The sequence below is a fragment of the Pleuronectes platessa genome, chromosome 5 (genome assembly GCF_947347685.1).
Source record: "Pleuronectes platessa chromosome 5, fPlePla1.1, whole genome shotgun sequence".
NCBI lineage: Eukaryota > Metazoa > Chordata > Actinopteri > Pleuronectiformes > Pleuronectidae > Pleuronectes > Pleuronectes platessa.
Window position 1 is genome coordinate 23207405 of NC_070630.1, and position 144179 is coordinate 23351583.

At 43.3% G+C, this 144179-nt stretch overlaps 1 protein-coding gene across 1 annotated transcript; it reads left to right on the forward strand.

Moving 5' to 3' along the window:
* Positions 1–29670: 29670 nt before the first annotated feature.
* Positions 29671–83386, forward strand: epha4l (eph receptor A4, like). The gene is made up of 18 exons (XM_053423447.1): positions 29671–29969; positions 31469–31536; positions 33865–34528; positions 52236–52391; positions 58461–58796; positions 64840–64964; positions 65080–65239; positions 66596–66707; positions 69064–69122; positions 69620–69733; positions 70372–70557; positions 73951–74012; positions 74838–75047; positions 75175–75324; positions 75766–75962; positions 78063–78221; positions 78972–80183; positions 81858–83386. The coding sequence occupies exons 1-17, from the start codon at positions 29873–29875 to the stop codon at positions 79084–79086; spliced, it is 2970 nt and encodes a 989-aa protein (XP_053279422.1). The 5' UTR covers positions 29671–29872; the 3' UTR covers positions 79087–80183; positions 81858–83386.
* Positions 83387–144179: the final 60793 nt, after the last annotated feature.

Here is a 144179-nt window from a genome sequence, read left to right on the forward strand (position 1 = left end):
TGTGGTGAAAAGACATTTTATATGTCAGTTACGCTCACTGTTTTAATCATTGATTAGATAGGGAATTCACTGACCAATTCATATTTCCTGTCACGCGCTGTCAAAATATAGGGACAAAATATTGAGTTGACAATCTTCGGGGTTAAATGCTGTATATGAAACTCCCCATTTGCTTTGGCCTTTAGGTGGAAATAAATGGTGTGTGGCAACCACTACTTCAGACAGATTTAAGACAGGGAAATTACACAATCTTACAAACATTACGTATTCAATACCTAACAATACGTATTATATGCAGTTTAATACAAAAGATTATCTGAGTGTCACTTGCACTCTCCTGTTTTCCTCCACTTGTTATATGCTCAGTTGTTTCTGTGTGACTGCAGTGTGTGCTCACCTTGTTGCTTTACCCTCTCAAGCTGAGATAAAATAAAAGCACCATTTAGAAACTATTCTATCCTGCAAAATTATGATAAATTGCAGCTGCAGCCGTAGATTTGTTTAATGTCATGAATGAGGTTACTCAGCTACAAAACACACACCATTTTTCCTGCTGCCGGCAGAAAACTGACTTATTCATTGCGGTTTATGGTTCATTAATCTGATTTTATTTTCCTTGTGTGGGAGAGATGATAATTAATAGATGCATTTATGACTACACTCATGGAAGGTGGAAGGACGGTTTTATGATATTTCTCTGTATGTGCTCACCCTTGGGCTGCTGTGGAAGCTTTTCTATTATGTGAAGGCATTCAGTTCAGACTTGTGCCGTAAATAAACAGGTAACAAGGAAATAAAAGTTACAGCTTCATTGCTGTTAACAGAGTTTCACTATTTGGAAGTAGGACACTGTAAAATATCTGATAGATTCATAACTGTGACTGTTCTGTATTCATCAGCCAATAGTATGTACATATGTATGGGTGGACGTCTTGTAACCAGAAGGTTGAAGAACCCCAAATTTGAAGTGCTGCACATAGATGCACTGTATGAATGGGTGAAGTGACAGCGCTTTGGGTGGCCATCAAGACTAGAAAAGTTTATTTAGATATAGACTACCAATATACATTTACCATTAGTTTTAAATTGCAGTCAATTTTTGCCATATTCCATCTTCTGTGTTTTCCCTACTGAAGATCACTAATGTTTTGCAGTGTCTGCTTCCATAGATTTGTTTTGTTTAACAATGGATTAACAGAATGATGAAGAATTACACGTGAACATGCAACAGACTAATGTGGAAGAAATCAGTTGTTAAATATGAAAAGAGCCACTTTCCTGCCTGTTCTTTCTCTCTCTCTCTCTCTCTCTCTCTCTCTCTCTCTCTCTCTCTCTCTCTCTCTCTCTCTCTCTCTCACACATACACACACACCCTGGGTGACCCGAACATTTTGTCTTCATCCATTAGTAATTACAATCTGTTTCCTGAGTGTGTATCCAGAGGCTTGCTGAAAAAAAGGCTTTGGAGGAAATGATAATAAATAATAATCAGACTGAACCAATTAAGACTGATTACCCTCTGCGTGATGTTGGGTGCTACACACTGCTCGACACACACACACACACACACACACACACACACACACACACACACACACACACACAGACATGCTGCTTTTACAGGTCTGTGCCGATACGTGAATGTTTATGTACAGCCTCACTTGCTGCTGGGCTTCTTCCTAAATAAATTCCATGCTCAACTTCGTAATATTGCAGTAATTGGGAATCCCCAAACATTCGACTCCTCACAGGGGCTCAGTCTAATTTCAAGAGACCCGGCCCGTGCCTCTCAGGATGGCTCTAAGCCTCTATAAGCTTCAGTCTTAGCAGAGGACAAAAGCGATGTGGCTTGGGGCGGATTAGTAATATTGGTGGAGAGGGTCGACATCCTAAAAACGTGATTAAGTGTTTGGTAAGTGACTGAGGAGGACTCACGGGACTTAGAGTAACGCACTGAAGACGCCAGGTCCATTCTGATGCTAAATAAGGCTGGGAGAGGGAGCTCAGTGGGGGGAGCGGGGTGACAGTAGGGGAGGAAGACGCAGAAGACGTCAATAAGGAACGTTTGGCTTCTGACGAGGAAGATGCTGCCTCCTTTGTTCCTCTGATGTCCTGAGGGTGGACCATAAGGAGCTGGGATCGCACACACACGCCACACACACTTTCTCTGGTGTGTGAAATGAATACTATACATTATTGATCAGAAAAGGGAATGTTCTCTCTCAGACCAAAGCAACCCCTCATGTTGGCCCTAATGCATTTACACAGACTCTTTAATGTTATGAAAAAAAGAATCCCTCAACATATTAGTCGGACATGGAAAACTTTTTTCTTTATGCATAAAGACATACGCCACCGACCCACTCTGCCTTTATATACACAGTATATATTGTACACATTTTCCCAACAACATACAGGACTCATAGGTTACTGCTAGCACCTCTCTGTCCCTCTCCTCCCTCTGTCAGTGGGTTTTAAATGGCGTGTAATTGTCATCTGTCAGTTGCCTGTGGGCCCGTCCCCAACGGCTGGTTAGTGACTGACACCCACTGCCACTGTTCTAAGAAGTGCCATATGGCCACAGTTAACACCAACATATAGGACTGTAACGCAGCCTCATGGGAGGAGAGTGACAGGGCCTGTGGATACAGTGTGATGAGTGTGAAAGTGAGTGAGCGCGGACACACACTAACAGATTGTCTCTTAGTGACGTTTCTGTTTTCCGTGATTCAGGAAGTCCCTCTAAACCTTTGGAAATCAAAACGAAGGAACAACTGTTGTTTTTACAATCTGGGAATGTGGTTGATTGTAATAATGCTCTGATAATCAATTGTGTGATAGATAGAAAAAAAAGCGTTAATATTTTCTGGTATCAGTAAATAAAATAAAACCACCAAGGATCTCTTACTCCAACACGGGATTTGTCGGTCTATCTAAGAGAGCAGAGTGAAAACTCAATCATTAAAGTGAATGAAACATTTGCAAAAACACATACAAAGAGGGAAAAAAACATGCAACAGATTTCTTCACCAGAAGTGCATCAGGTTCAGGATGAATGAAGAGCTTGACATGATGCACCTGCCCATCAAACTGTGTGGACCCAACCAAGAAAGTGTCCATTTACATCAGACTATCCAAATAATCTGTTTGATACACCTGTTCTGTAATAGGTGATATAATACGAATATGTATTCAAGCAAAAAATATAACAAACTGCTTCTGTTTATTTTATTATCTATGTATATATGAACTGTGGTGATATACAGTATCTGTACATATACCAACCTCTGAATGCACAGAGGGGCTACTGCTGATATAATGAACATTAAATGTATTAAGTCGTTTTGTAGCTTTTGACAAATTGTAGCAACAACTCTTATATTAATTCTGAGACTTTAAGTCTAAAAATGACATAATGATATATAACACACCGTGAGCAATAGAGTGGTAAATTACAAAAGTGATGGCCGAGAAAAGATTGGTCTCCCCAGGAGGATGGGGATAATTGACCAGTTGCTCATTTACCTTCCATCCATCACACATTTTAAACCTGATGCTGTCGACAGTAAAATACAGATTCTTTACGTGATGAGGGGGATTTTCTTACAAACGTCATATTTGTCAGCTCTGAGCCATAGGTATTGTTCTGCAGGCTGCTATTACTCTTTCAACATTAAAACAAGCCCCTCGTGTCGGCCATTCCCCGCTCTACATTTTACAAGTGCTACTTCTGCCTTCACTGATCATGTGCTGGAAGTGTGTATGTATGTGTGAGAGTGCTCTGGCCTGAGTCATCTACCATTGGCTTAGTGTGATAAATATGACCTGTCTCTGCTACTCTGGGTTATGTGCCATTGAGGGATGGCGGCTGTGTTTTGTTACTGAGGAATGAGGCTGGAGAACAGGCTTAGTAAATGACTTTAACCCTGGGAGAGAGTTGGGTTATTATTAAAAGCGGCGCAACACCGATGCACTGCTGTCGGAGCTCTAACCTGAAACACCGACATGACAAGGACATGAGATGTTGCGCTACGGTTTTGACCTTGTGTCATTTCATAGGGACTGTGTGGTTGGCTGGTTTTCTCATTTTTTGTACCTTTTTAGATTTATGTACCGTGCATGTCCGTGAGTTTCGGGTCCACAACTGTGAGTGGAAGAAAACATGCTGACACACACACACACCCTTGGATACGTTCTCAGTGGCTGTTCTTCATTTTTAGTTCTTGGGTTCAATTTCACTCCTATCCTTGGCTCACAACCCATTGCAAATTGCTTTCATGTCGTATCAGCATTATATCTATCGGCCAAAGAGTAAACCATGCCGAAATAGTCCTACACCATCCCATCATGCACCTGGTTCATTTTGGAATGTTTGCAAAGGTCAGGAAAAGCTGGTAACTTCGGTCTGAGTTGAGGATGCAAAGTGGAAGCATTACCGGTTATACATATAAAAGTGAATACATATAAAATAATAATGTAAATATTGATACATGTTGATATTGCACATTGGAACACTCACGTTGTGTCCATACCAAATGTTATTGCCTGTATTTTATTTTTGTGAGCAATGTTAGCAAGTTAGCATTTGAATTAGCACCAGTGTTGGTGACTACAGCCTCCCAGTCATGGTGTGGTTGTAGCCTAATTTTCTTATTTCTGTCATTTCATTGTTAATCAAATCATTAATATTCTGGAGCACCATCCCTTTTGCGCGTGTAACCCACCTGTCTTCATTTCACACAAACCTCCATCATCGCAGCTGTCTTCCTCTTCCTCACGTTCCCGTCTCTCCGTCCCCCTTTCAAATCAGCGTGTCAGTCCATCACTTTCTAAATAGGCCGCGGCAGTGCGGCATTGTTGTTGATTTCATACATGTCATACGACACAATTACATTAATGGCTCCGTGAATGGATTTCACAGAAAGCCAGGGGGATTTGTTTGGGAGGCAGTTTAGAGACACAAAGAGGCTGTCATCTCTGTTGCATCAGCTCCAAGACTCTTATTAGCAGACAAGGAATTTGACAGTCCTGTTGCAAATGAAGAGATGATTACTTTAATAGACACAAGAGAGACTTGTTGAAGATTAGTTCATTTTATTTCTTTATTTATTTCCTTTATTCATTCTTTCTTCCTTTCTACAGCTGGAAAAATATGAAACGAAAAACACAGATTGGTGTTTTCTAATATAAAATGAAGGACATACATAATCTCTCTAAAAAACAAGGGCCTTATTTTCCCAAGGGGCTGTATGTGGGAATGCAAATGTCTGGGTCGTTTGCTCCGCACATTTTCTACAACTTTTTCCTGTCAGACCCGCCTGGTAAAGTGTCGGAGTGATCCCATGTGAGGATAGAGAAGGAAAATGTCCGTCCAATTTACAGCGGGCGAGACAGATTCAAAACTGAGTGGAAAAAAAACAAAAGAATACAAATATTTCAGGATGGGAAAAGAGGAGCCATACACGAATGAGCGATGTTGGTGTTGATGTGCTGCAAACAAAAGCATTGATTTCCACAGCAGAATCTTTATATCATGTCCTACCTCCTGCACGCTCTAGATGAGCTTAAATGTGAAGTTGCATGAAAAGAAATGATTTAAAAAAAGTAAAAGTACCTCAAATTCGTACTTAACCCTAGAACGTTGGAACGTTGAACGTCGGACGTTTTTCATTGTGTTGCTGCTGACTGTGTGGCGTGGGTCCTTGGGTAGCTTCGGTCTGCTCTGTGACGTCATAGAAGGTAGGGCAGTTTCCCTGTGTTCCCATCCCTGTTTTTTTTCAATAGGCACATGTTCGGGTCATTTTCACCCGTCTTTAGTGTTAAAAGGTAAAACAAATTTTCAATATGATATAAGTTGTATATTATGCAGGGAGACTGTGCCTTCACCGGACAAGACCCGGAACGGCTGGACCGAAGAACAAGTTCCCAACTCTTGGTATTTTTCTAAAAAGACCCCCTCATTTTTCACTAATTTTAGAGACTTTTTATAGGGTGATACCTTTTTTTCGTTTTATGAGATGTATCGGGGAAAATAAAAGGAGAGTACTTCAAATAGCCATGTGTTGTTGTGCATTAATATATTTTGACGAGAAGTATTTTTTATCGGGTTTATTATATCGGGTAAAATGTACCCGACGTTAGTGCTCTAGGGTTAAGTACCATTCAGCTATTGCACTGTTCTTACACAGAGCTAAATTGTGGTATTGGAAACAGAGTTTGTTTCATATAAAAATGATGTCCTGCTGTGATTGTTTTTACATAAACATAAATCTCTTTAAATGTCACATACATGCACTGTTAAGTCAGTGAGGAAAGTTTTTCTCTCACAGGAGGCTCAGAGGGAGCAGTGGCCCTAAACCAAGTCAAACAAATGTGCAGCAACAAACTATTAAATCGCATCTGCCAAAATCATCCATCAAGATTAATGAATGTGAATATCACAGAAATCGTGAGTGTCAGTAAACATACAGCCTGACTTGTTTCCTAAAAAATGACTTCAGCATTTACAGTATCACTGAGAGACTCGTAACCCTCGCAGCACTTGGATCAGGTCTACACAAGCTCACATCATGTTCTGGTGTCACGATGGACGAACTACATGCTGAGTTGTGTCAGAGATTAGTTTCATTTTCTCCTCTCTCTCCGCCTGGAGGCATCACCAAGGCTCAGTCTGCTGTACATGCACAGTCAACAGAAGTGATCGCTTTACATTTACACAACACGTTATCAGAGTCAGAGCAGCACTGGGTTCATGCAGCTAAAACCGGAGGCAAAGGCTCATTGTGCTGCCGCCTGGCCAGCGGCCACCGCAGCAGCAGCCTGCAGGTCAGGATGTTGCAACAGGGGGAGTCAGGATTGGTCCACCATGCCAACCCAAACTGAGTCACAGTGCTGCGGGGAGTTTCACAGTAGACTGTTAGTTTTTGTTGGATATTGTTGCTGACGCCAGTGCAGAGGAACTTCTGGTGTGAGCGACAGAGCAGGACTTGCAACTACACATTTTCAAAGATAAAGAAACAACCTCGGCCAACAGGAAGGGGGCAGCTGACTTATGTGACCTAAAGCCATCACTCATTCATTGACTATTTCCTTAATGATAAGCACTCAACAAAGTTATGAATCATTATACTAATGTGTCACCCCTGGTGTAATATTGAAAAGAGAGGGTGTAAGAGCCACATCTGAACTGCAACATGTACAATAGAAAACATGCGTTCTGATTTGTGTTGTTTATTAGTGAAAGACCTAGAGCGAGTAATGTTTATTTTCATTTTCAGAGAATCAGAGTAGGTACTGCAGGCAGTGGAACTTCTCTCTCAGTGCTCAAGTGGTCACTGAAGTGGTTATTTCATATTCAACCTGTGGAGACATCCACCTAATTAACAAGAACATTTTCCTTTCATGTCTCTAAGCCTGACGCTTTATATGAAACTTCTTTTCCTTGTTCGTTCTCCGTCTTCTTTTTCAGTCTGCACAGCAAAATCAAAGCTCTACTGTTATTTATAAACATAAGCTGCCAGCTCAAACACTGAATCATTAACATTCTGCCACTTGCTAAAATACCACCACATCACAAAGTAAGGCTGTATAAAACATATAAAAGGACAGTATTTTGGAGAGAAAATTTCAATAGAAAAAATGTGTTAAAGGAATATTTTCTCTTTCTTTAAAACAGCAAGATCTGACAATTGGGGACATTTCCATTGGTTTCTCAGGAAATGATCTTGATGTGGAAAAACAAGACATATTAATGGTGTTGAGATATATGAGTGTGGTGCAGACTACCAGACTGTTTCCTTTTTCCTTTTCTGCGATGTGACAGACGCGGAGAATTGTTTGGCCGAGGCGGAGGTATTTGCTCTACTGAGTGCCATCCTCTTCATAATTGCTTTCAAAGAAAGTCGTGAGGAAAAAAGAAACATCACTCTGACGAACGCACTCAAGAATGACCATCAGACTGGAAAACATGGCATTGAACTGTGGAAGATAAAGATGATATAGATACATGGGCGAGGAAGAATGATAGATTAAATCTGCTTTCAGTCTGAGTGTATCCTCGATGGAAGAAATGTCTGGTATACAGAGGGATAAAGTGTGTTAGTGTGTTTCTGTGTGTGTGTGTGTGTGTGTTCACGCGCTGTGATCTACTGGCCAAAGGTGGCTTTAAATTGAATGCTTGCCTCTTTGGTGACCCTACTCCCATCTGTCATGGTAGGTAAAGAGCCCTCTGACACCCGCTGACACTCCACCAGGACCCTGATCGCCCCAGTGTGCCAAGTTATGGGTGGGCTTCTGTGGATTGGGAGATCAAGGACACACACACACGCACACACAAGAAGATATCAACAAACACACTTCCTCCTCATTGTGGGGTCAGTCTTGGGTGTTAGGTGACTGACAGTTTGTTGTCACATTCATGACAACAGCGATGGGGTCTTCCACCACCTGGCTTAGATCAGCACCCTATGCCAGATGTATCGTCTCTGCAACACACACACTGCAGGTCTGACACGTCCAGAGAGAGAGTGTGCTACAGAGTGAGGGGTGGCAGTAGAGAGTTTGAGTACGGTGGCCAGAGAGTGATCTGAGGCGTGACAGGCATGATTGAATAAGTGAAGCATCTGTTCTCCTCCGCGGCCTCCTACAATAACAAAGCCTGATTTGAAAATCTGCTGCCTCAGGCCCTGTTTCATGCCTCATGTGCGGCTCAACGTGCTACAGCCATACACTGTGTTCATGTTTCCAATGCTCGGCTGAACTGTTCAACAGGTCAGTGATAAATGTAGGAAACTGGACTTTCTACATGGTCCTTTAGGAGCAAAAACCCAAATTACAGCTTCTCTCTTGGTTTATTTATGTAAAACATCCAACAGCCACATGTCAGAGTCTAAAAGAAATGCAAAACCCCCAAAAAGCATTCTCACATCAAGGGTCCATCTAGTGGATGTTCTGGAGCTTTCAGTCATCTCACATGATCAGCAACTAGAGTCTGCTCTGTTGTTATTAAGATATAGATGTTCAAATTTTTCCTATTCTTCTTTTTGATGTAATGCACAAAAAACTCCAGAACAGCATCTAAATGACCCTTAAGGTGAGTTTGCTTTGTAAACTACAATAACCCTTGGAAATGGAGACACTGTGGCATTCTCTTCAGATTAAATGAAAGCAATATGTTAATGGCTACATTTGATTGGAGCTGATGGGTGTAGATGTACTCATTTCTAAGCTTTATGTAATTCATTTTTCTCTTATTCCTTCTCTTAAACGGTAAATGGTCTTTTCATGTGTAAAGTAGTCTTTACAGTCACTGCGTGTGCAAGGACAAGACAAGATGACCTGTGGGGCCTGACAACTGTTTTTCTACTCAAAGAGTTGACAAGGCATGACCCAGTGTTAGATAATGTATGACTCAACTAAAGCCGTGTTAACACCTCTTACATTCACCCAGTTACACACACATTCATACAGTGCATCTATGTGCAGCAGATTGGGGTTCAGGACACTTCAGCCTGCCTGCAGAATGGTCAAAGCGCCGACCTTCTGGTTACAGGACGACCGCTCTAACCCCTGAGCCACAGCCCCCCCCCCCAACCCCCGGAAATATGGAAATGATTCACAAATCTGTGTGTGGGTATATTTGCTGTCTTTCAGTGTGTCTGCATATGTGTATTGACACCTGAATGTGAAAACCATCTTCAAATAATAGTCTCTCACCGGACAAACACATGAATCAACAGCAAGACAACAGGAAGTGCATCGGTGGTGAGAGGAAAAACGACAAATTCAGCAAACTGTGGGGTCATATTTTTACTGGAGCGCTAATGTAGTTTTTCAAAGTCCAGCACTTAAGCGGCTTCACTTCCCTGATATGCCTCTACTCATTCCAAAGTAAAGACAAATGGCAGTGATGTCATGCTGCTTAACATTTTCATAATGGAAACAGAAACACAAACGAACATTACCTCATGTCTAACAGCCACTTGGCCTCACATGATTTGAGATAAAAACTGAATTCATACTTAATTCTCCACAGAGAAGATAGTGTAATCTCGTGTATTTTCCTTCGAAAATTAATGAGCTATATATTATGTTTTCAAAGCAACTTTTCCAACACTTGAGATAAGATGAAACTTTAATGATCCCTCTGGGTAAACCGGCTCCACGCAGCAACAGAGGGAGGGTTATATTGTCCAACCAGAGGAGAACAAACACATGCTTCTATTGTTCATACACACTTTTGTCATGTGTAACACTCATTTAGTGAGATTCCAAACATAGTGTTAATACAGAAGTGCTGACTCTCTCTTTTGTTGCATCTTTTTGTGAGAGGATGGTACCAGACATCAACCGAGGCTCCATCAATACCTCGATTTTCATTTCCAAAAACAACATTTTCGAGTTTTAAACCAGGCCATTGTCGCAGATTGTTGAAAAAAAGCTTGTCCCCTATGCATGGATGAAACGCTTGTAAATGATTGTCCATGTTGCATTCTACACTGGTAACCGAGGCTATGTGACCTAAAAGACCCATCTGCAAGCTGTTCTCAGTCTCTATGTTGCTTCCAAACATCTGCATTTCTGCTCCTCTAGACCAAATCTCCGCCCCACAGGGCCAGTAGAGTATCCTAACTTCTGTGTTATAGCTGCTCTAATACTCCATAGTGGTGTAAAAAAATCTAAACAAATAAGAAGTGTCATTTTGTGGATGTAACACCAGAAATAGTCAAACATCAACTCGGTAGTAGGTGAACAACCCCCCCCCCCCCCCTAACCACCACCTCTGCTCCAACACCAGCTCCAATTCTCCGCTCATTATCAGGTCGTTATCAAGATCCTCAGGAGCTCCTGTTTGAACCCACCCCCGCCTCCAGCCCCCCTCCAATACACACTCTGACAGCAACTCTCCGTCTGACCAAGGATCAGCTCAGCTTTACTTTTACTTCTGTTTGTCTGTTTTACTTTTCGAAAAGTTGATCTTAAGCTCATTTTAATTTGACCACCCATTAGAAGACTAGATGAGACTGATCACAGACTTAAACACCAGGGTGCTTCACTCCATGCTATTTTCTGCTCTTTCATTCAAATCCAATACTTTCATTGTCTGTAGTCTTTTGTCATGCGCATGCAGCTTATAGAAGGCTATTTGAAACCCAATTATCCATAAACACATCAAAGAAACGTGCGTTCTTCTGGAAAAATCCCTCTGAGGAAATCTGGTTCCTCTTATCCCCTACCCTGATTACAGAAACTAAATCACTCATTTACATGATATTTAAGAAATCAGCTTAGTGCAGAGGCCGACTGTAGAACCGTAACTTAAGTGCCTGTAAACACAGTCAACGGTTAACAGACTGATATTTTAGTTTACCATTTGATTTAAGCATGCATGCTAACATGCAATAGGAATAACAAAGACATTTTTACTCAATTCATTCATGCTGGAAAATGTGAACATTTCATAACAATCTACCCAATTGATGTCCTACAAATGTCGACCTGATGCTGGCCCTAAAGAAAAGATCTGAATTGTCACTTTCGATACCATACCTCCATCCAACCTGAAGCTGCTTTCAGACATTCACCGAACTCAAAATAATCTCCTGAAATGATCTTGTAGGGCTGTGTGTCAGAACGCACATGTCCGAGTCAGTTGCTGTGAATATTCTCCGGAGTTTCTCCTGCCATCCCTCTGGTAAAACCTCTGGTGAATGTCTGAGTGAGTTTAAGTGACAATACAGCCGGACTATGTTCATAGAATTCACCGCGAGCAATCGAGCGCATTGAATTTCTATCGTTCTATATCTAACATCCGACAGACGCGTATCTCAGGATGGGAGAAGAGGAGCTATACACTTAGAAGACACAAACGGGGATGTCAACATTGAAAGAAAACAAGATTTAAGAGCTTTTGGTGATACAGGTCCACTTTGTCTTTGATGTAAACTGAACCATCCTCCATTCAGCCTCCTGTATCCTGAATGGAGAAAGTCCTATTTTGCAGACCTTCTCTGGAGTTCATATCTGATAATGGATTAAGTCATGTGCCAGTTATTTTAGATAATGATATATTACACAGAAGAAGAGCAATGAACAGTTGGTGTTGTGGAAATGCGAAAAATGTACAGTCATTCAGAATGATCAACCAAATTGCCAAACATGAACCCATGCTAGTCGTATGGCTAAAAAGTAAAAATTAATCTAGATTAAACTGACAAACTGACGTAATAATCAGGGGTTCCACATAGAGCTGCTCTCCGGTCAGTTTAATGGAGTGATTTCACTCAACTGTGAGAAGTGCAGTTGTTTGGCTCATTAGAGCCCATGTGTAGCTCAGGGTGACAATTTAGCAGATGACACTGTTTCTCTGGAGTGAAACGGTTTGTCAAAGAGAGTGAAAAGTAGCACGATGGACCAACAGGCTCGCTGCTGCCCACACACCACCACACAAACCGGCCGCACCGCCCTCGTTATCAGCAAATGAAGAGGGGATGGGAACAGGAGACGAGGGTGACAAAGCACTGAGGTCTTGTTGACAGGTAGTTGTCCAGTGGTCCAGACTCTTTCCGACAGGCCTGCCAGAGAAATCATGTTGACGTGTCTTGTTCTTTGAAGAGACAGCTGGGTTCCCGTGTGGTGGTCGCCGGTGTAGGAAGTAAATGAACGCCTCTTACAATGCCGCTGTTGTCTTACAGGAAGCTCTTGACATGTTGTGATTTATCACATTGTTTCTTTCGGACTGATTCAGCAATACTGGGCCCAGAGTGGGGGGAGATAACATGTCATGCAATTTCCAAATCGTCAAAAGTGGACAAAAGTGGAATGAATGTATAAGAAAACATAAACATATGGAGCTGAAACTCTGATCTCTGATGCAGGCTCCAAACATCTGCTGTGAAACTTATGCTGTAGTAATTCAAAACCAGCGAAGAGACTAATTTGATATTAGAATTAGCATATGTGCTAAAACCTCAGGTGCCTGTGTCTTAACATGCTTTTTAATTGGATCATTTCTTCAACCGGGTTGACACTTCCATGAAACATTGCTCCATCTTTTAGGTATTAATGCACCGCTGCACCTAATCTCACATTATTATAAACGGACTGACTCGCTCAGGCGCTATGTGTTTCTGCACAGAGCGACCTTGAGTGTACACTTGGTTGGTTTCCTCGTCGGCGATGAGGGTTCGAGGCGCTCTGTGGGCTGCAGCACTGAAACTCAATAGGGCCTCCATATTAGCGGGTACTGAGTGAAACAGTCAACAGCAGTGTTTCAGGGAAGCAGTGGAGCTTTAACACCTACTGTAACGCCCTGCCCTACTTCCTGCTCTGGATTACATCTAGGCTTACGGTATAGTAGGACACACACACACACACACACACACACACACACACACACACACACAGACCTAAATGCTGAGACTTTTCTTCATGTCGGCCTCTTTCCCTGTGTTTTTCACCTTTCCCACCCACTCACATTCATACTGGGGTTATTCAAACGTCAGCATTGCACCTACTGGTTCTCACATACGTGCGCACACACATGCAATGGCATCCAAACTATTTCCTAACCCATTTAACACGTTTTTAAGTGTCGTGTTAATGGACAAACAGCAAAACATCTCATCCATTAGTGATAGAGAATACACTTTTCAAAGCAGCTATGATAGGATTACACTCACTCACACACACACACACGTACCTTTTTGTTACATATTAGGGAAATGGTAATGGAAAGCCCCCTCCTGTGAGTGCTGGCCTCATTTCAGTAATTACTGTGTGGAGGTTGTAATGGAAGCCTCACCCCCTTGAGCAGTACAAAATGACAAGCATTCACACACACACACACACACACACACACACACACACACACACACACTCACAGACCTATGGACACACTCAATACACCTGTCAATACAGTCCACGTTCACATAAAAGAACAATCTACATTTTTATTGTTTATCCTCAATGTTGATAAGTTTCTTTCTCATAGTCGCTGTTGTCTGCCTCAGATACACACATACAGTAAATACCCTGCTACCAATTAAATCACATTAAATAAAAGGTCACATTCACCCATTTACACACATTATTACAGTGATTCTAAATATAGCACTTTTTTTACTTATACATCCCCTCCACATCGGGGACACTTGGACATGCAGAATGGAGGAGCAGGGGATTGAACGACGACCTTCCAATGAGTGCGCAGCACGGTTTAACTCCTGAGCCATAGTCGTGCCTCCATGATTTCATAGGACATTACATTCACTTACATTAAATTCATTTTCTGGGGACTTACCCTTGAACTAAACTAAACCTCACCCTAACCTTGAAATAAGATATTAATCTATGAATTAAGTAAGAATTTATGTTTAGGTGACTAGCTTTTTTATTTGACTGTGTAAACAGATTTGGGTCCCAGGAGTTATACTTGGAGCACTTGCACACACACACACACACACACACACACACACACACACACACACACACACACACACACACACACACACACACACACACCATCTGTCAAATGGCCAGTCCTATCTGTTATCAGCATGTCTTGGCCCGTCATACCTGCCTGTCATCTGCAGCCTGTGTCCCAGAATACTGGCAGATAAGCCTGAGTTGTGTGTGTGTGTGTGTTGTGTGTGTGTGTGTGTGTGTGTGTGTGTGTGTGTGTGTGTGTGTTTGTGTGTGTGTGTTTGTACGTGTGTATGCGTGTGTCAGGCATCAGGTTGGACATTTTGGATCTCGCACACATCCCCTTTTAAGGGGGCTCCCACAATCGCCTGGGTTAATCTCAGCCCCTGATTTGGCAGCCGGCCACTCAGTAGAGCACTGAGACAGTTTTTGAGAGGCTCTATGTCACGATCATATGTTGCTGTAAACACTGTTTCTCAGAGCAGGATGCAAACGTGACCACACACACACACACACACATATACATGTAAGAACAATGACACACTGTAGAAACAGTCGTAGCCGTGAGATAAGACGCTCACCATCACACAACATCAATTCAGTGGAGAACTGAGCATGAAATAAGACCTGACAGTTCACACAGCTACTTGTTACAGGGCAAGATGAAGACTCTGGAGTCAGTTTTAAACAAGCCGACAGTGTTTATTATTATGAGTCATACACATTACTGAGGTCAATGATATGATCCTGACCTAGTCCTTGGACCTGAAGGTGTTTTTTCCTGTGTCAGCATCTGAGGAACAGCTGAGATTCGGCAAATTACACACAAGTAAAGGATTTGTTTACATTCATTGAGTTGTTCTTTGATATTTGAACGTGGGATATTTGAGTGACCGTTGAGAAAGATGAGTGCAGATGTGGAAAGTGAGATTTGAGATGAGAAGGGAGGATGTCTCCAAACATGAGGGATTTCTGCTTCTTTTTCTGTGTTGGTGTCTCACTGGATCTGTGAATACATTTACATTACAGTTTTATCTCTCATGTTCATATCAGCCCACACTTAATCTTGCTCTTTCTTTGTAACTGTCGGCCCCATATCTCAAACGTCAATAACATTTGGAAAAAATTGGACGATAATTTACATCACTGAGAAACTCTGCTTGCCTCAAGTCTGAATGAGAAAGTGCCTGGCAGGGAAAGGGTCATGAACATTATCTCGACCTTTCTAATCTCAAGTCTGAAATGTGAAAGGATCCAGGAATCTCTGTAGGAATGTTTAGTGTCCTTGCTGCTGAGCTAGTCCCTACTCTAGTCTGAGTGGGGGGCTTGGGAACTCTTGGGTTGGAGTTTGAGATACTGAATGTTGCTGTTGGGTCAGTGATAATCCTTGTAGTAGCTTCAACTTGTGTAAAAACATTTATTTACTCAGAGAGCGCCCTTATTTTCTTCCATTCATCGGACTTACTCAACAATAAAAACTTGGAGTCAAAAAAGCACTTTCAGTTTTTAAATCCATCTTTGGTCTAATTAGGGGTAATTTCCTTCTTAGTTCAGGAACTGGGACAATTTGGTCAGAGTATCCATCTGCCACTGAGTGTGTGACATTATCTCCCAGTGTAAGATAATGGTAAATAAACAACCACCATCTACCATGACATGTTATGGCTGTTTTGTTTGTCTTCCTTACTGATTCACCTGTATAATGTATATTGCTGGCTGCTGTGGCTCAGGCAGTACAGTGGGTCGTCCACAATCCAGAAGATTCAATGACAGTTCCCCCATTTTGCATGCTGCAGTATCCTCGTCCAGATACTGAACCGCAAATTGTCCCAAATGTCTGTTCTGATAGTGTGACAGAGAAAGTGCTGCACATATGTGGTTACATGTGTATGAATGTGAATGTGTGAACTCTACTGTCAAGCATGGTGACTGTTAATAAAGACTAGAAAAGCTCTATACAAACACAGACCTTTTACCAGAAGGAAATCATTTCATTTTCAGTAGGTTTCATGTCGTATCAATGGGTAAATATCAGGTCTGTCCAAACCAAGCAAGGATAATTGTGTGTCTATAGACAAGCTGTAATGTGTACACGTGCGCGCACACACACACACACACACACACACACACACACACACACACACACACACACACACACACACACACACAGAGGAGGGGACTGAAGACACAGTGCTTGGAGGTGGGTGGCACTCCTCAGCGACTCAGTAATAAAAGTCGAGCGTGATTTGAAAAGGGCCTATTGTGGCTTCATTCTGTTTTTCCACGAGGGTAGCATTCCTTCCAAATTGGACAAAAGAATTTTAATGGGGCGGCTAATGGACTGTGATTAGATAGGAGGAGAGGGAGAGAAAGAGAGAGAGTGAGGAATAGATAGGCCTTGTTGGGAGTGGGCAAGATGGGGGTCTAAGAGTTGCGTTGTGGGGGGGTAGTTTCATCCATGCAGAGAGAGGGGGCGATGGGCCAGGAGATTACTCCATTTACCTGCAACCTTTGAGGGGGAACTGGAGAGGAGGACAGGAGGGTTTATTGCGTAGGTCAGGTTGCAAGGGGGGACACAGGGGACTCCTCTCCAAAGGTATATCTGAACCTATGGTGGAGGGGTAGAGAGAAGCCCACCTGCTTTTAGCTGTAAGTGGATTCAGTGTGGTTGAAGTGGCTTAATGCAGGGCTTACTCACTGCAGGACTGTGCACTGGGCTTTCTACTTTAAAAATAGGACTGGGCCAACATCCCCCTCTTTTAGAATAGAGTGTAGATTTTGGAATGGTGCTATGTGATGTTACTGAAGTGTTGTGAAAATGTTGCTACATCCATCTGTTATTGTGTTGGTATGTCATCTTAGACGTGCACTGTATAGTGCAGGTTTGTTCTTTATGTTGTGTAGAATTTGCAACATTTTGCAACAGTGTCAAATGTTGAATGAACTTTCAACTATTTATATTGATATTGCCTCTTTTGTGAAGGAGGAAATGGCTTTTATTTTTTCTCTCAAATTGTAGTACTTCATTCTCACCATTTACTTTGACATTTACTAACACCTTACATCTTGAAATTAATGTGAAACAATTTTCAGTGGAAAACTGAGAACATCAAATGTCAACTCTATGTAGAACTAAAGGAACTATTTAAAACCATTGCAAAAGTGTGTTATGGTCCCTCAGCGATATCAGCAGTCAAATGATTTGTAAATGCAGTGCACAGTGACTGGTCACATGAGAAAGGTTGTGGGGTCAGGGCGGAGATGTGTCTTTATCATCCACCCGTCTGAGCTGAGACAAACAGGAGCCGGTCAATGATTGTCCGACTACTGTTGACTTTTTATCCACTGAACAAAAGTGTGGAGGGTGCCCGAGCTCAGATTACATTGTGATCATGATACTTCGTTATTGTGCCATTTTATTTGGTCAAAGTCAGAAATGCATTACTTTTTTTTTTACTTATTTTGTATAATTTTTTATGACAGCGATAGTTATTTTGAGGTTCTATTTTTAATTTTATCCAAAAATATACTGATATGATCATCTAGGTCCCTACAAGTGTTATCATGCTCTCACTGTAATTAGCTTTGCACGCCGCATTAAGTTGTTTGTGTACTTTTCTTCCTCAGGTTCAACCTCTCAGGCTCCAGAGAGACACTGATTGGCGGAGGTTATATCAGGTTGCAGCCCTGAGGAGAATACCTGCAAGAGGTGAAACATTGGACAGCAGACATAGAAGACAGACAGAAGCTAATATATCATTGATATCATTCTAAATCGGGTCTCTATTAAAAGTACAGTATGTAACTTGGGCTACAAGGGACAATAAGAAAATACCTAGTTTGTTGACGTAGTGAAGCAGGTCAGATAAAAATCTATTTGATGCGACTGAGGCAATAATCGGTTCACGGATGAGCTAATGTATTACAGCTTTATTCACGCTACGCAACAAACAGCAATGAATTATCGTGATCCATTATGAGTGACTAATATAAACCGTGGAGGGGGAAAACAACCAACTAGCTAAATGGTAAACAGTAAGACGTAATTAAAATGCGACCAAAATGAAACGTCCTGTTACCTTAAATGAAATTGTGGATAATGTAAGCACACAAGTCAATGCAATATAAAACAGAGGTTGTGTTGTTTGAGAAATTTGAATAAAGAATTGTCACATAATATATCTTTAACAGTGCAACAATAATGCCTTTACTTACTTTTGCAATTGCTTATACTTTGGAAAGCCTTATAAGCCCTATAATATGATAGGACATGTAAAAAAAAACTGCATATAGTCTATTTGCATTTTTTTATAGAAACTCTTTGACTGGGATGAAACCAGCCCCCATACAGACTCTGTTCACACAGTATGATCATTTTACCTGATTAAAACATTGTAAGTTTGTCAGTGTGTGGGTGGGAAACTTTTTCAAATAGTGGAGATCATCTGGAAATAAAACCTTTATCTACAAACCTTCTCTTTAATTCTCAAAGCCAATCCTACCTGGTATAGTGAGGAGCACCTCTTCAGAATGAATTCTTTTCTTTCAATAACAAAAACCCATTTCTATTCCAAATGTGTGGATCTCTCCTCTATGATCTCCATCATCACGTCGCGTCTGTCTCTCTTCCTCCCACTAGACTAAAATCTCCTCTGTATTCACACTGCACAAGCAAACCCATATACACACACTCTACTCTTACCTGCATCCCTATGCAGATAAACCACAGACACACGCTCGAAACACACACCTACATACATACTGCCATTCTTTTCCAAATTGGATAGAGACACTGCTATGGGATATTTACATAAGTAATAACAGGCAGCTGCTCCGAGGCCCAGCAGCTCCTATCTCCCAGCACAGGATGGGTAATTGCTATTTTGGCACTGAGGTGCTACCTGTGTGTGTGTGTGTGTTTGACTATGTGTACGTGCGCTAGGATGGAGGATCTGAACAAGAGTCCGACAAAGAGTGTTTATTTGCGATTGGTAAGTGCATGTGTGTGAGTGTACATGTTTGGATCCTGACAGAATAAATGTCTTCTTCCTCCTCTCCTCTCTTTATTTGCAGCACATGTCTCAGTGGCTGTTTATGTTCTTTTGGGTCCAGTGGGAGACAGCCGGCTGCGTCTGTAGCTCACAGCTCCTCAGCTTGGTATTTGGTGTTGGGCTGGCGTTGTTTGTTATCAGCACATATTCTCCCACTGTGCAAGTGTGTGGTTGTGTGTTTTAGATAGTTGGTGTGAGTGTATTTTGCCGCCTCCCAATCTGTGTGTGGTTGTTTGTGTGTGTGTGTGTGTGTGTGTGTCTGTCTGTAGTTATGAGAGAAAAATTTGGTTCAATCATCTAGGAACAAATTCAAATGGCTGGCTAAATTAAGTTTAAGTTTAGATTTGGGTTAGCCATTACGTTGGGATGGTTAAGGTTAGGGTAAGGGACTAGGGAGTGTATAATGCCGATGAGTGTCCTTTCAACTCTCTCTCTCTCTCTCTCTCGTTGCTTTCTCCTGTCGAGAGAGAGAGAGAGAGAGAGAGAGAGAGAGAGAGAGAGTTTGACTATGCTTATATGAAGCAAATATGTGGGCAGCTGTCAGTTGTTCTGGACGACTATCTGTGAATATGTTGATTTTAAATGACTTTGCATGTATTCCTGACTGCAGACTGTGTGTGTGTGCTGCATGTTTATTCTCTTACCCAGCGTCATTGTGACCATATATATGAACACAATGTGAGGTTAAGACTCGAGTCATGGGCTGGCGGGAAAAACGAAAAGCCATGTTAATGCAGCTAATGAAAGTTCTCCACGTGAATGGCAAGTCAAACTGTGTGTTGCGTGAATGCTCGTGTGTGCTTACATGTCTGTAATCATCAGCTCGACATCTCGACAGCTCTCTCCTCCTCCGTGCGACTCAATAATCCTTGTTGCTGTCACCGTGAAGCAGCGGGACGCCATAGCAACCAGTCCAGGTGATTACCATGCCCGGCCCAGCCTCACCCACCTCCACCATTAACACCCGCGGTGCAAACACAGCCCGTCCTCAGGAGGAGAGGGGGTGAGAAGGAGAGGGAGAGAATCTGGTCACAACAAAATAGTTCACCTCTGCATCTCTGTAAGATTAGGCCCCTGCATCGTGTGCGTTTATTGTGTCTGATTGTCAGACAGCAGCGATTGTGTGGCTCTCACTGGTGAGAATAGAAAGTGAACAGTGTTCAGTCGGACATACTTTGCAGCCTCTCTGAGTCTGAATCACTTTGGAGTAAACCACCAGAGAAAATTCCACTTGGCTAAGGTGTTGTATTATGCACTCACACTGTGTGTCAGCCGCTGTTGTTGTTACTTTCATCTGAATTACATGATGCATACAGAGCAGACAGCAAATACATTGTATTCACATGATGCTGAGGAGCTATAAAAAAGCACCTTACAGTGAAATACAGCATATTTATGAGTTAATCATGAGCACAGGGGCAAATGTTAATCCATCGGATCACAACACAGTCAGGAGGGTGTGAACTTGTCTTTCTAGTTTTTTTTTTTACTTCACACAGCGTATCTGGAGCATATGAGTCAAATCAAGTTCATACTATATGTATACGAAATGATTTATTCCCTTCCACAATTCCAGGGGTTTTAGACAAGCCATGCAAGTTCTCCAATTACATCTGTGACTGTTGACAAGTATAGATTTCACCATCCCGGTTAAAGACAGATCCAGTTTGTCTTGGGAGGAGAGATGCAGCAGAATCTCTAGATAGTGATTCAAGCTCAACTCAGGTTATTTACTGATACTGTTCACACATCCCAAATCTACAACTGTATATTTACTGCTTGAAACTCTTTGGGAGACCAGCATTGCTTTAAAACAGATTGAGTGGTCAACCATGACTGGCTCTGTCAGAGCACACTTAACACCTGACCACCTCAGTGCTATTAAACCAGAAACACCACATCATCACCCTATTTTTATACAGTTGATTGGTTACACTGCTATGCTAATAATGCTTGTAATGCTAACTAGCTGCTAGCCACCATGCAGGCCCACCGAGTGTGTTCTGCTGCCAGCGCTGCAAGATTGAGCTCAACCCAAAGTTTATGTCACACTCAGACTCAGACAGTGACAGGAGCATCAGCCTGAAGATTAGATAACATGGATCCATTTTACCCGTCTAGATCCCAGGTAATGAGATTTTGTTATTCGGTGGCTCCTCTGTTCGCGGTGTGACGTTATTTAGCTGTTTTATTGGATTCGTGTTGAGGGGCCACTTATGCCGGGCTTCAGAACATCCATAGACTGTTTGCATAACGCTAAGGTAACAAAGAGGGGGGAGGTGTAGACAATGAATAATTTCTTTGAAAGACTGTTGTACTTGCGACAGTGACTGTGATATAACCTTTAACACACTTCATCCAATCAGAGACCCTAAAGAATCAGCTGGCATCATTCACAGTTATGGTTCTGCTGAAATTTTATATATAAAATCAGAATAAGAAACCGGGAATGTTGTTCCCTGTAAAAAGATGTCCAGAGACTTACCAGGTGAACGGAGAAATATCAGCAAGTAAGTGGTCATGCTGATTATGTTTCTAAATCTCAACGGAAACAGAAGTGAAAAGAAACAAAAGATTTTCCAACATCTCAGGGTGCAAATGAGACCACAGGATTCGAGAGCGTTTGGATATAAGGGGCTGTGCTGTTGTTGATTTGCTGTAAACAAGGGTTTCCTGCTGCGACCTTCATACACAAAAGGTCAACTTTGGAAAATGTCCAGACCCAATTTTTCGGACATATATATATATATATATATCATATCTGAAGCTAAAATTACATTTAGTCTAACCATCCTCCCACCTGATCATCTCAGGTAGTGAATGGGCTCGCATCAACTTTCCATTCCTCAGGTGGCCACCATCTGTATTTATTTATAGTTTGCATCATTGGCATCACTCTATGTAATGGATATGCAGATATCATGTAAGTTTAAGACAGCAAACTGTTGCCATTGAACATCAGTGTGTCATTCCGTGTCCCTTGCTGTGACACTGGGTTCTTATTGGCTGTAAAACTTGATTGTTTTATGGTTGAGAACAGGAAGAGGAGGCTGCTCTTCCACTGCAAACACAGCTGAGGCTTTTTTGGCTAGCAACAATCCGTGACTGGAAGCCACTGGAAAATGTGGTGTTAGTTTAGAAAAACCACATTTTTAACACCAGTATGAACACTGGAGAGAAAGAAAGGCTGCTTACTGACCACAGTTTTATTTGTTTACTGTAATAATATTAAATTATTTTACATAGAACCTACCATTTGCACCAGTTTGTCTGAGAGTAACAGCTGAAGGGCCAAATGCTAGTTGTGTGTTTATAAACTCCCACTGCCGTCTGTCCCTTCTCTTGGTTCTCGCTCAGTTAGGAGATGACATCAAGTGGGACACATTCTTCATCATCAAATCACAAGTTGGATGGTACAGCAGAGTGTCTGTGTGCTACTGTGATGCTTGTGTCTGCATCAGCCCCTGAGTCGTAAACTACACAACTTTAACAATATCTCAGACAAAGTTGTGTACATGACATTTCTTCATGCAATTTGGCGGAAAGGAATGCTTGTTAAAGTACATAAACACATGTGTAAGTAGATATGCATACTTTGGTGCATACATTGACATTCACACGTGTATTTGTATTCGCATACAAACAGCACCGGAGCTCATAGGGTGATGTTCCTCATTGAGACGTGCATTCCTTCTATATCTCCCACATACACATGCACTTGTTGTCACTTCCCCGCCTCCTTGTCTTTCTCTCAGAATGATAATTAGGGGGTGCTCCTGAACGCCTGACACGGCACCATAAATTAAGTTACAGACACCTTGAATCATCTCCCCTGGAGTGCTTATTCCCTTCTGCGGTTGCCAAATGTCTTTTGCGTGTAATCTTTTACATCAAAATTCTAAAGCTGCCTAGAGTTGGGCCTGATTTGTTGCCTGTGTCGATGCTTTAAGCATTGAGTGACTGTGCCGCCCCAGACATCTAAATGCATACACCGACAGCAGCTTAATTCTGGCAGCCAGATGAGAGTTTTCTGGATCGTTACCCAACCCCCCAACAACCAAAAATGATGCTTTTAAAACAAAACAGTGGGATACATTTTCATGGGGTTACAAAGAGAAATATGGGAAGTTGATCAAACTTTGCTGTCTTTACGCTTCATAATGTAGGACACAGCAACTTGTACATACAACTTAGTCACAGGCTAAGAAGATAGGCTTTCTTAAAAAAGTGCATTTCTGTTTCATTCTATCAGACTGAGCAGAGAAAGGCCATATGTGGCATTAGAGCGACTCTCTGTGTGAGCCAGGCCTCCTGCTGTTAGGTCTCAAACCAGTGGCATTTCTCAGAACAACAACTCAGGACTGGAAAAAGGAGGGCGGTAAACAACAGGGTAGACTCAACAAGACTCGCTTTGAATACCCTCAGGTAATTCAAAAATGGCACAAAGGGTCTCTAGTCGCTTGGTTGCTTTTCCACCACCACAGAGAAAGCTTGTGCCTGCTGGGCTCGACTGCTGGACCTGCCGTGATGCTTATCGACTAACGCGCTGCTGTCAGGGGGTAAAGAGCCGGGTGGCAGGGGCACGAATAGGTCAGATAACAGCCAGCGACATCGCGTGGGGCATGATGCTGTACGGTACACAGCTTGTAGGGAGCTGCAGAGATTTTTTAAACTTAGGACGTAAAATCATTATTTTATGTTTGAGTGGCGGTGATCCTTACCCTTTTTTTGTTGTATGTGACTGTGCCTGTCTTTATGTTCCTCTGCATCTGTAAATGAGAGCATATTTCGAGGGATTCTGTAACAGTCCAACAATAGCTTATCATCCATTACTAGGCACAGCAGGACTGTAAACTTTTTGAATGCCCCTTGGGTTGTTGAGGTCTTCTTACACACGAAAAAAATACGAAAGATAAACATTGTGTTTATCTGCTCTAAAATAAGCAACACAAGTTAGCATGAGTATTTCCTCTACACATGCGCCAAAGTGTTGCTGTGGGAACTGTTTGGTTCCTCTACAATTTTTGTAAGGTCTCGACTTCACGATGTAAATAGCCTATAGAAAGTTTATGTTGTGATTTGGCGCTATACAAATAGAGTTGAATTGAATTGAAAGTCATTCAGTAATTATATATTACAGTATTTATCTGTGTTAAGCATTGTAACATTCACAGTTAGCGTAGGAGTTAGCGTGTATCAGCCGAACCTTGCTGCCATGGATAATAGCTTGATAACTACTGCAAAGACTCTGGCTCCATCTACACAAGACGGCGGCAGTAATATCCGGGATATTTTCGCTTCCTTTCAGGATAGTTGGAGGAAGTGGAGCCACGTCGTCCATCTTGATTTACAGTCTATGATTCAAAGTGGCGTTTTATGGTTTGTTCTTGCTCTTTGATTTGGGGTTGATTGCACTCAGTCATCTCACAAAGTGTGAATCATATTAGACCTGGTATTTTAGCATTGTATCATGTTTGCATATGTAAACATTAAAAAGTCACCTGGCAACAGTCTTCAACCACCTCAAGGAAGTTTAGCGTTAGTTTAAACAGACGCTATAGGAATCTGCTGGCAACATTTACCAATAATCAGCTTGCCTTTGTTTCTGTATGGATTATAAAAACGGCATCAGTGTATTAAGAAGTCACAAAGACATTGGATTGGAATTACTGCAAAAGAAAAACTGTAACATTGTTTTGTATCTCTTAAGTACAACAGGAAACACAAGAAACAGGAAATGCCAGGAAATGTTTACTTTCAGTTGTCCTGATTTCTTAATCATGAATATTGAGCAGGTTTGTACTATATCGCTCCAGATGACAGCCTCCACAAAATGCCTTACATTTAAATGTAAATGTAAACAGAAAAGGAGAAGTAAGTGGTCGAGCGGTGGTTTGGAAGATAAACACAGACATAATACGAGTCAGACATGTTTCCTAAACATTTCCAAAGGCTGTAGTGAAGAGATAAAGAATAAACAGTGGAGGGGCATTATGAGTGTGGTAACTGTGAAATAGTTGAGAGAGAGAGAGAGAGAGAGAGAGAGAGAGAGAGAGAGAGAGAGAGAGAGAGAGAGAGAGAGAGAGAGAGAGAGAGAATACAAACAAATGCTGAAAATAGATATTCGGGATGTGGAAAGACATACATTACTAAACGACTGGAGACGCTGCAGTCGTCCTGATGAGAGATTTACAAGTTTCAAATCATCAGAAACTCACAAGATCATATGTGGACTTACATTGAGCTGTCAGATTTAACGGGAGATGAATGTGAGAGAAAACTGCCTCAGGCGATAAAGATGACGACTGTCAAACCTCAGCATGTTGGAATAACACAACACACTTGTGTTTATATCAGTGTGCATGTGTCTCTATGTGCTTGAGTCAGCGATATTTCCAGTCCAGTGGATTTTATCTCATCCCTGGCCTTCTGGTTCACAAGCGTCTCTCCTGCTGCTCTTTTGATCTCCTCTTCCCATTCTGCTCTGTTCTCCCCTGACTCCCACTCGCTCCGACCTCCAGGGACGGTCTTCCTGACTGCGGCCCGGTGAACACTGCGTGAGGCTGGGGATCCGAGGGCGGTGGGCAGAGCTCATAGCCTGGAGGGTCACAGGCCAGCAGGAGGGAGGTTAGGGGCTTTAGTTGAAACAATGGTCCGAACTGTAGTCACGGAGGTGGGAGAAAAATACAATGTGAGTGGGGGGTTGGAAGTTTCTGCTTTGTTGAAAATAAATGTGTGGTGCACTTCCTGAAGAGATGTAGATGATTGAGCGAGGTTGCTGTGACAACTGGTAGCCCATAATTTGTCTTTTGAATTGACAACTTTTGTCTTGTTGGTCCTAACACAGGCGAGAAAACACAAGTCAAAAGTATCAGCCCTCATTTACAGAATATATAAGTGTATAGCAGGTGTGGTTAACCTGCTTGGGGTAATTATAAATCATTATAAATCAAGTAAAATCACATTCTTTCTGAAATTGTGGACATACAAAGACAGTAGCGGTAACTTAAGAAAATAATCTTTCAAATAGGCTAAATCCAGTTAGGGGAAAACACTATAATGTTCATGATTGAACTCATGGCAAATATATATATATATTAGAGTCCAATCTTACAGATCATATATTTCTGTAACATACGTCTAAATAATATATAAAGTCACAAAATCTCAGTTTACAAGCATGTCACCACTTATGTTCCTATGACACCCCATGTGGTACAATGGGCCTGGATGCAAATACAGCTTCTTGAATACTCTGACTCTGCATGTCAACAACCTCATGTACGTATATGCATTAGAAAAACACAAATACCCGCACATTCTGAACACTCACATGACAATTGGCAATAATAACTAGTGTATCATGAGTGACGCTGTGCAGGAGAACTGGTCCTCCTGTGGGAGTATGACTGCTAATAAAGGTGGATGAGCTTATGAGACTGTCATGGGAAAAGTATTTCATTTATCTTCTACCCACTGCAGCCCAACATGACACGACATGATTCCTACTCCCTGCGTACACTGAAAGTTAAAAGACTCCTCCGGGGAAACATGAGCGGGGAAGTTTAATTTAATTATTATAGTTTATTTTCCCTGTCAACTTTTTCTTAAAAAAATGGAAAATAATTCGACAATGGTTTCATTTATGATTTCAAAGACTGACACCATAACTGATATTCAGAATTTCGACATAGCAGATCGTGGCCAAACACATACGTGAGCAAATCAGTCGACAACACAAGTTTGTGGTGGTTAATTTGAGTGAGTTTGTGTGTGTGTGCGTCTCTGATCAAGCAAAGGGTTTGGAGTCGGTGTGCATGATTGGCACACAATGCAGATGTGTGGGCAGCAGATGCCATCTGGAGAAAGCGGAGTGGGCTGGTGGAGGGAGGAAAGGAGCGGGGGGGGGGGGGGATCCCACCAACCCCCCACACCCACCCAGAAAAACAAGGCTGCTGGTTTGACAGGAAAATAAAAGAAATGATGGGAGTGTAATCAATCAAAAACACTGTGACACAAATAAAGACGCTAGAAGAACAACACGCCCACTCGCACTCCATCTTGACCACCATCACGCATGGTCCCGTCTTTGTTGGGCCCTGAATACTTTGCCGCCATTGGTCGAGGACGATCAAAAGCGTCCCTCCAGGTCTCTCTCCGACTTTTTAAGGTTGCCAAGCTTGTCGCCAGGGGAAAAGTGCCTTTCATCTGGGGATGTAGTTTTGGACAATCAATGTTTGGGGGTAAATTGGCCAATTTCATTGGAGCACCAGATGCTTTGTCTGCTTCATTACGCCAGTTGAAATGCTTTGCATCTTTAACCCCACAATGGCACAGTGTTGTGTCCCAGGACCCTCATAAACTCATAAACACACCTCTCCATCGCTTCCAAATCAGCCTCATTCACTGATTTCCTTCAGCAATCCAAGATCCGGAATCCGCTGCTTCCCTCCTCAACCAGTTATACATAAACACACTGTACTCTCTCTTTCTTTGAGTGGCATCTGTGAGGGGAAAATAAAGCCACAATATGTGTGTTGAAGCATTTGAGACAAAGGCAGGTCTATTCAAAGTGAGATCACCCCAATGAGAAAACTCTGAGATGTTTCCTTGTATGGGCAAAAATAAATATATATTGTAACAAAGTCTTGGAAGCCTGAGGTTGGTGTGACATCTACAACAAGGTATGGGAACTGCCAGACTGCCAAAAGCTGATGCTAGAGGCAACAGATAGGTTTCAACACAGAGGCACATGCATGCAGAGCATGTACGATGCTGTAATGACATGACAGAAAAACACATTCAGACGCCAGAGTGAACCAGAGTGAAAAGAGTTGCTTTAGTTAAAAATGCATGTAGCTTCATTTGAAGGTTGCATGATTTCACATCATGATATCTAGACATTTCTTAGATTTGGGGGATTTTTCTACCTTCAGGATGGATCAGAAGTCCCACAGCTGATAAGGATGCAGCGACTTTCCCAAGGACACTTTAGCACCGTGTATGTTTTCCCGTTGAATCCCTGTCTTTAATCTGAAAAATGCAGCAAAGGCAGACACAATATTATGAAGGTGCTGTTTTATGGATGTGGAAACCTATCTGTAGGCAACGGCTGCAGTGTGCGGCGATGCAGAACACCCTAACCTGCCCACTCAGTGACAATCTCCACTGCAGATTAGGCAAAGGGGGCTGCCGGCCACTGCGATGGGCAAATCTCATGGGAGCTGTTGAAGACCTGTGTGGGAGGACATACAAAGAGCGAGAGCACCCTGTGGGCAAAACCCCAAACCTGCACACAGCTGGTCTTTCTCAAACATGAACAATGGGACCTTTGTTTAAAAGAAAAGTCCAGAAGAACCTCCATTCCTGTGCACCGCTCACCTCTGGAGCTCCATACACCACCTCTGCTCTCCACTTCACCTACACATGGGTGAGGGGGCAGATTTCACCATAAACACCTGTAAAGCCTTGATAACATTAGAATAATAGCGTAGAGAGTGTAGTCCAGCTCAAGCTAAAAAAAAACGATATTGTCAATCTCACAAAGTGCAATAGCTTGTAGTGTTATGCAGGTCATGCTCATGCTTGTTCCCTGATCCAATTGTGGAGGCAGAACAGGCGTCAATATATCCGCTAGGTGGCGACCTTAGTCTGATGCGGCTCACCTTGGACAGCGCTGCGCTCGACTGGAGCCAGACTTGCATGCAGGATCAGCACAGTGTGACTGCTGAGGAGCGCAGAGGACGAGCACTGACGCACTGCATTTGATGCATATTCATATGTAGTTGAGGGGCAGGTTCTGTGTCTCATTTAAAGTTAGTAAGCAGGCGTTGTTTAGTGCGCTCTGGGCTGTATGGAATAAAGGCGCACAAATAGACACACGCGCACACACACATTGAGCCATACGTTGGCACTGTGGACTATAACACATGGCATTTTCACCCGCTGTTTATTATTAATATGTCAATCGATGACTCAGGCCCAGAGTGAGTTTCTCCTTTGGACCTGCGAGCCAAAGAAGTGTCACTCCACACAAGCCCATCCTCGTCCTTTCTCTGGCTAGATGACCAAAGAGTGAGTTGTGCAGGATGGTGGCTGTGTGTGTGTGTGTGTGTGTGTGTGAGGGAGGGGGGGGGGGGGGTTAATGATTATTTCCCCCCCTCTGTCCACTGCGTTTCCTATATGGTTTGACGGGCTCCGCGTCAGAGCGCACAGACTCAATCAGTAGACCCGCCTCCTGGCTGTGGTGCGCTCGGTGCGTCTCTCTCTCCCCTTGTCCGCTTCAAACCCATATTCCACAGGGAAAGAGAAAGAGAGAGAGAGGGAGTGAGAGAGAGAGTAGGAGCTGGGAGAAGAGCAACGAAACAAAAAGAGGAGAGAAAAACGGAGCAGCGACACAAATGGCACTCATGGCAGGGATTTTGTTCACGGCCACCTTTCTTGTTTTTGGGATATCAACATTTGTTTCGCCGGCTCGGATATATCCCCCGAATGAAGGTAAGGACACGGGGAGAAAACAACAACTGCCGCGGACTTGTCTCTTTGCCCCGCGTGTGCATGCGTCTCTGCGCCGTCCTCTGTGGCCGCGATGGAAAGCACCGGCAGTCACCTTTTACGCAGCGTCTTTTATGTCCTGTGAACGGGACTGGGACAAGAGTTGTCTCGGGCATGGATCGTCCCAGCTGCCCGAGAGGACGGGCTGGGAGCAGGGATATACTTGTAGCCCCGATCTCTGTTAGGAGAGAAGGTCAAGCCGATGTGTGTCCGGAGAGAAGTGGCATCACCACAAACAGACCTATAGAAGAGATAGGAATCATTCTCAGTTTTACAGCAGTGATCGCTGCTGTGGTCACGTTGAGTTTTGATGGAAAATTATTTTGGAGATTAAAGGAAAATCAATTCTAAAAGTTCAATTGTGCCACATGACGCACTACATACAATCCATAATAAAGCATATAATGGTGGTTGTTAAATGATCTTCGGATGTGCACAGAGTTTATTAAAAAAATCATGTTTAAATTGAACATGTGTCCCCAAAACAAGACGCTCAGAAGCTCTCAGCACTCGATCGTCCTGCCCGCGGTCCCGGAGCGCAGTTTTAAAATGTTACATCCAATACACAACACATAGACCTTTATATTACATTTATTTATTTTACCGCAAATATAAAAAAAGATTTACATTTGATTTGATTATAAACACTGGTCTGACGCACGAAGTATCCTCTGCGCTTCTGTGTCTGTCCTGTTCGGCAAAGCTGTTGAACACAAGTCCACGACAATGCATCACACTCTGACTGTTATTTCAATATGAAGCAAGGGTTTGACATTAAGAATGGATCAGTCTTTTGTATACAGGAGAATTACATCGATGGGGATTTATTGATTATACTGAGGTGTCCAGTAACCAAACAGAATTCAGAACAACCCTAAAAATGTATATAAACGTGCTCAATCCATGTCTCTATATGATTGAATTACTGCTTTGCAATTTTAATTTTTTATTTAGTTGTGTATAGGTAGATAGTCCGTCTGTGTCAGGAGCAATTTATATGGTTCTTGTTGAAGTTTACGCACACGGCTCCTCTATCTGACTCCGATCACAGCAGACAGGCTTAAAGCTGCCTCTGAGCGAACTGGAAAATCATTATTTTACACACACTTGGGAAATGCATTCGGCATTTGTAGCACAAATCTTTTTCTCAACGAAAATCAATCGAAGCGACACATGTAAAGCCAGACAGAGGATTACTTTACACACAAAGTAACATTTACAAGTGAGTCATTTGTAAGAAACACTGTGCTACAGTTTTATATTGTTTTATAATGTCTGTGGTCTGACATTCATCATATTTTTTATACCTGATGAATCATTTTAGCAATTACCTATATCAACACGTTTTCCTTCCTCAGCCTGTGAGATCATAGTGGATTATAAATGTTTTGTGGAGAAACTGAGACTGCATAACGCTCACCTCTCCCATTCTTGTTTTCCAGTCACGTTATTGGACTCCAGATCGGTACAGGGGGAGCTGGGATGGGTCGCCAACCCGACAGAAGGAGGGGTGAGTAGGCTACTGCAAAGAAATGTCCCCCTTGTTAGGAACGCATGATCCCTTATTGAGCAAAAATGGAGAGATAATATGCTTTATTGGCAGGAGCCCTTGAGTGGACCACCAGTTAGATTCCGAAACTCCTTTGATAAGACGTTTGTCCCGGGAAGGCCTTTTCGGGAATACCTCTGTCCATGATTTATTGTGCAGCTGTCTGCACTGTAGGGATATTAGACTCAGGGTGAGGTCCAGGCAAAATTTCCAGTATCATACACTGAAGTATGGATAAATCAGACTTTGCTGTTTTGTTGTAGACCTCCTGGATCACTCCAGGGCCCCATGGGGTCCCCGGAATTCACTTTGAGAGCCACAAGGTCTATAGGCACCCGTCTCTCCCCCTTTTCTCCTCGATCCCCTCTCTCTAACCACTCTGTAATGGTCAGATGCTGGAGCCGATACTGCAGCGGGCGTCAGGTTTCCTGAATAGACGGTGGATTGAATCGGTCTTTGTGGAGAAACTTTATATCCCTTTCCACCATTGAGTCGTAGAGAGGGGGAGAGGAGGGGAGAGGGGAACTTGGCAGCTGACAGAGGGTCCTCTGGAATGGATGAATAAGGGGGAAAGTGTAGTGGGGTCCGGCTCTTGCCGCAGGACGACTGGGTCAGGCTATAAAGCAACGTGGAATCGGGTCGACCCAATGTGTGATCTCAGTCTAATTGGGATATCCACGGTGTCTCTTAGTGGGGAGAGAATTGGGACTGCAGGTAGGCTGCAGTGAACCTGATGTGCCACTGACTTTAGCTTGTTACAGAGAGGTGAGGACCATGCAATACCTTTTACCAGGGCTAAAACTGAGGGTTTAAAAAGGGCCCAAAAGTTACCTAAATTTAGAAATGCCCATGGAATCAAGCTCAAACTTTTTCTGAAAATCACTACAAATTTGCATCAGTAATGTCAACTAATCAATATGAATCCTGGGGAACAAAATTTCACCTCTTGCACATGTTGCCGACTCTGCTACACAAAGCTTTTCTTAATCAACGTGGCTGCCGCTGAGCTCAGGTCCTCCCCTTGGCCATTTTGTCACAAACAAGTGATTGACAGGGTCCCGGCTGCCCCCGTCAAGCCCACATTCACCCCCTCATTACGACCAATTGGCCTTATTCTTCCTCTTCCCTGCTATCAGGGGAAGGTGCAGCCTTATCGCAGCACCGCTTGATTTCCACAACAAAAGGGGGGCTCTAGGAGGAGAGCAGAGTGAGATGGAGCAGCGGGAATGATAGACATTTTCTCAAATCATACAGCTGCAGCTATGTTTAGCATTATCCCACCCTTCTCTGGGGAAATAAAGCTTTAAGCCAGATTGTTTACGATAAGGCCTCAAATCAAATCTGGCAGCATAACCTACATCTTCCACTGCCTCGTTGTTATTATTTTTTTGTTCAGTGTCTGGATGGTTAAGGCTACGGCAGCCAAAGGCCTGTCTGCTCCGTTTACAGCCCAGCTCACTCAAAGACTCTATTTAAAACACACTGAAAAACTTGAGGGAACACAACGCTTTGAGCCTCTTAATACATCTTCACAGTGCTCTGTCGAGAGGGGAACTTTTATCACAAGTAAAACAAACATGGCTCTCGGCAAAAATAAGACAGGCCTCGTTGGATAACGTAATCCATGTGCCCCACGTCAGCGTCTCCCTCTCGCTCCCTACACGTTCTAACTCATAACAGCGGTGAACATTTGCGCTGTCTCCCTGCCCCCATCATGTATGGAGATGTAAAGCAGGCACATATTAGATCATTAGCATTGGTTCAGAGAGACGTTTACTTTTTACATTCACACAACCCCCTCTTTTCTTATATACTCCTGATACCCTGAGCCATCCAGGTCTGTGCGTGTGTGTGGGTATACAGGATTTTGTTTACCTAACTTTAGGCATTTCTTATGCATAGAGCTTATAGAAAATGTAATTTCTCTCACTAAGGGAAAAACCATGAATATTAACATCTTTATGAATCTATTTCAGGGTTTAACAGGTCTATTAGGTGCCATGCATTACGTTTGGCCCTCAATTTATCGCTCTGGCGAGACTCAAACACTGACTTATCTTTCCTGCAGGTTGTTTTGCACAGTATCTCTCATTCTTTGTATAGACTTGCTCTCAGTCATGTGTAATACTTACAAAGTCCATTTTGATCAGGAGAGCCTTTAGTTCTGATATTCTTCTGATGTTCTTTTCCTTTAACAGCACTTTCTTCCACAGTTTTGGTATTGTAATTTAAGTATGATTTAAGATGTTTATGTCCTTGTAACATTTTAATGTTCTGGCCTTTCCCCAGTGGGAGGAAGTGAGTATTATGGACGAGAAGAACATTCCCATACGGACGTACCAGGTGTGTAACGTCATGGAGCCAAACCAGAACAACTGGCTCCGCACTGACTGGATCCCCCGTGGTGGTGCTCAACGAGTCTACATTGAGATCAAGTTCACCCTCCGAGACTGCAACAGCCTCCCAGGGGTCATGGGAACCTGCAAGGAAACCTTCAACCTTTACTACTATGAGTCCAACAATGACAAAGAGCGCTACATCCGTGAGAACCAGTTTGGAAAGATCGATACCATTGCTGCGGACGAGAGCTTCACTCAGGTGGACATTGGTGATCGCATCATGAAACTGAACACCGAGGTACGAGATGTTGGCACCTTGACCCGCAAGGGCTTCTATTTGGCCTTCCAGGATGTTGGAGCATGCATCGCTCTTGTGTCTGTCAGGGTCTTCTACAAGAAATGTCCTTTAGCAGTGCGCAACTTGGCCCAGTTTCCTGATACCATCACTGGAGCCGATACCTCCTCACTTGTGGAAGTTCGCGGCTCATGCATGGATAATTCAGAGGAGAAGGAGGTCCCCAAGATGTACTGCGGGGCTGACGGAGAGTGGTTGGTCCCCATTGGGAATTGCCTGTGCAACCCTGGATATGAGGTGCGCAATGCAGAATGTCTAGGTAAGGAAATGACATTTGTCTGGATTTTCTGGGGCTGATTGGCTGTTTTGTACCACTTTGCTTTTTGTGGAACACCGCCTCTCTGCACTGTATCCTACCTTTTCTTCACTCCTACCCTTCCTCTTGCTCTATCTCCCTATTAATGACTGTTTGATTCTCTTTGTCCTCTCGACTCACCTACCTCTTGCGCTGTTGGATAATTTTCCTTTGCACTCTCCCGTTTTCTACAGCCAGTGTCTGGTTGGATGATAGGAGCAATGATGATTGTAAATGGAGTAATTAGTGGGTCCACTGGGAGGTGTTGTGCAGTGGGGTGCATCCCAGGAGAATTGGTGACACCGGGAGGCGAGAGTCGAGCTCCAACCGGTTCACACTACTGCCTTGTCTTTCACCCCCACCTGCTCTTTCTCTTATTCCCAGTGGAGCCTGAAGCTGGGAAAATGAGATAGACAGCTATATAGGAGAGAAAGAGTTTATCATTCCAAGCAGGTATGACAAGAGTGAAAATACACAGCTGTGAGATGGAGTTGGAATGGTGTTATTTGGTAGGGGGGAATGGCCCTTCGTGGACGATTATTCTAGTCTCAGCTCGCTGTGATCCTATACAGGGCTGCTTGATGAGGTTTTAAGGTCAGTGAGCAGTGCCTCTGACAGGGGCCTCAGTATGTTGGTGAGCTCAAATCATAGCCTTGAAATGTCTACAAAACCAGCCAATAGATCTTTCGAAACTTCTGCTTTTACAGGTTTTTGTAGCTCAGGCTGTCATTATCATTGGCACTTTGATAGGCTCCACTAAGTTAACCGGATGATTTCATTACTCATCGTATCAGTTTATGCTATGCAGCATTGTATTGTGGATTGCATCCAGTAGTCTCCAGCAGCTGTTTTGTGGATCACATGCAGCATTTTGCCACTCCAGGGCGCAGTTGTCAGCTGGCCAGACGAGTGAATGCTAATTCGGCCACGATTGGTTTACAGCAACCTCCACCCGCCACCTTTACACCAGAAAGAAGCAGTGGGCCACAGCAGTGAGGGGTCAGAGGCTGGGCACGGGTGATTAACAGTGGGATGGACCACTACACTTCTCCTTATTTACAAGGGAGCCTTTATCTTGGAGGACTAATTGCATGACAAACAGGTCTGGTGATTTAAGGGCACTACTGGCTGCTTGGGGGTGGTGGGAGGGAAAAGGGGTACAAGCAGTCAAAGATGGGTTTGGGTGCATGTGTATTTGTTCCGAAAGAAAAAGAGTGTTATTTAAGCATTATAAACTCTTGTTGTCCATCTTCGCTGTCGCTTTGCTCAGATGGCTGCGGCCGGGTTTCGGTCCTCGGGGGGCAGCTTCAAAGAAGCAGAGTAAAATGAAGGGGTGATTGAAGGAGACCAGACGGTAGTTAGTTACAGAGTTTGGGTAAATCTCCCAGGATTGGCTATCTTTCATGCTGTTTACTATAATAACCTCTCATTTCAACCCTGATCTCATACTGTATATCACAACTTTAATTTGCCTGCCACATTGAAATAGACTCCTTATCTCTCCTTTAATTCCAGTGAAGATAAATAGCTGTTACCCTGCAAAGAAGGCAATAAAGGATTTGGAACCCCTTGCTTTTATATGACTAATGCAGTCTCGTAGTGCTTGCCAGCCTCTGAGCTGGCAGAAATGCTTCTCAAGCCAATACATCCATTTAGTTCACATATCGCTGCATCTGCTTCGCTTTGTTTAACTTTGCAGTGCCAGTACATGCACTCCATTCACTTTGAGCTCCAATTACACTATTTAAAAATGTTAAACATTTCGCTTTCAGTTGTACGTAGGGTAACATGCAGTGGATGTGATGCTGCATGGCAGCCCAACGCGTTTGTGTGGGTCAGCCCCAGTAACTCAAGGGTTCAAAGGTGGTGGCCACTGTCAGTCTACAAGTGCACTGATGAGCTGGTTAATATTCCTCAGTGAGACAGGCTCCATGGGAGCCATGTTACCATGTAGACCAAGGGTTTAGACAGGAGCCAGGTTGGCAGGGAGGGAGTTTTTTTGGGGATTAATTAAAAAGTTTTAAGAATTGTATTTGAGTATTTCATCCTATGCTCACTTTAGTGTTGGGCAAATCTATTGTTTATAAGGGTTTGAACATCAGCTCTGTTTTGTGTGTGTGTGTGAGAGAGTTCCCATACTTGTGTGTCTGTTCTTGTCTTGTGTTCGTGTGGGGTTACAAGGGCACCTTGGCCCCTGTTTCCCAGCCCAGGATGAATGGGCTCTCCTCCATCATTGTTTGGGGCAGCAGCCGAGCCGACTGAGGCTGGTGATGTTTGGTGGGTTGGGGGTGGTGGTAAAAGGGGGGGGCTAGTGGGGCACATAGGAGTTGTATTCTCCACCCCTGGCAGAGGTCAGGGGTCACCCCCTTCTTCATCCATCTTACTGCTGTGTCTGACAGGGTCGCGGATCCAGGATTGATTAAGACGTCAGAGTTTTGACAGCTGTGGCTGGGGTATATGTGTGTGTGTCTGTGTGTGTCTGCGTGCTAGAGGTAGGCCAAGGGTGGCTAGGGTGTTCACACTGGACCACAGCAACAGGGGCAACCAGGGCACTTAGGGCCAAGGGGGCCCCTGATCTGAGGCAAGGGTACAATGTCTGTTTGCATTTGGGATCCCTTTGCCTGTTAACCACATCCCCCCACATGCGCAGCGGGGACAGGGTGGGGGTCAGGCTGTCCCCTCGCTGCTCATCTGGTGAGGGGGTTCCTTCTGTTCGAGGGGTGTTGCTTAGATGGTGGAAGAGAGAGGTAACTAAGCATGCCATTATGGGAAAATGATGATGACAGTTTTTTTTGCCAATGTGAGACTACATTTAGAAAGATGCTGTGCTCTGAAAGCAGTTTTACTATGACTATGATTTACTACCTTCATTCCGGATTGCCATCAACTAGAACCCGGCAATCTGGAATAAAGGCAGCTTCCTGAAAACAAACATCAAAGTAAAACTATACTTGCTTGTTTGGAGCAGTGGAAACATGCGAATGAGGAGTCTGCGTAACAGCAGTCTATTTAAAAAGGACGCTGAGTGTAAATGTTTGGTCTTCAAATCATTATTGTTGGATGAGACTGCAGAGTGGCAGTCATCTTAACAAATCTCAACACATAATTGAGTGTTTAGGACCACATTTTCTCACCTGACTCCTCTCTCTTTCTCTCCTTGTGGAGCTGGAAACTCTTATTGGTCTGAGATTAAGAGGATTTAGGGATGACGTTTCTCTCCTGCGCTTTACCCATTGTGTTGGTGTGTATGTGTGTGAGTGTGTGCATCTAGTTCTCCAATACCCCCCTCTCTCTAGTGTTAAATATGCACTTGGGACCATCATTCTAAATTCACCAAGTAATTCTATTGAGCCCGTCGGTCCCCATTGGCTTTAAATACACAGACTCAGTCACTCTCTCCCCTCTTCGTTTACCTCCTCCCTCTCTTCTGCATACACACAAATCGACCATTTGTGTGTCTCTTCTTCTTGGTCGGCTCAGTTGCTTGTTGTTTTTTTTGGTCCCCCTGTCTCTTCAAATTACCTGTTGCTCCCTATGAGCTTTCTTCTCTTGTCCAATGTCTCGTTTTCCTTTTTGTCTGCCTCCCTTTTTGTCGCTGAGTTTCTGTTAACAATTTTCACCCCTTCACAGTCCCTCTCTTTTATCACTTCTCTTTTTCTCCCCCTCGTCGTCTCTGCTCCGGCCGATGAGGTGGTTAGTGTTTGTCAGCCTGTCTCTGGTGGCCGCGGCAGGAAGTGGGCTGAATAATGAGATTACCTTCACTGCTGTGAGGGACTCAGCTAGTCACCCGCTGCCGTTCACACAAAACCCACATGCTGGCGCGTGTACACACACGGGAACATGCGCTTGTGAGTGTGCACAAAGATACAACTGCAGAGACGGATGTCTTAAGTGAGAGGCACCAGTACGTGCATGAACACTCACCCACGTACAGCCATGCAAAACACACGAGTCCAAACACACACATGTAAGAAAGGACACGCTAAGTACACAGGCAAATAAATATGTACAGCAGATGCCCCCACACACAAGCTTCAGTATGTGTTAAGACACACACTCACGCACTCCAAACTGAGCAAAGCGCAGCAGAATAGAGGTGAATGTACTCATCACTCTCGCTGCCACCAGAGAGGCTCACTTTGTGTTCCTGAATGGAGACGAAGAATCTATTACCCACAGAGAGAAGGAAGAACAACACACACAGAGAGAAAGGACAAAATGTCTCATGAGCAATCCTCATTATACCCTCTCCTTGCCGCTGAAATATTTTCTTGAAGCATTGTTGTAATATTCCGTTCTTCTTAAGCTCCACAAATGATGAAAAAAAAAAGCCCTCTCAACACTTCCCCTGACTGGACGGAGGCGGGAGGGTGCGTCGGGGGGGCTTCTGGTGGTAATTCAGCCGGTCATTAGCGGAGGTGCTGAAATGCTTTTCCTGCTCGGGCTGTCGTCCTGCCGCAGTGTTTGTTCCCTTTTCATTTCTCGACACTCATCACCTCTGTGTCTGTGGTGCCCTATTTAGGGCAGGAAGCCACCGGTGATCGAGCTTGACCCGGGCGGACGGCCATAGTGCTCCCCCAGTGCCAGCTATACACCACACTGTGTACCGGTACGCTGCCACGAGCATCCATCTTTAAGTCATTTAGTTCCTATTTGGGCTTTAAGGCTCGTTTTTTCCTATGAAAATCAAGTTCCTTTTTTTCACTGGAGCGACGTGCTTTATGTTGCCTGGTTTCAAGAAACTGACACTGGTTTTCAAGACAGTGCCAGAAGCATGTCAAGCTACATTTGAAATGAGTAGAATTATTACAGCCTCAAATGCTTGGTGGAAAATACGCCCTCAGTGCTGGATATGTAAATGAATAGTATGTTGAGCTGCAAAGGTTTTAGAACTGGCTGACTAAAAAGCTAGAAAATTATATGTAAATATATTGGACTCTGTTCACATCAAAGCATGGGGCTTTACCAAATACGCTTAATCTTACTATTATATTATTTATTATATATTTTAACAGTGAGGAGTTGTCGGAGTTACATCATTTCACTAAGTTCATGTGGAGGTAAATAGCAACAGGTGTCATTTAAACACCTGGAACTGGCTGATTTACATTATGAATTACCTCAAACTGAACAGGCAGACATAAAGCTGGCTTTAGCTTTTCAATGTGAGAGTAAAAAAAATCTAAGCAGATTTTTTAGTTTATCCACAGTGGAAAACATGAGAAAATACTCACACTCAAAGATGCCAGTAGGCTGACTAGATTAGTTTGAGTTTGTTGTTGATGGACACTTTTCTGTGCAATGCACAGCTGGAAAAATATGTTGAGAGTGACGAGACAGCTCCAGGAACATCTTGAGAGTAAGAAGGCAAATATTAGATCTGAAATTTGATGTTCCGTTATCGCCAGTTGCAAACTGCTTATGAAAATGGAAACTGTCCTACAAAAACATTAAAAAAGCTAAAAGTTGAAATAGTCGTATTTCAATTCAATTCACAAAAGCTTGAGATGTACCTTTTCATTGGACAGCGATGGTGAACTATACGATGCAGATAAGTTTATCAGTGTCTGCTGGAAGCAGTTTACATTGAGATGGATGTTCCTTTAGAGCAGCGTAACATGGTTGTCAGCTGGAATTAGCAACAAGTTCTCTTCTCCTCTCATCTCCCCCTCACATCTCCTCTCTTCTCCCCCTCTCCTCTCCTCTCTTCTCTTCTCCTCTCCTCCTCTCCTCCTCTCCTCTCCTCTCCTCTCCTCTCCTCTCCTTCGTCTTTTTGAAAAGCATCCTCTCTTTGAAGCCTGTGATGGGAAGAGGGAGCGATTAAAGCAGTCAGCATGCAAATTAGCATGTCAAAAGGCCCTGAATCAATACCCCAGCTCTCTACCAACACAACCCTGTAGTCCTTTCACCCCCTCTTCCCTCTCCCTCTATCCGTCCCTGCCGTTCCCCCATTCCTCCGGCTGTTTCCCTTCTTCTCCCTCCATTTTCTCCTGCACACTCTCCCGCTTGCCCCTCTCCGTTGCTTTCACCCGCTTAAAATGTTTCTCTTCCTCTCAAAACCCCTGCTTTCTCCCTCAGCTGACAGACAGAGAGAAGAGACAGGATTTGTAAAGAGAGATGGACGGATGTATAGGCAGAGAAAGACGGATAGGGGGAGAGAAGTGGATAGCGATCAAGTGGGCATGGGTGGACTGTTTCAGAGAGAGAGAGAGAGAGAGAGAGAGAGGTTATGAAAGAGGACGAGGGCCTCTACCACCTTCTTTGTGCTCTGAGTGAGGGAGAAGAGACCTCTCTCGCCAAGACGAGCGCTGGAGATGGAGATGAGAAGGAAGGGAGGGAAGAAGAGGGAGAGAAAAGCAGACAAAAAACATGGGGGGAAGTGAAGTGGAAAGAGATTTAGTTCCAGTCTGGCAGCCGTGCTTTTTTCTACACTTCATCCATCGGTTCACCATTGCACGGAAATCCTTCTGATCTGGGGCAATGTGTTACTGATCGCGAGGAGCACACGTGTGTGTGTGTGTGTGTGTGTGTGTGGACAGTCTTTGCACGTCAGAACCACTATCTGTCCCTTATTTATTCGATGGATCTGTTGCGACAGGCATATCGCATGTTGTATCATAAACTTCTATTAATGCTCTAATCGCGTTGCACGATCTGAGCCTGTAGACAAAGCATCCCGGCAACCCCTGCAGATGGGCAGCCATCTCTCCCTCACTATCTGACAATGGGAGGTTGATTGCAAACACCTTGGAAGAGCTTTATCACTCCCTCTCTGTTTCTCCCGTGCCCATTTCTATCCTAAGCTCCCTCCATCCTGCCGGGCTGATAGTAGGTGGTCCTTTCTTCTCTTTTGTCCTCATCTGTTTTCTCAGAGGGTGCAACGCTCCGTGGCCAAATCATAGGCTGCTCCATTGCAATCAGTTAGGGGTTATGACAAAAAGCCTCGCAATAAAGGGCTGCTCTGTAATCTGATTGGCCCGGTGACTGGACGCAGTGTCCATTTTAATGAGCTGAGATCCCTCTGTGATCACAGAGGTGGAGGAAATTTCACACACACACACACTCATACATGGAGATTATTACGGGGAAACATCAGTCGGTGCGAGTGGGAGGATTAATTTAGTGAGCCTGGGTTTCTAGAAGTAAAGTGCAGGGGAGTATCCAAGGTTTTTCAACTCATCAGGAACAACCAAAAAATTACCAACTGCATCAGAATATAGCTGATGTGTTGGGAACTGAAGATTCAAGCCTGTGCACATCATTTCATAAGGAGAGAGGTCAACTCTGACTTCCGACGTCCATTTGAACACAGAGATATGTTATGTCTGCTGCTGACAGAAAAGCAGGACCTTCAGTTACTGAAATCAGGAATAACATGCAGCAGATTAAAACTGGTTAACTTTTACTTTCTTTATTCATTTTAAAGGAATTCTGCAAGCACAGCACAGTTTTTACTACTGGGTAGTGTATTATTCAGACTTAACCACCATACCATAAACCTAAATTATATCTGTTTCTATTTAATCCTCGTCAATGACCTCATTTGAAAAATAGTCTGTCACATAAACTCCTGTAAAACCCCCTCTTGTGATTCTCCCTGTATCCAAGCTTTAATGTTAAACTAAGCTAATTGCCTGATCGTTGCGGCTTTGTATTAAGCATACCGACATGGGATTGATACCGATCTTCTCAGCAAGCAAAGCCCTTACCCAGGATATAAAAATATCCCTTTTAAAGACAACTCTGAAATGAGTTTGTACAGTGGGAAGCATGTGACACCTCTCGCTCCTATTCTTGGTTGCAGGACTTTGAGATCAGGTGGCTGATCTCTTGCTGTGACGACTTGTGTGTGTGCCCAGATGAGCAAGCTACATGTGTATCAAACACACGGTGGGGTTGCCTGCGAGGTGCAACCTCTCTGCAGGAGACCTGGAATGTAATTTGGGGATGTGGAGGTCTGGCAGCACCGGGGGAATCTGAAAGCTGCTGATCTCCAGCCAAAGGCAGAGGTGTGTCCATGCTAGGGCACGTCTTAGGGATTAGAAACCTTGATCCTTCCTGATCCGCAGTGAGCTGTCAAATACTGCTGGAAGAGGAGGAAGGGAAAAAAAACACAACACGTTCCCTTGAAGGTTCACTGCGCGGAGCAGAGGAATGTGAGGGGAAGAAGAAAGAGGAGGAGGAGGAGGAGAGAGAAGACAGACAAAGGAAGATAGGATAGAGATAAAATAAGTGATTGAAATGAAATGGAGTCGTGGATGTGTGTGACAGAGGACATGCGCGGAGTAAAGGAGAGAGAGAAATGAACTGACTCCTCTCTTGTAGACCTGATAAACGGCAGGGGGTGTAAAAGGTGAATGGGGGGGCTGTGGGCACAGACTGATCGCTCTTTGAACAAGCCTACTGTGGCTGTGTCACGACCTCCGGCAGTTGCAGCGGATATAACTGTCAATATCTTTTTGATTGAGCAGGTTCACCTCATTTTTAACTGCTATCGCCACAACGTATTCCTCCCCTGAAAAATCAGTCCCTCTGAAAACCTGCTGTTATCACACTGTGTAACATAATCTCCATTTTAAACTGTTTAAATGGCAAAAACTGTAAGTAGATGTGATATGGATCATGTGTGTTTGGAGTGCAAAGATTTCTGGGAGCTCCGCAAAGTCGCCGACAAAGCTGCCAAGTGGCGAAAGAAACCATAAAGATAAGGAGAGATAACAGAGGCGGCAGGGGGAGAGTGGTGTTCATAATCTGAGCGAAAGAGGATGGGGAGGCCAAAAAAAATAGAAAACACAAGTCTGGCTCTCTTCCAGCGGTGCCCACACACCGGCTCGCTGTGCAACTGAATCTCTCGTTCCGTTTGTTTGCCTCTTCCCATCATCACCGTGCCTGTGTGTCTGTCCTCACATCAAAGCTAAAGGCTACAACGTTACACATTAGCGAAGTAACCCAGTCTACGCAGCAGCCATTAACCCCGGGGTCCTTTTACACACCCCATGTACCCCCCCCCCCCTCTGTAAGGCCAGGTTCAACTAGCCTGGGGTTAGGGAGGGCGATGCATGAACCCTGCAGCGAAGTCTGTGGACCCGAGTAGGAGCTGCTAACTTTGGAACTCACACACACACACACACACACCATGCAGAGCCATACCATGCGAGAAGGGGCTGCCACAGTTTCAAAACGGTGGGGGTAGCACTTCCTCGGCAACAGTGACCTCTTTGCCGTTTTGAGAGAGGGACAGAGAAGGGGAAAGTGGTGTGGAGATTTAGTGAGGCCCGGGTGACACCAGCAGAGGTCAAAGGTTAACACACTGACAGCCACAGAGGAGACCAGCCGACCGTCATTGGGTTGACATGAGCTGTTGAAGAGTTAGTGACCCGGGAAACTTTTTATGTACCATGCCAGAGCACACGCACGCACACCGCACACAGACACACACTCGCACACAAATGCAGAGACACAATGCCATGCACAGTTTTTCTCTGGAGCACACACCGTCACGCACACACACACGCACAATAGAAGGTGTTTTGCGGCCCCAGACAGGCTGTCGTCTGGGAGCTACGAGCAGATTACCTAAACAAACAACCTAAAAATACCTTCATTTTCAGCCGTAAGTTGACGCCCTCCAGCCCCTCCTCACAACCCACCACACCGCTTCTGGGGAACGTACAGGGGCCATAATAAATTCGCCCCTTAGGCCACAGATGACGATAGGTAATTACAGTTTTGTGTGTTTCTGCACACTTGAGCGTTGACAGATGAGTGTTCACACTGATTCAACACACCATGTGTATTTGAATCTTGTTCGTAGTAGAGCTACCTAGACTCACTTTTCAGACATGACATATTGGATAATAGGGTGGCCCCATGATAGATGTTCATATTTAGATATTGGTGTTTTTTTTCTCGTCAAACCTCCGAACTTGAGATAATGTTGAGGTTTATTTTAGCTTTACGTTGTGTGTGATGTGGTTCTGTGGTAATGAGGTCTGGCTCCAACCATTTTTCCAGTACAACTGTAGATATCTGGGTTTACTCACCTATGGAAAGCAGAACAGCTGTGATGAAAATATTAAAACTGATTATCAGCCCAAACAGACCCAGTGTCTCAACATGGTCATTGTATTTAAGTGGAATGGTATGAGATTAGAATAATGGACAATAAAGTTCATGAAATAATGTTTCAGGAATTGGAGGAGTTGGTCTTGAACAGAGCTGACTTTTTTTTTTTTAAAGAACACATTAACAATCAGTTTTGTTTATTGATGAATTCTTTGTCCGTTTTTAATTTTGATAGTCTCCATTAACATCCTCTCTGTAGTCAGAATCTGTAGCTTTTCTTTATCTTTGTGAGTGAACTGAACAATTCTAGTTTTTGGCGTTAATTCAGTGAACAAAGTTTTTTCATGACATCGAATATTTTACTATTTCTTGACTAAATGACAAAAAATTAATCTGTCATAAAAATTTGGTTGGTGCCACTCAAACACTGATATAGATTTAAAGTAATCTAGTCATTTATCCCAACTCTCAACATTGGTTAAATGCGAACAATATATTTGATATTTATTAGCTTAATAAAATATTCATCACTTTTGTTTTGTTTTATAGTCTCAATATACATTTCATACCTTGATTAAAATTTGTTTATGGTTTCCCTTCCTGATTTTCAACAGACCGGAAAGCAGATCATATTAATGATATAAAGTAGAGATCTGATATGATTCATTTATATATTTGTATTTATGAGCTACAGACTTCAATTCAGCTCAAACCACTTGTAATGCAGCCATAAAAAGCTGGAAGGGACCGATTTGTAATGCAAACCAAATCCCACATGACGTGTGCTCAGAAAAAATGAATAAAAGTGCATAACCTCAAAATAAGCTCACAGAAGTCAGCGTTGGGACTGTTGCATTGTGGGGGACTGCAGCGTTTTGTTTTGTATTTTAGCCACAGCACGGCACATGGTTTACACTTGTTTACAGAATTGCATGAGGCCCCACTGAGACTGCCTCCCTATCGCTTCCTCTTCCTCTTCTCCTATTCTTGGTGTGTGTGTTCTCCTCACACATCCTCCCTTTTCCTGCCCCATTCTCCTCGACTCACTGCTGCTCAGTTTTCCCGATTGTTTAGGGGTGTGCGCCCATGTGAGTGTCCCCACGCACAACAACATTAGCATACTCCCCGCACCCTTCTGCCTTTTTTTCATAATTTAATTGCAATGTGGCTCTTTTCATTGTTAACAATGTCAGGAAAGCATATATGATACTCTGCCCGCTAACAAACATACATGTGTGCACACACACACGGTACCCCTCGAGACTTTGAGGAAATTGAACCAAGACAATACCTTTACTGAGTCAGTTACCTCTCATCCTCCCTGCTGTGCTCCTGTCGTCATACCTACACAAAGCCTTCTCGGTAGATGTGTGTGTGTGTGTGTGTGTGTGTGTGTGTGAGTTTGTATGCGATCACGCTATTGCGATTTGCATCTGCGTAGTCCAGAGGGCCTTTGAAGGACTTTTTGTGAATGCCTGAGAGGGTGCAGGTGTGCACAGGTTTGTAAGCCTCTGTTTGTGTACATAAATCTTTGTCTTGTTTGCCTTGAGTTATCGTCCATTACCCACCTGCTGTGTGGATCTTAGGTCACAAAAGGTCCTGAGTGAGTTGGCGCTGGGCCCGGCTTTGGGAGGTGCCACCCCTGTGGATCTGGCATGGGTGCAAAAGTGGAATCTGAGTGGCCACCCAACGTAGCCAATTCAAACAGTGTTTCACACAACAAACAGGGATCAGTTCTGTAGCTCTCCCTGGTCTGTCCATCTCTCTGTCCTCTCTCTGTCCGTTATGTCCTAGGTTCGTCTCCTCTGTGCACTTTTCCCTTGGAACCAACTCTCTCCTTAGCTTTCTTTTCATGTCTCTTTCTTTTCCTCACAGTCACCTTCAGTACCCAGACTCTTGGTTTTTAAAGGAGGGGCCTTTGACCATTCTGAAGTGGCTGGGTGGAATACTTCAGATGTTTGCGATAGAACCATTGTGGTAATTCTCCTTCTTAAGGCCAGGCTATAGAGCGATAATGGAGGAAGTTGAGGCCTACGTGTCAATAGGAACGTGGGGACCTTGGTTCGTAGGAAGTCCTCAGAACAATATTTCAATTGGTTCAGTTATGCAATCCAAACAGCAACAATGCAGGAGGCACCGGTACTAGTACTCGTAACAAAGAATGTCTCCATATTGGAAGAGGATATGGTTTATTTGGCCTGTTGATAAAACCCTTAAGTTAAAAAAACTGTGAAAGGCTTTATACCCTCTCATTCTATATATATATATATATATATACACAGTATATATGTACTTACACACAAGAAATCCGTTAACAAACTGAGAAGAAAATGGCACATTTGATGATTTTTTTTTTGCAGTTGTTCGCTAAAATGACAAAAAATAAGCATAAAGAAAGAGTTATTTATCAAACCGTATTTGACAGTTTTATTGTTACTGACTAACCATCGCTGTTCATGTTCACAACATGTTTTGCTCATCTGGCTCTTTGGCTGGTGTGGGTACAGACATTTTAATTAGGGCAGCGTCCTGGGTGGCTCTCAAGTGATGGATTGGTGCTGTTGAAAATACAGTTATTAATCATCTGGCATTTGACTGACAGCCTGCTGGCAACTCTTGCACGCCCCACTGCTGGCCACCATTAGCAGTGATTGTCAGCAAGGTTAGCCTGTGTGTTATTAACACTGTTGCCTAGCTGGCTTTTGTTCTTAGCCCTCATTAACACTGGTAGAGATGTCAACCCAGATTTCACGACCCAACCTTTTTTGGTTTTGCATTTTAAAGGATGGTACCACCAGTATGGGACCTTTTCCTCTCGCCAGGTCAAGGTCAAGATGTGGGTCGAGTATGTGTCATCAATCATAGTGATCAGTTTCGGTGGCCGTGTGTCCCTCATCCATCACGCTGATGGGCTCCGCTGGCCGTGTGGCTCCGCGTCGCCGTCCGGACCGGAGGTAATTAATAACCCCCAGCGACGGAATTAATGAGTTAACCTGCTCCACTCTCCTGCTGTTCCAGTGACAGATGTTAACGGTCAGCAGCTAGTTATCCCTGTTAATGTGCCAGTGACTCAGGTGTATTGATGTGTAGGGTCTTTTACTATCTAAATGTCTCTGTCATGTATGTCTGCATGGGGATGGACCGTATAGAGCATCTGAGCAGCTGGGGACAGTAGCCAGAGGTAAACACAGCCCCATTACGATGGCAATCCTTTCCAGCAGGAGTCTTACCTGAGCAACAAACTGCTTTCCACAGGGGAAAAAACAGCAAAAAAAGAGAGAGAACAGACACAAAGGCAGAGGGATATGGCAAAGAGGCGAGTTGAATAGAGAGTGCTGGCTCCTCAAGGTGCAGGAGAGGGAGAGACTCTCCTTGCCCTCGGGTCTTGAAAGATGATCGCTTCGGTTTTTTTGAAAGAGCGGCTTTGTGAGGATGCCTCTGACTGCTCTTCTGAAGAGCGCTCAGTGTCTGTTATGACTAAAAAGAGTGACCGAGTTTTCATCACCCAACGAAGATAAAGCACGGCCATGAATGGAGAGAAAATGCTATAGTTTGAAGTTAATTCTCTTTTTTTGATTACAAGAGAGTTGATTGTTCTGCCCGGGCCGGCCTAGTTATTGTGTGCCGTGTGCTGGGTGTTATATTCCTAGGGTTTTCGGATGGCTATTGTAGCGCAAGTTTGCTCTCATGCTTTCATTCCCCAGTGTATTGGATACTTTGTTTTGTAGGCTGCAGAATAGCTCGCCTATCAGGCTTTTGAAGCGGGTCACTCAAGGTGGGCTGCAGGGGATGTGTGAGTGGGTAGATGTGGATTTATTTGCCGCCGTTGTGGGGAGCATCCATAGCCGTTCAAAGCCTGGTGTGTAGGTTGTTACCACTCAGAGGAAAAATTAGCTGGGTTATAGCTGGCTCGCGTGTGGGTAGCTATCATTGTATCATTAGCTTTAGTGCACTCCTATTTTTTGTCTTTTGCAGAAGCTGCATCAACAGTTTTGTCCTGAACAGAAGTTCCTGATTTCACGCGGTGCATCCAATTCAGTGAGCACCCCCCCCTACCAAACTACTTATTAACTCCCCCAATCCTCTCCCTCCACCCTTGTTGCCCCCTTTCCTCCAAAGCGCGCTTTAGCTTAGAGACAACCGGGATGGGGCGGGGGTAAGGCTGACAAAAGGGAAAAAGGACTAAAGCCAGAGAAGAGTATTGAATAAGTGAAAGAGCTGCCAGGGGAGAAAAGGGGGAAGAATGTGATGTCCCAGTCTATGAGGGATTCCATTTTTTTGCCTTCCAGAATAGAACAGTAAGTCACCAGTCTCTTTGTTTGCCTTTGATCTCTCGGCTCAGGGATTTGGCACCTGACAAACCCCTCTCTGTCTGAAAGGAGGCCTGCCGAGAGAAAGCCTAGGAGAGTGGGAGACAGAGATAGAGGGCGAAGGACACTGAGTGAAAATAATATAGGAGAGCTGGAGAGTGATGGGGTGAAAAAGGAGGCGGTTCAAAAAAAGATGGTGTGCAAAAATAGGGTTAGACTTTTGAGAGCCGTATGAGAGGATATGATGAGGGTTTCTCAGCTTAAATCCCATAAAAACCAAATACTTGTGTGTTCATGTGTGTGTGTGTCTGTATTTGCGTATGCATGTGGGTTTGCCACGGCTGACTCGGACAGTGATAAATCCAGAACGTCTTAAGGGAGATTCCTCAGTGAAACCACGGTCTCTTGGACCACCCACTACTGCGGTCTCTTCTCTCTCACACACACACACACACACACACACACACACACTCATTCTGCTAATAGGAAGCAAATTCTACAGCTTTACTTGTATATCGACCTCACTTTTCCCTCAACTGTTCCTTTCTCCAGGGCAGTCGCTGCAATAAACAAGCCCTCATATGTTGACATCACATTTACAAATACAATTTTTGAAAGGCAAGTTAAAAAAAAACACAGATCAAGATGCCAAAGCCTGTCTGTGACAAACAGGGATGTGAAGTTGTACTAAAAATATGGGGCAGCTGGTTGGGATTCGGAGGTCAGCCTGGTACAGCTTAATAATTGACAAGCAAAAAACTCATCAACCGTGCACAGTTTGAGGTAGCCTGCGCTTAGACTGCGTCTCTTTAAAGAGGCTCAGGCCCAAAGGCTGTGAAGCATGGGACTCAATTAACTCTCCCTCCAGCTTTTATCAAGGGGGCATCATCTCAAACAGCTGTTTGACCCCACTCTCAACTCTGGACACTTTCCTGGTCAGCGCACATGTACAAACCCTCACAGCAACTTTGTGTTTTGTCACTTGAATGGTCACAGCCTCTTAAACAATACCCACAAATCCTAGTGTCCTACCGTCTCCAGTGATGAGATTGGGCAGTGAAAGATTGTTTTAAAGATAGAGAGATAACACAAAGCACCTCCCGACTAATCTCTCCTCTTTTCTTTTGCAACTCTGAAGAAAAGGAAAACGGAGGCTTCACGCAACCCTGCAGGCTACAATCAAAGAGGCCCTTAGCTTAGCATTAGCAAGTGAAGCGGCAGGGATTTAGCCCTGATTGACTGAGTGGGAACAGGCAAAGAATGGCTCAGCAGGTAGCAGCTAGCCCGGCCTAGTTAACGCCGGGCTACGATAATCCAGCTGCTCCAGAGCAGCGGCTGCGGGGCAAAGAGCCCGACTTTATAACGCCTTCGTGAGAGGGATTTCCCAGTATTTTAGAGGACTTGTGGATTTCCTCCGCTGTTTGTATGTGTGAGCATGTCGCATGGTTGGTGGAATGTGTGTTTTTGTTGGAAGACGGACTTCCTCCTCGCTGCGGTGTATGTGGACAAGCACTGATTTGATTTCTAGTGTGGTGAACATATGTGGGAGTTTGTTTATGTGACGGTTCTTTTGTATATTGGATCCCCGATGTATTTATGACTGTGGCATTGAAATCCAGCATTTCAATACGCACTTTGAGATCAGGATTGTGCATGTGCTCGTGAGGACAGCCAACTGCTATGTGTGTGTATGAGTGTGCCAGTCAGTTGGGATCGCTTTACCCCTGCAGACGTTAAGTGTGTAATTATCTGATTTATACTACGTATGAATCTACCCATCTGTCTCCAATGGGTCTTTTTACATAATAACAAGACAGACAGACACACACACACACACACTCACCGCCCACGCTACCAAAACCTAAACCACCAAACCTCCAGCCTCGATGGCATTTGCCGCCCACTGCCAAGCATACGGCATCTTCCCTGATTGACAGGTTATTTGGACCAATCGGTGTTGTGAATGTGTGTGCCGCACCTCTTGGAGAATTGTTCTTTTGTCCTCCTCTTCTGGTTCAGCGCTCAGGGGGTGAAATATAAACCCGTAAGGCCTTTCCAGCAATTATAGAAATGGATAGATGAGAGAGAAACTCCTTGAAAGACGAGCCCTCCAATCAAACTCTCATTCAAAGGAAGGCGAACACTGTCACCAAAAGTAGGAAAAGTTTCACTTAGGTTGCCATTTCAGACTGAGGCGTGAGAGTGTGTGTTAGGCCCGGCAGAGTAGGAACAGCCTTGTGAGAGTGACGGACCTCCTGGTGCGCCAAGTGTGGTGGCATTTGTTTGTTAAATGGTCCGAAATGCCAACGGCTCTGGTTTCACTGTGGCCAATAAGAGCACAGGTCGAACTAGTGAGGAAGACAAGCGGTAGTTATTTGATCTTCTGTTTTTGTCAGGGGAACTAGCGGCCCTTACTCTTGTTCTGTTATTTCTGATAATAGAACACAGGTTTTTGAGAGAGGAGACGGGGGTGAAAGCGTCGAAGATGGAAAATGAAGACAAAGGGAGGAGATGCCTCAGGGCAACATATTGTTTTCTCTTTGCTAATTGGAGGAAAATGGGCAAAACGACAGTTCTTTTCTTTTCCTCAATTTTGTAATATTTATTTGAAGTCAAGGGTAATGCTATGGCAACATCCCCTTATTACCTAAACCGTCAGCTGTTATCGTCTATATCAACCTCATTTGTCATTTTTCTCATGGATGTAGGTAGCTTTCAAATTCATGTCCAGTTAGAATTATGATCACTTAGACATTTAACCATATCTATTACTTTGAAAAATACACAATAATTTAAGTTTTTGCGATTTTTACATTCAGGACCTGTTGTCATGAGTTTTGCATGATGTCCATGTAAGGCAGCAGGGTGTTTTTTTGACAGTGCAGTCTTTGGAAGCTGTTTTCAGACGTGCACTGAACTGCAGAGATTTGGATTATCTGGAGTTCATGTCTAAGAATGGCTTGACAAATGTTTTCTGAGTTGTGTTAACAGGCAATGGAGAGAACTTTATAACTATATACGTTATAAACCATGAACATGAACAATGTTCAACACAGAATCAGATTCTGTGTGTATGTGATGTTTTTGTTTATTACAGAGTTGCGAAATAACTATTCTACTTGTTATTAATCTGTCTCAGCTGTAATAAGCAGCTACAAGCAGAATGCTGTCTCTTTGAACAAGTTACATGTGCTGAACATCCCCATTGTCTGTGTGATCAGAGCAATACCCAGCTAATTGTAGGCTGTTGCATAAGGCGATGTCTCATCTAACCACACCTCCCTCCTCTCTTTCAGCCTGTAAGATCGGTTACTACCGTGCTCTGGCCGCCGATGGATCCTGTTCAAAGTGTCCGCTCCACAGTTACTCGGTCAGGGAGGGATCCACCTCCTGTGTCTGCGACAAGGCATACTTTCGCTCAGAAACCGACCCGGCATCCATGCCCTGCACCCGTAAGTACACCCACATGCAGCACTGGAATACATGGCATACAGCTGTGTTAGCAATGGTTAACTGTGATTTGTAAACAGCTTAATCTATCCTGGGTTAACCCCCCCTCTCTCTCTCTCACACACACACACACACACACTGAATGTATCTCTCTCTCATGCAACCTGAATCATCGTCTCACACGCACACAAAGCAGGCGGCTGCGGGTTTAATAGGTGTCTTTAATTCCAGGTGGTACTTAGTGAGTCACGGTGACAGAGAACTAATAAGGGTATTAAACCGCTGCATCCCAGATTCAGTCGAGACTGCAAAACAACAGAGGGGGGCGAGAACAATGGAGGAAGACAAATAGAGACAAAATACAGAGACGCTGCGAGGTGAAGAAAAAGGTGGGAAAATAAGGGCAAATGGAAAGCAGGAGACATATGTGGGGAGTGAATAAGATGTTAGAGAGAAAAGAGTTTAGGTGCCAAGGAGAAAGTAACATGAACCAAATACAGGAGTGAATCGAGCGGGAGGAAGATGTTCAGAGTTTTTTTTATCTCTGTGTGTGTGTCTCGACTTTCTTCTGTCCGCCTGTGTGAGTCAAGCTCTGGTGAATCTGGTTCTTCCTATCCTTAAGTCCTGACTCACCATGACAATGATAACAAACAGAGTTCACAATCTTGCTGCATAGTTACACATCGTCCTTTTTTATTTTATTTCCTCAGTTCCTCTCGGAATTACAGAACAAGGAGTTAGTTCCAATAGAAAGACTCGCAAACAGAGAATAAAACTGACAAACAGTCCCAGATTTCACGGGAACATTCATATGACAGACGTTTGTGTATGAGTATCTGTCGTGACTCCGTTTTTAACAACTAAAACATCTGGTAAAGTTGCTTAGCTCATAGTTGGCTCCCCATTAGGCCTGAATGATCTTCCTGTGGATTAATCACACAGCAAAACACTTTACTGAAAGAGACGAGCGGCTGGCAGCCCCCCCCCCCCCCCCCCCCCCTAACACTTCACTGTCCAAGCAGAAACACAAGTGAACAGCCACTAATTACTCCCCTGTTGTATGTACTGTACAAACGCAGGATAATAAGCACTGCTCTATAGTGAAATATTTTCATGATGAAGTGTATGAGTGAGTGTTACAATTGAGTTTTCTGGCAGTCTGCAAAACCATAACTGAATTTTGGCGACATTGAGGGACTAAGTACCTTGTTAGTTTTTCCAAATGACACCAAACCAAGGACCTTATTCCCAAGAATGTCTTTACATGAATCTACTTATTAGTCACTGGACATGTGACTAAAATTAGTTTTTTTTTAATCCAAAAATGTCTGATCAGTTGATTAATGAAATACTCAGTTAATACAATTACTTGATTAATCAAAAATATTTAGTCAACTCTAAATCCACTTTTTAAGTTGGCAAATTATGCAATTTAGTTACAATCATAATTACAATTTTTTTACCATCCCATTTTATCTTGGTGCCATTTTATATTACTTTTATTTAGGTTTAATGACATGCTCAATGTAAGAATTAACTGCATTGAATTTTTTTTTCAATATAATAGGTTATTTATTTGTATATTATGATACTTTGAGTTGTGGACTGTTAGTGAAGACACTTGATTAAATAACTTTGGCTTAAGAAAACTGTGATGGGCATGTTTTATAGGAAAACATTACATGACTCATCAAGAAAATAATTGTCAGACTATTCAATAATTTAAATATATATTATTTGCAGCCCTATAATTTCTTGGTCTAGAGCAAGTCAGAAATGCAGGACTTAATGGTCTTCTTAAATAGTCTCATCATTTAATTACTAACCGAAAATGTGAAAGGAAAATAAAATGAATTTGACTTACAAACATATTTCATAAGCCCTTAACTACTGCAACAATTTGAAGCGTTAAATTTTAACTTAGTGTTTAACTTCCTGTTAGAGAAATGAAAGAAAAAAAGTTTTTTGTGATGTTTATTCTACAATCCAAGTTTCACCTTGGTAGTAAGTTTTAATTTAAGTAGATAAATCCTCCGATAATTAAAAATAAAAACATGAGCCCAACGACTAAGTCCCCCTCTCATCCCCTGACTGTTTTGTCACATCACTAATGTATTGAGTTACAACCACTAATTTAATGGAAGGGATTGGGGTTCATCCCCATTGTCCTGTTAGTCACTGAGGCATCTGAGCATCGCTGCTGCAAGCAACAGCTGTCAAAGCTCATTACTGGGCTGGTTTTTATAGGAGCCTCCTTTGCCTTTTCCAATGCATGCGCTCCTGACTCCGACGCGAGGAAGTGAACATAAGCCAGACTCTCGCCGACCCTCGCCTCGTCAGCTTGTCATCTTTTGATCTCTGAACTTTCACCCTGTCGTTTGCTATTTTTCTTCCCTGTGCTTAAAAAAAAGAAGTAATTCTCACCCCCCTGTTAGAGCTCTGTAATTACAGCTGTCACTCATACATCCGTCCTCATTCACATCTTGTTTTCAGTCTGTCTATCTTTCTCTCAAAACCCGCTCAGAGTCACGAACAGAGCAGATAAAGAAAAACAAAACTCTTTCAGTCATTTCCCTGTTCGACTTTCTCAATATGAGGCTGGGAAAGAGCCAGTGTTTGGTAATTGGGGAACATGTGTGTGTGCGTGTGTGTGCAGGTAATTGAAAACGCTTTTCCTCTCGTAGCTCAGGGTATAGTGAGGCAAAGAGATGATTAAACCTAGATGTTGCGTTATTCTGTCATTGTGCGACAATTTGTGTGCAGGTCTGTTATTCCACATCCTTTTCTATCTGGCGGTACCTGTCTTGCATCTTTGCCTTTTGCTGGTTAGCAGCGATTGCTCTTTTGATCGTTGTTTAATGTGCGCTATGTTTGGATCCAAAGGCTAAATCGCATACTAAATTAGAAACAAGAGACAACCAGTTGATTCCCTCCCACACCTTTGATCAATCTGCCCTAACATCCTGGCAGGGTGGAGGAGTTATATCACTTTAAAAATATATTTATTTTTGGTGGATTGTCGTCGCTGTAACAACCTTTTATGGCTTATTTTTATGTTTCCATCTTGTTTTTATGTTTCCTGGCTCGCCTCCATTGTTTTTGCTGCCTAGTTTCTCTTACTTGTGCTGTTGTTACTTTACACCTCTTTGTAAAACCCTTTTAGAGCCTTGCGTTAGTTCATTTTTCTTCAAGCTTGTTACACCTCCAAAGACCCATAAACAACTGTATAAGAATTAACCTTTGATCATATAGTAATCGTGTACTAAAGCCAGATATTTACATCAAATTCAACTTTAAATAACTCTAGAAAAATTCAACAGGTACGAGACATCTGGTAAATGCAATAAACTATTTCGTACAGAATTATTAGGTCAAAATCCGCAGTACACATGAATAACTTACAGTAACAGGACGGTAATGAGGACCAGGGACAGACACCCATGGGAGTCGGTTGCTCGGCTGCACTCAGGTTATAGGGAGGGGGGTGTTCTCCATTTTGGGGTTTCTCTTGCCTCTTGATGTGTTTGTCAGATTTTCCCCAGTTTGCTTAGCGGCGGTTTGTTGGAGGAAGAGGGAGGGACGGGGGGGACGGAGCGAGGAATGAACGCAGAGCGGGGAGGGCTCGAGGGGGGGAACGGAATGAATCCCAGCCGGATGGTAATGGCGGGGTCGATGCTCAGGCCAATTTCGCCTGCTCAGTACCTCGGCCCTGCACAACACTCAGCTCAAAATGACTGATGGAAAGAGACGGGAGACAGAAAGAGAGAGGGATGAAAGGAGGAGAAACACTGGAGAGGAAGAGAGGGAGGGGGAGAAATGGAGAATGTTAGTGAAGTAAATTGAGAAAGACCAATTAAAGAAGGCGTGACAGGAAAGAAAGAAATGAGGCTCTGAGCAAATTGCACGGACATAAATGAACGGAAAAGGAGCGGAGGGGAAAAGGGGAACTTTCTTCTGGAGAAGCTTCCACAGTCTCCCCCTGGACTCCACCCATACGGAGTTTTTGAATGTCCAAGGCCACGTTTGAGCTAACGTTGGATGAAGGTTATCTGAGCGCTGTGGTCCCGCCTTCCCCTGCTTCTCTCTCTATCTCAGGATTAATTATGGGCTGTCAGTCACAACCGACGGCTCTCTCACGCTCCCTTGCTCCCACTGGTTCATTGCGGGAGAGCGACAGGTACATACAAAGGTGTGGCCTCTCTCTCTCTCTCTCTCTCTCTCTCTCTCTCTCTCTCTCTCTCTCTCTCTCTCTCTCTCTCTCCCCCTCTCTATGTGTGTGTGTGTGTGTGTAATGTAGGGAAACACACTGACATGGTGGAATGTGGTAAAGACTTCATACAGTCATAAAGTTATATAGCACTGTTGCAACTCTTGTCATAGCAACAATCGAACAAAATGATCTTGTAGGTGATCATAGGCCTACACACCTACACACCTACACACCTACACACCCAGACACAGACACACACTCTGACATTTAATGAGGCTACATCTTTAGGAAAATGTGTCATTGTTTTCTTAGACAAGAGTTCGACAAGAGGACTGGTTTATACCTCACTAAATCCAGCGACCAGCCAAATTATAGCTTTGAGAGTATTTCAGACTGCGGACGGTTACGTATTAAAAGGTAGTTGAGACCGGTTGAACCTAGCGCACTGACAAAGACACTATTATAATGATGAGTGAGTGTCGGCACCTTATTTTAGAAACCCCATCTGTATCGTGTTCCCACCATCTGAGATGTGGAGGGAGAGAATGAGGTGGAAGAGAGAGGGAGGAAAAGTGGACGAGGAGGGGGAAAAGCAGGAAGAGGGATTTAATGAGAATTTATTAATAGGTTTTCATTGAAGGCTGCAGTTGGAAGGGCAATCTGAGTGATGCAAATATTAACACTGTTTTAACACAGTGTGCTCTGCATCCTTTCATTAGCGGGCCTGTGTTGTTGTGCTGTTAGTGAGCTTTGAGGTCATTTTCAGTTAGAGACAACGCTCCTGACCTGCCATTATCCATCCGTCCATTCCAGTCTCATAAAGATGCATGCGACTCAGCTATAGCTATACTTCCACATCTCCATTAATGCGGCCATGCTCGTGCATAAAAAGTGCTACACCCTGTCCCCTCCGCTGCTCCCTGTGTCTCTGTGAAATCACTCATTGCCTCTCTGCTCCTCCAAAAATAACACTGATAATTAATTTCCGTTGTGAAATGAATCGTGTGTGGACTGACTAGCTTTCATATTTCACCCTGCATCGATCCCCCCCAGCCCGCTCGCATGCGCTTCATTAGTCAGTGAGAGAGAGAGTGTGAGAGAGAGAGACAGGAAGAGAAGAGAGAGAGAGAGAGAGAGAGAGAGAGAGAGAGAGAGAGAGAGAGAGAGAGAGAGAGAGAGAGAGAGACAGGAAGAGAAGAGAGAGAGAGAGAGAGAGAGAGAGAGAGGAGGGGAGGGAGAGTTAAGTCAATTATCGCTGCTTATGTTTGAAAGCATTGCAAAAAAACAATAAAGCTGACATGTAAAGTGGGATTGATGAGCAGGGGAGTTCGCGTCACATATCTGCTGAGCGGCTCCCACATAGATCTGCAGCGTAGGTTTTACATCAAAGCAGAATCCTAATAACAGGGTCCAAAGCAAACTTTGTCTAAAGTTATTGAGTGGGTGCCATAAAGGCCCCGCTGTTAGCAGCAGGCTCAGGCTCTCTGCCACCTCCAGCTGATTCCACATATGAATGGGAAAGAAAGCTGCTGGCCTATTGGATTTCAGTTAACGTGCTGGATTAACTGAAGAGAAATCGGACCCTCCCTCCCTGTAACGGACAGGACATTAAAAGGCAATTTGAGAAGTCTCTGGTCTCAACCAAGGGACAACCCAGTCAATTATATTTGTTATATATATGTATGGAAAGAGACTTCTGCAGAAGTTTATTATTAATAGTCTGGCCAGCAACAGTTATCACGGAATAAAAGTTGCACTCTCCAGTTTTTATAATAACCTCGATAAATAATAATGTTACTCTGTACCTGCGTATCATCTTGCCGTTTACTACTCCTGGTAATAAATCAAGTGTTTCCTCTAGGTCCTCCGTCTGCGCCTGTCCACCTCATCTCCAATGTGAACGAGACCTCTGTAAACCTGGAGTGGAGCCCGCCCCGGAGCACAGGAGGGCGCCAGGACTTGACATACAATGTGGTGTGCAAGCGCTGCGGGCCCGATGGCCGGCGCTGTCAGCCCTGCGGTAATGGCATCCACTTCAGCCCCCAGCAGCTGAGCCTGAAGGGATCCAGGGTGTCCATCAACGAGCTGCAGGCCCACACCAACTACACCTTCGAGGTGTGGGCGGTGAACGGAGTCTCGCCTCAGAGCCCAGGGCCAGAGCAGGCTGTGTCGGTGACCGTCACCACCAACCAGGCTGGTAAGTCAACAAGACAAGAATATATGAGTTGATACAGGAAAATAAACTGTTGTAAACAGGAAGAAGGAGAGGTGTTCAAGTATTTAAGTGTTTTTCCCAAACAGATCATGAGACAACCTGACAAATAATTGATGTTTTCCCTAGTTTAGTGTCAGTTAATATTCGTATTTAGAAATATACAGTTTTCCAAAAGAAATAATTAAATCCATGCGGTAACATGGGTGCACGCCACAGTGAGAAGGGGAAAAAAAATGAATATGAAAAATTTGAATATTGTTGGGCCGCCAGAGTCGAGATAATTAATCGGAATCTCTGTCAAAGTGGCGCTTAAAGGCTTCCCACTGATTGATTCCCAATAATAAATAAGTATTATGGTGATCTGACTTTGGCAGTGCTGCTTGGCCTGATATATTAATACATATTAATATACATTAATATACAGCAACATATTTATCTTCCCTATCAATTATGTCATTTGGATCCCAAAGAGATGATTGCAAATGATATGTTTTCATACAAGATATATGGATTTGGTTTATCATCATTCCAGAACAGTTCTCTAACTAAAGCAGAGGATGTTTTAAGGAAATAGGAGATACTGATTACAGCAGCCCCTTTATACCATGGTCACAGAAAATAGATGTTTCTGTGTGTTTTCTGTGTGTTAATGCATTCTGCAGTCTCCTGACTAAGAAAAAGAATGAACTCGCCTCTGCTTCATGGCCTTCTTCGCCCGGACCTCATAAATAATTTTCATATATCCGGACACATCCTCAGATTCTATCACTTAGTCGGCTAAATTTAGGACGTCTCCCGTGGTTTGCTTCCAATCCAAGTTAGTTTCTTGACTCACCCATGCATGTGAGAGACAGAGTGGAGGCTGGAGAAGCTTTGTAGTTGGGTGTGCAGGCTGATGTTGGATGCAGAGCACAGGTTCGTTACACTGAGCGCTTGAAGTACTTTTTGGGGGGGGCAATCTCCGTGTCAAAACATGTTTATTAAAGCTGTGAATAGTTTTGGGCGAAGGCTGGGTGATTACTGAAGAGGATGATAAATTCTCTGCAGTGGGAAATGATTTTCTGCAATATTTCACTTGAGTTTTGCATAATTAGGCATGAGAAGCTTAGACTGAAGATAGGGGCAACGCACTATATTTAGCTCCCGAGCTAATGAATTAGATGAGTTGTATTGATCTGTGGAGGCTTCATTACAAATGCTGCTGGATCGTGTGCGTTTGTGTGTACGTGTGTGTAATTATTCTAGTAGAATACGCCCATGAATACAGCCTCTCCTCCGGAGCTGGAGAGGAGCCATCGGGCCCAGGGTTGCGTTCAAAGCCTCCTGTTGTTTTGTCATTTAGCCATTTTGTAACTGGTTGTTGTGCAAATGGATTTTATGACCCTGGCCCTTTCTCTTCATCCCTCCCTTCTCTCCTCAGCTCATAGCCGATCATTACCTTGGTCTTCTTTATTGCTCCGCTCTTGGGTGGTAAGCTAAGTGCTCCTTTGTGTCGCTTTTTTTTATCACTAATTTCCATCCCTGGGAAGAGCGAATATCTTGAATAGGGCTTGGACTGGCCATGTAAGGACCCACTGGCTTGATTTATCAGCTGGGGTCAGCAAGATAGAGATGAATGGATGGGCTGCCTGTGGGAGAGCGGCGAGTGGTGCCAGACAGACATGTGCGAGAGCTGTAATGGAGCAGACCCTTGAGTCCAGGCAGACGGCTCGGAATAGCATGTCAGTATCTCCTTTTATACAGAGATGCTGCTATTTTGCCGTGAAGACGACTCCGTGTTGCGCTGTCATTGCTTGTTTAATTAAACCAAAACAAGCCGGCATATGTTAAGTAATGTCATTTAAACATATGATATAAAAAGAATAAAGTACACATTCCTGCCTTCAACAGTTTGGGAAAAGGGTCACACTGATGCAGTTGGGCAAAAACTCCAAGGTTCATACTCTCACACATGGATCCATGAAAACATAGTAACACACACACACACACACACACACTGATGTGCCCTGGAGGTTGCTCGAGGCTGATCTGCTGACTTCAGGTTGTAAGATATAGATGATGTTGCCTTTTGGCTCGTCACTGTTGCATGTTTCACAACACGTCCCCAGGATTGGTCACGTGAAGCTTGCAGATGGAGGAATAGAGAGTGCGTTAGAGTGTATGCACATCTGCAGAACTTATTACATCCTTAGCTGCAAGTGAGATAATGTGTGTCGCACAAATGTGTTTGTGCACTCACGGATGGATACATGTTACCCCTTAAACTATGAGCTTGAATGTGTGTGTATGTGTCTTCTTATTTGTGAATGTGTGTCGGTGAATGTGTGTGTTAAAGAGAATAACTCCAGACTGATTGGATTTCTTACTGCTAATGCTCGGTAGGGGCTTTGGAGGATCTGGTTGCACCCGCTGGTAATCCAGCCAGTCATCTGCGGCTGTCCCTCTCTCTGTATCGCCTCCCCTCATCCAGACACTGTGGATTACACATTTATTATGATAGATTTATTAGGATTTTTAAATGCTGGGGAAAGACGCCCCCGCCACTGCCTTTCCATAAAAGTTCAAATTTCAGCTACAGAGGAAGAAGTGAAGTTGGCAGGCTGGAAGGGAGTATCGTTTGTGGAGCTTTGCGTGAGAGGAGAAAGGATTTAGGTGAAGCAAATAAATGCCAGGTGACAAAAAAATCTAAACTGGAGTTTTGTTGCTTGCATGTGTGTGCACGTGTGATATAGGCATGTATTTTGTGCGTGTGTGTACAAAGAGGTTAGACTCCACCTCTCGCCATGAACTGTCGTAAATCAGCTGGGGTGTAACCCCTTCACCCGCACTGCATGTAGGGAGGGGAGAGAGGCGGGATGGCCAAGCTTTGAACTGACCCCTGGTTGTAAATGGATGTTTTTCCCCTTTTATGGGATCAAGTTCCTTATGTCTGTGTATGTGTGTGTGTGTGTGTGTGTGTGTGTGTGTGTGTGTGTGTGTGTGTGTGTGTGTGTGTGTGTGCGTGTGTGTTTGTGTAGGAAAGAGGGAAAGAGAGAGGCAGAGTGAAAGGTGTTTATGTCTCCATACAAAATACTTGGCAGGCTTAGGTGACTAAACGTGAATTAGTGCATGAGAGAGTGTGTGTGTGGGCTGGTCTGTCAGCACACATGTGTGTGAGTTTCCATGTCTCTGGCGAGCTGGACAGTCATGCATGTGGAAATGTGTTCGGGGAGATGGAAGCAGGCTTTGTTGGTGAAGGGGGGGGGGGAGCATCTTGTACGCAGGAGCCATTTTCTCGACACATGAAAAACGGCTCCCTCTTTTGCTATTTTTCCTTGGCGGCATCAAAATTGAGTTACTCCAATCTGGCAACCAGGTTCCAATCTGGCAACCACATGAGCACTACGGCCCCTGTCTCTTTAATGTCAGATTGTAATCGACTGCATATTCTGCACAACTGCTCTCGCCGACCACAGCCGCTCCTCGCAGCACAAATAATTTGTGCACACAGGTTCACAAAGACAAACTTGCTCACTCAACGTGTTTCCTGCTGAAATAAATAAACACCCCCAAAATTGCCTCACAGCCTCCACTATTCTCTTGGGAGGGTGATTTTCCAAATCAAATCAAACCAAACCCTGAACCTGATGTCCCTCTGCCAGGATTTACTCATTGTAATGTATGCATAGGTAGTGAGACTGCAGTGTTTACTGTCTTTGTGAGATAATGGCACTGGGTGAATTTCTATCTTTCTGTATGTGTAATGAGGTCCCTGTGTTGCTGGGTGTTTGTGTCGGCGTGTATTGCATGTGTGTTTGTGCAAGTGGCTGTGAAGAGATTTTTTTGGAGTGTAAAATTCTGAAATGAGATCTGAATATTCATTGCGCTTAACACTCCTTATTCCACCAGTATTTTAAGCCCACACGTTCAGGAGAAGGAAAGAAATTACAGATATGCTCAACATTTTTTAATTCATCTACAGACCATGGTCTGTCAAAATCAAACCCTTAGGTGAAACTTTTCTCTCTTTGGAATAAACATTTATTCTTGTATCAGTTTTGTCCACAGTATGACAATATTTTAAATTTGCGTGTGTGTCAGTTAGGTTTTTAGGCACAGACCAATTTGTCTGTGACAAGCCATAAAACCTGTCCTTGACGGATTGCTTGTTTTGTGTCTGGGCTGCCATCTCACATAGTGAACCACAGACAGACCCACTCAGAAAATCACTCATCTTTATCCTCACATTAGACGAGGGGAAAATAAAAACGCAACAAGAGGAGGAGAATGCGATTAAAACGCCATATCTGTCATCTTTGGGAGGAAAGATGGATGTGTGGATTACCTTGGGGGAACGAAGGCCGGTGACCCCCTCAGGGGTTTTCTTTCTGAGCCGGAGCGCTCTCGGTCGGCCCCAGGAGGGCCTTCAAATTGGCTCTCGCTGCTGGGGTAAGATTGATCGGAGTGATACAAATGGCCGCCATCTAATTGTTTAACGGAGAGACGCAACACATTAGGCCAACAGGATGACACAACCTCGGGTTAATCTATTTACCAAGAGTCTGCACTCCCATCCCTCTGTCTCCATCCCAGTCACAACCCCTCCGCCCCTCCTTCTCTCTTCACCCCCCCCTGAAACTCTATCCATGGCTGGTGCTTGAATTCCAGACCCGTTTGAACTCAATCCGCAGCTAAAAGCAGGGTTTTGTTAGAGCTAGCTTGAAGGCTAGGCTCCCTGGAGCCCCTGGTCAAAGTGATGAGAATGTATATAATGTCATAGATAATCCAATCATAATCGGTGGACCGCGAACCCCTCATTAATCATCCCACTGTAATTTTTTAAAAGGCAGATGGTCTGAAGCGAGTGAGGTTACAATATCAGTGAGTGTCAGAGGTCAAAGATTCACTCCTTGTGAACTTGTAAGAGCAGATGCCACAATGAAATGCTACATGGGCATCAATGTAATTTTTTCATGTGTTTGTATGAGTGTGGTGCTTTGTGTGTTTGTTATTTGAGTTGTGGACTTGTAGGAAAGTGACTGTGTCATCTAAACCTCCACTGGGATATCACGGATGGTAGAATCACTAAAATGCTGGAGATGTGCAAAGTGTGTTTGTGTCCTGTCCTCTTGAACCTGGGTTGTGTGTTCAATTATGTTCCCTTTTGTTGATGGTGTATAATTCCACCTGTCCCCATTTATCTCCCTGACAGTCCAAAACTCAATCTGTACATGAGTGTTTCTCTGTTTACAACACTATCTCCCCTACGTCCATGGATTTCTCTTTGTAGCATTGAGTGTGCATGATCCAATTTTGGTGTTGTCACAATCCCTGAAGATAGAGGCTTGATTTGTGCAGCGGTGACACACTGGAGGGAGGGGACGAGTGTAAGCCATTATCTGTGGTTTAACCTTCACGTGTTAAGAGCGTCTGAATGCAGATAGCCCCGCTGCTTGAAATATGGCCTCATTATCAGCTGCTGCAGAAAGGGCTTGAGATAAGATCGCCCACTGGAGCTTTAATGAAAACCAATTGATTTGCGCTGTTGAAACGGAAAAAAAGCAAAGGCAGTGAGCTCATCCCGAGCGTTTTGAGGTGGACTGTAGCGATGTGAGGTTTCTCAGGGTGACCTGAGAATCTGCAGAAAATGAACTTGGACATTATTTTGCAAGCTTGTCGAGATGCTAGCATCAGCCAAGAGGCAATTGGATCCGTTATATGGACACCAACCATCAGTTGAGAAACATTAGTACTTAAGAACATCAGTATTGCTTTACATACTTCAGCTGTGTGGCCTTACACAGCGCTGGGAGGCCTCAGCTTTTGAATGGAAGCCAAGTGTAAATACGAATGGAAGTGATTGCCTTGTGGCCTGCACCACTGTCTGAGTTTCTCAGCAGGAGCAAAGAGTGGGGGATACAGGAGAGCAACAAAAAACAGACTCAGTGTCTCCAAAGGTTGAAAGAAACATGGAGGACGTGGAGTTAGCAGCAGACTAAAACGGTTTTCTCTTCTTTTTCTCTTCTTTCTTTGATCATCTCACCAGCTCCATCTCCAGTGACATCCATCCAGGGCAAGGATATCACAAGACACACCATCTCACTGTCCTGGCATCCACCCGACAGAGCCAACGGGGTCATCTTGGAGTATGAAGTCAAGTACTATGAGAAGGTGAGGGGCTCCCAGGGGAGTGGTAGTCTCTGCTGCTGAAATGCATTACAACACACTGCAAAAAAAAATAAACCCTTGATTGTTTTAGTGCCTCACCATCATCTGTCTTCCTCAGGACCAGAATGAGAGAAGCTACCGAATCATAAAAACAACATCCAGGATGGCTGACATCCAGGGCCTCACCCCCCTCACCTCCTACGTGTTCCATGTGCGAGCTCGCACCGCAGCAGGCTACGGGGATTTCAGCGGGCCCTTTGAGTTCATGACCAACTCCGGTGAGTTCAGCCACGTCGTCTCTGCTCTACTTCACTCAATGACATCAGCACAGTGCGGAGCCAGAGAGCGGCTGAGAGCCAGCTCTCTCACGCAATGATAGCATCTTTTGCGAGTCTGTCTCTTTCAGTGGAGACTCCTTAATCAACGCCGCTGTCATCTGTAAAAGATAAATGATATTGTGCTCCGGCACCTGACAACCTGGCAACTTATAGCTTCCTTTTTACAACTCCCAATGAGTCTCAGCGGATGCGCTAATTTATGTTTTTTTTAAGATTGATAGCTCTTCTGACATTTTAGTTGGAAGTTGTTGAAGACTACTTTTTGCTTCCCATCAGTGGCCTTCGATGTGTTTCAAAGCCAAAATATTTAAATGTTTCCACCAGACTCTGAAACTCAATAAAATGCCTAAGATAACAATATTAACAGCGTCTACGTGTGTGGACTCTGATCACAATTTTATAATTGCCAAAACTCACAGAACTTTCTTTTAAATTTGAATTTCCAAAGGTTTCTGTACGATTGAATTGAGCAGCTATAGAAAACACAACCTTGGGATAAGCTGATACTGAACGTATTTGAGTGAAATAACAAATTTTAACATCTAGTTTTCTGGATTTATGTGAGTCTTACAGTGGCACATAAGATTTTTCTAAATCAGGGGCCACAATTTACACAGTGGAGCCAAATTTATGCCAAACATCCATGTGCATATTCTGATACAGTACATTGAAGTCATTCCTTGTTATTGTTTGCTCACATACATTTTGAAAATCATCCATTGTTCAAGCATATTGTGTCTTTAATTATATAAATTAAAAGTTAACAACACATTTTAAAATTAGTATTGGTCAGTGACAAGTAAAAAAACTACTGACAGGACGACGGCACTTCAAAAGTGATCAGATTTCAGCTTGGGGCCAATACGCCCCTGGCTCTTCCTCCAGAATAATCAGTTATGGAAAAATAGGATTAACTGCTTACTTTTTATTGACATCTCTGATTTACCTAATTAAATGTTATTCCACATAGTGTTGACTTTACTGACAGATATTGTTGTAGAGGGCCACACAGATGCATTGTAAACTCAGGTGTCCCCATTGTAATGTAAAAACAGACAATGGTGCATGATAATGACACGGTCAAGCTCACATCCTGAAGGGCCGTCATTGTTTCTCAAGCAGCCCGGCAACACTATAGAATTTACAATGGGGGAATTGTAAAACGGAGGAATAGAAAAAGAGGACAAACATTGTTTGCGGCACGATGAAGCACAATGATTTTCACTTTGTCATAACTGTTCTCTCTTTCCCACTCTCTCCTCCTCTCTGTTATTTCCCCACCATCCCTTTCCTCAGTCCCAGCACCCATTATTGGCGATGGAGCCAACTCCACAGTGTTGCTGGTGTCAGTGGTGGGCAGCGTGGTCCTCCTCATCATCCTCATCAGTGCTTTCGTCATCAGCCGAAGGTGAGCGTCATCCCTCCCTCTCTCCCTCCGTCCCTTCTGCTTTCTGTCGCTCCCACTTTCGCCCGCTGTAGGTGAAGGATGTCTTGCTTAGCGACGGGAAGAGTAGCTGTCAGGAGATGGACGTCACTCAAAAACACAGTCACACACCAACACACACTCAGTCAGACAGCCAGTCCAACTCGCTCACGTCGGACGAGTGATGACTCGCCACACCGGAGACGTGATTGACAGCTCTGACAGCTGATGAGATGCAATCAGTGACCTCTCGCTCCTTGTCCTCTGCATCAATCCCCGCTCCTCACATCACACCATCCTTCTGCCTCCATCTCTCAGCTAGTGGCTGTAATCTGGGCCGCTAGTTATTTTCTCCCGCTGCGCCCTTGCCCGCTGCTGTGAAGAGAATGAGCGAGGGAAAAGAGAAAGGGGGATGGGGAGGGTGGACAATGAGATAAGCAGGCAATGAAAAGTGGGAGATAGAATACGGAGAGGCATCAGGTGGATTTGCAAGTGACCCAATCTCAGGGTGTTAACCAGCGAGCGGGACAAAGCACCGTCACAGAAATGGGATTACATGCAGATGGGGCTGACTCACCTCTGGGTGTTACCCACACTCCCCCTTTTTGCGCGTGTGTGCTTAGGGTGTATGTGTGCACGCATCCTTAAAAGTGTTGTTTCATGTGTGTGGTGGCACTGGGGGGGGGGGGGGGGAGGGGAGTGTTAACGGCTTGTGTGTTGATTCCTGAGTGTGTCTGTGTGTGCGTGCTCCTTTTATGAGCATCCGTTGATCCCTTTATGCGTGCGAGTGTGCCTCTTCATATGGAAACCAAATCACTGTTTGCATGTGTGTATTGCTGCTGAGCATGATGGGAAGTGAATGGGGCTGCTGCTTGTGAGTGTGTGTGCCTGTGTGTGTGTGTCCGCTCGTATCCATGTGATTGCCTCTCTCCCCCAGCCAAGCAGGTGGCTGCCTCTGCCTTTTTTATATGCATGTGACGGCCACTGTCATTGTGCGGCTGCAGCCATCCTGTGATTGTGGGGAGGGACTGTAATCACGTCCTCGTTTACCATCATTACACAAGCATAGAGGAGGACAATGTCTCGCACATCTGGTCATTTCCACCACTGACCCGACACATCAATATAAGCACAGGTGTCCGGCTGCCTGAGGGATTCAGAGGGATTTGAGTGCATCTTCTCTCGGATTTATTTATAGCTTTTATACCCGCCAGCTTCTTGACTCCGAGGTTTTGCTGTTTTTTCTATGCCCTTCAGAAACCAACAGTGCTGAGTGATTTCATATTTGATTTAAGGTAGAAATAGTCAAGACAAATACAAAAATAAATACAATGTTTTATTTTATGTATTTACTTACGTAGAAGTACAAAAGTATGAGCAGCAAAGTAACTTAAGTATTAAGTAATTACTCATTATTCAGAATGTCATTTCCTCATACCCATGAATACTGTCATACTGGTATACAGTGTTTGTTAATGGTTTATTACCACTAATGCATTACATATAAGTAGCATTGTAATGTTAAACTAGTCAAGTTGATGTTACTTTTACAACTTAATCTAAACACAGCTGTGTAGAAACCCATATATTTTCTATTTAAATCCTGAATTAGCAAAGTCATGTCACAAATTAAATACTATAAATGCATACTTAAAAAAATGGAACTAGTGAATTTTTACACATTTAAGGCTTTTAACAAGTTTAGGTATTAGGAGAACTTGGTGCTAGGTCATTATACAGCGAGTATACATTTAACATAAATGAGTAACTTGACTTCCTGGGAATACACTTAAAATGCTTTTCACACAAGCAGGAGCAAAATAAACATTTAAATAGTACATTTTAGATTTGATTATTTTACCTTTGGACAGAACCAGGCTATCAGGTCCCAGGCCTGTCTCCTGTCTTTATAAACTATCCTCTCTTGTAAAACCTTTCAACACAGTGTTTCCTCCCAAAACGATTTCTTCAAATATTTTACCTACACAGCTGAACACACTGAGCAAATATAAATACTTTTTTTTTTTTGAAAAATCTCATTACAGTTTCACTTTCTGTCTTTGTAATGAGCTTTCTGGGCCTGATAATTATATCAAACAAGATTATCAGTGCTTCATCAGTAATCACTGATTGTGTTGGCTCTTCACTGGATTTGTTTGATGTGTAAGTGGGTTTAAGAGATTTGGTATTAGTTTTAATCAGAGATAACTGTAATGACACTTGTGTTCCATCATTGTTATTATTAAAACATTTTTTGTTTTTTCTTATGAAGATGCAGTTGCTGTAGTTTTTGTTCTGACTCGTTCGCCTCGACTGACCGACCTGTTTTTTTTGCCCCCAGAAGGAGTAAGTACAGCAAAGCCAAGCAGGACTCGGATGAAGAAAAGCACTTACATCAAGGTAACTCCACGTTAACACACTGACAACACACTCCGTATAATTGACAAACATTAGCGCTGTCAGGTCTGTTTATGTGCGTGCACTTTAAACCACAAATGAAGCCCATAAAACAGGGGGGGAAAACAAACTATTTTAAAGTGAATGTACTGGCATCCCAACATGCTCCAAACACCTCATTATCAAGTCATCAGTGTTGTTATTTGCATCCCACAAAAAATTCAAGTTAATGAGCCCCATCTTTATTGAAGTCAGCCACAGTGACATGAAAAGCAGCGGAGTCAGTGTGAAGGGAAGTTTGGAGAGAAGAAAGGAGGAGGGGAGGGAAGAGGGGGAGGCTCCACAGAGGAAGGCAGTGTAGCCTGTAGCATGATGGAAATAAAGAACAGATGGGGTTTAGTTGCCGGAATGAATTAACCTTCATTTTTCACCCCCTTCTCTCCCTTTAAAATAAAAAAACTTCTTTCCTTCCTTCCTTTCTTGCAAACTTCTTCCCTCAGGAGTGAGGATATACGTGGATCCCTTTACCTACGAGGACCCGAACCAAGCCGTCCGTGAGTTTGCCAAGGAGATTGATGCCTCCTGCATCAAGATCGAGAAAGTCATCGGCATCGGTGAGGAGCTACAGTTTGTTTTTGAAACCAGCGACTTCCGTTGATTCCACCACTTTTCATCAATCATTATGAATGTGTGTGTTCTGCAGTAAGGCCCAGAGTATTATACTTTGGGTAAAAGCATCCACCCTAAGGAAATAAAATATTATTTGTTATTGGTTTCATGCAAATCTTCCGCTAAAAGCACTTCTGTGACAGTGATACATTTGTGTGTGGCTGTGTGTGCTCTCAAGTGTTACCCTCTGAAAACAAAAAAACAACATTTCCCTAGACAGCAACATTTGGTCTCTAGACAGGTCAGCGATAAAAAAAAAAAATTGGCGGGGGGGGGGGGGGGGGGGGGGGGGGGGGGGGGGCTAAATATGTTGTCTGTGGCCAGAGAAAAGTCACCCAATGACAAAATAATAAAGAGAAGGAATCAATATCAATTTCCCCTCTCTCTGCATCAGTAGGTGAGGAGGGGAGGGGGAGAGAGGGATTAGAGACCCTGATCAATGTTTAAAGTGGACCCTTTCTAACCGGTGCACACATGCACACACACACACGCACCCGCACACAAACCCTCACCTACTCCCCTCCTGATGTGATTTATAGCCCGTGCACTGTACTAACAGAGAGCTTGGGTGTTGTGTTTTCAGGGGAGTTCGGGGAGGTCTGCAGCGGCCGCCTGAAGATGCCAGGCAAGAGAGAGATCTGCGTGGCCATCAAGACGCTGAAGGCCGGCTACACCGACAAGCAGAGGAGGGACTTCCTGTCTGAGGCCAGCATCATGGGCCAGTTCGACCACCCGAACATCATCCACCTGGAGGGTGTGGTCACCAAATGTAAGTCAAGCACGACTTTCCTTTTTCCATAGAAAAGGACATGGTTTGGTGCATAATTTAATATCTGAAAATATATCTTGGGGACTTGGTAGCAAATTGTAATAATACTCAGCTCACCCATTTACACACACACACACACACACACAAAAGCAATATGTGACAATTCTTGTAAAGACTGCCATGTGCATGCCCAGAGTTTGAAAAGGCAGTTTTTAAACTGTAACATAGTTGTATGGATGTTACCTTGTTGCACTTGTCCCAGGATACCTGTATTCACACATGTATTCTTGGATTTGTGCACTTGTGTACATGTCTCTATGTCCCGGGTATCCCCAGGTGGGCTTTGTCCAGATGGAAGGGGTCCAGCATTGGTGGGGAGGTGGAATTAAGAGGTAGTTGGGCAGTTGGGAGGGGGACTAATGGGTCCAGGACCAGGCCCTGTAGTGCAGCACCAGGCTCATTAATCATGGTGTCAGCCGTAAATGTGTTTGGGGTTAGGGAGTGATACTCTATCCCTCCTCTATCTGCTGCTGCATGGCCACAAAACACCGGCCAAATCTCCCCCTCTACCCTTGGAACTCTCTCCTCCCTGTCTCTCTGTTTCCCCACCTTTTACACCTTCCCCCGTTGCTTTTTGTTAGGCTAGAGATGTACACGTGTGTGCATGTGCATCTGCGAAAAGTCTTGTAGGCACATGTTGGCGTCTGTGTGTCTGTAATTGTATTCACGTGTGTGCGTGAGTATCACCATAGCTGATGGCCAGCTTCGGCTCAGGTTAGATGGACGACGTGCTTTAATGTGTCGTGACACAACAGCCCGGCCCTATCTGTGGGAGATACCACTGTCTCTCTGACTCTTCTCTTGTAGACGCTGTAAACATACATACACACACAGGCACACACACTGCACACACTAAACCCAGCTGGAGCTGAAAGTGAACAGCAGCAGAGACAGAATTGCTTATCACCTATCACACCTCTCACTGTGAGGAATGACCTCTCAGACCTCGCAGAGACAGAGTGAGAAAGACAGAGAAAAGGCCGACAGATGGACAGCAGGAAGGAAAAGAAATTGGACACAGGCTGCAGCCAGCGAAGGTGCAAATAGAGACGTGGTGAGAAAGAGACAGGGAGGCGGTTAGGCGCTGATGGATTAGAGGAGAGACGGAGAACAACAGCAGGAACGACAGAGAGAGAAAGTGGTAGAATTGCTGGACCGGACACTGGAAAAAGAGGCAGAGCAAGGCAGAGGGAGGGAGATGAAGGAGAAGCAGACTAGCTACGCAACGATGATGGGAGCCGACATGAAAGGATGGTGAGCCAAAGCGATAAGGGCATCGGATAACTCCCGCTCCACCTCGCTCCACTCTTACTTTTGAGAGCTTGACACAAGGTTTTGGGCAAATTAGTCCTTCACACTTGAGTGTGTCAGTGGAATCTATTAAAAGTCCATTATTTGAATTGCATACCCCTCTCTATTACAATCAAGTTAGAGGGAACTCTCAATCTGGCCTCAGTTTGCTGGCATGTCCACCAGAGCCAATTAAGCCTTATTAATTATGGAGAAACTCCAAATACGCACTAAAATACATAAATGTGCAAAAATCTCTCACTGAGGATTTGCTGGCTGTAGTCCACCATCTTGAAGTCTGTATATACTTAATGTGTCAGTCATGCTGGTGCGTAATTAAAACCTAACTGCTATTGGAGCTCAAAAGAAGACGTAATATGTTAAACATCTGATTTACATAAAGTAAGAGCGTGCTAATTTAGAAAAGATCTGCTTTTAAAAACCAGATCTTTGTTAGCTGCAAGCGTCGAGGACTAAAGCGAGCGTCTGCCCAATGTTCCCTCAAATATTGTGCCCTGTTGCGTTTCTCCCCTTCCCCTGTTTTGTTGGCTGGTGATAATCGTCCCACTGGTGGGGCCCTTGCCCAGAGTTCATTGCCAAAGGCGGCAGGGTGTATTCAGTAAACAAGAAATTAGCATGCAAATGGCGAGGGAGGAAGAGGACAGGGCTGGGAAGGCGAGAGCTTAGGGTCGCAGGTCAGACGCTCCTCAGACTTGATTGGGGAGCTGTCAATCACCGGCAGCCCTGGGGCAGAGGCGCGCAACAAAGGGAACAAAGATGGCCGACAAAGAGAGTCCCCTCTCTCCCCCAACTTTAACTCTACATCCTTTTGGGGCATTGCTGGGGTGCCCCATAATTAATGGAGTGCCAATCATATGGTGGGTAATTCGGTGACTGACGGCCTCTTGGCTCGGCGAGAGGCCTGCTGCGGAGTGGAGGAACTTCACCTTCAAGACCTCAGCTGCCAACCGGCTCTCTGCCGCTTTAGGCGTTTTGCTGGGGGACACAAGAGATTTTTCACGACTTTTCCTCAAGGCATCAGGCTTAAGTCAGCACTTCTCATCAGCACAATAAGCTTTTAAGTCCACCTTAACTGTGCCTCTTAAAATGGAACGCCAAGAGCAGCGCAGTCCTGAGAGGAATCGGTGGCGGCACTTTTCAGCATGTGCTGTTGCCACGGCTGGTTAGGCACCAGCTTGCTGCCATTTTGGGACAAAAACAATTCACCCGCCCTTTCCTTTCCCTTTCTCTTTTTTTTCTATCTCCTCTTCTCCTCCTGCCTGCTATCCCCTCCTCATCCTCATCCTGAGAGACAAAGACAGACAGAGACCCACCAGGGAAGGTCCATCCTCCCCGCCGCTTGCCCCGGCTCAGATAAAGACACAGACGGTTCCCCAAGAGAGACAGAGAGGGGAAGACAGAGGGACGGGGTGAAAAAGGCCAGAGAGGAGGGGCGGGGATTAGGGAGAAAAGAGGGAGAGAGTATAAAAGCGAGGGAGGGAAAAAGAGAGCAGTAAAGAGGAACTAGCAGGAGAGTGACAGATGCGTCCAAAGTTGGCAGAGGAGAAAGAGGGCAAAGGGACAGTGACTGACATAAACAGCGAGTCAGAGGGATTCTGGGTGGGTGCCTCTGATGGGACTTTGGATAATGTGTCCAACATCAGTTCGTATTTGCATAAACTCAAGAAGTCGTGAATATGTGTGTGTCTGTGTGTGTGTGTACTTATATATAATTTGTCTCGGTGGAGATGCCTTTGCATGTGCAGGGTAAAGAAGAGGGGTAACTCTGAGCTAATTAAATCACTACGGGACAGAGATGGATGGCCTAACACACAATCATGCACACACACACACACACACACACACACACACACACACACACACACACACACACACACACACACACACACACATACAGACACACACCATTGCTCATGTTCCCTCGAGAACCCCCCTGCTGTGTCGGGCTGTGATGTGCATCGTTTACCTCCATAATCATCTGCCTTTCATTCTCTCACTCTTTCCCTCTCCCCCTCTCTCTAGGTAAGCCAGTGATGATAATCACAGAGTACATGGAAAACGGATCGCTGGATGCATTCCTGAGGGTCAGTCATGCGTTTCTGTCTGTGCACATGTGTGCATGTGTGTGAGTGTGTGATACGACTGTAGACGCCTGATCCCCTCTTATCGCTGAAATGTCATCCACCGAAATTACAAGCGTTTGTTCGCAAACATTCGCCCTAATCTTGATCGACTTACTGTTTTTCTGACTAGGAGGTTGGCAGAGGTTTCATTTCCAGGAATAAATTACACTTACAGTAGATGCTTAGATACTTGATTCAGTATATACACATGCCTAATTAATTACTCAACAAACACAAAAACAATGAAAGAAAAAGGAAAAAGGAAGAGAAAAGTTGTCCTGTCTTGGTATCAGTCACACAGCTGTACTTTAAGAACATTTTTAAATGTTTAAATGTCTCTGTAGCATTTAAGAATACTACGAAGTATGATATATCCCCAAGATCATCTGGTTAGGTTCAGGGCAGATGATACATTGAATTTGGATCTGTTTAAGGTTTCTTCTTGTTAAAAGGGAGTAATTTGTAAAGCATTGTTATGAACTTTACTTACTGACTTTACATTTTTGGAACTTCTGAAAGTGTGTTATGGTGTGTTTCTTAAGTTCTTATATCCCAAAAAAGTTAAATAATTATAGCTTAATAATTTTAGTTAAATCTAATATGCATTTCCTGGACGTTTAAAACCAAAAGATAATTGATTTTCCTTTTTAAACTGAACAGTAACGTACAACTTATCAGTAACACCAATAAATCTGTGAAGTTTCTGCAGTTGAATGTTAAACACAATTCAAAACGTTTAAGATGCAGGACTCCAGGATTAAACTAATTAAGTCTTCCTCTCTGCAGAAGAACGACGGGCGCTTCACAGTCATTCAGCTGGTCGGTATTCTGCGTGGCATCGCGTCGGGCATGAAGTACCTGTCAGACATGAGCTACGTTCACCGTGACCTCGCGGCTCGCAACATCCTGGTCAACAGCAATCTGGTGTGCAAGGTGTCCGACTTCGGCATGTCCCGAGTGCTGGAGGACGACCCCGAGGCTGCATACACCACGAGGGTGAGTTTGTGTGTGTGTGTGTGTGTGTGTGTGTACAAGCAAGCACATGTCAGCGCAGTGTCTGCGTGTGTCACCTTACTTGTCGACTTTGTCAGATTTCATTAATCAGCCCATCTTTCAATTACAGGGAGGGAAGATCCCCATCCGTTGGACGGCCCCAGAGGCCATCGCGTACAGGAAGTTCACCTCGGCCAGCGACGTGTGGAGCTACGGCATCGTCATGTGGGAGGTGATGTCATACGGCGAGCGACCATACTGGGACATGAGTAACCAAGACGTAAGTCTGGAGAAATGTTATCACATGCGGACCATCATGAACGTTACACAGCTTGAATTAGTGTGTGGTATTAGAGCTCAGACAATAATTCCCAGTTACCGTCAAACATTTTTAAGATACTTCATCATTTTAACTTGGTTAGATAATCAAACTATCTCCCGGGGTGATAAAATACCAGCAGTATATTCTATTTTCTCATTACACTTTGAATGCAAGAGTCTAATGCCACTAATGATGATGAAGAATTTAATTTATGCATAACCAAATGTCTTGCGTTGGAGGCCAAAGTAAGGTGATACAAAATAAGAACAAGTTATAAAATTAAAGGGGAAAAAAAAGAATATAGCTAGGATCAATCTGCCTGCAGTGTTTTACTACAGTTTGACACTCGCCAGACAAACTGTGAAAGAAAGTGACTGACAGCACTACTCTACTGTTCAGGTCATCAAGGCTATTGATGAGGGCTATCGGCTGCCCCCGCCTATGGACTGCCCTGTGGCCCTCCACCAGCTCATGTTGGACTGTTGGCAGAGAGAGAGGGCCGACCGGCCAAAGTTTGGACAGATCGTCAACATGCTGGACAAGCTGATCCGTAACCCCAACAGTCTGAAGAGGACCGGGGGAGAGAGCGCAGTCAGGTGAGGGGACATCTGCACACACAAACAGACACACAACAGAGGTTATGTTAGGTTGTAGAATCACAGATTTAAAAAAGTTCATTCTATCCCGGTGGTTGACAGGTTAGGGGTTGAGCTCCCCTCAAGCAATGATAAATATGAGGGATCTCAAAACAATTTCCAGGAGATTAGCCGGAAACAAACCAATTTCTGCTTCTCAAAACTATTTATTTTGCTGGACTTTCAAGACATCTAATCTTTTTCTAGTGAATGAATACATTCTGTTTAGCTCCTCAGGCCTGTACATCGGGATATTAAATAAAAGGTTACTTCAGTAGATATTTCTTAAACAATAGAAAAAGTTTGTAAGTTTGACACATTTGTCATAAAATCAACCTCATTTCACTAGTTAATTTGTAACATGTGTTAATAGTATTAATTACTACTACTTAAAAACTATTATATAACTTTATTTCATGTATTTTTTACCTAAACTAATAATAAAACGAAACTATAACTAAAAGAAGCTTTGTAGCACAGTTGCTTCCATCAACAGATGGAACAGCTGCCTAGAAATTATTTAAGTCTTGGTTTTTCGACCTGACAACTAACAAAGATGCTGTTAATTGAATCAATGTCAGTGTGTTTGTGCACATTGCAATTTACATAAACACACATTGACTTATCTGCTAAACTCACAAGTTCCCACTCGATACATGCAGCCTAATAACTGTTTTTTTTTTTTTTAAATGCACACCACACACGCACACACCCACCCACTCACACACACTTGCCTGTTCTCTCGCTGGTATTTACATTCACCATTAAACATTATCTACCAGCGACGTGTGGCTCTTTTCAGCACAAACAGCCTCCTATAATGGATTTCTCTGCAAACTGTCTTTAATGGTGCTGTACACTGAGGAATGTAGCTGCTCTAACAGCGGGGGAGAGTTACGACAGAACGCAGAGTAAAAAAACAAATATGACCCAACAGCTCCACCATCATTACTCTCGAGTGGCTAAACGTGTTAAGAATGACCTACGTATGTTTACAGACTCGACACTGGCCAGCGGGAGTCTGTTTGAGTTTAACAAGTGTGGGAGCGCGCAAATGTGGATGCACACACGCACGCTCACACACTCACCTAATGGGACTCAGTGAGAGAGGGGGGGGAGCCCTTATAGTGTAATTACAGGAACCGAATCCCGTAAATGCTGTTTTTATGTTAAAAGAGGAAAGGAGAATGTGTGTGTGTGTGTGTTTGAAGAGGTCTTGCTGTGCACACGCCTTTTCACCTACTGAGTAGAGATGACTTCTCAAGAGTCTGACACCCTGTTCTCACAGTGCAAGTCAACATCCCTTTCTAAAAACAAGAGAGCATTCTAAAGAGAGAGATAGTGTGTGAGAGAGTCACCAGAGCAGGACGAGGCCGCCACCGACTCAAACTCACTCCCCGTGTGAATGTTTCATGGTCGATGGGGCTGCCGGTTAGCTCGACAGAAGGGAAAGACGTGCAAAAGAAAGCGGGAGGTGAATGTGCTGATGAATATCTGAATATGAGGAGGAACTCAACCAAGTGGTAAAAACTATACTAAAGTGAGACCAGGTTGTGGTTTTTTGTAAAATATGGTTTAACTAACTGTGTGGGTCACACCCAGGAGGAACTGTGTTTGACTTGGCTCCGTCTCTGGCAGGACTCACAAAGCAGCGACACGAAACAGAGCTGAATCTGATCCTATCGGGGAGGGAAACGGCAGAGAGAAATGTAGCATGGTGCATTTTACAGCTTGTGGGCTGCTCTCCGTAAACGCATGTGTATGTGTCATGGGAGGAAACTAATTCCCATAATGCTGCCGCTTCTGTAGTTGTCATGAATCAGTGGATTCCCAGATTGTGTGAGAAAGCAGATCATTACATTTCAAGTCAAATGCACTGAAACAGAATGTAACTTTTATCGTCTGTTTGCACAGACACTTGCACACATCTTAGATTTGGCAGCTACAAACACCGACTGAAGATACAGAACCAATCTCAGAGTTGAGACGACAACCATCAAACTTCAATGAAAGTAATCGTCACTGATTCCCTTATCCCTTTCTCTCCTCCACTCACAACAGGCCCAAAACCACCCTATTGGAGCCCGGGAGCCCAGAGGCGTCCTCGGCCGTGGGAACAGTGGAGGACTGGCTGCAGGCCATCGGCATGGAGCGATACATCGACAACTTCACTGCTGCCGGCTACACCACTCCAGAGGCTGTGGTCCACATGACACAAGAGTGAGTGGGAAGGAGAGGAAAACGAGAGAGCGAAAAAATAAATAGAAGAAAACGGGAAAGAAGGGAACAGAAAATGATTTTATATCAAGTGAATTGAATTTTATAAAAAAATATTTTCACCTTACACATATAGCAGGTCTCACTTTGAGAAAATGACCCCAGATGATTCCCAATTTTTTTTAAAGAATATGCCGAAAGTGTGTTTCATTCATTATTCATGGTATGAAACATTCACTTTTTTCAAGAGTAACACTTTAATGAATATTAACACTGGTAAAGGAAGACTTAGCTGGACAAAACATATTTCACAATATTTTCAAATTATTTGTTGAAGCAAGGTAGTAGACTTTTATTACTACAACTTATTAAAGAAATTATTAAAAAACAAGAAATTCAGTCTCTAAAAAATAATGTATGAAATATATTGAAAAATACAGTACACACTTAACACACATCAAATCCCTTTCTCAGTAACTTGAATGGTGAAGTGGTTTTAGACTTTCCTCACTGTATACATGTGTTAAATGTTTCTAAGTCGCTGTCACATGTCTTCTATATTTTTTTTCTTCCCATATTATGATTACGATCAGTATTGCTGCGTTGGCAACTAAAATTCCTTATACAGCAGCTAAAGTGTCAGGCCTGTTTCCTGTGGTCGGCTGTAAAATTCATTATGTGTATCAGGCCTTCATGTGTTTGTTATTGTTGTCCGCTCTCCTAAAAGGACTCTCTACCTTTTTTCTTTTTTAGGGACATGGCTCGCATAGGTATCTCCTCGGCAGCTCACCAGAACAAGATCCTGACCAGCGTCCAGGGAATGCTGTCCCAAATGCAACAGTTGCAAGGCAGAATGGTTCCTGTCTGACAGATTCACGCTAAGAAAAAAAAGGGAAAAGGAAGCAAAGCGACTTCGTTTCTTATGAAAAAAAAAAAAAAAAATAACAAAAAAGATGAAATATAAAAAAAAGAGACAAATAAACTATGAAGAAATAGTTTACCTCATCCATGCACTTTAAATTGGATCTAAAAGAAAAGAAGACATTGATGAAGACGAAAAAAAGTGAAAATGGCACTTTTTTTTTTTATCAGACCTTTACCATGCCCTTTTTTTTTGTTTTTTGGGAAAACGGGGCACTTCTGTCTGCAGCGTTTATGGATAGATGAAGGGACGGCTGGAAAAGTGCTTCCGAGAGGCCAATCTGGAGTGCCTTTAATGGTCTGGAAGGAAAGGAAGAGGGGGGAACCATACCTCTCTCCCTCGTCTCAGGCAGAGTGTTGTTTCTGGAACTTTCTTTCTGGAATAATCCGCAGAGCAGATTTTTTTGATTTCCTGTGACTGTGTTTATTGTACATGAATAGATTCTGTGGGACTCGCCGGCTGCCCCAGCCACCATTGTTCTCTCTCTCAGCTGGATCTGCTTGGTATCTCACAGACAAAATGGAGGATCCTAACCCCGTCAGATATAAACAGAACATCTCTGAGAGGTTGAGGGTTGGATTCCGAGGGGAGATGGCTTTGCAGGGAGGGCTTCTTTTTGCTTTTTTGCTCTGTCCTGGCCTTGTTTATCTCCCAGAACACCGTGTTGTGTTGCCCTCAGGACGCTGCTGAGAATGTGTTTGATCTTCCAGAGGAGCCATCCCGCTCCCCTGTCTTCCCAAAAATGCTCTCCCACACCTCACATAAACACACAATTTGGATTCTTCGATTCATCGCCGCATCTGGATCAAAGCGCCTGGCCCAGCGCCGCCGGGACCCAGTGCTTCCTCCCACTTTTGATAGACAGCTGTCTGGACCACTGGAATTGCCGTTGTGAACTGGAATGCGAGAGTGAAGGAATTCATTGGCAGGATTTACTCGGATAAAGGATACAACAGAGGCAATCTGGATGCAGAGGAAATCAGAACCATCAGCATGATCATCGCCAAGAAAACGCACTCACCTTCAATCAATCCATCATCAAGGTGAGGATCAATGGTGTTGTACTTTTTAGCTTCATGCCCAAAGAAGGCCTATTAAAACATAACAAATGAAGTTATTGGAGTGTAGCTCCCTTAATTAGTGCAGCAGGCTTCTAATATGTATGTCTGGCCACCAAGAGACAATAAGAATCATTAGACCCTGCGCCCCCCAATCACTGGCCCCTCCAGAAACTGTGTTAATTAACAAGCAGATCGAGCCACTGCACACAGCCAGAGCAGATCAATAGCCACTGGTCTGTGATCAGTCTGCAATGCTGCTGCTCCTAGTATCTTAATGAAAAGAATGAATCAGCTGTCGACTCCCAGTCAGACAAACGCAGCCCACCAGAGCTGGGCCACACTTTCCAGGGAAGACATAAGGGGAGTTTTAGTATATTAGATAATAAATTCTTCTCTCTATGGTTTTAACCCTTGATTTTTTGTGGAACTGATAATTTATGCAGATAAATCCAACACATGCCCACAAGTTAATTAAACAAGGATTTAGCTTACTTTGCAAGTTCAAGACTCACAGTTACATAATCACTTTATTTGATATAAGTTTCTTTGTTCATACATTCGTTTATTTGATTTTCACTTTACACTGTGTTGTGATTTTATCAGCTACACCTATACAACTAACTCAGCACCTCTGTAATAAATGCTTTTTTTGTGAAGTTTGTAATGTTCAGACGTTTACAGCCTTTAAAATTTAATTTAATAGTCATTTTGAAGTCAGTTGACTGTGGAGCAGTTAACAATAATTGAGATTAATCTGCCTAATTTACTATTTTCCCAAATTATCATTTGGTCTAAAAAATTTCAGAAAACAGTGAAAAATTGTTTTTTATTTCCCAGAGCCCAAGGTAATTATGAATCGTATTTAGATATGTAATTATTCATCACTTCAAATCCTCTCTCTCTTGAAGAAGCAATTGTTTGACATTTTGGTTAAAAAATGATAAGATAATATTGGCATGAAAATAATTTCTGACAAATGAATTGATTAATTGGGAAATCGTTTCGGTTGAATTTTATGTCATTATATAGATTAAATATTAAAAGCCGAAAAGTATAATAAATGTTATTTTCGAGTAGAATAGAATGGAATGGAAAATAATATAATATAATATAATATAAATCCTTCTTGAATGGGAAGGTGTCTTTGGATACAAAGTTCTTAGTAACAAGAAAGAATATATATGATAAATATTATGAGTTGTTGAGATATAAATCATCAATGTTTCCGCTTGAGCAATGTTGACGGATTTATTACAGCTGGCCTTAGAACAAAGTAAGTCCCTTACTGTTGAATCTATACATGAAGAATCATCTAATACACAAGCTGATTAAATGTTCATTGTCGTGCTCTTGATGTGTGCCAGTAAGTCAAGGGCATGTTTCATATATTATGTACACAAAACAGCATGTGGTGCACATGAGTTAATACATCAAAATCCATATTTGAGCCCTGGGCGGCCGCTTGCACTCTCTGGACGCTCTGGCTTTGGCACTCAATTTTGTTTAGCAGATGAGTCGAATGTTCCATCGAGTCAGAGCTGGAGAGTAGAATATTGTTGGTCAGGAATGGATGCCAAGCTTAAATTGTTTATATTCAAAACCACCATGACTGATGCAGCCTCCCTTTTTCTCCCCCCTCCTTTTCTTTCTCCCCAGCTGCTGCCGTCCATCATAAACAGGGTCCCGGCCTCGCTCGCCACAACCAGAATTCTTCCTCCTCTTCCTCTTTGTCTTCCTCCTCCTGCTAACCCCCCTCCTGCTCTCCTCGGAGAATACTCCAACACAGAGATGACAAATCCCTCCCCGAGCGCGTGGGACGTCCACCCTCACAACACGTCAACTTGACAAGCTAGCCACCGTCTGCTTGTGGCCATCCAGTGATGTACTGGAATTACTATGAATGACTTAACAGCATAAAAAGAGACAATACGAAGAATGTAATATAATAGAGAAGCCCTGCTCCAGCGGATAATGTGCTTTTATTTTGAAGGTCTCATTTTATTTTGTGACATTTTGTTAGTTTTTTTATTGCTTAGTTCAGTTTGCATGTAAAGTAACAAGTGCTTGATTTGAGTGTGCGGATGTGATGGCGTGTGTGCATGGATGACTGTATGAGTGTGTGTGTGTGTGTGTGTGTTAATGATTGAAAACGTCTTTGAAGTATCAGTAACTGTGTGTTTTCATGCCACTGTGGAGAAGGAAGAGATAACAGAGTTGTATTGTTTTTTATATAAAAAAACATGAACCTTTTTTGCTTTTGTGTCTACAATAACTATGTACATGTTTTTTATTTTTGCTCCAGACCTGCAAAACTCTACTCGACAGCGTTTTATTAAACAGCTTTCTGGAATGCAACCAATTTCTGCTTTTGACAGTAACAGCGGCTCACAAGCAGACACACAACAGACGTACACTGGAGTTTGGACTCCGAAATAAGTGACATGTAGGAGCCAGCTCTCTGTTGAAGTGGGAGCAGTTTAAAATGTCGCACCTGTACACAACAATGGATCAGAGATGTGAGGAAAGAAGTGTTAAAGAAGGGAAAACTGTCGGTTATTTTAAAATTTTCCACACGTCATATTGCTACAGATTTAACTCAACGGACTATATTCATTTTTTTTCCTTTATCTCTTCAAAGTAAACTTATGTGAATGTCTTTGAACTCGTAAGTGACACTTCATATAATTCAGAAAACACCTCCGTCCTTAATGACAGCTCGACTGCTCTGTCCTGTTTTGGCAACATGTTTTTTTTTCTTTGGGGTTTTATCTATCGTAAAAGGACCTGTTTGGAAATATGCAAGACATGTTGGGAAGGAGAAGGAAACCAGAATGTACTGTAAAATACTTTGTTCCTCTACTTAAATGTCGGAAGATTTGAAAAATTCAAATGAGAAAAAAAATAATTAACAAACTCCAGAGTTATTGTTTGTCATTGTACGCCTTCCGATGCCATATGATTCAGCCATGTAGATCTAACATTCTCTCGATCGTTTTTGTACTTTTATTTTGACATGATCATCATTTTTGGGCTTTGTTTTATTTTGTTTTTGTCAAGGAGCTCTAGGTACATGTAACTTATGTCATTTATTTATGTCCTTTTATATCTAGTTTGTAAAATAATAGCCTAAAGTGAAGAAAATAAAAGGGGTGCCAAAGTGCATTCTTATTAAAGTAGAAACCATATTACGCTGTGCCTGCCTGTCATTCACACACACACCCACACACACACACACACACATGCTCTCTCTCTCTCACACATTTAGACATGCACGCTTTCCCTCTCGCTCTCTCTCTCCACACACACACACACACACACACTGCAGTATCGGACACAAAGGTCATCATCAGTTATTGCAGTTATTATGTCTATAGAGAAGAGCTGATTACCTCACCATTATTCATTGATTACTCCATTGTATGATTGCACATAATAGAGGTGTTACATAACAGAAAAAGGAGGCCAAGGTAAAACATCAAGCGGTTTCTTGGCCCTGTTTCTGCCTTTTTTGTTTCTACTGTCACTCCCTGTAACTTCAACATCATGCACACACACACACACAAATTATTAAAAAGGGCAAACGGTTGGCAGTTCGTTCCCTCTGCACCACATGTTAAGCAGATATCATGACTCTGGATTTCACGACTTGGCCCTTAGCTCCTCTCAGGCCTTGAGGCAGCAGCGAGCGTTGCACACTTGGCACAGTTCATGTGTGTGTGTGGACTCGTGTGTGTGTGGACTCATGTGTGTGTTTAATCAGAACAACATCTGCTTCCTGCACTCATTTCCAGCAGCGATAAACCGCTGATTGTCCTGAGTCTTTGATAAGGGCCCGGTAGAGACGGAGGAGAAGAAAGGACAGTTTTAGAAACGGAGCTCAGGCGAACGTTGATCCAATTGCCGTTATACACATGTCCTGAAAAATCACCAGCACAAGGCATGCATATATTAGTAAAAGCTCTGAAGTTTGCAGTGGGAGATGTTTATCGGCCTCAGAGGGAAAGTGTGCCTCCTTCGGAGATGTTGGCCGGCCTAGAGAGGAAGACGGAAGAAGATTAGTGAGGCTGAGATTTGCCGCAAACTGATGTTTTTTCGTATAACTTGGTCTTAAACTTGAATTAAAAATTGGAAGAAAAATAGTAGCTGTAAAAGCCTGCATGTATATACAAATGCTATTCTAAACATGGAGCCAGTAGTTTACTAAACACTAGATACAATTTTAAAAATAGGATAGGAAAGGTCAGGATCACCAAAATCACAACCTATCCTCAAGGGCCATCCTTGCCATCCTTAGAGCCACACTTCATGAATGACTAGAGAAGAGAAGTAGAGAGTGTGTTCTTCCAAGAAATGGAGGAAGCAAGACAAAGAAAAGTGCTGGATGCAGCCGTGACTGAAAGCTAAACAAAGAGGGCAGAAAAATTGTGACTGTGAGAGCAGGTCGCATGGAAAGGAAACTGCGCCTGTCTGCTAGACTGGTCTAACCAGAGTGAGTGGAGTGACCCCTCTGTCAGCGAAGATTATCTCTTTACCTCAGTTACTCAGGGAGATGGCTCAAGAAAACAGTCCTCCAGGTATTCCAAACCAGTGATATCTCTGTCATGGTAACTACAGGTGTTCAGGGTTCTTCGTACCGAGTCGAGCTTCACTGCTGAACTTTGAATAAACAGGTGGCTTCAGGGTTTATTAGTCTGAGTCCTGCAGCCAGTCTCAATTACTGCACATTTTACAGTTTCAGAGAGAAAGCCGGACCAGCATCACCACAGCCCAACCAAAATCCCCTTCCACACAGCCAGTTCTAGAACGGGCACCGCACTCTGAAATAGAGAAGAAGCCTGTGGCTGGACAGAGCAATGTCACTGCACTGGATCTTACAAAGCCCACAATACTGGACTTCACCAGATACCTCAGATTTAATAACTCTGATTGGGCTAAAGGCCAAAATAAACTTCATCGGGGGATCATTAGTAACCACACCTCAACCTTATATCATTTGCCATAACCACAATATTTTGCAACATTAATCATTCCATAGTTGTCAGGGGCAGCTGTTGTAGAAAGCATAAAGCTGAAAAACACTGGCACTAAATATAATCGAGAGTCATTCAGTATTGATGCTCTTCTCTGGCAATAGAGTTACATTATTCACAGAAATATAAAAAATAGCCTCAGCTAACTTGAAGCTTGTCTCAGCTGTGACGACCCAATCAGATCTCAATTCAGTGAGACCTCTTACTTTTATTGCCAAACAAGGGGGATAAAATGAAGACAGAGTCAAGAGATAATAATCACACCACTTTAGATCCTCTTTTATAGACACACACACACACACACACACACACACACACACACACACAAAAAACACACACTCACACACACACACTTTTGTCAACCAATCTAATTAAGAAACCTTTAGGTGAAGTGCCAGCCCTTCAAACTGGCTTAACCCCTGCAGCTACATACTGTCACTGCAGTTCTATTCATCAGGTCACTTTGTTCATAATTCAATTTCCTGATTCAAAAAGATAAAGCCCCTCCTGGCCCGTCTTCTAAGCCAATCACAATGGGTCATCCTTCACACTGACATTATGATTACTCTGCGCTTTGTGTTGCTATTCTTAAGTACGTCCTTAGATCCACACAACAGCATAATCCATAATCCAAACGCTTCAACTTTAATCCACAGCTGCTTCAACCAATTTTGAGTCAAGAGTTATCTTAACTCTTCAGGTGACTGGTTGGTATTTTTGTTGTCGTGAAAGGGGAGTTGAAAGGGAAAGCGGGTTCTGTTATGACGAACCAGGAAACATGAGAAGAGGGAAAAGAAAATCTTGTGGGAAAAAAAAAGGGGTGAAAGCTTCAGTGGGAAAATAGTTGTGTAGGGCCTTTCAAACGTCTGAGCATATTGATCGAGAGGCTTCCAGCATGCAGTTGACCTTGTGTCTGGGTCTGCGAGGTATTACTTCTGAGGACTTTTCATGGGCAGTGCATTCGCAGCAATACACATGGAGGGCCTGAAAACATCTATGTGTGAACAAAACAGGAGCAAATCCTTGCAGCACGACAGACTGTGTCTTAATTTAGCCGTGTTTGAAATTTCTCAGTAGTAAAACGCCGTCTGTGTAACCGTCAAATGTTGCTTTGGTTCAGCAAACCCCAGAGCCAGAAGCCTCTGTCGCGGGCTAACATGAAAAAGCACTTACAGGAGAAGCAGAGCCAGCCTTAAGCACATGGGGGGGGGCCTTTCAAGAGCTAATGTGGGGCCTTACCCCTCATAAAAAAGCACAAGGAAGCAAGGATCCAAGCAGGTTTGCATCAATAATGGTATATTTTCAGATTTCAACTCAAATGCATAAGTGCACTTTCAGAAACATCGACTGCTCAACATGGAAACACTCCAAACAATTCTCTTGATTTCTGTCTGAAACGCCATTATGCCTTCAGTAATGGTAAAATATATACAGCTACTGACATTGTTGCAAGAGAAACAGTTACTTGTGTGTTAAATTACTTAATGGCATAACCACACTAACTCAGGTATGAAGACTTTATTCAATCCAGCCTATATATACTAATATACATTATAAATATATATATATATATATATATATATTATACAAAATGATATATTTCTTTACATATATTTTTTCACAGGGATTATTCAGGCCTACCTGATCATAAAGACAGAAAGGTACATGACAGATGAGGGAGACTCAGTATAGTTAGTATTAGACGAGAGAGAGAGAGAGAGAGAGAGAGAGAGAGAGAGAGAGACCACCATGAGCTTCACACTTTCAGCGTCAGTTGAGGGAAACCCCAGACTGTGCATGAGGCCGAACATATTGTCCTACTGTTTAGAATTTACACACAATGAAACGCACAATGAACTTCACAATCCGTGTCCAGTGTTCTAACATGGTCTATTAAATTTCATTGGGAATTTGTGACGATACGTTTGTAGACCTAATGTATCTATAGATATTTAAAAGAGTGGGTGAAAGGACCTGTTTCAGCTGACATAGATGCAACACTCTGGAAGATGCCCTTCATCTCTTGTTAAAGTCACATTTTTATTCCAAACTGACTTTGATGACCCTGCGTCTTCACTTCAATCACGACTATGAGGTTGTAATCTTTGGTTTTTTGAGAAATGTCTTACAGCTTTTGATTTGAACGCTTCGAAATTTTATAGAGATATAGAGTGCAGCTATGGGATGGATATCCATGGAATCTGGTGCACACCATGTGGACATTGATTCCACTTGCTTTGGAAATTCTTGACTTTTCTTCTGCCTAAAAATATTAATATTCTTGGTTTTTATTTTAATATTTTAATGGCTACTTGTTAGGTTCAATACAGCTGTCAGTCTACACAAGGACATGATTACTGTTACTTCCTTTACATGCCCATTATTGTGGCTCAATAAGACTTTTACACTTAACGTCTACTTTCCTGTATTTTACTCATGTGCAGTGATTGTATTTTGAGTTCCTCTAAAACGAGGGTGACCAAAAGCTCAATACTGTTGCTCCTGTGTAGACACACATGCAGCATGGGAGCTGCTGCTGATCTGCTGATGTGCTGCTCACTCTATGAAGTCTACTGTACTTAGACTCAGAATTAGTCTTGCTCTGTAATGGCTGGGAGTCCAAACAGGGAGTTGATTGCTGCAGGAACGGGGGTGGATGATAAAGAGATTGCGAGGGAGATCTGGATGAAGAGTCCAAGAGGTTTCCTCTGTTTATGAATTCACTATTCAACACCTCATAAAAAAAACTGTTTTCAAATACGTCATGGCTCTGAACATCTGTCTGAAGGTTAGGAGGACAAATCAGAAAGACACATTTATGGCAAAGCCAAACTATGAGCTTGTTGATCACTCAAGCCAGTAAGATGCTCCTGCAGCTGCTTCTCTGGGAAAACAAAATCCATTGTTTGACAGTGTCGACTGCAGCAAAACTGAACTGGTTTCTTTTTGTTCAAGGCTACAGACGTTAAACCAACAAAAGAAGAGGCTTTAAGTGAGTGGCCTTGCATCTCTCTCCACCTGCTCTGTGTGGGAAACCATCTTTCTCTAGGAACGTAATCCTCAGTGATTGTTGGTCTGTTGGGAGAACGAGGAGCTTTATCAACACCACCAGACTAATCTCACCTCCGGGCCAAAGGGCGCCGCCAGGGTTGCCTGTTCCCAGCCGAAGGCGAAGGCAGGTCCCCTACTTGACCCATCAATTTCTCTTTATCTCGATCCAGTGGCTACACTGGTGGCCCCACCTGATAGCCTGACCTTTGACCTTACCAAACACACACACACACAGACAGCTAAAAATCCACAAATACACCAACACATACATGCTAATCTCTAGAGCAAACAACTTTCTCCAGCCACCAGGTCACTTGAGTGGGACTCCTGTCTGGAGTCGGAGATGGAGTATGGAAGGTTGAGGAGGGAAAGTTCACACGCAAGTGGGCGATGTGGACTTCTGGGCGTCTGTATCTGCCGGCAAGATGCTGGTTAATCAAGCCGACGCTCGCCCCTCCTTCCTCCTACCCCTTTGCTGATGAAAGTCCAGGAGACTATCAGCTCAAGCAGAAACCTGGTTATCACAGTGAAAGCATTGTTCAAAATCCCCTTGATAAGGGGCCTGATAGACTGAGATAGATGGACAGCGATGTATATATATAAAAGGACAGGGGGAGAAAATTGAAAAAGAGAAAAGAAAAGAAAGCTGCAGATGAAAGTAGAAGTTGGGGGACGGTGGTTCAATTTAAAGTCTTTGCATCTGCCTGCTTTTTTTAAACAGAATTTTACTCAAGAAGTTGGGAGAAAAAAGTTATAGAAGGGAAAGAAAGAAAAAGAAAAGAAAAAAGAAAGAAAGAAAAGGCACCTCGTGACACCACAGCCATCCATCATCTGCTACTTTGAGCCCCTCGGTGAGAAAAAGGAGTGCAGATTAAAGGAGACAGCGAGCTCTGTAACGCTGCTGAGAGAGTCAGACTCAGGGATTTTCTCTGTTCAGAGCAGCTTTGGCCTTTGGACCGCTGACAGCAATAAGATTCCTATCACCGCTCACATGTGCACTACAACACATGCAAGCCAGCACAGACGTCCACACAAAGCTAAACATGTGGACATATATATACGAACAGGCACACACACTCCACACAGTCTTAATCCTCAGTTTTCAGCAGGTTGGACGATGGAATGCTAATAGCGGCCAAGCCGGGGGACTGTGGTATAATATTTTGTGATAAGATCGTGCAGAGAGAAATACAGTATGAGCTCACCTTTCTTTCAAAACTGGCAGGTCTTTGTTAATAAGGGATATGTGCGTTTGAGTGAGAAAGGATAATACGGTTTTGTATTGCACATTTAAAATGTATTACAACCACAGCGACTGTAATGCCAATACTAACACTGATATTTCTACTCGTTTGGTTTTGATTTTATTGTATCATAAAACAATACACATGATACAGGCTTTCTAAAATATTTATAATGCAGGACAAGAAAAAAAAAAACACAAATAACCACGCAGAAGAAAACAATGATCCAATAAAGTATGATACATAGATGAAGGGAAACATAAATAAATAAATGAAATGAAATAATAATAACAACACAGCATAATCACAACCAAATATGATGCATATACATGAAGCATTGCATAATAAAAACAAAAATAACAGTAATATTACATTATATTAACACTAACAATTTTTTATTTATAAAATAATATTTCTATACATTAGTTGTGAACGCCAATAATAATATTTTAAGCTGTGCAGAAACTTCCTAAATATTCAAATATTATTAACTGTACATTGAATATCTAAATAATATGACCTGGTACTATGTATGCAAACACTTCTATTTATAAATGTTTATTTAAAGAACAGCGGACAATACTGGGAATGTTACAAACAAATACATTTTTATTATAATAGCAAATTAATGAATTTAAATAAATGTATAGTTCCAGTTGAGCAGTTCCCTGTCCCAACACTGACATTAGAAACGTGACATAAAACATTCATAATGCAATTCAATAATGTGAGATAACCAGTGAGAAGCATTTCTCCCCTGAGACACTGAGTAACTTAGTCTCATCAGATGTTTACTACAATTATCATAAAAACATCACAGGAATCACAGAACTGAAAGATCTATTCTTATGACTGATGCCAGGGTCATTAAAAAATGGATGAAGCGATAACACCACAGCAATCTCTGCTCTGGCTCCATATGCGTCGTAAAACCCTCTTCTTTGTCTGTGAATGTACGTCATAGTGATTCTGTATGAGCTTAGCCTCAGCAGCCTGATAACTGTTTCCATGGAGTCACATCTAAACATGATGAAGCAGCAACTAGTTAATAAACAACACAGAATGTTGGATCCAGCGTACTTGAACCTAGAACCAACCCTACTACAGAGAACTAATGCCTTGGCTACCCTACTGTGGACAACCCCACTCCATTTAAAAAAAAAAGTCTTCACCAACATTGTCATTTTTTCGGGCGTTTGCTCATCACAAAGCAAACAGTGCTCGAAGTGAGGTCAGAACGCTAAGGAAAAAGTTTGTTTTACAAAATATCAGCATAAGTCTGTACAGGGCATACAAGTCAGGGAAGCTGTGGCTCTGCAGTACCCTTTAAAACCTCCAGACACAAACAGCAGGTTTAGAACTCTCTTTTTATCTGAATCATAGCATTGTATTTTGTATGATTGTATGTATGAAGCTTTACACTGAGATTTTCCACATGCCAATCTGATTCCATATTTCGATCTGTCTCTTGGCCTCATATGAAATGATGCCGAGTTTAAGGAACAGCTTGGCATTCAACATTTTGTCAGATGGAGATGTCTTGGTTGAATCATAACCAATAAAGCCGATCTTTAAATAGAACTCTGACTCCGGCGTGTGGGAACGTCTCCATTTCGCTGTAGTTTGGATTCTCTCTGGGTTTCCCAATCCAAAAAAACATGCAGGCCAGATTATCTACAGACGCTGAATAGCCCAGAGGTACGGTTTGACCTATCAAGGGTGTTTCCATTCCGGCTGCCTGATTAATGCTGGGATTGACTCCAGCTCCTTATCACCACCAAAACAATTATAAATTAGCATAGGAAAGTTTGGAAAATTAATGACTTAATAAAATGGCATTTCCTGTGCTTCATGTTCTTCTCCTTTCCAGCTAATTAGAAATCAGCAAAAAAAGCTACTGGCCCAGAGATCACACAGTGTGATATAGTCCGCTGTGAAGCAGGAATGTGTTTTTCAGAAATAACAAAGCTCAGCGTGCTCTCTTTGGACACTGGAAATAGACTAGTCAATAAAGCTGTGTAATAAGCAGGACAGTTAGCCGGCTGGTATTTGCCTGCGTATTTATTTGTCAGTTCTTTCATTTAGCCTCGCTCAGCTTGCCTCCTTACATCCTATTTGAGGCATCATTCAAACTCTGAAGTCCGACCCCCCCACCGTCCCAGCTCCTCCAACCCCCTCGGAGTGAGGGATTCTGGGGCCGGACCAGTTTCTTCACCCATACACGACCCCATTGACTCAGCTGCTCTCCACTGGCTAAATGATTGATACTGGCCTTTGCTAACTAGACTCCTGAGTCCGAAAACAACTAAGGCTGACTGTCCATGTCTGCTGCAGCGCGCGTGTGTGTGTGTGCATGTATAATCAGCCCAGGAGACCCAGTAAAAATAGTGTGCGGCAATGAGGTAAAGTGTGTTTGTGAATGTTTGTGAGAAAATTTGCTTGCAGGTATAAAAGTTTAGCATAGCAAGCTTTTTGAGTAGTTCAGGTGATCATTTTGCATATGTGTGTGTATGGTTGTGTATTCCTTGCGAGCGTGTGTTTGTGTAAACCTTAGCACAGCGTTGCTTTCTCAGTTTCATGTTTGCCCTCATGTCCCAAAAGCACATATACATTACACGAGGTCTGTGGTGAGGGAATACGTGCGAGTGCCTACAAATTTGACTGGTTGACTTAAGTTCAATGAGACCACACAGCATGTACTGATGGAGACAAGGCATGGTCATGATAAGGTTACGGTACAGGCTAATTGAATGAAGAGCTTCGTGCTGTGGTTCACCAGTTAGCCTGCTAGCACTTTCTGAACCCATGACACCAGTTGTATAGTCCATTAAGCAGCTATAACCGGTTCCATAGCAAACGTAGGGTGGGTTACAAGACAAAGACTTTCTGAAGAAAAAGAGTTTTACCTGCCAATAATAAAAACGAAAGAATCCTGAGTAATAGTAAAATCAGAAACAAGGAACTATATCATTCCCCGAAGATTTAAAATTAAGTTATGATAAGGGCAACCTTTATTTCCAGCTCAGCTTTGTATTCAGTGCTTGTTATCCCAGAGGCTATGTACCTATTAATAACTATTATTGCTGTATCTTTGCCATTATTACTGCAGGTCAATGGACCTATCTAGGGAATTATCACCATGGAAACCAAAGCCCTGACTCATTAATTGGTAGTTGAACTGGGTTCAGGAAACCTTTCTTAACGTATTGCGGCGGTCCAATAACTGACAACCACTCCTCGTCAATGGATACTGGATACAACATGGGAGTTTGTCATTACTAAAAGCACAAGAGAATCATCTGTGATGAAATGTGAAGACCAGGTTTGGATTTCAGTGAAACCCTTGAGGGAGAGAGGTCAGCTCTGTGCCTGTCCCTTATTCCAACGCAGCACTCGAGGTCAGACGCACTCAGAAAAACATGTAGGAAAGGAACAGAGCGTTCAGGCGGGGGGGGGACGCATCAAACGGAAATGCTACGGAAATAACATCAACAATCGATAGTTATCAGCAAAATATCGTAAATCTCATCGTCTGTCCACACATGGCTTTTACACTCAACATCTTTTCTATGCTAACTTAGTAAGTGTAGAAAAGGTTCACCTGGATAAAGTACTGAGTTTGTTTTGTACCTGGGTAATTGCAACACAGCAATTATAACCAGATAGATGAATGCATCCACTACAGGATTAGGAAAGCTGATCTGATTGTATATTTCTGTTGTCAGGTGAAAACCTTGTAACTATAAGGCTCTTTAGTACGTGTGTTTCCTCCGTGGACCAAGAACAGTCCATAACCCTCAAGCTGTGGAAACACGTTCAGGATCCAAGTTGGACACACTCCACCAAAACAAACATGTTGTTCATATTGTGACAAGCTCATGTGTAAACAGGTTTCATAAACATCCATTGATTCATCGGTGTGATGACTTGTATGCTAAAATGTATTCTCCCCCCCCCCCCCCATGAGCCTGTCCCCTCTCCAGCCTCTGCTTATTCTCTCTCTTCCTCTAGTCTAAATAAAGTGTCTGCAGGGGTAACTCAGTCCCTGAAACCGAGGAGATTAACGTGTCCACTGGGGACAACAGAGAGTAGAGGGGGAAATGGAAGAAGAAAGTGTACTCGCTGGGTGGAATTCAGTTCACTTAAAAATAGACCCCTGGCTTTTCTCTCAGCAGATTCAGTTTGGGGGCTGCACAGCCCTGCCGAATACGAATGACTGGATTTACACAATGAAACTGTAAACTAATAATGTTTGTTCTTATATCATGAATAGAATGTTCTGTTTTCTCAGTGAAACTGTCTCTACAGTGAAAGACTGCAAAATGCATATTCACAATTTCCCAGAGCCTAAAGGTGACGTCCTTAAATGGCTTGTCTCTGTATGACAAACATCTGGAACCATCAAATCCTTCTGTTGGAGAAGCTGGAGCCACCCATGCTGGGAAGTTTTCCTTCATTAAGGACTTTAACAATTCAAACTGTTGTTGATTACTTTCTTGTCAATCAACAAAATTCATTTTTATATTCCAAGTTCTGAACGTGCATGAAGTGTAATTCATCTGCAGCTGCTCATGTTCTCCATTAAAATGTCACTCTAGAGGGGTATTGCTTATTTCAGTTTTTCTTTTTTGTACACATCCCAGTGATTGTTGACAGATGTTATTTTTCGATATCCGATGCTGTATAACTGTTAATGTTTGTCTCAATGAATGTGCAACACAGAGGCAACTTGGTCCTTTATTCACCCTTTACAATGAAAGTTGAACAAGGACATCTAGAAACGGAAAACAAGACATCTCGCATTCAAAGTGAAAGTTTGGGGTTGTGAGCCACTGTCAGTAAATTGCCAATGGATACGAACACTGGCTCTTTGTAAATTGACTCTTCAGCCAACACACCTCACAACCCAAAACCTTTAGTTTGAAGGCAAGCTGTCTCTGTCTCTGTCTCTCGGCTTCTTTGTTCAATATTCATTGTATGAGATCGATAAAGAAAGAAGTTGTTTTTGTTCATACTTTTTATCCCTAACCTTTACTTTGGACTTAAAAAAAATGTGAAAAGCTCAAAATGTGATGACATGAAGCCATAAGATCCCGTTATTAAAAGTCTTACGAAATAAATCTCAACAGCTACTGAGCTTGGATCACAATAGTTCCATCTAAAACACATGATTCCTGTGATATGGTTGAAATCTGTGAAAACAGCTGGCATGAAGACCCTCAGTCGGGATTAGTCAGCAGAGGTTGGAATTATCTTAAAATCCAACTGTTTTCAACACGTTCATGATATTCATAATATCCATTAGTGTTAAACCGAATAGTGTCTCATTGGAGAGTATTAAAATAACAGAGTAATCCAGAAACTCACTGGAAGATCACATTAGCATGATCATATTTCACTCCTCACATACTCATCAACACTTACACTTGTGAAGCTGCCGTTGATAACGTCATGTTCCCATTGCCAGGTGTTAAAGAGTAACTTATAATAGGACAGGAGGCAACAGGGTTACCTCCAAGCCAAACACTCGCAGCTATCCAAGGAAATCAAACAGGCGGCCGGACAGACAATCCTCCAATTTATTTGGCTCACAGCAGGCTACCGGCGGAAAGCAAAGCTAAAATGGAAACTCAGTAAGTGACCTTTAATGTAATGCGGCGCCGATGGCTCTCCGAAGAAAAAAGCCTCTGGAGCAGCGGCTGCTGTGTGACTCTGAATATGTGTATGTGTGTGTGTGTGTGATGAGTTATGACCAGCTCTCATGTCGGCATTTGGGAAGTCGAGAGCAAAAGCCAGGTGGATTAGGACAACTTGCCCGTGTGAGAAAGCTGAAAGCCTTTAGAAAGTATATGTGTGTGTGTGTGTGAGTGAGAGTGTGTAATAAAAAGGCCGCCTTAAACAAGAGAAAGCAAAATAAAGAAGCCAAACCACCGGCACAAAACGGAAAGTAAAACATAAAAATATAATGTGACTCACTGAGAAAATCGAACTAAACGCAGGCTGCCGTGGAAAAAGCTTTGGTTTGAGGCACTAAACTCACAGATACACACTTTCTCTGCCCTGGTCACACAAAGGTCACAACCTTTCTGACCTCCAAACAGGTGTGTCAGCGAACCCTCACAGATTGTTTTGTGTGCTGGAAACAAATGATACTCGTAGACGCTTTTTTCAGTCTCAATAACTGGGACAGGAGGCTAATGGCAGCAGAGTGGAAAAGAAGTTTCCAATGACTGAGCTCGAAGGGAGAAGGACTGACCTGAGAACGCTCCAGGAGGAAAACACATTGAGGAAAGAAAGGAGCAGGATTCGCTTTCAGAACGAAATTCACCGATGATCCTGTGAAATACACAGTAGACTCGCTAAGTGAACATTTCCTGCTGCCTTCATAATGTAAAGAATATGTAGAGAAATGTGTCTGTAATTTCAGTGGATTTATGAGTCTTTGCTGCAAACACAGTGTAGAAATCCAACAATTTCCATTTAAATCCCGACCAGAGAACATTCCCATATTATTATTCAGCAGCTGAACCAGTGCATCCCATGAGTAAATCAAGAAATCTCTCTCTCTCTCTGTCCGCCCGCCTTCCTGCCAGTCTGTCTGTTGGTCTGCAGGCACCCACACGATTGACTTCAAACTTGGTCTGTGTGTTGCTGAGGACTATGAAATGAAATATTTTGGATGAGCGGTCGTCCAGACACCAACCTCCACCCCTCCAATGCCAGATGGGCTTAATCGATTTGAATAACACTGATCCTAAATATACATCTCTCAATATCTCTGAATTTCCATATTAACATGCCTCATCTTTTTTAATGTAACAGCAGGGAAAAAGGCCTTGGAGGTCGGGAGAATTTTTACAAGATCTAAAACTTCTGCTGCTCCACTTGTCTGTGCTAAATTTTGTCTTACCTTATTTAATAGTTCCTTTTATGGGATTTTAATCAATCAATTATGGTTTTATTGAACATTTAACACTCACGGTCTCTGCATGACCATGCCCCTCATTCAGACTGCTGCTTGTAACCTCAACATAACCCTTCATTTATTTTGAACCTTTGTATATATAAGAACTATTAGAAACATTCTATAACCATATCAGAGTTATACACAACCTAAAAGATAAGACTGGTAATAATCTATTTCTATCATTGTTGACAAATGCCATGAAAGGCTAAAAACACTGATCTGAACAACAAGCATTCACTTTGTGGACATGAGCTGATAGAGGTCACAATCTATTTTATATTGAAGATGTGACATCATGATGTCACTGTGGCATGATAGTGAAGCAATGCGTCATCTTTGCAAGAATTATTTTTAATCTTCATCTTATTTTGTATAACCATTCATTAGTCATCATATGGTAAAAGGATATCATGATGATTTTATTATGAAACCTCATGATTACAATTTAAAATGTTTATAGCATTGCCTCAATTCTTTTCATTATGACTGAATGTGTGTTCTTTCACTACGATGTATACAACAACTGTAGATTATTTAGGATCAGTCCCCCATTCATCGTCCTGCTGCTGGAAACATATATGTACCGAACCACAGCTGAGTTGTGACCTGTTTCTTAAGGGTCTCATCTTCAGTGGGAGTGAGTGGGTTTCGGGCCTGACACCCACACACACACACAGTATTTTCTTATTTTGGAAATTATTAAAGAAACACCTTGTTCCTTTAAGAATTTTTGAAGCAAGTGTAAAAATTATCAGAGAGGAGTTGGACGCATCTTCTATGTCCGAGAAAGAGCTGTAGACCTTTATCAGGATAAAATAAAGAATGAGAGAAAATTATTTCTTGAAATTACAAAGTGTGCTTAGCAGAAACTTTCATCTAATTTCCAACATAAATCCTTTGTTGTAATCCTGAGATTAGGGATACTGAATAGGTTTGTTACATGCCATTACATCAGTCTCTCCCCAAACAGAACACGTTCATAGAAAGAGAAAGAGCTCCAGTCAAAGCTTGTTCTCTTCCTCTCCTTTCAGGCAATGAACAGAATTGCCTTATTCATATTTTTCCTGCATTCAGAGCGACACATGAATACATTCATCAAAGCTACTCTAATCCTGTGTTTTGCTCACATGTGTTTTTGTTAGCGCGAGTGATGTTGCATTGGTAAACATTATTATCCAGGGACGAGGTGTAAAATGACAGCGGGACACAGAGAGACGGAGATAGAGACAGAGAGAGAGAGAGAGACAGAGACAGAGAAAGACGAGGGAGCTGCTTAGGGGAGATATCTTTTGTGTCAGTCCAAGTGAACACCTATCGATTTACATCCAGCGCTCCTCTGCGCACCACAATGAGACTTCATGTATAATTCATGCAGGACCTATGAAAGAGCCATAAATACAGTCACTCCGCTCGTCAGCGCAGCACACTCTCAGCACTTACGGTCACCCAACACGGCTAGTTGGCAGAGGAAGTGCAGACATGCAGGGATGAGGAGGAAGAGAACAAGATGCACTTGAAGCAAAGATGACGGTGATATAATGCTCTAGCTCTGTCTCCACTAGCTTGGGCACAGTGCCATTTAGAGCTTGTGCACCATATTTGAGCGTGAGCTGCCCTTTACCAAACACGGACCTGTGGCAGGAAGAGGGGGGGGGTCCTCGATGACTCCTAGAGAAGTCTTTTGTTTGACGTTGTACCCTCCCCAGAGTCGTGGAGGCCTTTTTCAACCCAGCCGCCAGCGCTTTGACGACCTAGAGGATTTACATCCCGCTCACAGCAGTAAAACAGCCGCTCGCCTTTGATTCCTTCCACCTCAGCTTTACGATCTGGAGTGGATAGGGTGGCTGAGTTATGGGCTTTGTTTGGGACAGAAGAAAAAATAAAAATGACATACAGCCGCAGCATGTCGGGGTGTCAGGGGGGAGCGTCCGCCTCACATGTGCTGAGAATTTAGACGGGGGAGCTGAGCAGCGGGATGAGTTGGACAAATGCACAAGAGTGTGTATCTACAGCGTCCGCTGTTGCACGTGCACGTTTTCATTAAAGCGTCGTTACATCCAATTACGCCGATGAACAAATCAAGCGAATAACAAAACAGGCATACGACTCTGAATCGAATATTTGAGCTACGCAGCAGATGGAGTTACTGAAAGTGAAGGGAGGGTGCTCGGAAAAGAGCAAAGCAAAAACCAAGGCCTCTACTTCTAACACAATACCCACACTGTGTGCCTGTGCACTGCTGAAACGGCTGCTGTCTAATGACTTGTAATACACACCGTTCCATTTGGCAAAAAGAGCACATCTCCCTTATGCACTTCATTAAATCTCCACGCTACCAAGGTCGTCACCTCACAACGGCCATCCCTGTCCTGCCATCTATCTGCTTACGCTCAACAACACCCCCCCCCCCCCCCCCCCCAAAGTGCATTTTCTCAGACAAACATGCACACAACATAGAACAAACGTCACTTTAGCTCTGCTCCTCTTCACCGTAAAGCACCAAACGACTGCTCTGCCCTTGAACGAGAAGTATTAGGAAGACAGACGAGGTGTAGGAGGAGGAGGAGGAGAGAGAAAGCACGAGAAGGAAAACAAGGTAAAACAAAGGGATTTTTCATTATAACATCAGCTCAATGAAAGAGTACTTAGGGCCCGTATATCTGCTGGGCCCAAGGTTCAGGGCAGCTGGGAGGGAGACATGCAGTGCTGTGCGGGGCCTGGGCAGTTGGAGGAGGGCCCAGCCAGGCTGGTCAGGGTGAACCAGAGCCTGGAAGGGTCGGGTCAGGTCGGGTCAGTCTGTGTTGATGAGCCCGGAGCAGCCTAAGGGAGGGTCAGGGAGCGGCTGGGGTAAGCAGTGCTGTCCATGAGAGCAGCGCGGTCGGGCACATAAATCTACAGCAGCAGACAGGAAGGACGGGACATCCGTCAGCGGAGGTGCAAACCGCAGAAGACACCACAGGGAGCAGTTAGAAACATGGAGGAGCTCACATAGAAATGCATGGTCAGGCACAGAAACAATCCCTTCCTCTTCTTCTTCCTTCAACTCTTCCAAACTAATGTACTGCCCGATAAATGCAGAATAAGCAGCTGACAAATACATGACGAATAAACCACAATACAACTTTTCATTGAATACACCACTACAGGATGATCATTGAGATTCAGACACCGGCCTTTGTCCCTTCGTCTGAGTGAATGATGTACACATGTTAAACAGCCTCCATGGCAGCCATATTGGTGGGCATGAGATGAGCTGCGGATGAACTGGGCCAAGGGTATCTGCTACAGTCAGATGAAAAGCCAGCCACTACACAAGGGAGCCTCTATCCACTGAGGGGCAAACTCATTTCTAGGCCAAGAAAGTTATTGGTGTGTGCGAGTGAAATTGAGACAGAGAGGAGCGTTGGCGTGCGAGCAGCAAGACAAGGTAAGGAGTTTAAATCAATAAATGCCATGTGAGGGTGGGAAGGTCTTAATATGCGGTTTGAAGGGCAATTAGCTCAAGCTACAGCCAGTCAAAACAAATCTGAGTGTACAATGCTTCTCTTTGGCCTTCAAACTCCAAGGCCCGACTCCGTGCCATGGATGTAGAAAATATCAAAGGTATAGAGGTAGAGAAGACGAGGTTGTGTTAAAGTGGGTTAGAAGAGGTCACAGAGCTCAGAAGCATCTTTTGATCATTAAGTTCAATAAAAGAATATGAAGGCCAAGGGGAAGGGAAGGAATACCTCTCTATATTGAGAGCATACCATTTGCAGGCAGCAAAGAGAAGCAGGGTGGATGGAGACGACAGATATGCCTGGAATGCCTCGAGAAATCAGCTTTCACAAAACTTTCCTCTTTTTTCCTCTTTTCTTTCTCTCCTTTCAGGGTCAGTGTTTTAAAATGATCAAAAAAGTAAGGTGGATTCTCAGCTGAAATTCAACTGGGATGATGTAGTAACCCAGCTTCTGAGGAATTACATCTTTAAAGAAAAGAGTACAAATTAAAAACTAGAAAATCACTCAGTAGAGCTCCTAACTCCGCAAAGGCCCAACAGTCCCCTAATGAAAACCACATTTATTATAGTATAGTATATGTATAGTATATGTGGATTTTTATTCAGAGCTGCCACAAATTATACACACTTATAAACATTATCAATATCCATGAATTATGGAAATATGCCTCATCTCGCAATGAAAATATTCAATGGCTTATTTTCCGACCCGTATCACATCCCTCCAGCAAGTTTCATGCTAATCCGCAATGTAAACTGCATAACCTTGGACACTAACAGACATACAGCAAACAAAAAAGAGAACATTTTAGATTGACACATTTTAATATGCTGTTGGGAGCAAATTGATAGATTAAATGCTTATATCATTTTTATAGTTGAAAACTGGATATCTTTTTATCTAATTTTGTAGACAATAAAATTGCCTATCTCCAAACATTACCAAGAGAAAGTGATTAAATGTTGCTACATTTCTACCAGTTTAATAAAGAGTTTATGGAATCATCAAAACTAGTTCTGAGCTTAACAAAGCAGTCATGATGCTAAAATTATTACAAAATCTTATCTAAAGGCAATATGGTCTCAGTTTGAAACTGTTTTTTTTACCTATTTATTTTTTTGTTCCAAATGAAATAACATTACAACATTAGAGAAATAAAATAAGAAAACGACAAGGAAACAAAAGCCACGGAACTAAATAAAATAAAGCAAGATAAGGTATAAAATAATAAACACAATGAGTGATTAATGTGAAAGTTGGATTTGATTTATTATTCTGACTGTGTTACAGTATTTAGAAATCAAACTCCAGCCAAAATCTCCAGGGACTGAAAAGTAATCATTTTTCTGAGCTAAGTGATAATTGATATTTTAATGCGAATGTGTTCTTTTGTCCTATTTATTTGTATAAAACACACACGGACACACACACACACACACGGACACACACACACGCACACACCTAAAATGTCCCAGACTGTGGGATAGGAACAACATTGGCCCAGGATCTCAGTGTTGAGCGGAGGAGGGGGTAGTGAAATCATTATCTCCCTAACAGTGAACAGATGCAGGGACAGAAGATGGAGGGCAGGGAGCAGAGGCACCGCTCCTGCCTTCACTTTTTCACTCCTTATCATATTCAGGCAAAATCGTAGGCTAATAGAATACGGCTTGGAACAGAACGTTTCCACTACACGAGGTATCTTTGATGTGACGTGCCAGATGACTGAGCGGCTTCCAAAGTGGACCCATAATTTCAACGATTATGAGAGGATTTGTTCTTCCTGTGTGTTCAAGAAATAAATAGATAGATTTTTCCCAGGCCTGCTCTCCATCAGAATACAAGCAGAGAAGTCCTGTTGGAGACAGTAATACAGAAGCACAACATTTAATTTAAAGTCTTTACACAACTGGCCTATAAAGAAGAAAAAGTCTGAATTTCTTAGCTGTACTGTAAATCCTTATTTTGCTCAAAAAGGGCTGAAAAAATATTCATTCAACAACAATCCGCTCCTGAGTCAATATGGAGGAATACAGGAGCGGATTCTGCAGATTTATCCCTCGGTAAGTGAAGGCAAAGACCCTGAAGGGAGGTGACGGAAGCCAGAGGAAGGCAGACGGAGAGAAGGGAGTCGCAGAGCAGTGGACGGCCGTATCTCACAGCGTTAGGTATACATTGAAATTTACAGCGTGTGGTCTCTCGCTCTAAACGCAGATATTAAAATCATTACCTCTGTGTGTTAGCATAAGCTTTTCCCTGCTAGAGCCAAAGGGCTGTGTTTTATGGCTCTTTTATTCAGTAATCCACAGTGGCTTCTACGAGCCGCTGCCTCCCCCTCTCAGCCTCCCGCTCCGGCCGCGCTCTTCTTATCAAAGAAGGCCATTGTGTACTTATTATTGAGCCGATAATCCAGTTATCAATCCTGGCACCAGGGGGAAAAAGTACAGACAGTTAGTTGTGAAGGTCGGCTCACATGAGGGTTGATTTAGAGACAATAGCAAACAGACAGAGACAGAGCCATATAGATAAAGGTTGAGAGAAATATTTCCAGGCAAGCAGACAAAAAACTAAGTGTAAAGTTTAAAAACAAATATGAGAATACACACACATCCAGACGGCGTGTCCTTGGTTTAACAGCCTTCGAAAGATTATAAATAAAATGTCATGGATTTTTTGGGGGGGTGTGTGTGGGTGTGAGGTGGCGGCCATCCGATAGAGCAGCGGCCTCGAGGAGAGAGCTGCTCCGTGTATCTGGAATTCCACTGCAGGGTAAACACTGAGTCAACTTCTATGTTTTATGTCAGGCCAGAGAAATTCATTACGTCTTATCACACATTCAGGTTTCAGGGTCAGCAGCAGAACAATAAACCCAGACGTGCAGTCAAAGTTTATTATTGTGCACATACATATTATTTCACTCGTGCGTTTTTTATAACTCACGTAGAGGGCAAAGGGCCGGGCAGAAATTCAGTGTACATTAAACGTGCAGCTCGGCAGGAGTCTGCATGGGAAAGCCATCACTGACACTCGCGGTGCACAAACAGAAGTAAAGAGGCAGAGGGGGAAAAGCAGTGGGAATAAAAATTGAAGGGGATTTTCACATAAATCATGAGTGGAAAACCACAAAACATATTGTCACTTTCCATTAATGTGATGTGGACATACAGATGTGATCTCTAAGCCTCTGCCTCTGAAGAATCTGGTTGTAGCCCAGAACAATGTGGATGAAGGGGATTGTTTCAGTGTGTTTCAGTGGAGTGAAAGAAGCTGACAGGGTGTTCTGTGGATTATCCAGAGCAGCAGGGAACCAGGTTCTGCACACAGGTGTGAAACTAAAACCCAGAGCAAGCCTGTTGTTTAGACCTAGCCCTGCTGAACCGGACTGGTGTCACTGGTTGATGTTGAGAAAGGTTTAGACGCCAAAAACAACCTGGTTAGATTTAGAGAAAGATTCGATTCTGGTTAATAATTAATTGAGTTTGCACAAGGGTCCTGGTTTCAAGCCTGGTTTTGATCGGAGCATGAATTATAAATCTGTCCATCCAGGTTTCAGATCATTGGTATCTGGATTTCTTACCATCTTGCCACACTGTTCTGAGAGCTCAGGTCACAGTGTCCTGGTGTCTGCGTATCATGTCCTGCTTCTCAAAACCGGGACAAAGCCCTGTCCAGGTTTCTGAACATCTATGATAACGTGCACATCTTATCCTAACTATATGTCACTTATCTCAAACCAACAATAAACTGTTACTGACAAGACAACGGACACCAAACTGTGATCAAGCAGTAACCCAAAGCTTTTTCATTAAAAAAACCACAGTTGGGCCTGTGCAGAGGTCCGCACGCTGCTGTCTGCTGCTCTAGTTCAGCTTAATCTACCGTATTAATGCATTTCAATGATGAATGACAGCTCTGGAAAGAAGCAGCAGCAGCCAATGATAAATTAGGAGAGTGCTCAGGTGACAACATGTGAGTTCCCTTGACTCGACCATACTTCTACTGCACGAGTTTCTATTTTATCTCCTCTCTCGCTGTCCGTGGATCCACATGTTCATGTCCACAAACACACACATAAAAACACTGATGCAAACACACATAATCTCACACACACACACACACACACAGCTCGGCCGTCCTCCGGCTGTTTCTGTCGGTAGTGGTTTATAGTGGGAGCCAGGCACCTCATTAGTGGACAGCTGCTGCCGCTGCAGCACCTCCTTCCATACCTTCACTTCCTCCATCTCTCCATCCTCTCCCACTCTGAGCTGCCCTCACCCTGAACCTGTCCTGAGGGGGAGATAGGGAGTGGGGGAGGACCGGGGAAGGAGAGGAAGGAAGAGCACGGAGGAGGGAATGAGCAGAGAAGTCTTCACGGTCAGAACATTTCGCCTGTATCTGAGAGAGAGGGAGTGGGAATGTGTGTGTGTGTGTGTGCGTGTGTGTGTGTGTGTGTGTGTGTGTATGGGGGGGATCTAAGTGGATGAAAGTCCCTTAAAGGGTGATGATAGTGTGTCTTTATTTCACATCGCCCTAATCACAGAGGAAGTGAGAGGAGTCTTCTCATCGAGCTGTCGTTGTTTCAAACATGTTAATCCTCCATGATGCACACGCACCACACGCAGAGGGGGGCACGGACACGGAACCAGAGTCTGTGTCTGAAAGTTATTTGCTGACAAAGAGAGAAGTAAACATGAACTTTCTGACATGTAACATGATAGGAGGGGAGTCTCATGTTTTCAGCCACATCCATCTGACCCGACACTTATCCGTCCCATCTCACGGATCTTTTCCACCGCTGGAATAAATCCAGGCTGCTCCGCTCTGAGAGCCTCTCAGCGGAAAGCCTCCCCCGAAGGGCGGCCATCAATCCCAGCTCCTCTTTCATGTCTAATCGACTTTTACAAGCCGCCGTCCCTCATAGGCCGACTTTTACCACTTTTCACTCCTGATTGGCCGGATGACCGAGTGTCGCCGGGCGGCACAGGTGCAAGACATTAGTCCCTGTAATCAGAGGCAATTACTAACAGGTGTGTCGGCTGCGGCACAGCCGGGGACCGTGGCGTTGGAGGAGGAGGCCGCCGCCGAGGCTGAGGGAACGCCACGGGACCCACAGGTGGCTTCATGAAGGGAGCTGACTCGTTTTCATATGTTCTGCTTATTTCCATTTTATAAGTCGGGCGGACGCCAGTTCAACTGCAGCAGTAGCTCCTGCTTTAACCCAAATGTGGGTCAGGGCAGGTTTGAGGCTGGAGATGAGCCAGTTCAGTCATTCTGTCTCCAGATCAGCATCATGCATGAGGACATAAGTCATCGTCTGATCACTTATATCAATGGAATAAATAATCAGAATATTAATGACATTCCTTTATTTTCTTATTATTGTATAAAAGAAAAAGAAAAAAATGTATATATGGCACCTTTCATACAGACGTTACAAAGTGCTTCACAGACAGGACGAATAAAACAAGAATACAAAACAAAAAAGGCACAAGCCAGTTAGTATATTTACAATCAATTTACAAATTAAACAAAAAGTAAAACCAAAGACAGCAGATACATTAATACGTCATTTAAAAGTAATGGCAACAAAAATATATACATTTTTTATTTTTTTATTTTCCTCTCGTTTTCTAAATATCTCAGTCCATAAAATTTTTATTTTACAAACGATCTCTGTCAAAATCAACAATCTGTCAAATACCAGAGAAGAACAGTGTGGTCTATAGGATATTGGGTGAGGTAGACGCCTGTGAACGCCGGTAATATGGTGCAGCTAAATTTAGCTGCTGACTTGTAATTAGACCTGGGGGTGCTAACCAATAGAGAAATCAGTATATAACCGCCATTGTTGTTGTTTCTGGGGCATGCTCATTACACCCAGCAATGATGGACACACGTAAAGTACGCTATGATGTGTTATTTTCCCAAATGCTCAGTTTTTGAGAATCTGCACTTTTGAAGCCTTTTGATAAAATCTCCTCTAAAACGCTGTTTGTAAAGATTTATTTTGCAGAATGTATAAACAAGTGTGGTCAGGTTTAAGTTAGTAGTTAGTAAAAACCTCTGAAGCTTCGTGTCTGAGGCCCTTCTCAGGCATGGTTAACATAAGTTATTAATGTTTTCATTCAGACAGGTCATTTTTACATGAATGTTCCCTCTGGCTTCATTCAGATGAGATGAGATTTACAGACAGAGCTGTGTTCTCACACTGGAGGTAGAGAGAGTGCTGATTGACAATTGATATAGCGGAGAGGAAGGGGACTGTGCTCTCCTCTCACTCCGCCTGCATCACTGATGGATTTTAGAACGTGTTTTGCCATTAAAGCTTTAATTAATGAGCAGCATGGGCTCAAGGGACACTGGGCCTCATACCCTCTCAGTGAATCTAATACATTTGCATCCATTTCATAGTTTAACTTTATTAGAGAGGGAATTTTACTGCCCAACAGCACGAGCACTGAATGACAGGACATTAATTAGGGGATTTAGTTTAATTGCTATTTGCTCTCATGTTGAATGCAAAGTGTTTAACTGGATATTAATTTAATCAAAGCATAGTTGGCATGAATGAATACAAGGTGAGACTGTTGGTTAGACAGTCAGACTTGTGCTTTACAGAAAATGATACAGAAATGTTACTTTGTCCAACTAGGTCAGATTTCAGTTCCGACTGAATGTCTGAAAGGGGATTAAGGTGATAGATCTTTTTCACCGCAAACCCTATTTACACCAGGAAATAACATTAACGTCGTTGGTGATCGGACAAGAACTGGATAATACTTGACCACATGAAAGTACAGATGTTAATGCACCCAGCCCACATTAAAGTGGGATGGTTATCCGATCGGCCGAACCATCTCTGGAGGCGTTCAGGGACACGTTGTGACCACATTGAACATACAGTAAGTGTAATTGCAAACGCATTGTCAATCCACATGTGGGCAGAATAATCTAATCATGTGTGACTGTTTTAGACCAGCGAGGTAGCAGCAGCCATCAGCCAGTAAACACATGGAGCAGTTGTGTTCTCAGTCCTCAACTATGGATAGTTTTCATCTCCCTCAAGGAACAAATTAAACAAAACCTGTTCACTCAGGAGCGACTTCACCTGAAAAACCACCAGAATGTACTACCGTGCACAATAAGAGATGAACGTGATTTGATATGCATGAGAGTCTATTTTTCAAGGTTGAAAGGGGGCGTGGCTGCATAGTACAGGAAACTCTGGTTGTCGAATCTCTGGTGGTGGTTGATGAAACCAAGAGAATGTCGAGGATCTGAAATGACTGGACTCAGCTGGGTTCGACCTGGACACTGGATGTAGAGACTGGAGTTGACTGGGGGGGAGGAGGGTCACAGCGAATCACTGAAACGACTGCTGACAGCGACAGTGAGCCTCTCTGACATAAAACGGATTAAAAATGTGACAGCAAAGACATGATTGGCTAATTGAGATCGTGGCAAAATCTGATTGGAATAAAGTAAACAACCATCAGTCAGCTGATTAGAGGAGGCAGGTAGAGTGAGATGGTGAATGAATGGGAAGGTCTTCCTAATTGAACTTACTCTTCATTAGTGGAAGACCCCGCCTTGAAAAGCAAGCAAACAAAATTACGAAAAGCTTTACAGTCTACTTTTATTCTTATTGTATCTTTTGCTTTTTATTGTTGGAACTGACAAACCCGGTGAGAATAAGGGTTAGTGAGTTTATGTGAGTTGGACAAAGCATTTAAACAATCTGGATTCCAGCTCTTTGACTAGTAGAAAATCCCAGGAGTTAACAAAACATAAACAACATTAACAATGGTCAAAGTAATGCAGAGCGACGCAACTTCTAGCCAATTATATTTTGGTTATAAAATATTTCATGTCTTTCAATCTTTCTTCTTTTTCTTTATAGACACCGATAGCTTCTTGACTAACACTATGTTGTATTTCAGTAACAATGAGTTCCTGCCAGGGTTGTTATCTATTTTCAAATATTCTTTCATGCTTTGATTGATGACAGGAAATGTGAGCAGAGACGTTTGGAGCAACATGCAACAAATGTTCCTCCAAGGCCATTCTCCAATGTGACAGAAACAATCTACAGTTATATCCTCATAAGACTAAATATAAATCAAGTGTGTCATAATTAACAGTGACTGACCAACAGTGGAGTTGGTATTTCTCTATTGTAGCTGTTACGTCTCTGATTCATTAGTCCCTCCTCTGCTTTGATTTAATCATCAACTGGCTTTGTTAATTATAATAAAATGCTCCTGCCATTGATGGTCTTAGAATATTTATGAAAATGCATTATCACATCATTTGTCCTGTATCCATTAAGAGCACAGTGGGTGCTTACGGCAGTGTGTGTGTGCGTGTGTGTGTGTTTGTGTGTGTGTGTTTGTTGCTACAGATTTGAATTATAGACTCCTGCAGCCTGGTTTGAAACTGCAGTGGCACAATACATCAGCACTAAACTCTAGAAGACTCAACTTTCAGCGAAGGCTTACTCTTGCCCAGAGTGAATTATGAGATCGTATTAATGCCTCATCTTTACTCTTCTTTGTGATATTTTTTACATATTTTGTAGTCAATAAGTAGTTTTTATAAAGATACCAGAGTTTTTACTTATCAACCACAAAACAAAAAGAGATATAAAGTCTGGATAATGTCTGGAAAATCGGTTCTGGACATTCTCCGGAGTTGGTCTTTCAGATATGAAGAACCCAGCAGAAGTTTGTCCTGGCCAGACCTGTTCACAGCAACAGGGTGATCTCCAGAGCATTTAGGTGAGGGGGCAGGACGCAGGAGGCAGGACATTACATTTCAGGTCTTTGGTTACAGCAAAGGCTCCGGATTCTTGTTGTCTCTCCAAGTTTACATCTTCCTCTGTGTCTTCTACGTACACAACACCTCTTTTTCATCCTGATATATATATTTTTTTTTTCTTCAGTTTTACATTGGTCGTGCGTTACACACACCAACACGTCCACAGGATCTGGATAATATCCTGTCTATCCTCTCTCCTACTTTTTCCTTCGGTGCTGGAACTCTGGAAACGGATCTGAGCAACTGACTCACATACAGCCCCTCCAGATAAGTTAATGAGAGCATTTAGAGTTCTGTGCATGTCTGAGAGTAGCTATAGATTGGGCTGTACCCACTGGTACCTACTGCAACGAATCACAACGCAGATTTCAGAGCCTCATTTCGGTGCCTAAGCTCTGTACTGAAACAATTTCCCTGTTTATGGGCATCATAACCATCGCAGCATGTGAATAGTTAACAATACACCTACCTTATGTGGCAACACAGTTACATGGCTCTGGCTGCACACAACATTAGACTACAGGTAGCTAGTGGTTACCCAAATCTCGAGTTGAAACGACAACAAATGTCTTAAGCTAAACTGTCAAGGTGTGGCCGTTTTAAAAGTATCGACTTAGCACCGGTATCATAGAACGTCTGAATAATAACCATCCCTAGCTTTATTTGGAAACAACAGAGCCTTATTTAAACTAATATTTAAACATTTAAAGGAAAAGGAACTGTATTGTATCTTTATTTGAAGGATCCTTTCTACCTTCTCTAACAGTTCATTCCACCCTTCATGCTCTGTATTATAACATATTTGTTCTCTGTAAATAAGTCAGGAGGTGTATTCTCAAAAGAGATTAAAAAAACTCAAATAAGTCCAAACATTGTGAAAAGTCCACTCTTTGTGTTGGCACAACACACAAAGACTTGGGTCAATGAGAAGCAAAGATACGTCAGATAATGCATTTTCTAAATAGCCAGTACTTGCCAAATTCCAGAGGTCAGATGCCAGAAAGATGTTTAACATGTTCCTCTTAGCGCTGTGGAATGTGCAGCCAAAGAATGGAAAGCCAGTTTACTTTGGTTTTTGGTCGTCACATGTAAACAGACCTAAGATACACCCAAAATCCCATCAACTAAATCAGCTGTTGGAGAGAACAGTGATGTGTTTGGTGTCATGTGAATAGAAATGAGGTTTGTCGTGTGAATCCTGTGAAACCTGTTGACAGGCGGCTTAGTCAGTAAAACATCTCAGTGACGGCTTGTTGGGGAAACACAACAACCAGGTTGAGGTGTTTACTGGCACTTTTACAGAATGTAAATATTAGGAGAGGGAAAGACACAAACAGCAATCTGTGTTTTGGCAAAGAAGGAAAAATCCAATTAAAGTATTGGAGGCAGATTTGAATGTCAAGTGAAAGTGTAATTCAGCTTAGTTTCACAATGTGTTCATGGAGGTTAGAGAGGGGGGAACGTTCTCTGGAAGAAAAACCTCAAGTGTCAGACACATTCAATATTACAGTTTAAGATCTATCATCTCATGTCCCCGTCACTGCTAAGAAAGCTCTTTTTGTTGAAGTTTGACATACTCACTAACAATTCTGTAACACTGTCTTCTTGTTGTGTTACACAAACAATGAACAACATCTGGGTTGATTTCACTTGTTATTGTGCACTTTGGGATTTGTTCCTCGAGCTGCACTGAGCTCGAGCGAATGCTGATTAGTGGAACAAGTTGTGGCTTTTGACAGCCTTCCCAAATCTACAGACACTAAATCGGCTTGAAATACATCACTATGCATATTCGATAGATAGATAGATCAAAAGATGGTAATTCTATATTATTACATAAAGAAATAAATGACTATATTTTATCAAAATACCTAAAAAAACATGAATAGGGGTTAAGAGTGTTCAGATACAGTTTTATATTATACCATATCAGAAGATCTCAAACCAATCAAAAAATCAAAAAATCTAAAAAATTCTCCACATAAAGATTATAAAGAAAGATAAGTTCCATCTACATGTCATTTCACTACAGGAGCTGTTTTTGTAGAAAGCATAATAACCAATCTAATAGTAGGCTAATGTATTATTTATTAGATTTATATAAAAGCTTTTAGACGGAGAAGAGTGAATTCACAATTTTACAACTTTATTTTTATCACCAAACCTACTCACTGACACATCTGAAACACAACCTACACCTTCGCCTCTGATTCATAGTTGCTCTGTAGACTTTTCACATGTGAGTCACGCTGATTCCAAAGAAAGTCAAACTTGATCATTGCTTAATCAGTGAAGAACCATACAGATATTTTTTATGCAGCAGATGTTAAATTGTTTCCCTGCTTCAGTCTGTCAGGGAAGCTTGTGTGGAACCAAACAGACAACGGAGTGACTCAGGCCTGCAGCTGTGTGGAGCATGAGTGTTTTTGGACGAGATTGATTAGTGCTAAGTTCTTCACCCTGATCTGACTGGCTTTTGACGCAGGTTTTACCGGAGACTCTTACAGCAGGGAATGATGTGGAAAATGTAAGCAACAGAGTGGTGGGGTGTGTGTTTACTTGCATGTTTGTGTGTGCATGCTGCTGTTTGCAAGGGCAGAGTAGAACTGCATGCTGTACGCAAAGACCAAGCCAGAAACTTGTGTAAACAGAGCAGTGGCCACAATGGCTCCCCTGCCAAACACTGGGTTTCTCATCAACCTCAGCAAACCAAACACAAACACGAGTGCAATAACACAAAAACAAACACACGTGTGTGTGTGTTTAGGGAGGGACATTTTAGAAAGTAATGCAAGCATGTACAAAAATGCATAAAAGTATAGGAGTAAAAAAAAAAGCACAACAACTCAAAAAGGAACATGCATAATGTCAAAAGAAACACACTAACAAACTGACCTTGCGGCTCACATCCCATTATGTAACAACACTGTGAGACATAGCAGAGGCCGAGCAAATCACTGTCAGAGTGGATCCAAACTAAACATGAAACCACATCTCCTTCCGACCTTCTGGAGAGCCATCAGGAAAAAGAACACACAAATATACACACGTTCAAATGTCAAACGGATCCAATCTATTCTCCATCTTGCACACAGTGATTTCAACAAAATGCACCACAAACACACCAACCACGACGCTAACAGGGGAGAGCCCGTTCCACAGAGAGGCTGTAAAGGCTCTGAGTGAGAGATCCAGGGATTTCCCAAAATGAGGAGTCAAATATGAATTGAAATGAGGGAGGTAGAAAAAGGGAGGATGAAGAAGAGGGAGTGGAACTGTGTCTGATATCCATCCAGAAACTTTCTAGAACAGGAGAGAGAAGCAGGAAGGTGGAGGTTGGCCCTCCTCTCCCTTGACATTTAGTCAACTCCATGCTGGCTTAGAAATCAGAAAAAAAACTAAAGGTTGGAGGCACCACAGGCTTGGAGAGACTCAGGCCTGGGAGTTTCCTGAGTAAGAATGACCTGTGTAGGGTGTTTCCCTGTGGGCCTCTGAGGTGGGAACACGGGAGGATTCTGGAGTTGGAGCTGGAGGTGGAGGTGATGAGCAGTTTAGAGAGAGACAACGTTCTGCACTGATAACTTTTATTGTCTAGGGTTCTGCGTGTGTGTGTGTGTGTGTGTGTGTGTGTGTGTGTGTGTGTGTGCACCTGTGTTTGGATACTTTCCCAGCAAACTTGTTGACGTTGTAGTTCTCTTGTTAAAATGACAGTTAAACAATAATTCTACTTTATAACGTCTAAGTTCAAGGCTTACAGAGGGCGGGGCCCTGTCCCACATGAATCCAGCCTTGGAGAGCAGGTCAGTGGAGGAGGAGATAGTCTTTTTGACTTCATGCTGAAGGTGGGGGCAAAACTCAAATACTAAGAGCCACAAAATAGAAAAACAGCTTTTTGCCAACTCAAATTCTCAGACCATGAGGACGTTTGAACACGCCATATTTCTAAAAGTTATTAATGTGAAAACAGAGATTTTAAAACAATCTTTGCTAGCATTTTGGATCTGTATCTCTTGTAATCCATGGCCATACTAACACTAACGAACACGAATCGGTGACGCAGTGTCTTGTGTGTGTTTGTCTGTGTGCGTGTGTGTATGTGTGTGTTGGGGGGGAGGCAATCGTGTCGGTCCGGACCAAGCTCCTTCATCCTCTCCTTTCACCTGAACAGTAAGAACAGTAATTTAGTCCTTTGAAACCTAGTGCACACATGCAAAAGGGTATTGTTCCCTTTACTCTCACCCCGATCTTACCAATCATGACATTATCCTAGTGATTATTTCACACATAAACCTACAATAATGAGCTGTTCCTCTGAGCTGAGAAAATAGATCAGACTTCCTTCAAAGCGCCATTTCATTCACAAATTGTAATTACTTCTGTAATTAAATATCAAAGACGTTCACTGTATGTAAGTGTAATTTTAAAATTGGTTCACCTGTATTGTCTGTAGGTGTCTGTTGCTGTTATTGTTTACTGGAAACCTACATCTTCTGACATCAATTTAAAAAGTGTTTTTACTGCCGGTTGTAGTGTTGGGCTTCTATGAGCTCACTAAAACCTGCAGCTTTGTGTTGAAACATGGAAAACAGTCCTGGCAAGCACTGGTCTCTCTCTCTCTCTTTTTTCTGTCTGTCTCCACGTCTCTCTCTCTGACTTTGAGCGCTCGCAGGCTGCTCTCAGAGGAAGTGATGCAGCCCATCTGGGGTGGTCGTTAACATGCTCGGCGGAGAGCAAGCGTTTGGCACGGGACACATGAGAACATCTTATGCACCGAATCCACGGCAGAACCCACGGGTGCATTATAATGGGGAAAACCATTTTGGGGGGAAAACGTCTGGAAAGACAACAAAGCTGTGGGAAATGTTTCCGAGACAACCGCAAGACCACTTCATTTTCTTCTGGTTACTTTCAGTAATCTGGGTCGGAATTGTTCATGGGGAAAATCTAATCATTCATAAAGAATCAATTCTCCAGTGCTGCACCTTTTTCTGAGAAAATAAGGGGCTTAGATGTTTACTTGTCTCTTTTTTTCTGCCAGTCCACACAGATGCACTCAGCATGACTTTTTGGTACAGTATGTGGCACTATGTCACTGGCCTGCAATAAAGCACCCACAGACTTTCAACACCATCCCACTGTGCCATTCAAGTTCAACGACATAATGATGATTTTTACACTGACAAAGAAGGCTCATATAATGTCATTCAGCTGACTGCATCCAGTCAGACACTCCTGGAAACATGATGTATAATGAGGTCATGCAAGTTAAACTTTCCTTTAACTGGTATGTAGATTTTTGCATAATTAATGTGGGTTTGCCTACATAATGAGCTCAGCGGTGTGTCACACCGGGTGCCGGGTAGCTGCTATAAATCTCCTGCTCGTCCTCTACTACGACCCACTGTGCCATGTTGCTATCAAGGAGAAATGGCTCATGATCAAATTCTGCGGTTTTCAATCCCCATTCATGCACAAAAATACTTAAATTCATACAAATACATATACACACAGTACATAGGAATTCAGTTTTGAAAGATAAGTACTTTGGGAGATACTCCAGTGAGAAACATGAAAAGAGTGCTGCTATAGTGGTTAATGTTTAGATGCCTAACATAAAGACTGGAAACAAAAGGAAACAGTAAGCCCTGTTCAACAGTAAATAACACAGTACTAACACTTATGTGTTGCATCAATGCTTGACATTGGACATGCCCAACGCTTGGTGCAGCACCTGTAGTTGCATTAATGTGTTGTGATTGGCTCGTGCCTGCACTTGAGTATTTGTTTAAACACGATTTGATTGACTGGAGCCTCCAATGCCACATGAAAAGTTAAGCTCTGCTTAACTTCAACTGCAGGGAGCACGAGCCACGTGACCACCGAACCACAATGCAGTTCGGCAAAGCATGACGTTATTTAAATTGAATTAGCAACATTTCCGCTGAAGCCTCCAACTTCACAACTTCACTTCACTGTGATGAGGTTGATAACTGCCACAAGGCCCAAGAACCTGTTAAGCTCAAACTGAAAGTTCATTATATCTCAGTGAAATAGATATTTAATGACTTCATCCTGTGGCTCTCACAAATATAACCGAAAGGCTAATGAACCAGTCATTTAATGTTATTAACTACGTTGCCTATCTTCACTATTTTCTTCCTCTGTCATTAACGGATTTTTACTTATATTCTTTGTAATGTTTGTTGTAAAATGTATTAAATGACTACTTTTCCTTTCAGGGAAAGGCTCTCCCACCTTACTATAACGATCGACAACTCTGTGGTAGCCCCCGTCCAGACCACTAGAGCCTGGGAGTGACACTCTGCTCTGCATCTGCCAATCGGCTTGCTGCTGTGCTGCGAGCTAGCCATTCCATAAAATCACGACTGTTTGCTGTCCTTGTTCCCAAATAATGGAACAAGCTCCCCATTGACATCAGGACAGAAGAAAGTCTACACAATACCCACTGAAGACTAAAGACACATCTCATCTGACTACACCTTGGTTAAGAATAAGATGTCTAATAACCCCTTCAAAAAAAAAAAGTTTAGCTGTAATGTACTTACAAGATTCTTGCTGTTCTGGATTTGTATCCTCATAGTTGAATGCAATTAATGTAAGTTGCTTTGGTTAAAAGCAACTTACATTAATAATATGTAATGTAATGTAACCTAAAAGTGACATTTACATGTGGCCATTTACTCATGAGTCATTAAGCTAAAATATGCTTCATGTTTAGTTCTTTATAGCCAATAAGCTACAGGGGTATGGGGGCTAATGTGCTTTCCTGTAAATGTGTGGGTAGAAGAAAGCCAAACGATGCTTATCAAAATGTTAAACAGGGTAAGAGTATCTATTTATATAGGCTAAAGCAGCAGTAACTAGTAGCTAAGTGATTCATTAATACCTCTCCAAGATCCGCACTGTTTTTGCCCAGGGGAGGTTACACATACCATGTATACACACACAAACAAGCAAGCACACACATGCACACACATACAGTACACCGTCATTATAAAGGCGAGGCAATTTGGAGGTGTACAAATTAACCTCAGAACTATCATTAGTCACATCGAGCACATTTGCACCATGAGAGCACTTGGTGATTCATTTGTTCCTTCTGTCAGAGTAAAATATATAGGTGAACAGTAAAGAGCGAGGCTGCGGGCGGCAGACCCCGCAGAAGAAGAAGAATCGTCCTCCACATTTCAAACCCCCTGAGGAACTGAGCCAATGCCTGCGTTAATGGGCCGAGTTGTCAGTGTCTACTCAAGGCTAACACTGCTACATGTGAGCATGTTAAAGAGCATGCAATGACTTCCTGTATCATGAATACACACACCGAACTGTAACAACAACGCAGAAACACACCTCTTTGAGTTTTGTTGGGAACACTGTTGGTTCGATCTCTGGACTGGTGTTAGTAAGCATCATGGTTTAAGTGACTACAAAGTATTTGGATCTCAACATGCAAATGTTGGAGGCATAAGTAGCAGATTCCTCAAGAAACGTGATGTTTCTCAGGTCAAACTCATTAAGGCTGTTGTATCATCTCTGTAGTTTCCAGGCATCCTTGAGAGACCGTGTTGAGGAGGAGTGAGGCCACTCTTCAACTTGCTGGGCAGATTGTTTTTTTTTCATTAAGGAGGTGCACATGTTTTGGTTTTGCATGGTGTGGTGTTGTCACCAGTTTGGGTCACAGTTTGGGTAGCTTCCCCCAACTTTCTGAAGACATGTGGATGGGGGTTAGATTGATCATAGACTCTAAATTGACTGTAGGCGTGATTGTGAGGGTGAATGGTTGTTTGTTCCTGTATGTTGGCGTAGTGTAGTGATTAGATAGTGACCTGTTCAGGGTGTACCCGCCTCTTGCCAAATATCAGCTGGGATTGGCACCAGCTCCTGCACGACCCTCAAGGTAAAAGTGGTATAGATAATAAAAGGATGCAAATTTGTTCAAGTCTACCTTAAAATAATACTGACTCGGAACAATGTGCACTAAAAGGGGTATTGGTAGCTATAAGGGTATTTGTATCTGTATTCATACCAACTGCAAAAAGAACAGATTTCAATGTAAGTGATAGAGGAATTAAAATCCATAGTCCTCATTTAGTGTAAAGATTCCTAAGTGCAGCTGAGGTGAATCCAGTAAGTTTCTTTAAAAGTTACACTCTCAGTGCTTCCACAGATAATGTTTGTTTATTGAGCTGCAGTGGAGTGCCAGTAACACAAAGCAAGAATTTGGCACTAACTTAGAATGATATGCTTATTCCAATAGCTAAAGCTTCAAGTTATAGGGTGAACTTTAGAATTAATTTCTGCACAGAACGAACACTGTTGATCTTGCTTTCCAAAACTTGATTTGAAATCATTTTAAAGGAGGTATTGATACAAAGCCAACATTAGCATAAACAGCTGTTTGCCTTCCAGTGAAGAAGAGATGTCCTAAGTACACCGTTAAACTTTGTTTCTTCACTCACCAAGTGGTCCCCAGGGGTGAACAGCAACAGCAATGCCACTCCATTTGCCTCTTATTCTATCAGTTCTTTTCCTTATACTCATGATGGTAGGCTAACCAGGTGGCTTTGGCCCGGCAGTGTTAATTTTGCCAGCTATTTTTGATTTAGTCTTAGTCTTAGTCTTTTGACGAAAATGCATATTAGTTTTAGTCACATTTAGTAATTTTTATCCTTCTTAGTTTTAGTCTAGTTTTAATCGACGAAAACGAATTACATTTTAGTCTAGTTTTAGTCACATTTAGTAGCCACATTAAACTCCTTTTCTTCTCTTCTCAGGCCCAGGGACCCTGTGTTGTGTCTAAAACTGCATAATAGTCTAGCTAGCAGTACTTAGGTTGTCCATTAGATATCCCTACCAGCATAGGTCTATAGCAGGGGTCGGCAACCTTTACTTACCTATTTTGCCCCCTCTTCCCCCAAATAAAATGTGTCTGGAGCCGTAAAACATATTTGATAACAAAGCTAATAAAGTTTAATATAAAGCTATACTGTGGCGTGCACTCAGGGGTGTGTCCTCTCACCCAGTGGGTTGATGGGTAATGTTAGAGGCTTTAGCTATATATACTTCCCGTATGGGGAACATGTAAAGTTCTGAATAAACCACAGTAAACAGTACCTGCGTCTCTGCCTTTCCTTGTCTTGCCACATTGGTGGCCCTGTTTTTTTGGACATGTTCGAGGTAGAGGAGGATAGTGTCCCTTCCTCATCGGGGGAAGACGTATTTTCTTCCCCGGCGCCCGTGGACCGTGTCTCCACATCGACCATGGCGCCGCAGCTTCCGCGACCGACCAGCTCCGCGGAGCACGTTAAACTGCCGGAGTTTTGGCAGAACGACCCCGCGCCGTGGTTTCTGCACGTCGAGGCTCTTTTCCATCTGCGAGGAGTAACGGCAGACGACTCCAGGTATTTTTTGGTGGTCGCGGCTTTGGACCAGCAATCCACCCGGCGCGTGATGCAGCTCCTGCGAGCCCCGCCGCTGCGCGGAAAGTACGCCGCCCTCAAGCATCTTCTCCTCCGGCGCTACAGCTTGTCAGCCGCGGAGAGAGCGGACAAGCTACTGTCGCTTCCCGGTTTGGGCGATGGTTCGGCAGTGGACCTGATGGACGAGATGCTGTCGTTGCTGGGCTCCGAGGATGATGGTTTCCTTTTCCCGCACATCTTTCTGCGTCAGCTCCCGCTGCAGGTGCGCGCAGCCCTCGCCAACTCTTCTTGTTTGGCGGCCGGCGACTTCCGTGGATTGGCTGAGCAGGCGGACCAGATCCTGCTGACTTCGAGGAACGTCTCCGTGCAGAGTGTGGCCGTGGAGTCCTTGCAGCCGACGTTGGAGGACGAGGTTCCGGCATTGACGGCTGCAGTTTCCACCCGCAGACAGCGCGGCCAGCTGTGTTTCTTCCATCAGCGCTTCGGCAGCAAGGCGCGCCGCTGCGTTCCTCCGTGCGCGTTCGAGGCACCGGGAAACGGAAGAGCCGGCGCTCGGTAGCAGCCGTGGGCGCTGGCGAGCAAGAGGAGCTGCTGTTCGTTCATGACTCCATATCAGGTAATCAGTTCCTGGTGGACTCCGGCTCGCAGAAGAGCCTTCTCCCTCCTGCAGCTACGGACCTCTCGGCCTGTGGCAGTGGTCCGCGTCTGACAGCGGCTAACGGTTCGGCTATAGAGACGTTTGGTACAAAGTCTGTGACTGTGTGTTTCAATGGACGCAAATTTCTGTGTGACTTTGTTGTAGCTTCCATTACGGTTCCTATTATCGGAGCAGATTTTCTGTGCACTAATGGGTTGTTAGTGGATGTAGCTAATCGCAGGCTCATTGATGCTGTGTCTTTTTCGTCTTTTCCGTGTCAGACAGGGGGACCCGGGCCGTTAACACACGCTAATTTCGCGGCGTCAAAGGATGTCTTCCAGCGCTTACTGGCGGAATTTCCTTCGCTGACAACGCCCGCATTTTCTGCCGCGGTTACTAAACACGGCGTGGAACATTTCATTCCCACTGCGGGTACGCCCGTTTTCGCACGTTCGCGTCGCCTCGACACCGTGAAGTTAGCCACCGCGAAGGAGGAGTTTGCTACCATGGAGCGTTTGGGGATCGTTAGGCGGTCCAACAGCCCGTGGGCTTCGCCGCTCCACATGGTGCCCAAGGCGGACGGGTCTTGGCGGCCGTGCGGTGACTTCCGCCGTTTAAATAACATCACGGCCCATGACCGTTATCCCATTCCGCATGTTCAGGATTTTTCGATTCGTTTGGCGGGCATGACAATTTTTTCTAAAATCGATTTGGTGCGAGGTTATCATCAGGTGCCTGTGCGGGCAGAGGACGTGCCCAAGACTGCAGTCATTACACCGTTTGGGCTTTTCGAGTTCCTGCGAATGCCGTTCGGCCTTAAAGGCGCAGCGCAGACGTTTCAGCGCTTGGTGGACTCGGTGTTACGTGACCTCGCGTTTGTTTTCGTCTATTTGGACGACATCTTGGTGGCCAGCCCGTCGGTTGATGAGCATTTGTCGCACCTTAGGCAGGTTTTCCAGCGCCTTGATGGACATGGTCTCATTGTCAACACAGCCAAGTGCCAGTTTGGGCTGTCTGTCATAGACTTTTTGGGCCATCGCATTTCGTCGCAGGGTGCGGTTCCTTTGCCCTCGAAGGTGCATGCAGTTGCGGATTTTCCCCGTCCGGTCTCGGTCAGGTCGCTACAGGAGTTTTACAATCGTTTCTTGCCTCGTGCGGCCCAACTCCTGCAACCATTGTATGGTGCTTTGAAGCTTAAGAAAGCCAAGGACCAGGTTGACTGGACCCCTGTGAGGATCCAGGCTTTTGAGGGGGCTAAGGCTGCCCTGGCTAACGCGGCGCTTCTGGCGCACCCCGCGTCTCGGGCGCCCATCGCCCTCACGACCGATGCTTCGGATGTGGCTGTCGGTGCAGTTGTTGAACAGCGTGTTGCGGGTGCGTGGCAGCCCCTTGCATTTTTTAGCCGCGGTTTGCGAGACAGTGAGCGAAAATACAGCGTGTTTGACCGGGAACTGTTAGCGTTGTACCTGGCTACGCGTCACTTCCGTTTCCTGCTGGAAGGCCGCCCTTTCACAGCCTATGTTGACCACAAACCATTGACGTTTGCTATGGCGAAGGTGACAGAGCCATGGTCTGCTCGCCAGCAGCGCCATCTAGCGGCGATTTCCGAATTCACAACGGACATCCAACATGTGGCGGGTAAAGCGAACCCGGTGGCAGACTGCCTGTCGCGGGTGCTGGTGTGCCCTGTGCATCTTGGGGTTGATTTTTCAGCACTGGCTGCCGATCAACCTGGGGACCCGGGTATCGTTGCACTGAGAGCTGCGAGTACCGGTCTGGAGCTGGAGGAGGCAGTGGTGCAAAATGGTGGGCCTGCCCTCCTTTGCGACGTCTCCACGGGCCGCCCCCGCCCGGTGGTGCCGGTTGCTTGGCGCCGTCGGGTCTTTGATATGGTGCACTCTCTTTCTCATCCGGGTGTCCGGGCGTCGGTGAAGTTGGTGTCTTCGAAGTTTGTGTGGCCTGGCCTTCGCAAAGAGGTCAAAGAGTGGGCGGCCACATGTGTGGCGTGTCAGCGCGCAAAAGTTCACCAGCACACTAGGGCGCCCCTCGAGCCGTTTTTGATTCCGGCCAAGCGTTTTGATCATGTGCATATCGACCTGGTGGGGCCTCTTCCCCCTTCCCAGGGTTTTACACATCTCCTTACCATGGTAGATCGGACCACTAGGTGGCCAGAGGCGGTTCCTCTGTCTTCCACGACATCTGCGGACGTGGCACGCGCTTTTCTTTCAGCTTGGGTCTCACGTTTTGGTGCACCGTCTGATATCACCTCTGACAGAGGCCCGCAGTTCATTTCGGATCTCTGGTCGGCGCTAGCAAAGTCTCTGGGCACACAGGTTCACCGTACCACTGCCTACCACCCCCAGGCTAACATCTTGTGTGAACGTTTTCACCGGTCGCTTAAGGCGTCATTGCGGGCTGCGCTCTCAGACGCGAACTGGTTGGATCGGTTGCCGTGGGTGATGCTCGGGTTGCGCTCGGCTCCTAAGGCTGACCTGGATGCCTCGCCTGCAGAGTTGGTGCTCGGTCAGCCGCTCCGCGTCCCAGGGGAGTTTCTGCCTCAGAGCTCGGCCCCCTTTCCGTTTCCTGTTGCGCGTCCTGCGTCACAGGCCGCTTGTGCACCGGTGCCCGTGCATCATTTTTCTCCTCGGTCTTTCGTGCCAACGGATCTCGCGACCACTCGGTTTGTTTTCGTGCGTCACGATGCTCACCGGTTTCCCCTCCAGCCCCCGTATGACGGCCCGTTTAGAGTGTTAGAGGCGGGTTCTAAAAGTTTCATTCTGGACATGGGCGGGCGAAGGGAGCGCGTTTCGTTAGACAGGATTAAGCCAGCTCATCTGTTGGCCGGCGAAGAGGTGCTACCGGCCCGGGTTCCCCGTCGTGGTCGCCCCCCTTCTAAGACCCCTGTGTTGTTTTCTCCAGTTGTGCCTCCTGATCCTGTGCCTGTTGTAAATGATGTCCCTTCTGCCTGTTCCACCCCTGCGTTTGCGGACGGGGGTCGGCGTAGCCGTTATGGTCGCCTCGTTAAACCCCCTGAGAGGTACTGACTTTTGTCCCATTTTTTTTTCTCCCTCTGGGTGTTCGGGGGGGGGCTGTGTGGCGTGCACTCAGGGGTGTGTCCTCTCACCCAGTGGGTTGATGGGTAATGTTAGAGGCTTTAGCTATATATACTTCCCGTATGGGGAACATGTAAAGTTCTGAATAAACCACAGTAAACAGTACCTGCGTCTCTGCCTTTCCTTGTCTTGCCACAATACAATACTAAACTATAGTTTGTTGCATTTACGAAATTATAGAACGACAATAAAGAAAACTCTTGACATTTTATTGCCGTTTGTACCTGTTACAACAAAGGAAAACACTGAACAATTGTGAAGAGAAGAAAATACACAGGCAAGTGTCGGCCTACTTTGAAATAAATTAAACACAGAACTTTGTAGGGTTATTTGAGTCCTCCCAATATTTGTGGGAAATGTATGAAATAAGAAGAACCCTATTTTTAAATAAATAAAAACATATAGCTGCAGCCTAATAGCTTAAAATATATATATTTTTAGTTTTAAATATGAAAACAAAAAGTGAGAGCAGGTCAGGCTGGAGGCGGACACAGAAACTGAAGCTCGGTACAAACCACCTGCAGCTTCTGCTCTGATCAAGAAGCTGCTGCGTTGATCTCTGAGCAGCTGAGACAAGAGAAACTCTGTGTTTTCACTGTTTCCATAGTTAAGAAGCAGCCGGTTCACGTGAACGAGCTCTGATCTTGTGGCGAGTGAGCGGGGCGGGGGGGGCGGAGCCTCGGGACCGGTGCGCTATCTGGGGCGCACACACAGACACACACAGACACACTCACTCGCCAGCTTCTGATACTTCATGATGGCCTGACACAATGATGTTTAAACCACCAACATTTTCGTCTTGTCTCGTCTCGTCAACGAAAGTTAAAATAGATTTAGTCATAGTTTTTATTTTCAAAGATCCGTTTTCGTTACGTCTTCGTCTCGTCTTCGTCATGGAAAAAAGATCGTTAACGATTATTTTTCGTCATAGTTTTCGTCAACGATATTAACACTGTGGCCCGGATAGTACATGTCATCATTTTCTGGCTTATTTAGAAGAAATGGAGAGGAAAAACTTCAATGGCAATTTGGCCATGCCACGTATCCACAGCTCAATCTTCAACTTTTTCCCCTTGCACCAGCGTCCACTCTCAGCTGCCGCACCCAAACATCTCAATATCGTTTAGTAAATCCATATTAAATCAGGAACATGCCAATTTGAGTTAAATCATCTCCAAGCCTCCTCCAATTCTCACTCACTTACCCGAAATGTCTTTGTTGGCTTTTTGTCTCTGTGTTCATTACTTTCCACACACACCCACTGTTTTCACTGCGGGTTCGATAATCTGCTTAAAAACCTCTGGGCTGTGGAGTCTTTGCAGTGCGACCAGCCATGGTTAAATGCACCGGGACAAGAAAGAAGGGGGTGAGGCGACTAACTGGGGTGTCTGAAATGAATCTGGATTTGTGCAGGGAGGGTAGAGCAGATAGATTTCCATTTAAATATGTCTCACTCACAGGATTTGGCAGGTTGTTCCCATGGCAACAGAGTCCCATGTTCGGATTGTGTGTGTATGTCTTTTTGTGTGCGTGTGTGAGTCGTGACCTCTTAGCTTGACACCTTGAGCTGGTTAGTTTCGCTGCAGAGGCCGGGGCCGACCAGTCGCTCTCATTTCTGGGAAGATTTTTCTGATGCTCTCTTCCCTGACATTAAAAAACATTTCTTCGACTCCTCCCAGCACAGAAGTGCTCCCTGAAATACTTGCTTCCCAAAAATACAACCTGGTATTCCATCATGTCCCATCATGAATATAAGCTGTATGCATAGATGGCGAACAAACTATATGTACTGAATACAAAGTAAAAAAAAATAAGTACAAAAAATACATGGATTGATTGATGGATGGCAGACTGACCATTTTGTTTTGTATTGATTGGCGAATATCATCTGTACTAAAAATGTTGACTTGTAGTATAGGTTATGATGATGATGATGATAATGATGAATGTTTTTAATGTGTGTAATTTTATTATACTTCGCACGGTTTTGAAATTTGCTTTAATTTTCAAAGTGAAAATAGGAATTAAGTGTGTTTAGATATTGTTTGATTTGGGCACATTTTCTTTTATACATTTATCTCTGGTTCAGACGTGTTGTAATACCACTGGCCTTACATATCAGTTAGTTTCTCTGTTTTTGTCTAAACAAAAGTTATCTCTTGCTTTGCACCAGCAGATTATTTTATCCCAGGAAACCACTGCAGACACCAAGCACTTTGGAAAAATTGAAAGAGGTTTTATGAGCTGGCGGTAAGTGTGATCTCTGTGTCATTGCATTTGTTAGAGATCAAAAGCAGCAGTTTCCTAAGTCCCGAAAATAATCATTTGGAGACAATGCTGTTCGTGTTTTAGTTTAAAAACATGGAAGGACGGAAACAGAACATTCTGGAAACAATGACGCAGGCACCCATGATAGCTCACTGAATGGCCTTCAGTCGTTTCCTGAAGCTTGTATAACTTTAACTATTTCCAGAAGAGAGCAGACGATCAGTGGTGAATACAACATGGCTGATGAGTGTAGTTGACCTTGTTGTTTCTGCTCCAAGCTGAATTCTTTATTTCAAAATGATACACACAGTATACGTGAATCATGGGATGTGTTTGTCCAGAAATTTTGAAATTTCTGGATGGAGCTAAAGGCTTGGAAGGAGATTGCTGTAATATAAAAAAAAAAATTTAACATGACAAGATGGGGATGAAGCCTTAGAAAGAGATGTCATGTTTTGCAGATTGGATCACTTTGTGGCTGTTTAAAAAGAGGATATTTGTTATAAAATTATAATAAAAAGTAGACTGTATTAGTAATGTATGATAAAATGTAAAAAAAAAAAGGGTTTTGTCCTAGTGCAGGAATCCTTCATTTGAGCACGATACAGCAGATTATGCCCATTACAAAAATCACAACCCAGCCCAGCAGATGTTGGAGCTTTAACCCGAAATTGACCAGATTTATTCTCAATTTTGACTGAAAGGACTAAACCAGCCCTACACCGATCAGTTCAGCCATGAAGTCTCTTAAACCCTTGGATGCAAAATCAAGAGACACTGCAACAAGGGCAGAGAGGCAGGGGGGGTGCATATTGTGATAAAAGCACCAAAATGGAAGCCGCGTGCAGAAGCTAAATGGATTACTTCCCCTCAAATTGAGAGATCATTGTGTGTCAGGAAACTGGGACCCCATGCTGGCTTTCGGGCCAGGGGTGCATTGAAGGCTCGGAGTTCGGGTGAGTGGTTGAGTTCACTCATTTGCAGATTGAGCAGCGAGACAGACGGAGCAGGATCTGACAGACTGCATGAAGGCTGAGCTGGGTGGGAGCGACCTGACAGAATATCTCAAATAGAGGAGAAGCTCACAGAGCCAGCGTTGATTGAAAAATACACAGAGAGCCCGACACCATGCTGTTGTGGTGCGTGTGAAAAGACTGGCGAAAACCTGGGGAGGGTTCACAGACACAATTGTGTATGTGTGTGTGTGTGTGTCACAGCACAGCATTAGGTTGGATGATAATGGACTTAGTATCATGTTGCGGTAAAATCAGCACTTTCTCGATCATTCAAGAATCTGTATTTGCATTAGTTTAATGAATAAAGAATGAGTTGTGACTTCGACTATCAGGCTGAATGATTACTCGATTCCTCATCCTCTCTCATTATGATCAGATTTATTAACTTTCTTGGATGGAAAGATTATTTTAATTCTAGTAAGCAAAAGGATGAAAAACAATGATCATTGGAAGAAGAACTAACTTCTACAAGTGGTTAAGGGAAAAGATTTTATGTAGGAGCAAAATACCATCTGTTTGAGGGCTTAACATAACATTGGTTATTTCTGTTTCTATCTTTTAATCATTGGTTTACACTCTTTTGGTAATGATGACCAGCATTCCTGGCTCTTCAGTTGTTACGGTTTGTATGCCCATATAAAACAATACATATTTTTAGTTTAACCTGTAACCTTTGATAATATAAAAAAAACATTAAATATGAATAAAATGCTCCATCTTACAAAGCAAATATTACACTTTTCCTCTCTTAGAAAGTTTTTCAAGCTTTTATTACCTCTCATTTTATTTACAACTATCAGTTTTCATATTTTTGACCCACTCTTCTTTTAACCATTCTCAGCGTGTTCAAAAACGTTAATTGCTTTGTTCATATCATTGCTGTTTAGATCTTTTTGTTTTTAGATATTTTGAATTATTCACAAACATGGCAGTTCCAAATCAGTAAAGAGCTTCAGCCACATCTTCATTCATTGAAGCTCAAGGTGCATCTGGTCTATGGAAACCCAGAAAAAAATTCACACTTGTAATTCATGGCTTCCTGTACATTCAATAAAGCTCAAAAATAAAAGTAATAATATCATCTGTGACTCATGGAGACGGCTGCATGTGTGTAAAATGATTTCGGCCATAGACTGAGCTTTGTATGGCTCCAGAGAGATTTGTGTGAATTCTTATAACCTCAAGTGATGTTATATTTATATAAATAATGTATGTTCAAGTCTAAAATAGGGTTTGGCTAGATTTAAAAGATATAAATTGAAAACATTACTCATGTAGTAATAGACTACTTGTTAAAAGACTAATTACTTTACAGTTTAAAGTCCTCACAGTTCAAGGGCTCACGGACCCCACTCCTCGCAAAAAATCCAGCTCAAATACAAGGCAACTAACAACGAACAAGGAGTATAAGTATATAGTTTTACTGCAGTGAGTACCTGTAAATTGTTTTTTCTGATTAAAAAAAATAATAATCACATTATTGTATATTGCTTTCGAAAAAATGTATAACTGCCCAACACTAAGTAGTTGCCTCTGTGTATCTATAAATCTAATGTTGATAGACACACAATGTGATACAAGGTCATTGTTTGTCTTCCTCTCTAATATTACATCATCGGACCTGACAGCAGCTTCTGTTATTCAAACCACCTCTAATGCTCCTCAGGTGATTGACAGCTGTGGGCAACATGGGAAACAATATGGCTCCAGATAAACTGTGTGTGTCCTCAGAGGTCACGGGTCAGATCGAGGCCCACCTGTGCAGGCTGTGTGTGTCATTTCAGTGCTCGGCCCTGACACACACACACACACACACACACACACACATACGTACACCCACACACACATTTTCATGCACTTGCAGCGGCACTGAATGACATGGTTCTCTTCCTCTCTGGAATGGTAGCAGACAGCAGTAAATTAAAAAGCCCTTTTCCTAATAATTAGCCTCTCGGCGGGGGCGACCTTTGTGACTCCCACAGCAGGAGAAGCACACAGGTAATTAATGCCCCCCCCAACCCCACCACGCCCCCCTCAGAATGTCACACACACACACTCACACACACACCTGCCCTGTGGTGCATGGGCTGCACGGGCCAGTGGGTCCCCTCTGAAAACGATACACCGTCCTCTGTGACCCCTTCATGCCCATGGGCATCCACAGGGGCAATGGTGAGGAAACTCTGTGTGTGTGTGTGTGTGGGGGGGGAGAACGGAGAACAGTTTGGCTGCTAGTACCAAGTGTATGTTTTGTAAAACTTGTGTGTGTGTAAGTTTATGTAGATGGGTCTGTTTGTGAGAATTTCTGTTCATGCATGCAGCCATATGTGCTGTGTATGCGTGTAGAATTTGTCTTTGTGTATGCCCAAGGAGATCTATTCAAGCATGCATCCGTACGCGCTGTGTGTGAGTCAAGGTGTGTGTGTGTGAGTCTCTGTGTTGAGTGTGTGTAATGGTGGGTTTTAGGCTGTCAGAATAGCTGTGTAATGGTGCGTGGTCCCTTTTGATAAGTCTTACAGTTGTGACCGCGGCCCCCGTCCTCTTATCTCCAGAGGACAATGTTGCACTCAGAGCAGCTGCTGCCGCCACAAGCGCAACACACACCACCTCACACACTCCTGCCGCTTCACAGGCGCCCATTCATCTCTGCACACTCAACTTCACACGGGCATGTAGACGCACACTCACACACACACACAGACAAATAAACACAAATTCAGTATTCAAGTATCATTAGCACACAGCCAAGCGCTTCAATGCACCACACATCATGCATCCCGTCACAGGACACACACTATACTCGCAGTCTAAACAACTTTGCTCTTATCTCTCCAACTCCTTCTGATAACTCCGTCATTATCTGGCACTCACCTCCTTAAACAGTAATAATTGATAAAATGGGATTGATTAAGCATGCTATTAGTGCAGCATAATTGGCTTGATAATGAGCAGATTGCCTGCTAATTGCTGAACAGATAATAAGCCTCACATTTGCCTCCGGTGAAAACAGTGAGTTATCAGATATAGACTCTGTGAAAGATATCACAGTAGAGGAGACTGTGGTCAGACACTCACTGTAGATTACGCCTCTGCCCACGATGATCAGAATGGACGTACACTGGTGTGGGACTTGGCAAAGTTATGCATTACAATGTAAAGCAAAGGGGAATACTGGTTACAAACACAATGGTATAAAATCAGGCATTCAATATTAGCTCACAATTGAACTTGACTGACAGTGGCCTTGAATTCCTCAGCACATGCGTTGCACATGTTTCGGGTCAGTAATGTTTAAGTTTGCTATATGGAAGAAAACTTGCAGATCTCCTTCTCTGAGCTGTGAACATGAGCCCTTCCTACAGCACATCTGATTGGGTAAACAAGGAACGAGGAAGCGAGTTGTCACGAGTCTTTACTTCACATGTTTAGAGTAGAAAACTGTGGCAGCAGCTTTGGGAGCGCCGTCTCTTAACTATCCAGCCGTATCAGTGTCTGACCTCAAGCTCATGTATTTATATCAGTGTCTCCCTGCTGCTGAAGAAGGGTCTGACAGACAAACACAGGTTCATTTGGTTAAAAAAAACTTCAAATTTGCCGCAATGCTCTTGTTAGATCACCCAGAATGCCGCTATGGTGGCCGATAAAATACAAGATCCTTGCGTTTATGCTAAATTACTTTATAAAGTTATTGACTATTGTTTACCTCAGGCTTCATCCAGAATAGTAAGATTTCCTTTGAAAATGCATCAACTCTGCTACGGATACGTCTGCTGTCCCATTGACTCTATAGTGTTAGAGCTACTAAAATGGAGAAGGTTGGAAATGCTGCTGGCCCCTTTTAGTTTGAAAACTCCGGGGCTGCATTTTAGTCTGAAGGGAAAGAAACGGAAAACAAAGAAACGATGATGGAGACACAATCGTCGGGTCTCTCTGATACAGCAATTCGAAACAATTCCTGTGACTGCATGTATGTATGTGCAGGCCTTGTGTAAATGAGTTGTAATGTGATAAGCATTTTCACCTGTGTTGGCATGAACAAGGATTACAACTGAGCCCAAATGCTCATGTAGACAGACATTCTAACATTTGCAGTTTTATTGTCCCTTCACATGTGCATTAGAGTTTTTTTTATTTTGATTTATCACACATGTTGAAAATTATCTCATGTTGGATGTTGAATTTTGCAGTTTTTAACCTGAGCCCCACACTAAAATCCACACTAAAATCCTGTTTCATTGTGTAATTTACTGTTGTGCAGTGTATTGGCCTTATGATACGTTTTCAAACTCATGTATCTGTTCCCTTTATTGTATTTTCGATATCATCTCACTGGTGCATTTTTTAACAAACCTCAGCCAATGCAGCCTTTGTGCTTTTTTAACACATGGCTACTTTCTGTCCTGATAAGGCTGTGTTCACACTGGTTCTACCTCTGCTGTTGACTTCCTGTTCGAACTTTGGGAAAGTCGAGCCAGTACCTGTGTTACCAATGTACAATGGTAACAAGTCGATACCAACACAGCCTTGTGTGGCCTCACCCATCTTCAGAATATATCTGTTAGGAAATGTGTTCAGAAGCTGTGGGGCATCAGAATAGTAACTGCAGGGACTTTGCCTCAGGTTCCAGTGAATGGATGCCCAGGCAGCTGATCTTTTTTGCCCCAACTTCCTTTCTCCCCCTCTTTTTTTTCTTCTTGTCCATTGGAGGTGTCTTTCAGCATCTCTGTCAGCGCGCTGGCCATCAATGGCCCACTGTCCTCCTGCCTGGGCCTCTGTTTGCCTTAGGGCTTCCCCCTCGCTCCGAGCAGCCTCCCTTTGTGTGGGAGAATCACAGGGAAAGAAAGCAAGGATTTGGGGCTGGGGGGAGTTTTGGTAAACACCGGCCTGTCACAGCTCAGCGGGAGATGCTATAGCCACTGCCTCCTCCGCTGCCACCAGGGAGATTCTTAATCGCCGGGGCGTCTTAAAGAGCCAATTAGACAAAGGAGGGTTTTGTGTAGTCGCTGCAGAGCGGACTGGACATTGACAAACAACTGTGTGAGAACTGAAGGGTATTTGGGCTGGATGAGAGGGGGTCCGTTATGGTCAAGAGACGTCTGATTAATGCCTGTTTGTATACTGTACTGACAGATGGGCCGGGCAGTCTAGACGAGCACTGGTGAGAATGTTATGGTAGAATTCACTTATAGAAAAATAATGCGTATATTTTAAGCTGGACGGCATGTTGTGCCCTGTTTTATTGTGAAAAGGTATGTGAACTCATACAGCCGTCATCCGACTTCATTAGCCATGGCATATTCCAAGTCGCTATGAAAATCCGACACTCAGAGGGATGTGTTCCAGGTTCGTCTGACTTAAAACAGCATAATGAGAGGTTGCAGTTGCTCACAGCTCATCAGTGCATACAGCTGGAGGAAGACGATGTCTCATGTCCTAGTCTGGATTTCAAGCATGCTCCCAGACACCAGGCCACTGCGGCCGACTCAAGTCTCCGCTGTCATTAACCTACATCGCTCGAAATTACCTCCTATTCCCAACGAGGGGAGAAAGAGAAGTGTGGGGGTGCAGAAAGGAAGAAAGAAAGAAAGAAAGAAAGAAAGAAGGAAAGAAGGAAAGAAAGAAAGAAAGAAAGAAAGAAAGAAAGAAAGAAAGAAAGAAAGAAAGAAAGAAAGAAAGAAAGAGGTAGAACAAGTAACATTGGCAGGGAAGTCATGAGGTGCAGGCAAGAGAAAGCAGCCGAGGATAGATGAGGACAGTGATGGAACGTGACAAGGGAGAAAAAAAGGAACGAATGAGAGAGGTGAGGCCCAAACCATTAGGAAATGAAAACCCTGCATAAAACTTTGTCATATTTTGTCACCGGATCCTGCATTAAAACTGAAAAGTGTGATTTATTAGTGTTGTGTTTTCAGCATGAAAATGTAATTCATCGCACGGTAAATACTGTGGGCTGCCTGTGTGTGTGCCTGTGTGTGTGTGTGTGTGTGTGTTTGTGTGTGTGTGTCCTTTTCCTCGACATTTGGGAGTTCTGCCCTTTAATTAAAATGCTGGAGAGGGAGGCAGAGACAGTGTGTCCTTGTGTGTGTTTCCATCGGTGTGTGATTGTACTGCATATTTCTATGTGTGTGTGTATATGCTGTTTGTCATGTATTTTCCAATAGTAGTTAATGTGGTGTTCTGTTGGCTAGCATGATCAGACTGTGCACAGTTTCATCACTATGGCCACACAGAACACACACACACACAAACACGCACACACACACTGCAAAGAGAGAAGGAGAGAGAGACAGACAGAGTTGACGGGACTCAGAGAGAAACACACTCACACACACCACTGCCCTAATTACCAGCCCGAAAAGAACAAAAATGGTTATTGAATTCAGAGACAATTGCAACTGAGGCAAACAATAATAAGTAATGGGCATGTTGTGCAAATTGATTACGGGGGAGAAATAGCCATGAAATTGAAAAACAACAGTAATCAGAGAAGACAAAAGGCTGAAACAAAGGGGGCCTGTTAAAAGGCAGAGAGCGGAGAGGAAGGTGCGGAGCGGAGTGATTGGCAGCTATTGATGCGGTGACTGGCAGGTAAAGAATGACCCCATGCACCTGATGCCTCCGGGCAAGTGGGCGGGGACAAGAGCATCTCGGGTGACCCTGTGAAGTGGGAGAGAAAGATTCCAACTATGATACACGCCACTCAGATACTGACCACACATGTTGGGTCACAGATGCTCACACACTGCGGTGTGCTCATGCATGGTGCAGGTCAATTTGTCCCTTTTCCTCTATTGAGCTGTCTGACACAATAGTTACTCTCCTTTTTTCCTTTCTTTGTCTTGACCTCATTTAGGGTTGTGACTTTATGTTTAAAGTGACTGCAGCGTAACTCTATTTTCTTTTATGGAAAACTAAGGTTAAATGGCATAAAATACCTGTTACAGAACTGAGTGTAATATTATTATATTGAGTAAGACTGTAGTCTAGTGTGTGTGTCTGTCTGTCTGTCTGTCTGTCTGTCTGTCTGTCTGTCTGTCTGCCTGTCTGTGTGTGTGTGTGTGTGTGTGTGTGTGTGTAGCAACAGTGAACTTTTCTGTGTTGTTGAGCATACAGGAGACTACTTAACATTTTTTAACCGTGTTGACCTTTAAACCTTGATTTCTCAATGAAGTACCAGGTTGGAGGATCCCACGTATGTGTGTGTAGCTCGTGCGTAATGCTGCGTGATGGATGCACTGACACTGATAGAGGAGGACTCGGATAGAAGGATGAGGGGGAAATGAGTGTTTAGTGACCATGAAGATTTCCTATCCCATGATGATGACTGACTTATCAGCTGATTTAGATTCTGTAGAGTTTTAAGTGTTTCGTTTTAAGAATTTTGTTTACGTATAGCATTTACTTTTCTATGTTAAGCCTCTTTTAATTATTTAAAAAAATGTATTATTCTATGAATTTCATAGATTGGGGATATTGCCGCTCTCTCTGAATTTGATAATCAAGCAGTTTTTGATGATCAAAATATGTTCAGGTGATAAAACTAGTCCTCTCTCATTCTGAATATAAGAAACAGCTGTTTTTTTTGGCTTAACCTTTAAATCTGACCACCTATTTGTGTCTGTCACTGTCCTCTCTGTCCTAGTCCCTCTCACTCACTGCATTAAACTCCAGCAGCAACAGGTAACCACAGTGTATTTTCTCTTATCGATGACATCACTGCTGTGGCCACCAAACAATCTTTCTTCACCTCACTAACAGACACTTCGATGTCGGTGTCTGAAAGCTTTGCTTCTTCTTCTTCTGATTCACCATAGAAACTCATTGGTTACCCTTTAATTTTCATAAGGGGCTTTATATTGACCATTTAAGGTTGAATGTGGGCAAATAGAGGGCGAAGTATGAGGCAGATCCACATACTAACATTTCTATGTGATTTATAAATTGAACAGTGTCTTCAGGTTTGCGTATTTAGGTTTTATAAATCTGAATCTTTTTTCCGTAAGCATTATTTATCTTTTGTGCGCACATACACGTTTAGTATAAATCATACACACTGTTTTATACACAAGACCACCCTCATTGGGATGAGTGGGGAATTATATATATATATATATAAAGACTATTGACTGAAGTTGTAATGATTGAGCTGATTCTTTGTCGGTCGACGACCCATAACAATATAAATGTGTCTTTTTAGTCACTTCTTTGTGAATTGAATATCTCTGTATTTTAGACCGTTGAGCTTTGACTAGAAAAGGTGAGATTTTAACAAATTTTCTTTCTTCAAAACTGTGATCTAACTAATTGAGAATAAAACTGATCAAAACTCCAGTGCAGGCACTGTGTTACTTTTGGACCCAGATGTATTTTTATGAGCATGGAGAAACAGCAAAGAAAGTTAGAGCACTCAGGCCTTTGTCTGTGCTTTTTATTATTTTCTTTACTTTTTTCAACGATGGAACGCCAAGTAGATTAGCTCAGTTTCAAAGGCTCGTACAACATTAGAAATATGTTGGAAAAAGGCAAACATAATAGTTTACGAACAGATGTGACATCTTCTGTTACCCTTGCTCTTTTGCTCTGCCAGTTTGAACTGAAATGGGATACCAGTTACAACTAAATGTATATAAACAGTTATCAGAAACCAATATGGGCAGCATGTGGACATGAATACATGAAAGTTCGCAATGTATGTCTCAAAAAACATGGGAAGAATTCATCCTTGGAACGCACATGTGCACCCAGACATAACACACGTTTGCACTTGCAACTGGCAAATTGGCCAGTTTTGAAAGTTTATATTCAAACTAATCTTTGCATTTAAAATGAGCAGGGCCTGCTCCATCTCACTCCACCTGTTTGGGAGTCTGTGCATGTTGCTGGACTTATATCAACATACGGCCAAATACAAGATGAAGCACATGTTTGTTGGTGCTTCAAGAGCCCGCGATGCGTCAAAGCAAGCAAGCACCCCTCTGGAGGATAGCTCCTTATCCTTACATCTATTTCACTCAGAACAACATCCTTCAAAACGACTCATCTTTTCCTTCTTCTACTTCACTCATGGATGCAGATTAAAAGCAGTTCTAACCCTGATGTCGCTTCTAACGTTACAATGAAGTTCTTCCAATCTCGCCTGCTGCCGTTTTGTTCCCGTCGAGCAGGGGAACCCAGCAGGACAACTTCTCTTGCTAATGGTCAGTAGTTAACTCACGCTGAGGGTTCGGAGGAAACTAATTTGTGTTTTGCTAAGTGTAGTGGGCAGGATTTGTGTTTGTGCGTGGTTCAAACTGAGGTAGAAAGGCAAAGACAAACAAACACAAAATGGCATCTGTGCACGCAGACGTCAGGATTTATGTTTGACTGCCTCAGCTTTGCAGAGACATAACAAAGAACAGGCGGCCATCCTCTCAGCTGTACATAAGAAAACAGGCGCCTGTTTCTACCTATTACTCATACATCCAGCATATGTGCATAAGATGGCAAAGCCAGCTCCCTAGTGAACAACTTAGGGACTTAAAAAACGGCGTGACCAAAAGGTATCAAACAGGACAACATGAGAAAAGCCCAAGTGACCTGAACCAATCATATGAATGAAATTATAAGATATTTGGCACAAAGTGGAGGTATACACGCGTGGGGGGGTGTATTACAAGCTGTTGTTTGGACTTTTATTTAAGAGAAGTCATTGGAGTGGACAGTCGGGGTCTGTAAAAAGTCCTTAAGGAAACAAGGGAGCTGGGAGGAGGGGATTTCTTCTTGATAGGTGGCTGTTAGGCTAACATACCTGCTGTAAAAGCACTCATAAATCACTACTATGGAGGTGGGGGGGGAGCACTTTGACATTCCACTGTATTCCCTCTACAGCCACAGTGCGACTCACCTGGTGCTTAAGCACAGGGTGATGAGGAAGAATGTGATGGGAGACAAAGAGAGAGAAAAGAGAAATACACAGGAGGAGATAAAGGTCTGATTGGGACAAGGGAGGGCAAACGGAAACATGGCAAAGTTTATAATGATGCCAGAGTTGGAGGGCAAACTGGAGGAGAGAGACAACTCATCCACACACACACACAAAAAACACAACAGACAGCGAGTTTGATTGAGGAATATGGTAAGAGCAGGTTGAGAGAGAATTATTAAAGGAGTGCGAGGACAGCGGAGGGAGGACGGAGAGGGAGTGATTGATGAAAACCCTGAGTTACAAGCCCTTGGAGGAGGACAGGACACCTCACTTCATCACAGTCTCACATGCACACACACGCTTTTGTCAATGCCAAACTCCTGAGAACTCCCTTGACACTCTTTGATCCCACACACACACATCAAAAATCAGTCAGCAGGCGGCCAGAGACATCCACGTCCCTACATTTCTATTAACTCAGTGACCTCGGACTAAACCCTGTCCTCACACAGGCAGCATTTTGTGCAGAAGTACCTGGAAGTTTAAGAACTTTTTTCAAGGAAGTAAAAGTTTCCAGCAGATCGTTGTTTGTCTGCGTTCTCATCGTGGTACAAAGAAAACTCGGCAAATAAGGCTGCTGATGTATGAAAAACGAATGGCTACAACAAGCTGTTCCACTCCAGTGCCACAGGTGGCGTTAATGCAAAAAACCTATTCAACAACAATGTCGCTATATAAATTGAGCAACCTTACAACAGCAGTGGAGGAGATGGGATTTGCAGAAGTGATTATTGAGTCAATGCTGGAAAAAAGACGAGCAATAGAAATAGATTGAACTGGCTTTTGCAGAGATTGAGCTGCAAAAATAAAAGACAGAAGTACTCGACCAATCAGGCATGTTCACTGCTGCAAAGCCCGCCCCAAAAGTTCCTTTACTTTCCACTCGACTGCTGCCCCTCGAGCTGCAAACACAGAAGCACAGAGTTCATGAAAAGGTTCCTAGTTCCTGGGGGAAAATTCCTGAATGCCAGAAAACTGAGGTAATGTCAAAACATTATGCTCTCTATGACTACAATCTATTTTCATACCACACTAAAATTGTTCTGTTATGCCTCTCTTAACTCCCAGTTCTGATTAAACAGCTGTCCTGTTCACTGTCTATGCTGAATAACTTTGTAAAGCATCAAGTGCCAACCACATTCCGTCATTAAGAGTCCAATATAAAATAAAACAATTATATAACAACAAGACAAAGAAAGGGACCGAATGATCATGTTGCGCAAAGGTAGTCTCCACATATAAGCACATATAACATAAAAATGTAAGGTATCAAATAAGAAGAGCTGGATGTTTTTCTTGTTTGTCTCCTGACGTCATGAAACACAACGCGAAAAACGTGTCTGTAACAATGTGAGATTCACGGCTGTGGTGTAGTGGGAAGAACATTATTCCACCTCAGAGAGGAGAGACCCTCAGAGTACACAATAAAACAAACACAACAGCTCAGCAGAGTCAGTAGTGGATCCATATCTCAAGTCGTCAATGCTACAGGTCAGGTTTAATTTATAAATAATGTCACAAACCTTTCTCAAGGGAGAACTAAGTCACACATTTTTCTAATAATATGAACTACCATTCAGAGATATTGTCTCTTCTGGATACTTAAAATTAACCTTAGATTTAGTTATAAATGTAACGTACCTTGACAAATAGGACTGTACAACCAGACTTTTGTGTAACTTCGAATATAAGTATTTCTAAAGGGAAGTACCAGGGAGAATATTCAATTCTTGCTTGTTCGACATGATTTTAGTATAATATAATAAATATATCTATGTGCACTATGTTCAAATTCTGAAGGTCCAGAAATAAAACTGGCAGTGTGTACAGAGATGGAATCATAAATTCAAAAACCCACTCCGAGCCAGCTGACCAGTTTAAGGTAAGATGAAACAGCATCAGACATCTTTATCTTTAAAATTATGTATTGACTGACCCCATGATAAAAGCCTTTGTTAAAAGCCTCTGTCTCTAATAACAGTAATGATAAAATATGAATATGTCATCCTGAAGTTCAGGACAAGGTGGATCAACTAGGTACAAGTTATATAGGTTATAGTTATGAAGGCGCGATGCAAGTTTGGAAAAGCCACTTGCAATGGTGACTTGTGAGTTGAATTGTCCATGAGACAGGGACAATGCTTTAGTCTCTAGATGCTCACAGACACGCTGTTTGTCGATGTTCCACATCAAACAGCGTCTGCAGACGGGTAATGCGTGTGCAAAAAACACTAAAAAGGTGAGCGAGGACATGAAGGAGATGGAGCATCGCAGGTAAACAGTATGTGGGCTTTGATGTTGTTTGATGTCTGATGCATATTGCTCCATCTCTTTATTAGAGCACAGAGGGATGGAGGCCGAGACAGGGACGGAGATGAAGAGACAGGCTACATGAAAGCATCATTAGACGGCGGTGGATTTAACCTCTCACAAAAGGCATATCCACCAACACAAATCAATTTCAGTGAACGCCACACAGGCACCGCTGTGTCTTTGGTGATGAAAAAGATGCATCCTCTCCTCCGACTGTCACCCTGTTACATCAACTGTACACGTGTTGAAATTAGATAAACTTGTATATGGGGCGTTTAAAAGCAAATCAACTGCAATAGATATGAAACTGAGCCTAGTGTGGAGCAGTGCTTCAGAACTGTGTAGCTGGAATGGGGTATTTTTCTAACCTTCACCAAGAAGTCAGTGGCAAAACATTTTTTAATGGCCAGGACATCCCCCTCCTCAATGCACACACACACACGCACGCACGCACACACACACACACACACACACACACACACACACACACACACACAGATTGACCCTTTGATCCTTGCGTCAATCCATCTGTTAACAGACCCAGTTGACCTCCACCTGACTGTTGATGTGTACACAAACCAAGAGATTTTCAAGCCACTGAATCTGTCCTCTGCCTCTCACACACAAACACACACACACACACACACACACACACACACACACACACACACACACACACAAACCAGCACCTGTGATTTGCTCATATACAGTATACTGGTACAGTGTGGGATTAGAGGGGTGTTAGTGGTGTAGTATATTCCCGGCCTCTATTCTAAAATATAGGGAGCTCTGGGCTGCACCATAATCCTCTATAGGGTTTCTACTTAGACCTTCTGAGCTTTAAACCCACTGAGATTTTGGCTAAACTGTATTGTACTGTATGAGAATCTGGTGGTGGGAAGTGTATTATGGTAATCCAAATGCCAGTGTGATTATGAAGCCAGGGCCAAGACTGCAATTAGAGTGGGGGAGAGTTAGGGCAAACACACACACACACACACACACACACACACACAAACTGAAGACTTATGTAGAAGAAAAAGCTGAGCTGGCCATAAGGTAACTCTTTATCTAATCGTGAAATCGTCTCGTGTAAATTTAGTGTCACTACTGAATCTTTATGGGACTTTCAAGTGAAAACTAATATTTAGCTAAATGTTGTTTGAATATGAATCTGACACATTGAAATAATTTAATTGGACTCAGAATGCCCTGGTCCGAAACTGCAGGAGTTTGTCTTTAATTATTAAAATAATATCACTGAACATCATTCAGCGGCTGAGGTGGACAAAATTCAGAAGAGAAAAGTCAAGTAGATAGAGTTCTGATCAGGTTTATTTTAGCAGAGGTTAGGACTTTGACTATTTGAAGCTGGGTATTTCACAAACGATGTTTCCAGAACTGTGCAAAGATTTAAGGCGCATTCCTTATTGAGATTCTATTTGGTACCAATGAAACCCCTGTTCATTGTTCACACACTTCATTAAAGGAGGCATTTCATTGGTACCAGATTTATTCTGCAGCTTGACAACATTCCCAACCATACGACCGGAGTCATAGAGACCCATCTTCAGTGAGATGAGAAATAAGGAGTCAAACAACAGATGGTTGAGTCCTAATCTCAACCTCATGACTCAGTCTGTGTTGACATGAAGAAACAGGCCGTGAGACAGAGTCAATCCTCAGAAGAACTGTGGCGAGGTCTCCAAGGTGGATCAACCTAACTGACACTGCCTTTGTGTACAGAAGGGTACAGAGGAGAAGTGGTGCCAAATATATTTTTTTGTTTTTGTTTCACTTTTAAATTGTTAATTTCAGGAGCTAAATTGGATTAAGACAAAATTAGCAACCACTTTTCTATACTAACTTTGATCAAGTTCATTGAATTTAAGAAATTTAAATATATAAAAATAAAGTAGTTGGAATTCAGAGCACAGCAGTTCAGAGAGACGGTCTTCGAAGTGAAATATCGAAGTGCTCTGTTGCAGAGATTCAAGACTCTATGGCCTTCATTTGTTTCCAAACAGATGCCTGCTATCAGCGGCATAGCTCCACACTCCTGTACACACACACACACACACACACACACACACACACACATCCCTCGACAGCACCCCTGAGGCCTGCAAACTTTTTCTCCTCGTGCTTATCAGCAGCCGATTATCAGTGCCTACTGTATTGTTGCAGATGGGCAGCCCATTCCAGGCCTAATAGGCTGCCTAAGTGATTTTGTCTTTGTCCTTTTGTGTCCTTGCCTTTCAATCAACCCCCACTGATTGCAATCTAGCCAACCAGGAGAGTGGATTCATCAGGAGAGTGACAATTGGTTGGCGAGATGGAGCAGATCCTTTATCTCAGTGGGACTTCCTGGACTAATTGAGACAGGTTAAGTGGAACAGAGGAGTTGAAGATTGTAGAATTACAAAGTGATGCTGATACAGAGGGAGGAATGGGATGTTATGGTTCAGCAACTCTCAAAGACGAGAGATAGTTTACTTTTTTGTTTAAATCTATTGCTATAATTTCTTGTGAAAACGTTTGTTGTAATTGTACTTTTTTATTTCAGCATACCTCCGACAAGGAGGTTATGTTTTCACCCTCGACTGTTGGTTGGTTTATTTGTGAGCAAGATTAGGCAAAAACTACGGCACTGATTATCATGAAACTTGGTAGATGGATGTGATATGAGTCGGGATGAATAAATCCATTCGATTTGAGTGGATCTGGATCAGGGGCTGGATCAAGGAACTTATTCACTTTCTTCAACATTGTGAGAGGGTTTTTTTCAACATATTTGTTGATTTCTCAGAGAATAGTAAATGGGTATTGATGATAGAAATCAGTCATGTTTAGGGGGCTGATATTAATTAATCTGTGCCATTCAGTGCAGATCCAAAATAGAATCTGGATCTGGTGATTTTAAATGTGGTTTTATAAGGGGACTGTTTGGACTCTGAGGAGGTTAAAAACAGTTGAATACTGTAACTTTTAGTAAATGTTATTCTCAAATAGTACAAACTAAACTTAAAAGGGACTATTTTCAGCTGCAAGTCTTCACAAACGCATTGTGTAAAAATTAAGGATTAAAAAAGAGATAAACATAAATTCTAATAATTGCACCTGGTCCAAAATGTAGTCAACCAGAACAGACTCTAAAAGAAAAGTGTGACTGTGTGCGACAACAATGAGAATACTAATATATTAACAGGCTTTGGATGCACACACACACTAATTGTTAGCAAGATTAATAAGTGTTGTTTTCCTCTTTATTTGTTTAAAATATATAATAGCACCACTGTTGAACCCTTTAACTGTGTTAAGTGAGTGACTAAATTGGTATAATAAATCAGTGTGGATCCACTGGGGTTAACTCTTTAAAAGATGGTCTATAGGGCCCAATTGAAAATGTGTCACATAGAAATGTCAATCTTGTGTGAAGGGGGAGTGGGAGCAGAGTTAATGCCCTGTGTGTGTGTGTGTGTGTGTGTGTGTGTGTGTGCGTGTGTGTGTGTGTGTGTACCTAGAGAGTCAGCCCAGACAGAAGCAGCGGAGGGGAGTGTGTTCTGAAATAGCGTGCTGAAAAGTCATTTCTAAACTCTCCTCTCCCCTATGTGGCCTGTTTGCCCTCAGGCTCAGCATGGCCTGGCATTTACATACTGTTCAGCACGTGTTCTGGGACACAGTCATAGGTACAGAAATACACACACACACAAACACACGCGCAAACATGCCACAGCATATTTATCATGGGAAATAAAAGCTTCCACTTCTGCGACAGCGCAAACACACTACACTCATGTGCTCTCTGGGGACACAATGTCCTGCACATCTGCTGACACACAGAACATACTAAACACATACAAAGTCCACACAGACAAACTGAAACCACAGGATAGAGAAGCAGGAATGACAGCCCGGAATGAGCCGAGGAGAGAAGAGATCACGTTGTGGTCTTCACCGTTGCTCCCCCCCTCTGTCATTCGTGACTCTTGACAAATGGTTTGTCACAGGCCACATTTTACCACACGCCGTCTTCCCAGTCGCAAATGTCTCACAGTCTCTGTCTGTTACTTTCTCTTTGTGTTCGTGTTCATGCATATCTGGTTCTGTTTTTGTTTCTGTCTCCTCCCTGATTGTCCTCCACCACCATCCACCCCAGTCCCTGACCCTAAACCCTGTAAAACCTTCCATACATCAACAACACATTCCCCGGCTCACATGCTATGTTAAATCAACTTTTTCCTTTTGTCACTGATCCAACATTTCCCCAACGTTCCCACAGCCCCTGTTAAATCCCTAGCTGGCTTTAACGGGACCCTGGTGCTTGGCCTCTCATCATATTCACCTGTGATCCACCTCAGCAGTTTTAAGAGCAGGCAGAGGCCCTAAACCCTCTGGTCCTATTTCATAGTCAAATCAGCAACGGATTGATGCAGCATGTTCAGGTTATTTCTGTGGAAACAAGGTTGCAGGTGAAGGGTGTGTGCGTTTATGAATGTGTGTGTCCTGTATACGGACAGACTCCTACCGTGTGTTGCAAGCTTTCTAAAGTAATGGTCACCCCTGACCCATGATCAGTGGTGTGTGACAGTCGTGATCTCCCTTCTTTCATATTTAGGTGAACCACATCACATGAGCGCCCCCCCTGGCCTCTGTCTCCCCTCGCTGGCTGACCTTACAACATTATAAACCATCGAGCCCATAGCTCTGTTACACATGTTTTATGTGGTGAGGTTCAGGTACAAACAGAGTTTTGTAGACTGTAGCGAAGAGTAGAGATACATGCACAAAGGATGGGATGTTACATCTCAACGTGCGGTCATAAAATTTGCTGCCTAACTTATGATGGTTTATAATGTTGTAAAAATATTCATAAAATTTGTAATACAAGTCTGTCACAGGATTCTGACATATAACAGTTGTCCTAAAACAGGCACATCCTGCAATATAAAGACCTACAAATAGAAGATTACCATAAAAACTGATTGCTTTACATTCATAATGTTTGACACAGAGTTATTAGAAAAACATATGTCGCAAATTTGAAAATTAACTAGTCCTGTTATTACATTGGAGGAAAGTAGAGCTGATGCTTTCAGCATTTCACAGAAGGGAAATTAGTGGATTCATTCAGAGGGGTTAATTAAATTGAACTAAATGCAATTTGAGTGACCTTTGACTCGCGAATATGTGTCCAACACATGCTGACATTTTACAAAGACTAATTTGGGTTTATTGAATTTGATGTGCTGCCAAAGACCCAGGGCCACGTGATCCCCTCCCCTCCTCAAACACACACACACACACACATACACAAGGAAATACAGATGTAGAAACATTTGATAAATAACTTATTTATCATTTAAAACTGCAGGCCTGATAGTTTCCTATTTCACATTTTAATTGATGACTTAGCAACATTTATACTTGCAGGTCTGCGGGACTAGAGACAAACTCCTGTCCCTTTAATACATTTCTGAAGGGAAATGAAGAGAATGGAAATTATCCATCTATTAACATTCGTCAATATGGAGAAAAGCTAAAAACAACAGATATTTCACAAACCTGAAGCTGTTCTCATGAATGCCTTGAAACTGATCTAAACAAATTACATCTTTGCTTCATAGTTGTAACTGCCAACAATGAGCCACAAAACACCACTAAACAGCCAACACAACCTTCTTCATTTCCTAAAACTGTGGCAGCCAGAAAAGGCACTTTAACAAAACACCTAACTCATGTGGAGAACAATAGAACGAAATGTGCTCCTACAGTGCCAGATTAACAGCAGGAGAAACAAAGGCAGAGACGCTGCCTGGACCAGTCCACGCCAGCTCCAGCACACCTGGTCCTCCTGACCTCTCACCTCGGCTGCAGACATCACAGTCAACGCCAGAGAAACAGGAAGTGCAGAAATTACGACTGGCAGGAGGAGGAGGATGAGAAGGGAGCTGGAACGACTACCTGCTGGGAGCAAGGGAGCGGCAGAACAGGGGGGTTTCTATATGATGCAAAAAAGAGCAAGAGGCATGAAGAAGAAACATAGCGCCAAGGATGTCAGCCATGTCGGCACGCACTGCATCTTAAAGTGTAATGTTTGTCAAAGCATGGCCTATTTCTGGAACCCCTTCACATCCTGGGAGAGGTGGAAAAAACGAAAAACAAGCTGCGATGGGCAAATGAGAGCAGCAACACATGTAAACAAATTTCAATGCATTTAAGATTTGAGAGAAATCCTCGCTGAGCGCTAAGCCAACATGTGCCGTGGCTAAAACAAACACGGGACCGGCTCACAAGCAGCCGCTCTGATTTATCACTGGTTGAGTCAATATAGAGATGGATGACAGGAAGTGGTGGGGAAAGACAGAAGAATGGGAGAATAACAGGTGGGGGAACGGTCCCTCTGGCTACGTTCAACACACACAAGATGCCCTAGGTAAACACTGGCACCATGCCAAGACACGGACATGAGCATGTGCATGAGTGTACGCATGCACACACACACACACACACACACACGCACACACACACACACACACACACACACACACACACACACACACCAATATACACTCTGGAGGTTGAGCCAGGACGCAAACAGTCATGCACAAGCGCAGC

Bases quoted from the DNA above. Each gene is read 5' to 3' on its own strand.
- epha4l (XM_053423447.1), top strand. From the start codon at position 29,873: ATGGCACTCATGGCAGGGATTTTGTTCACGGCCACCTTTCTTGTTTTT. The intron at 34,529-52,235 runs GTAAGGAAATGA...CCTCTCTTTCAG, and splicing joins GCGCAATGCAGAATGTCTAG to CCTGTAAGATCGGTTACTAC. The intron at 75,048-75,174 runs GTGAGTTTGTGT...TTTCAATTACAG, and splicing joins AGGCTGCATACACCACGAGG to GGAGGGAAGATCCCCATCCG.